Source organism: Syzygium oleosum, unplaced genomic scaffold (assembly GCF_021117445.2).
Source record: "Syzygium oleosum isolate NSW1041296 unplaced genomic scaffold, Sole_v2.1 Sole_v2.09, whole genome shotgun sequence".
In the NCBI taxonomy this organism is placed as follows: domain Eukaryota; kingdom Viridiplantae; phylum Streptophyta; class Magnoliopsida; order Myrtales; family Myrtaceae; genus Syzygium; species Syzygium oleosum.
This window is the reverse complement of record NW_026607493.1, coordinates 10,656,674-10,789,668: the sequence shown is the minus strand read 5'-3', so window position 1 is coordinate 10,789,668 and position 132,995 is coordinate 10,656,674. Positions and strand designations below refer to the sequence as shown.

General features: G+C 40.8%; 18 protein-coding genes, 1 long non-coding RNA gene and 1 pseudogene across 28 annotated transcripts in view; 11 read left to right on the top strand and 9 right to left on the bottom strand.

Annotated features, from left to right (window-relative positions):
- The first annotated feature begins 1,210 nt into the window (after positions 1-1,210).
- Positions 1,211-7,435, top strand: LOC115691084 (D-aminoacyl-tRNA deacylase-like). 7 transcript variants are annotated; one of them, XM_056314682.1, is made up of 16 exons: positions 1,211-1,346; positions 1,436-1,609; positions 1,997-2,177; positions 2,294-2,436; positions 3,307-3,370; positions 3,543-3,595; positions 4,016-4,071; positions 4,202-4,276; positions 4,427-4,612; positions 4,845-4,982; positions 5,212-5,427; positions 5,965-6,106; positions 6,302-6,630; positions 6,750-6,842; positions 6,983-7,143; positions 7,248-7,435. In XM_056314682.1, exons 1-10 carry the CDS (start codon positions 1,344-1,346, stop codon positions 4,930-4,932), a joined length of 1,023 nt encoding a protein of 340 aa, XP_056170657.1. In that variant the 5' UTR covers positions 1,211-1,343; the 3' UTR covers positions 4,933-4,982; positions 5,212-5,427; positions 5,965-6,106; positions 6,302-6,630; positions 6,750-6,842; positions 6,983-7,143; positions 7,248-7,435. The 7 variants fall into 7 exon arrangements, with proteins under 7 accessions (XP_056170657.1, XP_056170655.1, XP_056170654.1 ...); XM_056314680.1 differs by lacking the exon at positions 1,211-1,346 and having other exon boundaries at positions 1,355-1,609; positions 6,311-6,630; XM_056314679.1 differs by lacking the exon at positions 1,211-1,346 and having other exon boundaries at positions 1,355-1,609; positions 6,302-6,618.
- Positions 5,917-7,356, top strand: LOC115691993 (protein BREAKING OF ASYMMETRY IN THE STOMATAL LINEAGE-like). The gene is made up of 5 exons (XM_030618751.2): positions 5,917-6,106; positions 6,302-6,630; positions 6,750-6,842; positions 6,983-7,143; positions 7,248-7,356. The coding sequence occupies exons 1-5, from the start codon at positions 5,917-5,919 to the stop codon at positions 7,354-7,356; spliced, it is 882 nt and encodes a 293-aa protein (XP_030474611.2).
- Positions 7,436-8,051: 616 nt separating the features above from the next.
- Positions 8,052-11,967, bottom strand: LOC115662290 (protein MICROTUBULE BINDING PROTEIN 2C). The gene is made up of 5 exons (XM_030584456.2): positions 11,634-11,967; positions 11,170-11,253; positions 10,220-10,573; positions 9,519-9,737; positions 8,052-8,547 (listed from the first exon to the last, which is right to left on the bottom strand). The coding sequence occupies exons 1-5, from the start codon at positions 11,847-11,849 to the stop codon at positions 8,347-8,349; spliced, it is 1,074 nt and encodes a 357-aa protein (XP_030440316.2). The 5' UTR covers positions 11,850-11,967; the 3' UTR covers positions 8,052-8,346.
- A 5,382-nt stretch (positions 11,968-17,349) lies between these two features.
- Positions 17,350-19,270, bottom strand: LOC115691232 (eugenol synthase 1-like). Its single transcript, XM_030617833.2, has 5 exons — positions 19,003-19,270; positions 18,624-18,758; positions 18,234-18,462; positions 17,941-18,144; positions 17,350-17,822 (listed from the first exon to the last, which is right to left on the bottom strand). Exons 1-5 carry the CDS (start codon positions 19,204-19,206, stop codon positions 17,623-17,625), a joined length of 972 nt encoding a protein of 323 aa, XP_030473693.1. The 5' UTR covers positions 19,207-19,270; the 3' UTR covers positions 17,350-17,622.
- An 11,935-nt stretch (positions 19,271-31,205) lies between these two features.
- Positions 31,206-34,542, bottom strand: LOC115691239 (eugenol synthase 1-like; annotated as a pseudogene).
- Positions 34,543-44,546: 10,004 nt separating this feature from the next.
- Positions 44,547-46,275, bottom strand: LOC115691106 (uncharacterized). Of its 2 annotated transcripts, none has more exons than XM_030617696.2 (2): positions 45,814-46,275; positions 44,547-45,598 (listed from the first exon to the last, which is right to left on the bottom strand). In XM_030617696.2, the coding sequence occupies exon 2, from the start codon at positions 45,565-45,567 to the stop codon at positions 44,752-44,754; it is 816 nt and encodes a 271-aa protein (XP_030473556.2). In that variant the 5' UTR covers positions 45,568-45,598; positions 45,814-46,275; the 3' UTR covers positions 44,547-44,751. The 2 variants fall into 2 exon arrangements, with proteins under 2 accessions (XP_030473556.2, XP_030473547.2); XM_030617687.2 differs by having other exon boundaries at positions 44,547-45,610; positions 45,814-46,274.
- A 16,155-nt stretch (positions 46,276-62,430) lies between these two features.
- On the top strand, positions 62,431-66,727 carry LOC115694408 (rhamnogalacturonan I rhamnosyltransferase 1-like). Its single transcript, XM_030621535.2, has 8 exons — positions 62,431-63,308; positions 64,009-64,076; positions 64,222-64,310; positions 64,402-64,567; positions 64,737-65,026; positions 65,136-65,340; positions 65,437-65,594; positions 66,028-66,727. The coding sequence occupies exons 1-8, from the start codon at positions 62,969-62,971 to the stop codon at positions 66,272-66,274; spliced, it is 1,563 nt and encodes a 520-aa protein (XP_030477395.1). The 5' UTR covers positions 62,431-62,968; the 3' UTR covers positions 66,275-66,727.
- Positions 66,728-68,986: 2,259 nt separating this feature from the next.
- On the top strand, positions 68,987-75,071 carry LOC115694400 (protein ENHANCER OF LHP1 1). The gene is made up of 12 exons (XM_030621524.2): positions 68,987-69,347; positions 70,376-71,490; positions 71,607-71,783; positions 71,917-72,030; positions 72,438-72,542; positions 72,736-72,870; positions 73,125-73,180; positions 73,270-73,372; positions 73,452-73,568; positions 73,766-73,892; positions 74,077-74,207; positions 74,286-75,071. Exons 1-12 carry the CDS (start codon positions 69,056-69,058, stop codon positions 74,742-74,744), a joined length of 2,931 nt encoding a protein of 976 aa, XP_030477384.1. The 5' UTR covers positions 68,987-69,055; the 3' UTR covers positions 74,745-75,071.
- Positions 75,072-75,440: 369 nt separating this feature from the next.
- Positions 75,441-77,236, top strand: LOC115694414 (uncharacterized). Its single transcript, XM_030621557.2, has one exon. The coding sequence runs from the start codon at positions 75,524-75,526 to the stop codon at positions 76,916-76,918; it is 1,395 nt and encodes a 464-aa protein (XP_030477417.1). The 5' UTR covers positions 75,441-75,523; the 3' UTR covers positions 76,919-77,236.
- A 139-nt stretch (positions 77,237-77,375) lies between these two features.
- Positions 77,376-79,665, top strand: LOC115692005 (basic leucine zipper 43-like). The gene has a single exon (XM_056314652.1). The coding sequence runs from the start codon at positions 78,819-78,821 to the stop codon at positions 79,419-79,421; it is 603 nt and encodes a 200-aa protein (XP_056170627.1). The 5' UTR covers positions 77,376-78,818; the 3' UTR covers positions 79,422-79,665.
- Positions 79,666-81,536: 1,871 nt separating this feature from the next.
- On the top strand, positions 81,537-83,190 carry LOC115694454 (H/ACA ribonucleoprotein complex subunit 2-like protein). Its single transcript, XM_030621586.2, has 4 exons — positions 81,537-81,849; positions 82,325-82,394; positions 82,581-82,686; positions 82,827-83,190. The coding sequence occupies exons 1-4, from the start codon at positions 81,708-81,710 to the stop codon at positions 82,986-82,988; spliced, it is 480 nt and encodes a 159-aa protein (XP_030477446.1). The 5' UTR covers positions 81,537-81,707; the 3' UTR covers positions 82,989-83,190.
- Positions 83,191-84,577: 1,387 nt separating this feature from the next.
- On the top strand, positions 84,578-86,639 carry LOC115694435 (zinc finger protein CONSTANS-LIKE 2-like). Its single transcript, XM_030621566.2, has 2 exons — positions 84,578-85,309; positions 86,098-86,639. The coding sequence occupies exons 1-2, from the start codon at positions 84,578-84,580 to the stop codon at positions 86,455-86,457; spliced, it is 1,092 nt and encodes a 363-aa protein (XP_030477426.2). The 3' UTR covers positions 86,458-86,639.
- A 1,955-nt stretch (positions 86,640-88,594) lies between these two features.
- Positions 88,595-93,080, bottom strand: LOC115694444 (ASC1-like protein). Its single transcript, XM_030621580.2, has 6 exons — positions 92,828-93,080; positions 91,766-91,989; positions 91,473-91,628; positions 91,060-91,245; positions 89,725-89,912; positions 88,595-88,795 (listed from the first exon to the last, which is right to left on the bottom strand). The coding sequence occupies exons 1-6, from the start codon at positions 92,948-92,950 to the stop codon at positions 88,764-88,766; spliced, it is 909 nt and encodes a 302-aa protein (XP_030477440.2). The 5' UTR covers positions 92,951-93,080; the 3' UTR covers positions 88,595-88,763.
- A 3,049-nt stretch (positions 93,081-96,129) lies between these two features.
- On the bottom strand, positions 96,130-96,874 carry LOC130139024 (protein CYSTEINE-RICH TRANSMEMBRANE MODULE 9-like). The gene is made up of 3 exons (XM_056314982.1): positions 96,768-96,874; positions 96,496-96,652; positions 96,130-96,372 (listed from the first exon to the last, which is right to left on the bottom strand). The coding sequence occupies exons 1-3, from the start codon at positions 96,790-96,792 to the stop codon at positions 96,327-96,329; spliced, it is 228 nt and encodes a 75-aa protein (XP_056170957.1). The 5' UTR covers positions 96,793-96,874; the 3' UTR covers positions 96,130-96,326.
- A 1,732-nt stretch (positions 96,875-98,606) lies between these two features.
- On the top strand, positions 98,607-101,119 carry LOC115690602 (uncharacterized). The gene is made up of 4 exons (XM_030617013.2): positions 98,607-98,870; positions 100,021-100,124; positions 100,485-100,539; positions 100,620-101,119. Exons 1-4 carry the CDS (start codon positions 98,728-98,730, stop codon positions 100,750-100,752), a joined length of 435 nt encoding a protein of 144 aa, XP_030472873.2. The 5' UTR covers positions 98,607-98,727; the 3' UTR covers positions 100,753-101,119.
- A 2,389-nt stretch (positions 101,120-103,508) lies between these two features.
- Positions 103,509-104,547, top strand: LOC130138862 (uncharacterized). The gene is made up of 2 exons (XR_008817134.1): positions 103,509-103,911; positions 104,371-104,547. It is a non-coding gene; the product is annotated as an uncharacterized LOC130138862 (long non-coding RNA).
- A 211-nt stretch (positions 104,548-104,758) lies between these two features.
- LOC115691204 (protein MIS12 homolog) lies at positions 104,759-108,378 on the bottom strand. 3 transcript variants are annotated; one of them, XM_056314796.1, is made up of 7 exons: positions 108,161-108,366; positions 108,006-108,063; positions 107,040-107,159; positions 106,421-106,516; positions 106,207-106,345; positions 105,358-105,489; positions 104,759-105,223 (listed from the first exon to the last, which is right to left on the bottom strand). In XM_056314796.1, exons 1-7 carry the CDS (start codon positions 108,280-108,282, stop codon positions 105,162-105,164), a joined length of 729 nt encoding a protein of 242 aa, XP_056170771.1. In that variant the 5' UTR covers positions 108,283-108,366; the 3' UTR covers positions 104,759-105,161. The 3 variants fall into 3 exon arrangements, with proteins under 3 accessions (XP_056170771.1, XP_030473648.2, XP_056170772.1); XM_030617788.2 differs by having other exon boundaries at positions 105,352-105,489; positions 108,161-108,355; XM_056314797.1 differs by lacking the exon at positions 106,421-106,516 and having other exon boundaries at positions 105,352-105,489; positions 108,161-108,378.
- A 3,111-nt stretch (positions 108,379-111,489) lies between these two features.
- On the top strand, positions 111,490-113,058 carry LOC115692015 (tetraspanin-8). Its single transcript, XM_030618772.2, has 2 exons — positions 111,490-112,181; positions 112,490-113,058. The coding sequence occupies exons 1-2, from the start codon at positions 111,678-111,680 to the stop codon at positions 112,802-112,804; spliced, it is 819 nt and encodes a 272-aa protein (XP_030474632.1). The 5' UTR covers positions 111,490-111,677; the 3' UTR covers positions 112,805-113,058.
- Positions 113,059-113,471: 413 nt separating this feature from the next.
- On the bottom strand, positions 113,472-117,487 carry LOC115661400 (protein CHAPERONE-LIKE PROTEIN OF POR1, chloroplastic). Its single transcript, XM_030583688.2, is given in 6 exon segments — positions 113,472-113,667; positions 113,669-113,735; positions 113,827-113,903; positions 114,623-115,005; positions 116,938-117,002; positions 117,250-117,487. Coding segments are annotated over 6 exon segments (681 nt in total). The 5' UTR covers positions 117,309-117,487; the 3' UTR covers positions 113,472-113,637.
- Positions 117,488-127,255: 9,768 nt separating this feature from the next.
- LOC115693035 (probable acyl-activating enzyme 17, peroxisomal) overlaps positions 127,256-132,995 on the bottom strand; it is an 11,351-nt gene continuing 5,611 nt past the window's right edge. The window contains exons 9-15 of the mRNA XM_056314979.1: positions 132,710-132,804; positions 132,351-132,567; positions 129,968-130,093; positions 129,790-129,888; positions 128,165-128,368; positions 127,925-128,072; positions 127,256-127,750 (exon numbers count right to left, since the gene is read on the bottom strand). Coding sequence (XP_056170954.1) covers positions 127,962-128,072; positions 128,165-128,368; positions 129,790-129,888; positions 129,968-130,093; positions 132,351-132,567; positions 132,710-132,804 — 852 coding nt within the window. The 3' untranslated portion in view covers positions 127,256-127,750; positions 127,925-127,961. The remainder of the gene's footprint in view (positions 127,751-127,924; positions 128,073-128,164; positions 128,369-129,789; positions 129,889-129,967; positions 130,094-132,350; positions 132,568-132,709; positions 132,805-132,995) is intronic.

Below are 132,995 nucleotides of genomic sequence, written 5' to 3'. Positions count from 1 at the left end.
CCTGAATCTTTAATTTGTTCAATATAGTTCCTGAATTTTAGCCCAATGTTCAATGTAGTATCTGAAATTTTAATTTGTTCGATGTTTGACATGGAACAAATTAAAAGTTAAACTTTAACCTTGATATTGAACAAATTAAAGGTTCATGGACCACATTATATATTGAGCTAAAGTTCAGACACCGTCTGTTTCATCATCTGTTTTTTATTTTGTCTTTTCATTTTGTCTTCTGCAGACGAAATTCCCTATAAGCTTGAAGCCGACAACCTTTTCATTTATTTACGGTGTCTCGATATCGATACTAAATTTTGATTGCAACCGGTGAAATTCAAATACAAGTCAAGTAGATTACCAATCAAAATAGATGTCAATAAATCCAAACATGAGTCAGTAAAGTTGTTAAACTACTTCCTGAGTTTGAGTTCGTATATTAGATCTATCAAAATGGGTCATAAACCCATTTTTTAACTCATATATCAATAAATGGGTCATAAATGAGTTAGTTATATTCTGTAAATGGGTATAAACATAATATATATGTTAAATGGGTCATAAATGGATTGATAATTTATTTAAACTTAACTCATCTTTCTCGTCCTTACTCAAGCTCGCACTCACTCACTTTGCACTTATGAGTTTTCCTAAATTGAGTTAAACATGAAAGTGTTTTAACAATATGGATCGGATCAGATATGGGTCGGATATGGGTCAGTGGATTTGTATTACATGAAAATGGGTCAAAACGGGTTAAATGAGTTTATTTGGATCCGACCATTTTCGACCCGACCCGACCCGACCCGACCCGTTTGATAGGTCTACCGTATACGCACCTGGCCCAATGGGCTCAATTGGAGGATGTGCAACAGTTTGTTAAAAGGAAACAAAAATCCCAGCAAAACTTTCCTAATCAAATTAGATTTCCTTCTTGTAGACTACTGCATTCACATTATGTATAATATACGGCGGGTCTGTTGCCTGTTGGAGTCCAACATCGAGTTTGACCGTGGGTGAGCAAATCGAATCCAAGTTTTCTCTTCCTCCCTTCGGTATAAAAGCCGCACAAGAAAGACAAAAATTTAAAGGGGTAGCTCTTCGTTTAGGCCGCACAAGTGAAACTCCCACAATTTTGAGGATTCGTAGGTATAAAGTGATTGTTATCCTGTAATTCTTCAATTGATTTGTGGATTATTTGTTATTGCTCTGCTCATGGGATTGGTGCCGACACTCGAATGCAATTCTTCGATTGATTGGCGATTTATTTGTTATTGAATCTTCACGTGAATTAATTTCGCATTGATTTAGCTACAAGAAGATTGTATAGTCATGCTTACAATAGTATCGGCATGGTATTCAGAATTTTTCCTTTGTTAGGAGTATGTTGGATTTCACGACCACTTCCTCTCGAATTCTGTCGCAAGGGGCTCGTATTTTGCAGGGACGGCCCACGTCAGCAGCTCGTGTCCGGAGGCGTCTGGAGCCCGCTCGACCGCCGCCTGCTGCGGCGGAGATGGTGACGCTGGTGGCGGCGACCGCCGCGGACCCGGCTTCCATCGGGCCGGCGTCTTCCCTTCTGGCCATGCCCGGTTGGCACCCAGGCCCCACCGTGCAGGTCCGCCATCTTTGTCTCTGCATCCCGTCTTGCGAATTGCGAGGAAGAAAAGTTCATATGTTTTTTTGAGTTCTCTCTTGTTCGGTTCTTTTGTAGCCATTAGAATAGATAGATTATCGTCACAATAGCTAGCGATGCAGCTTTTGCGTCTACCCTTTCTCTGCTGAAACGTTGTGCTGGCAGCCTGGCCCTCATGAACAAATTAGCACATAATTCCTGCACAGAATCACTGTTGATGGCAAGATTTGGTTTATGCCGCAGCGTTTCGGCCGCGAAACCGGAGGCTTCGGAGTCCTTAGTGCTCAACTTTGTTGTCCTCAGTTTGCATTTCCACAATTCAAAGCAATGGCTTAGCAAATCATTAAAAACCGAAGCCATTCTTTTCAGGGCATGCCGAGTTTTGTCAATGAAAAGGTGAGGCTGTTAAAGCTCGAGAACCACCTCGTGAGAGAGGATCACCTGGACAAGCGTTGGGAGGAGGCGACGGGTGAGTCGGTCGACGAAGTCATTTTTCTCAGCAGGCACGTTGCAGCGTCTAACCGCCCGGCGCTCACCATTCATCCGATCGGTATGATATTTTTCATTGGTTGGAATCTTGCATTCATTCTTTTTGGCCTTGAATGTTGTTTAACGAACATAGGACACTGAAAGGCTGTTGTTATGCAATGCATTGCGTGTCCTTAGGTACACCGCATCTGCGTCAAGATGAGGTTCCTCTGGCTGGTGGGAGGCCAGGATGGGCGGCCCCTCCAAATCCTCGGATTGGGCCCTGGCTGAGGCTCTTGAAGAACATTGCCGAATCACACAAACTAGTTCCCGAGTTTGAGGTTTCCGGATTCCCATTTCGTAACTTTCTGCTGCAGCTTTTATGCGTTGAATTATACTAAAGATAAAATCTCTTTGATTTACTTCACGCTACTTTCTTTATAACTTTTGAGCATGTAAACAGAGATGATTGGTTTTGCGTATCGGCTAGATATAATGTAACAGGCACTCTATCATTTGACTAAATCATGCTTTCTTGAAAGCCAATTTCGTTCTTCTTGACGTGTATAAATAATGCAAGATCATCTTCTGTTTTCTCCTCTCAATATTTGGAAATGGCAATTTGGAAAGCAGGTGATAAAGCTATTTCACTTTCTTGTCTGGGATCTGGGATGAGAAAAGAATAAGAAGAAATGGCAGTATGTGGGAAATTAAACTCTTAAGGGGTTTTCTTTACTCTGAAAAATTTGCCTCGTAAGAAATAGAGGCTCTTCCACCCTAATTCACTTTTCTTTTCCTCGTTGTTCTTGTTGGTCAATCAGTCAAACACTTCTGCCATTTACAGGGAGAGAAACTCCTCATGCTCTGTCGGTGCTTGTTGGATTCTACGAGTATCTAGGCTGATTAATTATGCGTCAGTCATGACAACTATTCATGCCTCAGGAAGCCTTTCCAATTTACGATCTCTATATGCATGAACTGATTTGAAAGCATGAAAGGAAAGGATTTGGAATCAGTAGAAATGCACCGTGGTTTATCATCATCTTTTCTCCCGAATCTGGTTTTATAACATTAAAAGGTGGTCATTGCTGTTAAGCTCAGTTTTGTTGTTGGTTAACGAATTGGTGGGGGAATCATGCATAGCATTCTGTTTTTATGCCTAATATCCATGAAACTATTGGTTGATAAATGAACTTCATGTCCACCTGCAGGTCACTTTGGAGGCTACACATCACGGACCAGAAATTAGTTCACCAACAATGTTCGTAGAGATTGGTAACATGTACAGTTTTAGTTGCATAATTTTTATTGTTGATAGCATTGGCCCTTTTGACCTTTAAGCTTTGCTGAGGATTAACCTCATGCATTTCAATTTTAGTCTTTTCTCATTCAGTCGAGGATTTTTTTTCATTTTAGTGGTTCATAGATCGCTATCTTTCTTCAATAGGTAGTACAGACGAGTACTGGAAGAGGCAGGATGCAGCCCAAGCTATTGCTTTGGTGAGTACTTGTGTTGAGAACTATCACCATATGTGTTTTTTTCTGTTACTACATATATATCTTAAATCCTGAGTAATAGACTCCAATCCCATTCTTTTGAGGACTTGTAGAGGCATAACACTTTGAACTCAACTCTATTCAAGCCAGGTTTCTCAGCATGCTCTTCATAGTTCTCACCAAATTCAGAGTTGGTCATAAATATCCCATGTTTTGTGGCTTATGTCTTATGCATTGGTCTTTACTCTGGACTGTATTTCCTCATGTAGCTAGAAGGTCATTTATTTTACTTGCTTGTGAGGGCCTATTAGTCACTTCTACTGTTGTCTGTAAGAAACAGGCAAATAGGTATGAAAAAAAAAAGATGTACAAATTTACCCTTTCAAATAATGTTGATGAAAGAGCTTTTCTTCCTGTATGTAGTTGGTTTGGGAAGGACTAGGTCTAGGAGGTGGAAACAGTGTAGGAGACTGGAGCAGGTAATACTCAGTATCACTGTCGGTCATGTGCTACTAAATTTATGATTGTGTGTTTTCAGTTGGATTCAGTTCAAGAAGTCTTTTTCACCTTTTTAGCCCTCTAAACATTGCTGCATTATCTGATATGCAGGAAAGGTGATCAACCTAAAGTACTTCTTGGAATTGGTGGAGGGCACTATGTCCCTCGGCATATGGACATTGCGTGGTAAATTTCTCTTAATAAGGATTAGTTAATTGTTATTTCCACAGTCAATACCGGATGCTTCTAGCCTACAATGCAATTTTAACTCTGCTCTTTTGCTCCCTCCTAAGTTTTCTTTTCTCTGCATATATCTTTTATTATTACAATTTATAGGAAAGATGGCGTCTGGGTGGGCCATCTATTGTCTGGATATTCCCTGCCAATGGAACAACCTAGTGATTCAAAAGAAGTCAACTCAAAGGGTGTGGCAGGAACGTGGAGAGAAGCAATCAAGATTGCATTCGAGACCACCAGATTGGCTTTCCCTGGAGGAGAAGTGCTAGTCCATCTTGATCTTAAGTCAGTATACGGAGTAATTCCAACAAGTTTTAGAAATTATGTCATGCACCGGCTCAGGCATGCACACAGAGTAGACATTCATTATACCTACTGTGATAATACCTTAGGTTGCTAGTTCAACTATCTCCAATTGTATTTTCCTGAAAGACATGATTTTTGTGATTGCTTGTGTTCTTATAGTTTTCACTCAATTAGTCTATGTCTAATCCTGCCAATGCCATTGGCGAAACAGGAGTTTCAAGAGCTGGCAGAGAAATGCTGTTACTGAGTTCTTAGCGAGTGAAAAGATCAAGATTGGCAAAGCTGGCGATTTCTACTGATTCTAACTAATAGACACCAGTGGCAGGCCATTCATATATACAGCTCGTAGGTATGAATCTTCGTTGGAGAATTAAGCAAACTTGCCAACTCTCCCACGATGCTGTAGAAAACAATCCATTCCTCTTGACAACCAGGATCTGTTCTCTCTCTCTCTCTCTCTCTCGAGCATGGTCGGAGGTCGACTGAGGCATTGCTTTTTGAGGCTGCGTTTGTAGCAGAATGACAGTACTATCTTTTACAAGTGATTTGACATCTATTTCAAATATGCCATTCTGCAGATACAGGCCCGCATATGATCCAGCTTGGCCATTCAATAAGCTCATTATATTCCACCGACATTTTGTGCGTGTTCCAATTCTTAGAATACACGAGGGAAGATATCTAAAAGCCATTAACGACACGTTTAGGGTCCAAGTGGCTTGCCGAGGCATGAATCTGAAATCCGGAAGTGCTGCCACCACCGGGAGTTCTGGAAGTTGGAAAGTGCTGCTAAGGTTTTGTTTTGCGACGGTTGAATTTTGCCTTCTCAGAATCTTCGAACAATGTAGCAGATTAAGCAAATTGGCGAGATACCCCCTTACCGTATATCTTTGTTTTGGTGTCTCGAACATGGCCATGCACATATCACTTATTTTTGCTGGTCTTAGAAAATTCTTTTGGCTTCTCCTATTGTAAGAACAGTTTAAAAAGGTATCCTCGTGTTTTATCGGGAATAAATTGGATCAATCCATTATCTACGTTCTTGCAGTTTTTGAACTACTAAACATCAAGGTGTGGCCATCAAAATAAACAGGAAAAAACATTACTACACATCAATTATCGGGGCAACAACATTGTCCGTAATTGTCAGGAAAACTCTCCCTGTCTCTCTCCACTTCTTACCATGTTGGGAATGGTAACCGACCATGTTGTTTTCAAGCATAAGAAGAGAATATGACCTGATATCTCTCTCTGGTCATTGAATTGCTCTTTTCAAATTCGAAATGGTCGTGCCCACTGTGATGATTCAAACCTTCTCTTTCCTTTCTCAGTTCTCGCTCTGTGGAATTTCGGAGTTGACGATGGAACACGGTGGATTGAGGAACGTGCACGACATGGACTGTGTGACTAAGTTCTTAAGGCATCACATAAGCCACTGGGCGTCATGCTTCCGGGCATTCGGGATGAACTCAGGTAACAGAAATTGTAATTGGAAGCTTAAAGCATTTGATCCATGGTTGTGATTCGACCATGAGATCCGCCTTATCTGAACCAAGCACCTGATCACTCGACTGACTTGACTTTCAGTGTACAGTTATATTGATCATAATTTGATGGGTGCGTAGGTTTTGCTCTAACATCCTCTTTTCATTCTCGTGTTTGGAGAAGAACAAACAGGAAGCTATTCCCCTTCAATACCTCCATTGGCAATCAGAAATGCGAGAATCGACTCTAACAACTGCAATACAGACGACGCAATCAGCAGAAAGTTCTCCCGAAGCAGGAGAACCAACAAAGAGAGACGGGTAGATAGGCGCACCATTCCGACTCCAGAAAGGGTATCAAACAAGATTAGGACTAGTTTTGCAGAAAAAGATTTCATTGTGTTCTCCATAAAAGAAGATGGGACGTTCGATATAGCTAAAGATGGCAGCTCACAAACGTCCGTTTGCCAGGATGACCGCGGGCTCAGGAGCTTAAGATCTGTAAGCATTAAGGTTAGTGATTGATTATTGAGATTTTGTGGCAGAAAGCAAGAATCATTCAACAGTGAGAACAGAAAACGAATACAGTAAGAGAACTTGATATTCTTTCCTGTTTATCATTGTAAAAACAGCTCAAATCGAGAGGTGAGCAAGAAGCATCGGTCCAAGAATGTAACGAAGAGACATCAACTGGAGGTTCCCCAGTTCTCATTCCTGATGATGAGGTAGAGCTTGTCGATCTCTCTCTGACTTATCCTGTCTTGAGCAAGAAAAGATGTCCTGATTTTGCTGATTTAGCGACGACGAATCTCTCTTCCTTTCGTTAAGAGTAGCCAGTATCTTCTCTCTAACGCCTCTGCCATAGGATGACGAAGAAGAGAGCATGTGCTTGGAAGAAGACAACCACTTTGGCTGCGCGGGAACGGGATTTCGAATGGAGGGAAATGGAGATTGCACTCGAGGATCGACAGAATCAAGACACTCTGGCCAGTCTGATGGAAGCACCGACTCGTTTACGTTTCCCGTGTAAGTCAAAAGCTTGTCGACCTGTTTTCTAATTTTCGACCTCTATTACATATGAACTTCCAAGAGTTTTGCTTATGTGGTAACAAGTTTTGACAACTATGCAGGCTTCATGGGCAGTGGATTGGTAGTCCAGTGAAAATGCCAAGATCTGAAGACCTCTCTTTGAGGAAGCCAACAGCAAGTTGTCTTCGTTTTAAGTGCTGTAAATTCTGAAGAATCTTCCATCACTCTCCCTCCATTTTTGCGAGTTCGTACAGTCGTTTGAGCAACCACAAACAAACAGCATTTCGACTGTTGCGCTTAGAATTTGATTCTGATAATCTGCCTCGAATGCTTGTTCACGGAGAAGGGGAAGCAATCAAATTTGACATATTCATCAGTGTCAAAGATTTACAGATGACCAACGCAGAAGCACTGTATATTTTTAGCATTAGTTCTTCGGTTTCTGGCAAAAAGAAATAGAAAAGGAAAAGGATTGGCTGTTCAGTTGACGCAAGGTTTTTCTTTATTGTCATGCACAAGTAATTTACGCAATTGACTAGCACATATGATAAGGAACCTCATTATTATAAATCAAGTTATTGAATATTTGGAACAAATCCCAAAATTCAAAACTACCGGTTATCCGTTAAAGACCTAAAATTCCTAATAATAAACCAATATCGCCTACACGATTCACTACAAACGCTTTTTGACATGCAGTCGCCGCACAAGGTTGTGTGAACTAAAAACCTATTAATAGATAAGAACACATTTTCAGACCAAAAAAAGAAGAAGATAAGAACACATTCCAACTAATTCCCCAAAAATATAAATTTGTATCAAATTGGAACTAGTAACTAATCCCAACATGGAAGCACTGAAAAAACTCATATAAGCAAAAAAATCTCAAATATCCTTTGATCATGAGACATATAAGGTATACGGCAAGAAAGACCAGTGCCTCCAAATAGAAGTTGACTCTTTTGTCTGTCAGTGACTTACTCACGTATCTCGCTCGCAATCTTGTGCTCTAGGAATTCGAATCTCAATAATACAAAGAAGTAACATTACATTACATTACATGCAGTAGAGTTTTACAATGAGGAGACATTTTCACGAAAGACATGTACATGGCATCAATTAGCATACAGCCAATACAAACAACCCAGGACACCCGGAGACATTTTCACGAAGCAGAAAAAAAGAAGTCAAATCTCAGTGTTAAGCATGTTCCCATCCGCATTTGAATTCATCATCACAGATATTGTCGGTTCTAAAAACAAATGACTGCAGATACGACCTTGCTTTGGCTGCAAGGGCCAAGGATTCCTCGTCTTGCTTTTCCTTTGCAGCGGCCACGGCAAGGATGTAAGCTTGTCTTGCTTCTTCCATTTTCTGCATCTTAGTGACATCCAAATCTTCCTGCATTTTGAACCAAACTTGAAAATTCAGTTGCGAGTTTTAAGGGTTGAAACAAACTCACAACTCTAGAGCTCCAGACACTAGGGGTTGTGTCCTCGAAGCGACTCAGAAGACGGTTCTGATAGGTGATGCCTATATAGAAGTTGCATTCTTGGAGACACTTTGACTATGGTGGTTTAAGCATTCATGCAGAATTCTTACCATTCTATAGACAGTTTCTATCCACAGTGAGCTGAGTATGGAATTTTGACAAGTAAATTGTTATGGTGGCATTCCCAGGAACAAATTCCTAGTACACAAACTAGAAAGAGACAGTTTTACTGGTAACCAGATCAAACGATATTTACCATTTCCGAGCGAGCCCTCATATTCCATTTCCTCAATTAGTAACAACACTATGTTTTCATTGTCATCTATTTTTTTCCAAAATCAAATGAAAAATAAGTAGATTAAGCTGGAGGTTTTACACGGGCAACAAGCAAGATTAAATAGTTCCAACTCATTAAAAGTGCACATGCACAAGACCTTTTATGCGATAAAATTACAGAACATCTTTGCAGAAATTTAATCCTAAAATTACAAGAAAAGAAAATCCGTAAAAGGTTAACCTTTGCATCCTAAAATTATGACCAAACGAGGGCGATAGTGCTAAGCACATCTTCCTAATAATGTGCTAGATTAACTGCTGATATTACAACACAAACGGCTCTGACAAAAATCACTCTTGCTTCTTATAATTAGTAGGTTAATTTCAAAGTTCAAAGTTCAACTTTCATCAATAATCCTACTAATATAGTCTGTTAATTACAATATCATTTGGACAATTTCATGGATGAAAGATGACACTTATTTGCTCAAAAGTCAGTATATTCCATGGGTTGCACGTGGTTACCTAGTAATAATGAAGAGATGTATTCACATATACAGAGCAAGAACAAGAAGCAACAATCTGGTCGAGGTAGGTATCTTACCATCCAAGGAAGATCATCTGCACGATATGGGTTGATGTCAGTATCTCCACTATATAGAGTTGCATCATGCTCTGTCAAGCCCTCAAAAAGTGACACGATCAATGAAACATCACCCTGAATGGCATCAAGCTCCTCTTGGAGCTTTTCTACTCTTTTGTCAGATGTCATTGCTTCCCATTGTGTCTTTTCTAGTGCAGCTTGCTTATCTGCGAGTTTAATCTGAAAATAACTCGTATAAGTAATAATATGAGTGAACACCGTAAGTAATGTTAGCCATGGTCAGATCCCTGCCGCCAAGGGTAGTGGAAGTTCCATGGATCATTCATAAAGACACAGTTGATCATAGAAAAAAGCTGTTGCACTCATGTCGATATATTAACATAGGAAAAATAAAGCTTTTTAGCTTTTCCATCATTTTGAACAAACTCAATATGGTTTTGAGATCTCTAAAAGTTGTTGCCCACCCAAACCATTGAAGGATCTTATAAATGGCTCAAACAGCAGTTTAATAACCGATTTTTAACGAATCCAGTACAGGCTCGGGTGTTCAAATTAAAATTCACTATGAAACGCCAATTCGGAGCGCTATAGACATAATGAGGTCTCAACTCTGTGATACTTATAAGTCATTAGATACAGACTATAATCCCGCTCGGAACATTCAATACGTTCCTAATCAGAGTTAAAAATAAGCTCGATACCTTTGCATCAGAAAGCTGTATCTGGATGGACTTGATAAAAGAATCTTTTTGTGAAGCCTCATGCTTCAACTCTTCAACTTGTGCATGGACAGAATTCATCTGGTTCTTCAAAACTTCTGCTGATTTGAGAAGTTCTTCTTTCTCTAGTAATTTCCTTTGAAGATCTTCCACTTGTCCTCTTAAGAGCACCGACTCTTCTCTTTCTGCTGCCAAACCTCTTGAGGAGTAAATTGAGAAGTTGTCAGCATCTTGATTGCTGCCACTCTCATTCCTACCTTGTTCTTTATCACCAGTATCCCTTCTCTTTTTAGCAGGGATGGATTGAGCTGCATTTCTAACTTTTGGCTCGTTTACCTTCATCACATATAATGACGACAGTTAGACATTAAGTCATGCTGTCAAGGACATAACAAGACATTTGAATGCACAAAACTGAAAGGACATCATGACAGACGCAATTTAAAGTTTTGCATTAGGAGAAAGAACAAAGAATACAAGACCAATACGTAAAAAAGACTAGATGTTGACTGCCGTCTGCCTTCAGCAAGAATGAGCATTTTCTAAATTGTCCAGTATACTTCACAATTCAGCTACAGAAATCTTTTAAATTGCTGTAGATTTTCTGGCAACGTCTTGTTTGTTTGTTAAAGAGAAACCCGTAACAGAAAACTTTCCTTGCATTAAAAGGCTGGATGCCTCTTCCAAGAGCACACGTGAAAAGAAGCCAACACTCCATAGTCCTCCACACTTGCAGTCAAGATTTCTCTGTGTACATGAACTAGTAGGCACATAAATGTGTGTGTGCTGCATTGACCTTCCCTATATACTTTAAAAAATTACCATGGATTCATATTCAAGGTTCAAGCTGATTAAGCACAGCGGGGTAAGCACATTGAACAAGACAGGAAACACCACGGGGTAAGCACATTAAAACACTGTAGTGTTCTTACTTTTCTGGACAGAGATTCTCTGGAAGGCGTCTTAGTATAGACCACGGATCCCCGTCGCGTGAAAGAACTGCTCGGTTTCCGATCCTGATATAAATCAGTACAAAGAAAATCTCAGTAAAAAGGAAAGGAAAAGCAACATAGAGACAGTAAAGACAGAGAAAGAACGCTCAATTCACGACAGCTATCGCGTTCAATTGCCCCAAATCAAGAAAGAACAACATAAGCAATCTACAGCATTCCGTTTCCTTCGTCAACTCCTCTTTTCAATGCCGCCAAAAATCCCCCACCCAATGCACACTATCGCATTGAATCCGAGACACGGCGCTTCACCCTTCAATCCAAAAATCTAAAGATAGACCCATCCGGAAGAACGAAAGAACAAGAAACTCCCAAGAAGCCGCTCAAATTCAAAGATCGAAACGGACCCAGTGCCAAGAAGTTCAAGAAAGAGAGAGAGAGGGTACGATGAGGGACTGGACGAGAGGGACGATCTCGACGAGGTCGTTGAAGAGGACGCGGTCGACGTTGGCGGCGGCGGCGGCGGCGGAGGCGGAGTGAGGCGGGAGGTGGGTCGGGGAGGACGGGTTGGCGTCCCCGGAGAGCCAGAGCTTCGGATCCCCCACCGCGAGACCCGAGTTGCCGTCGCCCCCCAAATCCACGAACCCCCGCGCCTCGAACATCTTCCTCCCAAGATCGATCGACCGACCGGGAGCGAGAACGACGAAACGAAAACGGAAGAAAGTCTTGCCCGTTCGAACGGAGGAAGGCGGAGGAGAATGTGCGCGGGAGGGGGAATGGATGATGATAAGGGGAAAGATGAAATGGCAGATTTCGGAGGAGCGACCGTAGCAAAGCGCGACTGTGTAGAAGAAGAAGAAGAAGAAGAATAAGAAGGGAACTCGGTCTGCTGCTGTTTCTTTTCAAAAAAAGACCCAAAGGGAAAGCGAATTATTTCCGTTGGCAAACGCGCGATATGACGGAATTGCCCCCCCTCCTCCTCTCGATTGCCGGCCCGGGCCGCTCCCGCTCCCCCCGCCTTCTCACAGCCCACACCGGTTATCAACGTCAAGATACGCCCGCAGAACAAACGCGGCACGGCCGTGCCCCTTCCTTTGTAGGCCGCGTTTTAGTTCGTGAAGAAATGATTGATTTGAAAAGGGACACGCTTTTTTTCCATTCCCTCCGTGGGTAAAACGATCATTAACACAGTATTTTGACAATATTGCTCGTTGTGGACCCCATTTTTTTTAGCGTCCCCTTTATCCTTGTTTTTTTTTATATTGATGTCTTATTTCTTTTTCTTGTGAGTCCCATATTGACTTTTCTTAATCTTCTTCATCATCTCTCTTTTCGTTTTTGGTCCTGCTATTTCTCAAGAGGCGGAGAAATAGATAATCATGAAGGTCACGACCCTTGTGCTCGCATATCCTAGGTAGGGCCACACCAACCTGCCACCAGGACTTCAACGAAACCCCCCCTTTTAATACATGCTCTTTGCGAGAAAATTTAGCAAATTGGTCGGAGGATATTTTCGACAGCTGGATGGAGAGAAGGTGAGGAAATCGATTGTCAGTCTCCGAGAGGTAATGAAATGTCAAAAGGATTTGTTTGTGAGCAACGCTGCTTTTACGAATTTCATTGATTCTTTATGCACAAAAGAGTTTTTCGATGAAGTGTTTTAAATTGCAGAGAGTATGCCTCAAGGCGGTGGCCCTCAGTCTCCCCATCACCCTTCCCAACTCCTTCTCCTCATCGGTGCGAACTGCTCCACCTTCGTCCGGCTCACCAAATGCAGAGTGCACAACATCATCATGCCCGCCAGTATGCAGCACTCTTCACAAACACCATCCCCTTATTGTCGTAAAACATGTGACGTAGAGCCTTCACTTAGGCGGCTGTAGAAGATGGTGTTGTGGGTCATAAAGACCAATTCAGTTGCCTCCGCCTACACAAGTAGGGAAGTTTCCATTTCTCTACCTTTTCTATTGTTGTGAGTGGTTATATGAAAGAGAATGTAGAGAATGAAGAAGATAAAGAAAGTGAATGTGGGACCCACAAGAAAAGAAATAGAAAATTAATAAAAGAAAGAAGACACGATAAAAAAAAACTGGAACAACACTTTCTTAAAACATTGGCAGAAGAGGGATGCTAGAGAGTGAGACCCAGAAACGATCATTAACACAGTATTTTGACAATATTGCTCGTTGTGGACCCCATTTTTTTAGCGTCCCCTTTATCCTTGTTTTTTTTTATTGATGTCTTGTTTCTTTTTCTTATGAGTCCCATATTGACTTTTCTTAATCTTCTTCATCATCTCTCTTTTCTTTTTTGGTCCTGCTATTTCTCAAGAGGCGGAGAAATAGATAATCATGAAAGTCAAGCCCTTGTGCTCACATATCCCAGGTAGGGCCACACCAACCTGCCACCAGGACTTCAACGAAACCCCCCCTTTTAATATATGCTCTTTGTGAGAAAATTTAGCAAATTGGTCGGAGGATATTTTCGACAGCTGGATGGAGAGAAGGCGAGGAAATCGATTGTCAGTCTCCGAGAGGTAATGAAATGTCAAAAGGATTTGTTTGTGAGCAACGCTGCTTTTACGAATTTCATTGATTCTTTATGCACAAAAGAGTTTTTCGATGAAGTGTTTTAAATTGCAGAGAGTATGCCTCAAGGCGGTGGCCCTCAGTCTCCCCATCACCCTTCCCAACTCCTTCTCCTCATCGGTGCGAACTGCTCCACCTTCGTCCGGCTCACCAAATGCAGAGTGCACAACATCATCATGCTCGCCAGTATGCAGCACTCTCCATAAACACCATCCCCTTATTGTCGTAAAACATGTGACGTAGAGCCTTCACTTAGGCGGCTGTAGAAGATGGTGTTGTGGGTCATAAAGACCAATTCAGTTGCCTCCGCCTACACAAGTAGGGAAGTTTCCATTTCTCTACCTTTTCTATTGTTGTGAGTGATTATATGAAAGAGAACGTAGAGAACGAAGAAGATAAAGAAAGTGAATGTGGGACCCACAAGAAAAGAAATAGAAAATTAATAAAAGAAAAAAGACACGATAAGAAAAACTGGAACAACACTTTCTTAAAACATTGGCAGAAGAGGGATGCTAGAGAGTGAGACCCAGAAAAGGCAATATAATCAGATTATTATGTTGAATAATTATTTTCATGAGAAAAAAATAAGATTATTCATATTGCTTACAAAAGAAAAGAATAAACAAAAATATATTTTATTGCCTGTGAAAATGTTTAGACATAAGTTGTTATGGATAATGAAAGTATTTTTTATTGACCGATCATTTGGAGCAATATATGCGATTATTTTTAGAAAAATATTTTCCAAACTATCAATTTTCTACGAAACAAATGGAATTAGCCTTCCACCATGTCTGACACCCCTCCTCGAAACATCCACGGCCTCTTCACATTTATGCCCGACCACTGCACACAGCCCGTCTACGTCAAAAGCCCTGCCGCTGGCCCTCAAAACCTCCCTTTCCTTAGACTCCGTATGTTTCAAGGAAAATAACTTCCGGGATAACATTTTCCGCCGTTCACTCCATAGAAAATAAAGTCATGGAGAACATTTTCTACCAATGAAAAAACATCTTCAAAAGTGGGGAAAATGTAAAGCGGAAAACGTTTTCCATATCTTCTTTCATCTCACTTTCTTTTAAATAACGCATTTTCCTTTTTATTTTTATTATTTATTTATTTTATTTTTAAAAAATCGAGTTTTTAATTTTTAATTTTTTCCTTTTTTTTTTGCTTCTTTCTCAACTAGAGCGGACCACCAGGCAAGCTTGAGCCTTGTCGGACTCGAGCTCGCCTGTGGTCGGTGACTAGTCAAGCAAGGAGAAAAAATAAAAACAAAAGGGAAAAAAATAAAAAGAAAAAATAATTAAAAATTCGAATTTTTTGGTAATTTTTCCTAGAAAATCAAATTGGATATCAAACGGCGAAAAATATTTTCCAGCTCATTTTCAATATTTTAGCAGAATACCGGAAAAATATTGTCATTTTTCTAGAGAATGGCTTTTTGGATGTCATATTTTTCGCGAAACGAATGGAGCGTCAGTCAACGGGCATTATTTTATCTTTTTTACATTAGTTTTCTTTCTGTAAGATGAATAAGAAAGGAGCGGCGGTTGGTCGAGTCAAGGCTTACTACTTTAGTCGGAAGAATATTTGTGTCCAATCAGGATAGGAACAGTTCAACCTCCCGTCCAGAGCTCCTCCTTTGGTCATCGGTTTTTGCCGTGACTTGTGTGGCTGAACATGAAATTATGTATCTTTGGATTATTCATTCAATTCTTGTAGTTTTGTATCGATTGGACTTATTTTTGGAGTCTGAATTTCAATGAAGCGACTTGCGTATCGATGCTTTTCGATGTCTGCATGTCAAATGAAATTTCCCTTTTCTAATGGGAAAGTTGTCCAAATAGTCCTAAACCTATTGTACGGCGGCTAATTTAGTTCCAAACCTTTTGACAACTTGCCAATTTAGTCTTAAATCTAACCATTGTGCCATTTAGTTCTAAACCTTTTAATAATTTGCCAATTTAGTAAGAAATCACTGACGTGATAGTCTAGGGCGCGAATGACAACATTTCTCTTCCCCGGCCCTATTTAGTAAATCCAGCCAATTTTTCCCCTTTTTTCTTTTTTCTTCTTTTATTTTTCTTTTTCCATTTTTCCCTCCACCGGCCATTGCCGGGGCTCGTCGATGGCCGACAAGTGGAGGTCGCCGGCCTCAGGCTATACCACGTAGGACGGTCCATGTAGGATGGCCGGCGCTAACTATACCGCCACGTCAGCAATTTCCAACTAAAATTGGCTGGAATAACTAAATTGACATCAAATTATTTAGGACTAAATTGGCACAATTGAAAGTTTTAGGACTGAATTAGTCGCCGTACAATAGATTTAGGACCTTTTGGATAATTTTGGGGTATGGATTTGTCATTGCCCCCTGTTTTGTATTTTGACCCTTGGCCGACAGCGTGCGCTTTCGTATGGCAAACTCTCGTGGAAAACTCAGACGAAACGTTACACGAAACGTTACAGGTGTTAAGTTATCCGATTTTTCACACAACTTCGAAAGGAATATGCCGTGGCATTGCACTCGGTTGGCAATTTGATATGCTCTCTCAAGCAAATCTTTTTTCCTCATAAAGTGACGAATCGTTTGAACTTTGATTGTTTCTACTTCTTTGGAAATAGCAATCCATTGGCTCGTGTACCTTTTGCCTTTTCCGGTGCTCAGACTTTGGACACGTAGCTCGACAATTTGACTTGTTCTAGTTGAAAACTTCGAATGATGTTTTCAAACGGATGAATCCAACGGGCACACGTCCTGTATGATCGATGATTTCAATGTCTTATTTTGTCATTACGTAGACGGGATAATTATCCTACAAATCCTAAATCTATTGTATGCCTGCAATCGTGGGCATGGACACCGGTCGTTTTCTATGGCACAGCCGGTGTAAAATGACCAGCATTGACGTAGACAAATTTTTCAATTTTATTTTAAAATTTCGGAATTTTTCTCTTTTTTTCCTTTTTTTTCTTTTTCCTTTTCATATTTTTCTCTGTTGATTGTCAGGGTCTTACTATGGCAGGCGAAAGTCACGGACCACAGGCGAGGGCGTAGGCGAGGGCATTGGATGAGTTGCTATGCCCTCGCCGGTCATCGCGGAGGCCTTGACTACCGCCGGAGGGAAATAGAGAAAAAAGAGGAAAGGAAAAAAAGAAAAAATTCGGGAAATTTACAAAATTGTCCATGTCAGAACAGGTCATACTACGTAAAACGGCTGACATTGACTAAATCGTCACGTCAACGATTTCTAGACAAAATTAACTGGAAGGACTATATTAGCAAATCGTTAAAAGGTTCGGGATTAAATTGGCCAAATCAAAAAGCTTAGAAATGAAGTGACCGTCGTATACTAAGTTAAGGACTTTCTGGACAATTTTCCCTTGCGCAGACTGATCAATCATGGCACACATTCTGTACGATTGATCATTCCAATGCGCTATTCTGTCACTGTGCAGCCTGATCAATCGCAGCGTACATTCTAGATGATTGATCATTACACCATGCGCTTCGATTTCATATACTTATTTGGCCTTTTTTTTTTTCGTGAAAAGCCCTACTTTTGTAACATTTGACGACACATATGCGGACTTCATTTCGCAGTAATGCATCACATCACATAACCACAAACATTACGACTACATTCTGTCTATACTAACTTAATCACCAACCTGATGAACAAAGCACGATCCGACCGGCCACAATTCGAGTTCAAGCGCTTTCAAACGAGAGGAATGATCATAATTACACGAGGATGCGTGAACTGTCTTCCATGCAAAGTCGCGACTATCGCCGTCGACATATGTAGTTAGAACAATGAGTCGCGTGCTCAAGTGCGGCCGATCATTCCAATGGAGTGCAAGCAGGCTCTAGAGGGTCGACGAGGAATATATCGAGGAGCTGGTCGACGGTGGTGTACTCAATTTCGGGATACAAGCACGAAGCTTCGAGGTCGTTCTCGTCTAGGTCGAAGCTCATCAAATCTCCCTTCACGAACACGGAGTGCATGATGGACACCCATATGTTATGCGGGCTCGGCAAGGCTACAATCATCACAAGAGAAATAGTTATTTTCCACGACACATGGTCGTAGATGAGAAACTCGACCGAAACGAACGTTGTAATTGACCCTAATACAGCAGGCAATAAGTCCTGACTTACTCTGGGAGAGCTTGATCATCTCGTCCTCTTGCTTGAGTGCTTTCTCGAAACTCCGACCCGTTTTCTTCTCCCACGACAAGATCAACTCATTCTGAGAGACCACGTTCCCCGGCGGACGGAAAATCACGACACGGTCGCACGTCCTCGGATCATTCGCCACTTTGATCGTGTATTCAGCAATGTCTTGCTCATAATTAAGCACAGCTGACAATATAATAGCGTAGATTCGGTGAAACTAACGAACTACTACTAGCTACTTAGAATATAATCTTAGATAGATATTGCAGGAATACTCTTTGCTTCTCCAGTCCCATAGACAACGAGGTCAGGTCGAGGGTCGTGAGGGTGAAGCAGAAGATTGATGAAGTATGAGGCGCAGCAATTGGCACACACGAAGGTGTAGGGAATGCCAGATGCTTCGATGAGCCTCCTCATCTTCTTCTTCTTATCCAGGCATGCCTGGAATGGCGGGAGGGTGGTGGTCCTGTCCACATCGCACCCAAACTCGGATGGTACGAACCTCTACAACAACAGAAAACAGAAGAAGAAGAAGTTCTTGTTAATATGTATGTGTTCATAGAGCACAAACTACGCCCAGCTTTTTCGAATTCTATTTGGTAAGAAAAGGGTATTTCCTCGATGCATAGAATATTTTCTCTTGCCGGGAAAAGAAGGCTCTTTACCTTTATGTTGCCGGCGGCGATTATGGCATCGACTATATTGATTTGATCGGGAGTGAGAGGATTTGGGAGCGCGGAGATCACGATATCAACCTGTTTGAGCACGGACACCATCTTCTCATGCTCCTCTAGTTCTCCCTGTTTTCATGCATTTCAAAGTTTTAAATCGCAAATCCAATGTTGCTGCGTCAAGTTCGTGGTTGTTGGAAGAATAATTGCATGGTACTTTTTTTTTTGGACAAATCTGCTGGCCATAATTCATGTACAAAAGAAAATCCGATAGATGGTTGCATACGATGGGTAACTTACGGTTGGTCATGTGTAGAGAGAAGATAGATGGCAAAGTACAACACTTATGCAGTATTTTGAGAGAGAGAAAGACCTCGATCAGAGTAACACCGAGTGATCGAAGTTCGTCACGAAGGTGCAGATTGGAGGGAGGCGTTTGAGGGGTGGCTGGCCGAGCGAAGACGAAGGTGGGGTGGCCGAACGACACGCTTGCCCCCACGACATGCTTGCCGAGGTAACCGGTACCTCCGAAGACGAGGATCTTGCTCTTATTGCAACTACTGATCGTGGTCGACATTTCCCTCTCGGTTGATAATGAATAGGACCGATATGCCTATACCATTCTCTTTGCTCCTCTTACCCTACTTATATAGGATCCTGTGCGCGATTGTTAAAACTTGTACTCCACCACGTGTGCTCAATGCGATTAGGTTTTCATTTTCATCTGACGTTTTCTTGTTGGATTCAGTTCATATGTTTGGCAAAGACGTCATTTACCGATACACTCCATTGACAAGATAGTAAGAAAGACAAACATCGAATTTGACCTTTTGTTCTTCAAAAATTCGAGAGAGTGACCGTTGATTTTATTTCGTATTAAACAAAGTCCTGTTACTAATGTACTTCGTTCATAAGATAATGGTGTGTTACATGATTTTATTTTTTTTGGTTTTTAATAAATTTATGCTAGTGACATTTGGATTTTTTTTCCTTGCTAGTTTGTATATCTATGACAAATCCTTTTCCAAATTTATTTCGGTTGAGATGCACATGTGAGTTGTGTTAGAAAATTTCCACATCGAAGAATTGATGTAAAGTGGAGCTGTTACTAATCTTAATTTGCTCATAACTCATTAGTTTAAACTTTTTAGTGAATATAAGTCCATCGAGATATGTTCACGGACTCGGAGTTGGGTTCTCTCTTGACAATCTCCCCAAGAGAAGGTATTGGGCTTCTATTGCAGGTCTGGTGGAGATTCAAGTTGTGGAGAGGTTGTTGAGATGCATGTGTGAAGATTAATATATTTAGTCGGTCCATTACTCATTAACTTAAACTTTTGAGTAAATGTCAAGTTCGGACTTAAGCTCCTCTTGGAGAGCAAAAGATATCGGGCTTCTACTACGTGCTTTATCATCCATTGTATCTGTGGTCATGACCATTCGATTTGTAAGTCTTGGACAATACAATTTCTTTTATCAATTTTATTATGGATCTCATCTGCACACGGTGACAAAATAGATAGAGTAGAACTATTCATAAGCAAGAGATAAATTCATCACTTTAAGTATATCAAGCAAACCCAGTAACAAATGATTAATAAATTGTAATGCGGGACAAACCTTATATTATATTGGATATAGATGTGTAGATATTGCCGACACTATCAACATCATTGTAAATACTTAAAACCTTCACGAAGAAAGAGTTTAATCCAATACTTCCTTTCAGCTTTTGTGATTTTGTTTCTAGGTTCTCTGAGTAATGGAAACTGCTTAAAGTTGCAGGCTTCTTTTTAGCTGGCTAGATTACCCGGCTTTTCTTTCTAGGGTAGTTTATAGTATGAATTTTTTTTTTTGGTAAGTAAAGGGGCAGAGCTCGAAAATTACATCGTTACTCTCCTAACAAAACATGATCCAATCCGATCCCCTAACAATAGAGGGAGCAAACCTATCGGTGGCCTATCTACTACATAATTATCACCCACATTTTTGGGTTGGATAACCGAATTTGCTAGCCAATCTGTACATGCATTTCCTCCATAAAATTATGGAGAATCTTGACCTACTGAAAATACGTTAGCATACTTCCAATTTAAGAAATGAGTGTCATCAAAATGACGCCATGAAGTTGATTTCCGAAATAGAGAAATGGCCGTTTGCAAGTTCGTCTCCATAATAAGTTTGGTAATATCCAAAGAAATTGCCAATTTGAGGCCCAAGAATATGCTCAACAGTTTTGCTTTGAGTGAAGGACACACTCTCACTGCTTGCACGAATCCAGCAAGCCAATTACCCAAGTCATCACGAATAAGTTCACCTAATGAAGCTAGACGAGATTGTCTTGGAGGCCTGTTGGAATTGAGTTTGCCCAACCAAAAGGAGGTTGTCCAACCCACAAACTTATCTCTTTTCTCCCTTTTGACAGATAATCTATTTTCTACTAATCGAGCAGACATAATATCATTGGCATATCCTAAGATCAGATTCACAGGTGTACTTGAAAAGGAAAAGTCTGTCTAGAATAATCTTTGATTCCTCCAATTCCACAAATGCCAACAAGGTACACCAAATCCCAGTGGCTAGTTGTATTCTTTTACCAGGACTGTTGCAGCAGATAGGTTCGCTAACAACTACTTGTGCAAATCAAGAGTAGAAATGACCCCTTAAATTTGTAGGCAAAATCTTCTAGGAAATAGCCTTCGCAAACTTACAATCCCAGAGTATGTGTAAGTGGTCTCAGAGGATTGTGGACAAGAAGCGCAATAGGGATCCGCTATGATTTTCCGATGAAATCTTTCGTGATTAGTAAGTAGGGGCCAGCCACAGAAATCTTCTTATCCTTTGTGGTCCATCCCATTAACTATAGTATGATTTGTCTGCAGTCATCGAGCTATTACGTGCAACAGATTTAGCTTTAGGTGTCTTACAACAGTTTGGGACCTGCCTTTGTTATACCCGCTTCCAGTTACAGTTGGTGAGCCGAAATCATTAGTCATGGTCCTTTCGCAGTAAATAAGTAGATTTGACGAGTCTTTGCGTTGTGTGGTAACCTTGCATTTAGTTAGTTCTTCTCACCAAAACTGTTGAGAATGACTGTGGTTTTCTTTCCGAGTTTGAGCATGTCGGGGTCGAGGCAAGGCGACCATGTTGAAAGTGACAACACCAACTTCAAAGTAAACAAATGGGGTGGGCGCCGCAGAAAAGAAAAATCAAGAATCATGAAGAAGCAACGAGTAAGCTATCGAAGAAAGAAGAAAAGAAAAGCAAAGTTCAACTTGCCAACGTGTCCTTAGACTCGAAGAAAAAGTTACGGCAACCTTCCTTCATATTTGAAGTCCGCAATTGAAGACGGTGAAACTTTTGCCTATAAATAAAGCGAAGGATGAAGCACTTGAAGATAGGCCAAAGAGGGCCTCCTGTAAGAGCTTCAGAATGAGAGAGAAAGAGCACTGTGTGAGCAGGACAAGAAAGAGAGAGTAGCTCTGTGTGAGCGAGTTGTCCGTCCGTGAGCGAGAGGAAAGATAGAAGAGTTGGGAGCGTATTTGTGGGAGCTAGTGTGCTCTAAGGGCTTCATGTGTGGTTTGAGATAATATTATAATAGTGAAAGTGAGACTTTTGGGTTTTATACTAGTACCGCATTTCCACAAATTCAACAGACCACGGACGTGCTATATTATCTGTTTGCCAACCATCTCGATCTTGTGCTTGGATGAGATATTCTAGAGTGTTTGCTTTCCACGGCCTGAGGTTTGTTTCCCTTAGGTTGTTGAACATGAGATAAGGCATTTGGTCTGTGGCCTTCTTGCTCATTCGTAGGTTTGCTAAGGCCCCGGGATCTGTTCGAATGGAATGGTCAGCATTTACAAAGGGCCACTTTTTTAACAGAGATACGCTAGTTGCCATCTTACTTCTTATCGATGCGAGTGTTCCTCCTCAAAAGATTGACCTTGATTGTGCTAATTGATCGGGACGCAACAAAGAATGATGCTTTCTTAATATCTTAGTTGTAGAACGTAACATTCAACAGTGGCTGAATGTAGATGAATGTACTCTTCTCCACTTGTTTAGATACCTCTAACCTTCGTCTTACGAGGTGCGACAAGATGAAGGGAGGAAAGAGGCCTGATGAGAATATAAGGAGCTTTCAAGAAGGGATTAGGGAAAACTACTAGGAGCATCCGCCGTGGATCATGACCAGCAGTGTCACCGGTTTAGGAAGAGACGAGCTTCCCTTGCACATGTCCCAGCTTAGGAACTACTGGGGACCGATAGAAGGGACCAAACAATTCCCATATAATACCTCCATAAAGTCAACTTCAACCTTTATTTGCAGGCGTTTGCTATCATCCACATTCTTGAGATAACCCATGTATAGATTGAAATGTTTTGGATATTTTAAACCTCTTTGTGATGGTGTTGGTGTACTCTTAATTTGTATAATTCATTCATTCATGAATAATCCTTCTTACGTCCGACCTCATTCAAGACATTTATTACATTGGTCATCACAGATGAAGAGTGGTCAGTTTTTACCCTTCTGAGTGTCCGGCTTAGGCATGGAGCGCTATTAAAAAGGCAAAGCAATGTGCAACCAGACCAGGACTGTTGAAATGCTTGAACCAGATCAAGGCACAGAGAGAGAGAGAGAGAGAGAGAGAGAGAGAGAGAGAGAGAGAGAGATTTTAGGCTGTAGCTGCTGCATGCTCCTCAACAACTTGTGATGTTGGAAGGAGGGAGCAGATCAGGTTGCGGTCACCAAACGCATTGTCAATGCATCCTGGTAGAAAGTTGAGCAGCACACAAGAAGAATAATCAGTTCATTTTGTTGTTTCTTGGCAGGGAAACACTGGAAACGGAATGAATAAATATTCCAAATACCTGCCACCCTTGACTTTGTTATCCTCAAACTCACACTCTACAAGATTTCTATACCCATCTTTGAAGATGGTGGTAGTTGAGGAGAGGTGGTATATATATGCCCATGATCATCGATCATAACTCTAAATTTCAGCTTTAAAAAAAAATTGGAAAGAAATGTATCCCTTGAATCAAGCTTGGAGAACTGATTAAATGGAAAAATTCTGGAGATATTACAAGGCAAAGGAGGCAGAATAACAAGAATGACCAGAAACTCTATGAATATGCAATGGGTAGCAGCTAGTTAGCATCCACTGATATTAACAGCATAAGCTATGACTATAGTATCTATTTTGTGATAACACGAAGATGAAATTCCGTGTACCTGACAACAAATTACATTTAACTTAGTTTATGGATAACGAAGTCTAGGGGGGCAGCTATTTGGACTGTTTATCATGTCTGTTTCCAGTGTTTGAGGATAACACGAAGATGACATTCCATTGCATATTCATAGAGTTTCATTCTTTTGCATTTATAAGCTTACATGTTAGCTCACATTCTGGGATTTTTTGCGTTTATAAGCTGCCACACAACATGAGAAATTTAAGCAAGCCAAAAGCCAGGTGCTTAAAGCTCACCCATAACCTGGCAATTCCACATTTAACTCTTGTTCATTCCACACAACATGAGAACTCTTTTTCACCAAGAAGTGACTTATAAGCTGAGTCTTGCCTGCAAAATACATCAGTCAATCAGCCCATCCCTCGCGACCAAAGTAAAGCCATACGAAACGGCATCATTTGGGGACAACTATCAAGTACGGGAAAAAAAAATAAAGGACCTGGTTTCTTGGACGTAAGTGCAACTTCGTTCTTCCGAACCGGACATTGATAAGCGAAGACTTGCCCACATCAGACCAACCCAAAATTGCAAACTCGGGCCTCCCATCTTTGGGACAGTTCTTGGTCCTTTTATTACCCTTCAGGAACTCCACTCCCTTCATCTGGGCATGACCCTCGTGGGGTACGATGAAGATGTTTGACCCGGGAAGCATCATGTCTTCGGATAACGGTATATTTAAGAGATTCTGTATATTTCTCTTTATTGGTCTTGATTGATTGCAATTGATATTCTGTTCTTTGTGATAATCATCCTATCTACTCTTCATTTGATGGCATATAGACTATTACCTTTTTTTTTTCATCTCTATTCACAACTTGGTATCAGAGCCTTGTTACTTGAGGAGTGCGCATCGAGTCTGTTCGTAACAACACCAGCTGCATCGGGCACGTTTCTCCACGGTGGTTGTCATGACGCTATCCGCATCGGCCGCGTTGCTTTGGTTTCTCCGCCAAGTCCGAAGCCCTTAGTTGTTGTTCGGCACATTCCGCCGCTCGTTTCGAAAAACAAACATCTCCATCAGACTCGCCACTCTCAGACGAGTCAGATCCTGAAGTTTTGTTGCCTGCGCAAGTCGGACGCAGTCACAGGCACCGCCATGCCTTACCACGTCTCAGACCCACCGAGCTCGCCGCTAGTTGGTGCTAATTTTGACACCTTCTACCGTTTGTTTTTAAAAATGACAACACCACTAGACTCATCACCGTTCGATGATCCACCTCGTGAAATCTCGTCGCCCATCGCCACTAGACGCGCCCGCACTTGCCAACAAAGCTTCTACGTGTGAGATTCACATGCCGTCGGATCTCTACGTGTCTACACGGGCCAGGCGCGCCAATTTTTGGCCTTATTTTCTCCATATTTGTTTTTCTGGTACTGGTTTTTTTTAACATTTCTTGTCCAATTTGCTGTGTTTAAGCCGGTAAAGTGCATATAATGGTTGAATTTGTTTATTATCAACAAAACCTAAATGACCACTTGAAATTAAAAATCTTAATCGAGAAGAGGAAGCAGGACCTAACCAATAGTACCAAGTTTCAAACGACGCTATGGTAGCACAACCAGCAAAAGAGTTGAGAATATTTGGAAACAAGCACAAATAGACATCCCACTCTACGACCTATCCCAATGATCTGACCCATTTATGGATCATGCACATGACAACTATGAGAAGAGAAGTAACATCAAAACCAAGTTCACACAATTGTCCCATTGAAATTAAATTTAATAGAATTTGAGAATCTTGAAGGTGTTAGGTAAGGATAATGTGAATGTAGAAATGTTTCCTGCATGGTTGACTCTCTTTTGGGAATATCGGCCGTGTGAATAGTAAGGGACTGTGAAAATGATTTTGACTGAAACAAATTATAATTTGAAGTCATGTGATTGCAGCAAGCGAAGTGAAAAATACCATAAATCGGAATTATCTGAAGCGATAGACATAGCAGAAGAGATAAAGGAGCTAAAAGTATCAAATTCTCGAAGAATGGAACGAAAAAGTCTTTACGATAGTAGCAGTGGCAGATGAACATGTATGTGAGCCTTAGTTTCAGGGTTGATTGTTTTGACCGATAGGTTGCTCAGGTCCTAATCAATAGCAATTGTGATGCCATACGACCACGTCAGCGACAATGCTTACCATCTCCAACCCCCACCATGGTAGGCTTACACTATTTTGTAAAATTTGTGGATGATCATTCTCGTTATACCTGGCTTTATCTTATGAAAATCGATTTGAATTTACTATCAACAGTGATTTTGTTTCCATGATAAAAACACAATTTTCATAAGATATCAAGGTTTTTCGTTTTGATAATGCCACGAAATATAGAGACACCGAATTTCTTATAATTCTCTCTCAAAATGGTATTATTATTCGTCGTTCTTGTCCGGGACTTCTCAACAAAATAGTAGAGCAAAGAGAAAACATAGGCATATTTAAGATATCACACGCACTCTTCTAGTGTCCACTTCTTGTCCATAACAGTTTTAGGGAGAGACTTATCTTACTGGCTGCATACACTATCAACTGGGCTCTGTCACTTATAATAGGTAACATTTCTCCTTATAACCACTTGTATGGTATCATCCACAATTACAATCTTCTTCAAGTCTTTGGTAGTGCTTGTTTTGTACACTCCACGTGAACGTACGAAGTTAGAAACTTGTGCCCATTTATATTCCTTACTTGGGTGTGACATTGAGTACAAAAGGTATAGATGTTGGATTCTATGTCTAATCGTTGTCATGTATCTCGTCATGTTACCTTTTGGGAACACGAGATATTTTCATCTCTTCATCCCTTCAACTCATCGACTCACATTCTTTTCTTTACCAACACTTTAGTGGATTTATTCCTAGAAGGCCCCATACTTCCATCCACTTGTGAATCTTCCTCTCCAGAATTGCCTTCTTCTTCTAGTCTTGATGTAAGTTCTTATGGCGACACCACCTCGGCAGTTTCTGACATGTCTACTCAATCCACAGATGCTCCATCGGCTAACATTCCATCACCCTTTGTCCATCGCTTCCGCAAGAGTAAGTTACTTACCATTGTTACTCTACCATTTACTGCTCTTTCTAAACCTCGCATATATAAAGAAACTAGTACTAATTCTCTTTGGCAGCAAGCTATGGCAAATGAATTGTAGGCCTTAGACAAATCTCATATATGGGATTTAGTTGATTTGCCTCCTCGTAAGTCTGTTGTAGGTTATAAAAGGGTATATAACATTAAAACACGGCATATGATATTGTGGACTGTTACAAAGCTTAGATAGTGGCGAAAGGTTTTACTCGGGAATACGAACCTAACTATGAAGGGACTTTTACTCCTGTTGTATGCTTTACTTCTATCCACGAGTTTTCTTGCCATTGTCTCGATTAAGCATTGGTCTTTGTTCCAGATGAATATTAAAAATGTATTCCTGAATAGCGATCTCACTAGGAAGTTTATATGATGCCTCCTCCTGGTGATATTCATCCTTCCAACAAAGTGTGTCAAATACGTCGAGCATCATATGGCCTAAAACAAGCTTTTCATGCATGGTATTCCAAGTTTAGCTCAACCATGGAATCTCTTGGCTTCAAATCATGTCCCTATGACCATGCTCTTTTTGTTCAGCGCACATTTTGTGGGTTTATTACATTGCTTTTGTGTGTGGACGACATGGATAGCGATAATCATATTGGCATTTCAAAACTTAAGGAATATCTCAATCAACTGTTTACAACGAAAGATCTTGGGCGAGTCAACTACTTTTTAGGCTTGGAGGTCAATTTAGATTATCTCTCAGGTTTATTATCTTTGCCGGGATAATGACAAAATAGTGACAAAGAGAAAACATAGGCCCAATATTTAAGATATCCACGAACTTTTAATTTGTTCAATGTAGTCCGTGAACTTTAGGCTAATGTTCAATGTGGTCTCTAAACTTTTAATTTGTTCAATGTCATCCCTAAACTTTTGGTACATGCTCAATTTAGTCCCCGAACTATATGAAAATGTTCAATGTAGTCCATGAACTTGAATTAATGGGAAGGATTGCATTGAATATTTTTATATAGTTCGGGGACCGAATTGAACATGTACCAAAAGTTCGGGGATGACATTGAACAAATTAAAAGTTCAAGGACCACATTGAAAATTGGGTTAAAGTTCGGGGACTACATTGAACAAATTAAAAGTTTAGGGACCAAATTGTACATTGGACCAAAGTTCAAGGACTATTTGTGTCATTTTCCTATCTTTCACAATCAAATTATGCAAATGATCTTATTTTTCAAGCCGAACTCACTGACAATAAGGTCGCTACAACTCCTATTAGACCAATGCCAAATTTGATGTCAAAGATGGACTCCTCTTTCAATTTTACACTATATAGACACTAATCGGCAGCCTTATATATCTCATCGTTATTCAACCCGACATCGCCTATGTTGTCACATTGTTAGTCACTACATGATCGCACCCTGTATAACTCATTTTGCTATAGTCCTTCGAATTCTTCACTACGTCAATGGTGTATTATTTCATGGCCCTCACTTTTCTACTCATTCTACCTTGGAGTTGACAGTTTATTTTGATGTTGACTAAGCTGTTGACCCTCAATATCGTCGTTCACTACAAGCTACTTTTTTTTTGGCATTTCACTTATCTCATGGCGTAGTAAAGCCCCGTTTGGTTCAAATGGGCTTTCCTCGAAAGCCCTTCCCAAAATGGCAACCATTTGGTTCAAGATCATTGGCCTAAATTAGCCAAATGCTAGTATTTGGAATGCCGAACCAAAATTTTTTGTCCCCAAACTACCCTCACTTATTTTGGCTTATTCCAATTTTGCCCCTCTTGTACTTGTTCATCTTCTTTCGTGAGGTGGCCGCGAGGAGGCCGAGCGAGGGCGGCCGACACCGGATCGGGCAGTGAGAGGCCGGCGAGGTCGCACAACCCAGGCGGCCGGCGCCGGTCGCCGGCCTCGGCGACGACCGCCGCCGGCAGATCTAGCTCGCCGGGGTCGCTGACCTCGGGCGACGGCCGCCGGCACAGTCTAGCTCGCCGGCTCCGGCGAAAGGTAGGATAGGTTTTTTTTAATAAAAAAGATAATTCCCAAAGCCCTTTGGCAAAAAAATTTACCAAACACTACTTGGGCCAAAGTAGCTTTACAAATGATTTTTTACCAAACGTCACTTGCATTTTCCCAAGGGACTTTGGGCGCTTTGGGATTGGCTTTAGGAAGCCACTTTGGGCACCTAAAGCCCTTTAGGCTAAAATTTGGTGTTTGGCAAATTTTTTGAAACCCCATTGAGCCAAAGTTAGCCTTGTGAAGTGAAAAAGCCCAAGGCAAGTCCTAGGTTGCCTTGGGCTTTCGGCTTTACACTCTATAGACAACGATACTCGGGTAAGTAAAAAAATTTCTTCCGAAACTACCCTCATCTATTTTTTGATTTTCCGGTTTGCCCTCGTCTGCACTTGTTCATCTTCCCGAGGAACCAAACCGGAGGCCGGCGACCGTGCCACGAGGGTCCGCCATTGCCGCTGGGACGACAGTTTATTTTGATGTTGACTAGGCTGTTGACCCTCAATATCATTGCTCACTACAAGCTACTTTTTTTTTGGCATTTCACTTATCTCATGGCGGCAGCCCAGTTTGGTTCCGATTCGCGCGCCATTGGCCAAATGCTAGCATTTGGAATGCTTTTGAACCAAAATTTTTGTCGCGAGGTGGCCGACCCCAGCGGCGTTGGCCGCGCGACCCGGGCGACGCCTAGGTCACGCAACCTCGGGCCGCCTCGCTTGAGGTCGCGCGACCCGGAGCAAGCGCGACTGGGTCGCGCGACCCGGCGAGGCGGCTGAGGGTCGCGCGACCCTCGGCTGCGTGCGGCCTCGCTGAGGTCGCCCTGGCGGTGCCGCCTCGCTTGAGGTCGGGCGACCTCGGGCGAGGCCGGGTAGGCGGCCGTTTTGGCCGCGGCGGGTTGTGCTTTTTGCTGAATTTTTTTATAAATAATTAGCAAAAGTCCTTTACAAAATTAATTTTTACCAAACGGTATTTAGACCAAAGTTGCTTTCAAACGTGATTTTAAAATATACATTACCAAACACTACTTGCATTTCGAAAAACCCTTTTAGCTCAAAGTCCTTTGCATTTTCCCAAAAACTTTCCCCCAAAGTGTTCCCAAACGCACCCTTTAACCTAAAGGTATTTGCATTCCCCCAAATAGCATTTTAAAAATTAAACCAAACGGGCCCATAAGAAACAAACCATTACCGTTCGCTCTAATACACTAGTAGAATATCAAGCTCTTACTAATACGACATTAGAGTTACCATAGTTGCGATAGCTATTGGAAGACATGCAAGTGCATCATCATAGCGTAGCAATCGTCCATTATGACAACCAAAATGCTATCCAAATAGCACATAGTGATGTTTTCATTTAAATAAACTATCATTTCATCTGATATCACATTCGTGGCACTATATGACTTGCCTCTACTTCATCAACTGAACAAACTATGGGTGTCTTCACCAAAACACATCCACTTGCGCGTTTTGTAGATTTTTTTGTCCAAACTCAAGTTGACCTCCTTCAAATCACCTTAAGTTTGAGAGGATGTTAGAGATATATTTAGAAGATTATGTATATTTCCCTTGATTGATTCCGATTAAATGTAATTGATATTTTGTTACCGTAGATATCATCCTATATAGACTATAAATAGGTTTATGTATTCTTCATTTGATTACATACATAATATTACATTCTCTTTTCCATCTCAATTCTCAATTTGGTAATCATCATATGGATTTTTGGCGATACTTTTCGAACGGATCTTCGTTCTAGGACAATCACTACTTGACGAGTTAAGCGACGCAAGGCCACTTGAAAGAACCCTAGAGTCTTGGGTAGCTATAGGCAAGAGAAGCCAACCCACAATTCTGTTTTTGCACAGATCGGTCGCTCAAGGCACACATTCTGTATGATTGACGATTCTGATGCCCTTCGATTTCGTATACTTCTTCGCTTTCTCTTTTGAAGGGAGCCCTACTTTGTAACATCCGACGCTATATATGCGAACATCAGTTCATTATAATACATCACACAAGCGACACTAGACTGAAAGTAAAAAAGAGAGTGTTATCAGTAATTGACAAACCACGACCTGATGACTAAAACACGATCCCACCGACTAGAATTTGAGTTCAAGCGCTGTAAAACGAGGAATGATCATACTCACAGGAATATTTGCAACACAAAGTCGCGACTACCATCATTGGTACACGCAGTTATAGCAATCAGTCGCGTGCTTAAGTACAGCTCCTCATTCCAATGCAGCGGATACAGCCTCAGGAGGTTCAACGAGGAATATATCGAGGAGCTGGTTAACGGTGGTGTATTCAATTTCGGGATACAAGCTCGTAGGTTCAAGGTCGTCCTCGTCTAGGTCGAAGCTCATCAAATCTCCCTTCACGAATATGGAGTGGATGATGGACACCGCTATGTTGTCCGGGCTTGGCAGGGCTACACGTATCACAAGAAAAATAGTTATTTTCCACGAGAAATTCGATCGAAATGTAGTCGTAATTGACCCTGACACAGCATGTAATAAGTCCCGACTTACTCTGGGAGAGCTTGATCATCTCATCCTCTTGCATGAGTACTTTCTCGAAACTCTGAACCATTTTCTTTTCCCACAGCGAGATCAACTCATTCTGAGAGACTAAGTTCCTTGATACTACACGGTTGCAGGTTCTCGGGTCGTTCGCCACTTTGATCGTGTATCTGGCTGTGTCTTGCTCATAATTAAGCACAGCTGACAATACATTACCATATATTCAGTGAAGTATTAATGCTAAAGAGTTATTACTAGCTGCTTAGTATTCAATATCAAATAAGCATTGTAGTGATACCCTTTGCTTCTCCAGTCCCATAGACAACGAGGTCTGGTCGTGGGTCATGAGGATGAAGCAGAAGATTGATGAAGTATGCGGCGAAGCAATTGGCAGAGACGAAAGTGTAGGGAATGGCAGATGCTTCGATGAGCCTCCTGATTTTCTTCTTCGTCTCCAGGAATGCTTCAAATGGTGGGAGTAGGGTGATCCTGTCCTCTTCGCACCCAAACTCAGATGGTAGGAACCTCTAGAACAACAAAAACAGAAGAAGAAGCAGAAAATTCTGGTTAATATGTGCCCATAGAGCACAAACTAAGCCCTGTTCGAAATCTCATCCCCCGGAAAAGAAGGCTCTCTACCTTTATGTTGCCGGCCGTGATTATGGCATCGATTATTTTGATTTGATCCATCAAACGTCAGCACTGATGGAGTGATGACGTGATGGAGGGATGGCGAAGGTGAGGCTGCGTAGGAGAAGTCTTGCGATGTTGGGCGTTGGAGTAGTACTAGGATTCATATATAAATCCATTAATTAGTTCTCAAGTGTACGCAATTGGGCCCCACTCATCGGAGTGAAGCCAATAGCCTACATAACTCCAAATGAATATCAATCAATTCGAAAGATTTCTGGGGAGAAGAACTGAGACGGTAGGATTGAATGAAAAAGAGAGAACTAAAATAGTCACAACTTCACGTGAATCACGTCGTGCACCATATATTCCGCTCCATGCATGTGTATTGTCCTTCACCGCCTCATTCACCTCATATCTTACTCAATTCCCACAAAGAACCTAATAAAAAGTATCCAAAGAAAATATCAAGCGTTAGATCGCATCGGTTCCATCATGCACCTTAGAAATGAACATTAAGGAGGGATTTATTCTATTACACGATGCTAGCACCGATGATAAAAGTAGGGTCTTGGAGCTAATCTTCAAACGGATTTTTTGTTATACTTTTTGAGCGGATCTTCATTCTAGGGTAATCACTGCTCGACAAGTTAAGCGAGACAAGGCCGATGGAAAGAGGTCGAGGATTCCCGTGAAGATTTAGGCAAGAGAAGCCAATCTGCTATTTTGTTTTTTGCAGACTGATCACTAGCAGCCCACATTCTATATTATCAATGATTACGATGCGCTCCGATTTCATACGCTTGTTCCCTTTCTCTTTTGTAGAAAGCCCTAATTTTGTAGGCTTAATTCCCTAAAATACCCACCAATATTAGGTCTAATCTCAATTATACCCCGAACTTTTTTTGTTCTGAGAAAAAAATCACCAACTTTCATTCTAACCCCTGCTCTCCGCTCATTAACGCTCCATACAAAATCACTCTGGTTTCTTCATAATTATCAACATGGGAGACTGTTGTTGTTCTCGAGAGTGTTGATGAAGATGTAGATTTTGACAATGAACCTCTAATTGCCTAGATGTTGATAATCTTGAAAAAACCAATAGCGATTTTTGGATTGTAGGTTAACATGGACAGATTTAGGACTAGACTAAAAATTTATGATTTTTTTTAGACAAAACAAAAATTCATGACAGAATTGGGATTGCACCTACAGTTGGGAGTTTTTTTTAAGGGAATTACGCCTGCTTTTGTAACATTTGACGCTAAATTATATGTCCAACTTTGATTTAGGGAAGGTCAATCGTAATTTGTCCTACCGGAGTATCATTCGAGATAGAGGCTGTTCATTATTGTTCTTTTCTCCTCCCCAATGCCATGCAGGCCAATCGGGGCTAACTAAATCGCCACGTCAGCGATTTCTAACCTAAATTGAACGGGTGGATTATATTGAAAAATCGTCAAAAGGTTTAAACTACATTTGCCAAATTTGAAAGTGTAGGACTGAATTGGCGATTATACAATAGATTTAGCATTTTTTGAATAATTTTTCCGTCCAAGTGTCAATACCTACTTCACAAAAGAGCCAAAGAAATCCACTATGAATTGGAAAATTATGAAGTTGTAGTCGCTCAAGTTTTTCCCAACTCTAGATTACATTTAAAGTAAAACCCACAAAGTGTTGTCTCATAATCTCTCGCAAAAAGAAAAACCCACTCTGAAAACTCATAGAAAGAACGCCCTAACACTCCTCTTGTGTGCACTTTACCATGTACTTATGAGACTCGCCAACTCAAGCTGCGGACCTACTCAAATTAGGAGTTCTACTCCAGCGTGGAATTTAGTTCAATACTTGCTTGCTTGCTCGGACGTTAAACCCTAAGACTTACTCTGATTGGAATTTCTACTTTGGTCGAGTTTTTTTCATAGGCTCACACTTGAAAACGGGTAACTTACTATTAATCATATATAAAGATAAGACAGATGGTTAGGGCGTACTTGGGATTGTGTGGTTAGGCGCCTTTGGTCCCGAGGTTCGATTCCCAGTGAGCACTTGTGATTTAAGTGGGGGCCATGGCGGTGGGTTCTTTGTCTAGTCTCCGGAGGAATAGTCGAGGTGCGCAAGGTGGCTACAGCCCGGTTACCCAAAAAAAAAAAAAATGATGAGACGGATGGTGATATATAACACTATTTTGAGAGAGAGAGAGAAAGACTTGGACAAGAGTAACTCCAAGAGATCGAAATTCATCACAAAGGCGTAGATTGGAGGGAGGCATTTGAGGGGTGGCCAGCCGAGCGAAGACAAGGTTGGGGTGGCCAAACTACACACTGGCCCTGCCAACATGTTTGCCGAAGTAACCGGTACCTCCGAAAACGTGGATCTTGCTCTTGTTGCAACCACTGCTTCTTTTCGTCATCTCTCTCTCGGTTGATAATTGAATAGGACCAATATGCATATACCAACTCTCCTTGCTCCTCTTACGCTGCTTATATATACGATCTCATGCACAGTTGTTCTATCTTCACCTCCCCCGCATGTCTTCGCCTGGAGAATATAGTATACAACTACCCTCGTGCTCGATGCGATTAATTTATGAGCAAATCCCTCCAACATTAGAAGAACACAAAGGCTACGATAAATGTTTTCGGGAAATGGAAAAGGAAAATGTTAAATAATGCTCCGAGAGTTTTAGGCGGTTGTAAATCCTAAATATGCTTTTACAACGTGAGATTCCTCGGAAAGAAATAATAAGGATGTCACGTGGTGTGGGAAGAATATTCCCTGTGGCTATCACGTTACCACTCCAACAAAATGAAAATAAATAATTGCAAACGCGACAAATATTTCTTCAAAAACAAAAGCTTGAGTTAATAATCAAAGGAGACCGAAAATAGTCAACATCTGAAGACCTAATTTATTATTAAAAAAAAAGGGATAAGTTCTAGAAGTCCTAAAACTTATCACGAAAGTGCAATTGAGTCCTAAAACTTTCAAAATTAAAATAAGTCATAAAACTTGCCATGAACATGCACTTGAGTCCTAAAACTTTCAAAAAGTGTAAACAAGTCCTAAAACTTGTCACGAAAGTGTAAACAAGTCCTAAAACTTATCACAAAAGTGCAAACAAGTCCTAAAACTTTCAAAAAGTATAATCAATGGAAGGACTTGATTGAACAAATTTGATAAGTTTTAGGATCTGTTCCACTTTCGTGATAAGTTTTAAGACTTGTTTGCACTTTAAAGTTTTAGGACTCAAGTGCACTTTAGTGACAAGTTTTAGGACTTGTTTGCACTTTTTGAAAGTTTTAACCTCAATTGCACTTTCGTGACAAGTTTTAGGACTTTGAATGCACTTATCCCAAAAAAAAATGAAACGTCTGAAGGCCTGTTCGGAGCAACTTCTGCTTCTTATTTATTTTTTCTTTGAAAAATATGGAGACAAAGAAAAACATTTTAGATTTCAAAGAATTATAAAAGAAAAGTGTGTAATGTTCAATATATTGAAATATATATTACGTGCTTATATATTTTGAAAGGTTTCATGTTTTACATTCAGCAAGAGTCAAATGTGAAAACCATAGGATTGCAAAAACTAAAACATAAAAAATGGAAGTCACTCCAAACAGATCCAGTATAAAAGTATTTTTTGGTCTCATTAAAAAGTGTTCCTCCACTCAATAAAGAAATGTTCAATTTTCAGAGTATTAATTATACGTATATATTATGAGAAATATATCGGTATATTGAAAAATATAACAATCCTTTACTTGATTATTCAACAAGTGCTTCAAAAGAACTTTTCCCTAAAATTCTGATTATTATACAAAAGGGTTGACCGACTACAAAATATCACGAGATTGAAACTCGATTTTCCGTCCGGCAATGCCTTGAAAAGAGAAAGGATTGTACATTTCAATTCGGGGATCCAACTTGGATCTCGCTGAAGTGGCTTGCACTTGTTCATCCGAACTAGGCATTGCTTTTGATGTGCTTGAGAGCACAATGAGACTTGACTTGCTTGAATTTGGTAATATTACCCAATCTAGGATCACCTCTGCTCTTGTTTACCTGAGTTCGTTCCATCTTCTTGATCATGTTACGCTATGGTTAGCACAAGATTTATCATAGTGGTATGGAATCTCTCCATCATCGGTTACTTCCGGGCAACATCATACCTACCGGACGTTCGAGTTGTTTCATATTACATAATATTTAAGGGTTAATACCATGAAAAACCTTAAATTGGTACACATGTGACAAATTTACCCCAAACTAATTTTTTGACTATCAAAAACCCCGAATTGGTACACCTGCAATAATTTTACCCTCCGTTAGTTTCCGTTAAATTTTAATATCAAATTTTTAAGTTGGATGACATGTGACAGTTGATGAATTTACCAATTTGGGATTTTACCTTCCGTTTGTCACAGGTGTATCAGTTTGAGGTTTTCATGATATTAATCCAATTTAATTGAGGATAAATTTATCACAAATGTACCGGTTTGAAATTTTTTATGGTCAAAAAATTAGTTTAGGGTAAAATTACCATAGGCGTACCAGTCTGAGGTTTTTTAATGTCAAAAAATTAGTATTTGGTAAATTTGTCGCAAGTGTACCATTTTGGGGTTTTTCGTAGTATTAACCCAAGATTTAAATGCGTTGTCATACTATTTAAAAGAGAGAAAAAAACAAATTAGTCGTCTCAATATTAAACGAGTAAGATCCAAAAGTAACAAAATGGGGGTCGGTCACGCCACTGGAAAAGTGCAGGTGAGCAAAACAACGCGATTTGGGCCAATTTTTACTTTTTTGAGGGCAGAACACAGATTTATTTATAGGGTTGGCTGGTTTTGGTGGTGGGAGCAAAACAACTTGCTCGGGTCATAAATATATCATCGTATTTGAAAATAATTCCTTCTAATAATTTTTAAAAATTCAATCAAGTTAATTAAGAATTAATATTAATGAAAAAATAATCCATATTTAAGGGGGTTTTATTCCGTGAAATCGGTATGGATGATATGACAGACTATGCCAAGGCAAGGAACAAATTCATGATGCGTATCAATCACAGTTGTAATTAACTCAATTCTAGTCGGGCCTTATCCTCGGGATTTGGAATGCAGACATGACAACACCAAACACATAGTTCACGAACAGAGTCGATTGAATGACACGAACAGTGAGTTTAGGTGATCCAAATGTTTTGGTCTACGCCTATTTTTGTCATCACTGATGGTCAGCAAAACTTAATCAGAAAACAAACTCAAAACATATGATCTGAGTGTATTTCTTCATCTCCATTTTGAGGAAATTTGGAACTTTGCTAGGGGGGATTATGGCATCGATTATTTTGATTTGACAGGGAGGGAGAGGATTCAGAAGCTTGGAGATCACAATGTCAACCTGTTTGGGTGCGGATACCATCTTTTCATGCGCCTCTACTGTTTTCATGCATTGCAAATTTTTATATCGCAAATCCAATATTGCTGCATCGAGTTCGTGGTTCTTCGAAGGATAATTGCATGGTTACTTATTTTTAACACAAATGTGCTAGCCATAATTGATGTATCAAATGAAGTCCAAGAGATGATTGATAACTTACAATTATTCATGTATAGAGAGAAGATAAATGATGATATATAATATTTATTAAAATGTGTTTCGAATTTGACCTCGTTGAACAAATATCAAAAATTAAAGCGCTCGAGACACATATCAAAAATTAAAGCGTGCGAGTTTGTCTCGAGAAAATTAAGTCCATGTTGGACTTTTATGATCGTCTACGATTTTCTTAAGCATGCGGGCCATACTTCCCATATTAAATGCTCTGCGTGTGAAAGGAAGAAAGAAGACCAAGACAAAGAAAACACTGGAGTTGGCGTGTGTGAAGAAAGTGCAATGGGCATTCACTCCATGGGTCAAAGAAAGAGGACATGTACGTCCATTTTTTCTCTCCTTCATTAATGCTTGCACATGGTCATGTGCATGCATGCCGTGAAAATGGAGGGCGCCGTTCCTGCTTTCATTTAATGCACATAGGAGCCCTTTCTTTTGTTTTATTCGTCTGACTCGTCATTGGTGTTGAGTTCTCTGAGAGTGGAAGGAAAATAGCATGCGAGTAGACTTCTTCACTTAGAGAGAGAGAAAGACAAGATGAAGTGCAATGATGACCATTGAATGGTCATGGCCATTGAATGATGTAGACTATCTCTTGCGCATTATAAAAGAGAGACGTCCAACGAAGGTGTGCGCCAAGTTCCATCCGGTGGCCGAGAGAGTTCTTCTCGTGAGGAATTTTCTTATTGTAATTGCACTCGAGTGATTTAGTAAGTTAAATTTTTTAGAGTAGAATTTATATAATTCCTCGAATGAAATTTCGCTAGAAATTATAAGAAGTTAAATACTGAGTGAGTTATTAGGTATAATTGAAAACTGATAAACACCAAGAGAGTGTTTAAGTACTCCAGTAATTGTAATCTCCGTTGTATCGTTTGTTTCTATAGTGAAATTTCGTGCTGCTCTCCCCGTGGACGTAGGTTCCGATATTTGGACCGAACCACATAAATCCGGTGTTCGATTTCCTTTCCTTCATTCCGACTATTTTATCCAATTCGCTTGGCTATTATTCGCAATAATTGATATCAGAGCCAGTGTTGACTGACTTGAAGCGAATTGGTAACAATGGAAGAAGGAAAGGTGAGAATCAACCGATTTGACGGGAAAGATTTTTTCTTTCTGGAAGATGCAGATTGAAGATTATTTGTACCAGAGAAATCTACACTTACCACTATCTGGAGAGAAACCGGAGTCAATGAAAGATTCAGAGTGGGAATTGCCAAATAGACAAGCGATGGGTGTTATTCGGCTAACGTTGGCTCGTAACGTCGCGTTTAACATCGTAAAAGAGACAACAACCGCCGGATTGATGCGACCTCTATCGACTATGTATGAGAAAGCCTCTGCGATCAACAAAGTCTATTTGATGCCACGTCTGTTTCAGTTAAAGATGGGCGAAGGTACGTCGGTTGCTGAACATATCAACGAATTCAATGTGGTTGTTAACCAATTGAGTTCGGTTGAGATTAACTTTGAAGATGAGGTACGTGCTTTGATTCTATTATCCTCATTGTCTGATAGTTGGAATACTACTGTTACTGCTATTAGTAATTCCTCTGGGTCAAAAAACTTGACGTTTAATGAGGTTCGCAATTTGATTCTAAGTGAAGACATTCGTAGGAAAGAATCTGATGAACCCGTGCCTGCTGCTTTAGTAGGTGAGAGTAGAGGAAGAACTAATACTCGTATTAGTAGGAGTAGTATAAACATGAACAGACGTAGTCATTATACGACTGGTGGGGTTGTCCGTTGGAATTGTGGCAAAAGTGAGCATCTTAGAAGAAATTTTCTTAAGCTGAAAGATGAAAAGGGTAAGGGAATTAGAGTTGAGACTACAGATGATGTTGCAGCTGTAGTTGAGAATAATTTTGATGGTATCGATTGTATATTGTCTGTCACTAAGGATTCGTCATTTGATGGATGGATTATGGATTTTGGTTATTCGTTTCACGCTACATCAAATAAGAATTGGTTTATCACTTATTAGTGCACGGGTGGTGGTAAAGTACAGTTAGGGAACAATGGTGAATGCGATATTGTAGGTGTTGGTGATGTTAAAATCAAAATGCATGATGGTATTGTGAGTACATTGACTGGAGTAAGACACGTTCTAGAATTGAAAAAGAACTTAATTTCCTTGGGTGCCCTAGATTCAGCTACCTGCAGATATTCTTCATAATGTGGAGTTCTGAAGGTTGTTCGAGGTGCAATGGTGATAATGAGAGGAATCAAGCACAGTGGCCTGTATGAACTTCAAGGTGAGACAGTGATAGGTTTCGCCCCAGAAACGTTGGATGCATATGTTCGATAGTCTCTGCTCAAGAAAAACCTGGGTATTTGTGCCGATGTACAAGTTTGATGCTGATGTCAGGAACACGTGGTCGAGAGATTTGATTGAGGTGGAGACAAGTAAGTCGTTCAAGCATGTGCGAACTGACAGTAGCATGGAGTTCTGCTCGGAGCTGGTAAATAAATTCTGCATGAAGGAGGGCATAGTGAAACATCGCACTGATGCCAGGAAACCACAACAGTTTGCAGAATTGATGAACAGAAAATTACTAAAGACAGCCTGTAAAATGATCTCTAGCACTGGTTTGGCTAGGAGAGTCCTAGCGGATGCGCTTAATATGGCAAGCTACCTGGTGAATAGATCCCCATCAACTGCTAGTGGATATCGGATTCCCGAAAAAGTGTGATCAGATAATGTTGCTAGTTATTCTATTTTTAGAATGTTTGGTTGCCCGTGTTATTTTCGAGCGAGTTATGGTAAGCTCGATGGGAGGCCAAGGTGCATATTCCATGGCTATGCACAAAGTGAGTGGGGTTATCAATTGTGGTGCCCGAATAAAAATTCACCTGTTGATAGCAGTGAAGTTACCTTTGACGAGTCTCCAGTACTTCTGGCGAGGAGTGTTTGTGGCAGTGTTAATACGGATCTGGACGGTGTTCAGCTCAAGGTGGAGCTGCAACCAGAATTTCCTGAGGTAGCAGGTATTAGCGAAATAATCAACACAGATGATGGTTGTAGCAAGGTGGAGCCTGTAGAGTCGACAGTTGTTGTAGCTACTGGATTTGACAAGGTGCGTGTTCGACCTTCTATCAGATATGGATGCAAAGACGGTTTTGCTTTATCTATGATTCAGAAGGTTATGTCGAAAAATCTTTATAGAGTAGCTAACTGTGCAAGTAGAGTTGGCGTCTTGATGAGGTTCACGACTATGATCAAGTCGCTTGAACTTGGAAGCACTCTGTAGCGATTGAGCCCATTGAGGCTATGGGAGAGTAGCAACAAGGTTTCCACTAGGGGTGAGCGGTTCCAGGTTCTTTACAGGTTCCACCTGAAACCTACCCTCGGGTACAGGTTCCTCATTTTTTGGAACTAGAACCTACCCTCGAGTACAGGTTTCTCATTTTTTGGAATCTAGAACCTATCCATCGAAACCTGGAACCTAGAACCTACCCTGTCACAGGTTCTAGGGTCGGTTCCAAGGTCAAATAGGTTCTTCCTTTCTTTTTTTTTGGATTTCATTTTTAGTTAAATAAAACGAAAATGAACACAATAATACCGAACAAGCTTATTATTCACCAAAGAGAATACAAAAGACTAGTTTTCATAGAATTACGGTTCAAATAAATACAATTAAAACGAGAAGTCACTGCGTGAATCGATGCGCAATAGAATTCACGAGGGATTAGCATGTCCATCAAGACAATATCCATATCCGGAACCACAAACAAAATGGAAAGCGAGATAAAGGAAAGAAAGATGAGCTTTTAGTCCTCAAACATTCATGAAAATTTGTTCCAAATTATGACCACCTAAAATCAAAAGAAACAACAATCATAGTTAATAAATTGATAATAGTTTTAAACTTAAAATTGAAGTGTCGCGTATCAATTATTTACAACTGCAACTACAATTTTTTCTTTTCTCCTTCCACCATCCATTATCACCATAGTTCTAACTATGCAATCATCAAGCTTAAGATATTTTTTGAAAGAGTGAATAATGAAAACAATCGACCTCACTAAAGAACAAAAAACATAACAAGTTAAGGTCTAAACATTCGCAATGAGGATGCGAATGGTGGGTACTCCAAAACCACAATAAATTAAAGGTCTAAACAAATCTTAGAAAATGTTCTACACGACAAGTTAAGCAAAGCAATGAGTATGTGGACTGAGATGAGAATTTGAGAGCTAAAAAGTGAGAAGTGAGGAGCAGTAAGAAAATTAGGGATTTTAGATTTAGATTTCCCGGTTCTATTTCCGGTTCTCGGTTCCGATTCCGGTTCTGGTTCTTATGGGACCCGGGAACCAAATCGGAACCAACGGCTCCTAAAAAATTGGAATCTGGAATTAGAACCTCACTCTATAGAATCGAAAACCGAACCGGACCCAGCGGTCCGGTTCTACTATGGATCCGTGCTCACCCCTAATTTCCACTGAAGCGATTATGACTTGACTCAAATGTCGAGCCAAAATGAAGATTGTTGAAATGTATCTCGAGTTTGAGCTCGTTTAACAAATATCAAAAATTAAAGCGTGTGAGTTTTACTAGAGAAAATTAAGTCCATGTTGGACTTTTATGATCGTCTACCATTTTCTTAAGCACGCGGGCCATGCTTCCCATATCAAATGCTCTGCATGTGAAAGGAAGAAAGAAGACCAAGACAAAGAAAACATTGGAGTTGGTGTGTGTGAAGAAAGTGCAATGGGCATTCACTCCATGGGTCAAAGAAAGAGGACATGTACGTCCATTTTTTCTCTCCATCATTAATGCTTGCACATGGCCATGTGCATGCATGCCGTGAAAATGGAGGGCGCCGTTGCTGCTTTCATTTAGTGCAAATAGGAGCCCTTTCTTTTGTTTTATTCGTCTGACTCTTAATTGGTGTTGAGTTCTCTGAGAGTGGAAGGAGAATAGCATGCGAGTGGGACTTCTTCGCATAGAGAAAGAAAGAGAAAATGAAGTGCGATGGTGACCATTGAATGGTCATGGCCATTGAATGATGTAGACCATCTCCTGTGAATTATATAAGAGAGAGACGTCCAACGAAGGTGTGCGTCAAGTTCCATCCGGTGGCCGGGAGAAGAGAGAGTCCTTCTCGTGAGGGATTTTCTTATGGTAATTACACTCGAGTAATTTAGCCAGTCAAATTCTTATGAGTAGAATTTATATAATTCCTTCAAAACAGAGGAAAATGTTTTTCGCTTTTTTAGAAAGGGGAAAATATTTTTCATATCTTCTTTCACCCACTTTCTTTCACCAAACACATTTTACTTTTATTTTTATTTTTCCTTTTCCTTTTTTAGAAACTAATTTTAATTTTCTTTTCTTTTCTTTTTTTCCCTTTTCTTTCTTTTTCATTTTCTTCTTCCTTGGCCAATCACTGACCATGACAATGGCTGGCGATCGGCTACAAGCAAGGCGAGGCGAGGCCGAGCATCACTAGATCTAGCAAGGCTCGAGCTCGCCGGCCTAGGGCAAGCGAGGTCGAGCCTCGCCTGTACGGCCGGCGAACAGCAGAGGAAGAAAGAAGAAAGAAAAAAGAAAAGAAAAGAAATATTAAAAATTTCAAATTTTCAAAATAATTAAAATTTTGATTTTTTTAAATAAAATAAAAAAATTATTAATAGGAGTGCAATGAAGATTTTCCATACCGAACGACGGAAAATATTTCCCGGTTCATTTTCAGGACTCAGCCAAACACCGGAAAATATTGTCATTTTCCTGGAGAATGACTTTCCCGAAAACATTTTTAAAAAACGTCACTTTTTTTTGCGAAACGAACAGAACCTAAAAAAATTTTCAATTTTCAAAGTATCGTTTATGTACGTATATTACGAGATTTATTGGTATAATGAAAAATATAACATCCTTTACTCTATTATTCAAAGAGTGCTTCAAAAACACTCTTCGAAAAAATTCTTATTAACGGTCGATGAACTACAAAAAATTAATAAACGGCATGGACCATTAAAAAAGTCGTTATTTCTTGCTTTTGGTTTTGAACTCACACATATTTTTTTTTTCTAATCAAGCCCTTCAATTATTAATTTGTTTAATTAAGTCATTGAACTTGTATAACTTTTCCAATCAAGTCAAGGCCATCAAAATTCTGACCTAAAGAGCTCGAAGAACGCGACGCCGTGTTGAGAAATCTTGTTGCTCGAGGTTTGGTCTTGATCATCGCCATTGACTCCCGGTTCGATATCATAATTGAAACTTCGTTTTTTTAATATACTTGTGATTGGTCTTATTTTTATCTAGGAGATATTATTCATTTAACTATATTTTGTTTATCATGAGCCTGTTTTTTTTTTTTTTTTTGGGTGTTCCACTATTTGGGGACATTGACATTTAGCATGGACAAATATACGCATCCAAAGGCCCACCGGTGGATGAAGTGGTTGGCCATTAGCCATTATGCACGTGCATCTCGAGCGCCAATTTCGTGCGCATCGCACAATTTCATGTGAATCATGTGGTAATGCTATATGATAGTAAGGAAACTATCTTATCGTTTTGGTGTGAATTAGCATATCATTATCATTTGATAAATCACTGGTCTTAAGAGATTGGATTCCGTATCTTAAATCGAGACGTTTGAATCGAACAAAGGAGTGATCGCGAGCTAAACAAATTGGTTATAGCGATTTCGATATGTCCATAATTTTGTTTCGTCGTATCAGTCGTATATCTTAAACATCGGAGGTTCTATTCAAAGCAACTATCCTACCAAAGTAACATCAATCAACCAAAAAGCAAAAGGATAGGATTGTCGCATCCAAAAGGAGTTAGCACAACTAGCAGCACATTACCAGATACTTCATTAACAAGTTGTATACACGGCGTTAAGTTAGCTTATTCACAGAACTAGCCCTCAAACAGCAGTTTTCATCCCAAAAAAAAAACATTACATGCTTCGCCACTTCCCCCCACCGCGAGACGGCTCCTATGTACAAAAAACCAACGTCTCGCGCGATACGATCACCCGGACGTTCACCGGGAATCTCCCGCTAGTTGCTTGATTGCGCTGTACAACTTCCGCCGCGGCCCGACGGCGTGCACGCCCATTTCTTTGAGGTCTTGGAGAGTGAGAAGGGGCAACGCTTGCTCGTCCACCTCGTGCATTTCGAACATGTCGGCATACTTACCAAGCCCCAATTCCTCCAACCATTCCCGCACGCTACTTGAGTCATCTCGTCCGACTCCAGCATCGTCCACTCCATGCCCATGACCGGCACTGGGGGAGACATTCCCATCCTCGGTTCCTTCTGTCATTGATGTTTCGCGACCCGACAGATCATTCGATTCGACGTCGGGAGCAAAGCTTTTCGCGAATCCTGCCGAAACCTTCCCATCTAATTCGTCGGCAACTTCAGGACCACATGTAAAACCCCAACCACTCGCGAAAACCCTGTTGCTCCCCGCCGCGCTCCGGCACCGGCGCTTCATCACCCGGCACTTGCGAGTGACGGTACCGAAATTCAGCTCGCATTTGGTCATCCCCATTTCCCCCAAACTCTCTGCTTCGGAAGCCCGGTTCTCGCCTTCTCTGCACTGCAGAGGATCGACCAAAACTCCCGGCGAAACGGCACGGTCCAAATCCAAAGACTCCGGCCGTGTCTCTTCCGAAACCGGCCTCTTTTCGGGCTCATCGAGTCTCGAGAAACCGCGGTTCCTTCTCTTGCGAATCGAACCTGCCTCGCATCTGTGAGAGAACACACATGCAAAGGCAGCAGGGAAATCTCCCACCTCGCCTAATCTAACATTCGGGCGTCTCTCTCTTTTCGAATCCATGCGCAAAATCAACATGCTTCGCCGAGAACACGCGATGATTCAGAACCTGAACAAGAACCTACGATCAACCAAAAACCAACAAGCCACGCTCATAACCATGACGAAATACAGAACAGACCCAGAATCAGGAGCAACCAAAACAACCACCCACACGACTAGCCACCACAGGCAGAATCCATCCAACCAAACAAATTCGCGGACAGTTTTACATGCAGCAAATGCAAGTGCAGAGCCATGTAAGCAGAGGTCGGATACACAAACCTCGGAGACATCAGCAGACAACCGCACATCAATCTTGAATCTTTCGCATGCTTCCCCGAACTGGGTTCTTTCGCAAGACTTCTCTCCTCCCTAGGGGACGACCGCCCACCGCAAGGACAAACTGGCTTGACTTCTCCCTGCTGGGTCGGTCTTCGCCTTCCTTTTCGCTTTTTTTTTATGAAGGACAGCGAGGGGGGCCCCAAGATGGATTTCCCTCAGATTTTGCTATTCGTCTTTGGGGCAACGAATTCCTTCTCCGCTGTCGGGATCAAGATGAGGACGGAGACGGGTGGTGGCACTGCTACTGCTTCTTGGAAAGCAAAAGGGAGAAGAAGGTGTGCTTGGTCCCCCCCCCCAACCCTCTTTTGATTATTCCTGGGGTGTCGCCGGATGGAGAGCTCCGAGCCGAGGAATCATCGGCTGCTGTCCAGCACACAGAGTGGCCCAAGAAAGACAGACGACGACGAAGGAGGATAAGACCGAAACGTGGCGCGTTGACTAGTGTGGGAGCAACGAAAGAGTACCACGGTTTCTGAAGCTCTTCTTCGACACGTGAGGTGTCAATTCCCGTTTACGAGACAGTGGGCTGAGGAGGACAAGAAGGGTTGGGTTCAATGTCCCCTTCGGATAATTAATTGATTCGCGAAAAAATAAATAAATTCGAAAAAAAATATTTCCAAAAGTAAACATTTATATTTCTTAATACATAACAATTTAGTTCCAGAAATAGATATGTACTTCTACCTCCTATACGAGTTTCTAAATAGAGATACGCGTTCAATAACGACACGAAATTTCACTTCCCGAGACAGAAATTCGTTTGATAATGACACAACGCTCTTTTCCATTCATCGACGGGCGACAGCAACCGGCGAGGGGTGGCGGTAGCTGCCAGGCAGTGGCGGGCAGTCGGAGGCGAGAGCGAGTAATGTTATTTCTTTTTTTGTTCCAAAAATAGAAAAGTAGAACATTTTCACTTCTAGTTTCTGATTTTTTTTTTGTCGAACTTCTAGTTTTTGTTCCCGTTTCACTGGAATTGCTCCCACGACGAAATATAATTCACCGAACGTCGTTCTTCGGCTTTTTGTGAGAGAAGACCGGATTCTGTGGCGACTGCGAACAGGAAATATCCAGGCAAACAAGAAATAATTGCGAACTTTTACTTCGAACCGAACTGTACGTACAAATCGTGCCGGAATTTAATCGACGACAAAGCTTGAAAATACAGCCACATACGTACACAAAGATGTAACACCGGAATTTAATTAGCGACGCAACACCCAGGATAGAGATACACGCCGGAATTTAATCGACGACGCAAATCGAAAGGAAAGCTACAGCTAAGGAAAGATAAAATGCGATACAAGAAAGTAAAGATAATTGAAAGATAACATGCTATTTGATTTGTCGGGAGGCTCTCTAGTAGATGGCCGGTGATATTTATAATGGTCGTGTGATAACTGCTCCTTAGCGATTTCCAATAGTTGTGCCCATATTCTTTCATTCCGAAAATCTTATCTTCATGTTCATGTAATGCTTCCTACTTTCATGATAACTATCTCACGATCTTGTCTACAAGTGGTAACTCCCTTATGATCATGCTTCTAAGTAACTGTTCCTTCAAAATATACATGCATGCTCCTTAGCGGTTTTTCAACGGTTGCATTGAGTCCACTACCTTGACGGTTGCTTCGACTCCACTACGTTGACGGTTACTTCTTCGACAGTTGTATCCGAAATTGTCGACTCCACTTTTAGTCGATTCGTTCAAGTTGGCTATCCTTGACTGAAGTTCCTATCCTATTTCGGCATTCTGATCAATCACAACTATCCACTTCCTTCCAAAATAAACGACTATACAGTATTTTTATGAGAAAACTCAAACATAAAAGTTGTAAATCCATGAGTCTTCGTTCTTTTGGCTTTGGAATCAAGTCAATCCAATATGTATTGATAAAGCCATGACCATTTTCTCAAACTGGCGTAGAACTGAAATTTTTGCTCTTTTTCCGAATCTTGTCGATAATAACAAAAAATGGGTCATTTTTTGGTGTAAACATATACACACGACACATGCCTCTTACATGTGTCCCTTATATTAGCAAGTTGATGATATTTGCTTCCACGATGCCTCTTGCCTCTACCATGTGTCCCTTGATGATCTTTGGTACAAACACTCATCGACTACGACTGAACCATCATCGATGCACTAAATGGATATCACTTTCTACAATCGTCGACGACGGGACGTGTAGTTCATGCCTTTGTCATGTATTTCCCGTGTCGACAAGTTGGCCATTTTTTGGTGTAAACAATTCCAAACCTATTTTCGACTAAAAATTTGTTCAAGAAATAGAAAAATTAAATTGCGTTACCAAACGAATTTATGTTCCAAATCGGAAATATAAAAATAGAAAAACAGATAAACGGAATTGTTAGCATCGAAAAAGTAAATAAATTGAAAAAAAATCCAAAAGTAATCATTTATATTTCTTAAGATAATTAGTTAATGTAAATATTTCTATTATTAATAACAACTTATGTCTAACTATTTCGTGACAATGAGTATATTTTTTGTTCATTTTTTTTCTAATCGATACAAACGATCAATTTTAGGAAAATATTTTTCAAACCATTCATTTTTCGTAAACAGATGAATCTCCGATAGTATGATATGGCGTTGATTTTTCAAGGTGCAAAATATGGGCATTAGGTTAGGCAAACATTAAAAATAAAGCAATAAATTGAAAAAAAAAAAGTTAAAATCATTGAAAATTCATTCAATAAGCCACGCCACCATTCACTATTCGCACCCTATTTACAATTTTTTTTGTTACCCTATTTACTTAAATATAGATCTAATTCCCTAAAAAACCCTCAACTTTAGGTTAAGTCCCAAATTTGCCCCGAACTTGTTTTTGTCTCGGAAAAAACCCCAAACTTTAAGTCCAGTCCCAAATCTGCCCCAAATTTTGTTTTATGTAAAAAAAAATCAACAAAATTCAAATTTTTTTCAAAAATATACCCCGTGATCCAATCCCAACTTGACGTGGCACTTTCACATCGATAACAAATTCTCATCAACAAAGTAATGGGACTTTTTTTTAGATAAAGAAAAGTTCAGAGTAAATTTGGACTGAACCTAAAAATTATTTTTTTTTTAAATTAAAAAAAGTTTTTTTGGGTGGATTTGTTATCGTCCCTAACTTTCATATCCTAAAATGGTTTTATTTTGGAGAATTTCAATAATTTTTATTGGGTTTGATTTGTTATCGAAGTGGAAATACGACATCGGTCTGTACCTATCGCCCCATTACTTTGCTGATGTGGATTTGTTATAAATGTGAAAATGCCGTGTCAAGTTGGAACTGGATCACAGGGTATATTTTTGAAAATAAATTAAAATTTGCTGATTTTTTATACAAAACAAAATTCATGGCAGATTTGGGATTTGACTTAAAGTTTGGAATTTTTTCTTAGATAAAAAAAAGTTTGGGACAAATTTGGTACTGGATCTAAAATTTGGGGTTTTTTTTAGACAAAAAAAAAGTTCGGGATAGATTTGGAACTCGATCTAAAGTTGGGAGTTTTTTAGTGAATTCACCCCTTAAATATATATATAGAATTAGGAAAATTTTCAATTAGTGGGCCTTCGTGGGTTAAGAAGCCCAATATATAAAAAAAGTTTAGGACTGGACCTAAAGTTTGGGGTTTTTTTTAGACAAAAAAAAATTTCAGGACAGATTTGGAACTCGATATAAAGTTGGGGGTTTTTTAGTGAATTCACCCGTTAAATATATATATAGAATTAGGAAAATTTTCAATTAGTGGGCCTTCATGGGCTTAAGAAGCCCAATACAAGACTCAAACATTGTCGCCAATACAGGCTGTGATTCTCTCGACGAAGCCCAAACTGGTCGTGAGCGTTTGAACCCGAAAATAAATTAGCAAAAGCTTCCGATGTCCGCAAGATTATCATAATTGAGTTTCCCTCTAAATCCGTCGGAGATCAAGATAATTAAAATAGTCAAGGAAACACTTTTTTTGATATTATTAAAACGAAGCTGCTCGATTTTTTCTTAATTCAGAAAATTAACATCGATTCTTACCGGACGTAAGCAAATTCTAATTGTTAAAGGACAAATTAAAAATTTTGAAGGAGCTGACATTACCTACATCGACCTAAAATTATGGATGAGCAGAACCATTTTTGTGATTATGGAAAACGCAAATTTTCAGCTTTGATGAGAATAGACAATGTTGATTTTTTTTTTAAGTAACCGACCTTATCTTTAACCATCTAAATAGTGCTTTTAGGTGAAATTTGTTTTTTTTGCTTTTAAAAAAATTATTATTTATGTAAACGCAATTAAACGGTCCCTAAATGATGGAGCAAATGAGTGGTGATTTATAAGGAAAATTCCAAATAAGAGCCTTAAGTACCCTCATTTCTCAAATAATGGCATATGTCGAATAAGAACCTAAAGTGAGTATGTCAGTCTCAAATAAGAGCATAAAGTAACCATGGCAATTTCAAATAAGCACCTGACCTCACCAGTCGCCGGCCAGCTAAATATTCCGGCCAACCCTCTCTCGGCATCGCCGGGCAAAGAAGAAAGAAAAAACCAGAAAAAGGCAAAAGAAAAGAAGGAAGTTGGAAAAAATTCAAAAAAAAAAGTTAAAGGACAAAAATGCCCTTAACCATATAGAAAGTCGAGTCCTTATTTGAAACAAACATAGCCATTTTAGGCCCTTATTTGAAACAAAATTCACTTCAGACCCTTATTTGAGAAAATAAGAGCACTTTCATACCCTAATTTGAAACAAGGCATGCGCAATTCATGCCCTTATTTGAAAATTTCCCTTTAAATTAGTGGGCTCATTCAAGCACCCGATAAAAACCCGCCACGTCATATAGTGTGTGAAGTGGGCTTGTTTGATAACTCAATTAAGTGTTAAAAATTAAAAATTCAGCATTTAACGAGATTAATTCCACTTAATCTAGTTTGTAAGGGAGAGGTTATATAACTTGTTCAATAGGAAATAATTAATGGTATTAAGAATCTCAACGAATATAATAGAAAATTAGTAATAATGGTCTATAGTCTATGTTCGGTAAGAGATTCATAATATTCAGCTATCAATTATTAATTATCACCAAACAACTTTATAAATCTTTTTTCAAAACTTAAAGTCTGACACTCAAATTTTCATAACCTAATTGTCAATTTCACTAAATGAGCGCTCCCTAAGATTATAGAAAAAAATCTCTAAAAGGAGTTATCACTACTTTGCTTTTATCGCGGGGCGCAGGGATGCGGTTAAGAGATTCTTTCTATGCCGGCGAGGTCTTTCCTTAGGAAGTCAAAGTTCCCTGCATTTAGTTAATTAAATCGAAATATTAGGGCGAGAACTACATTGAGATTGAACTCGCCACAGATAAATAAATAGATAGAGCCCTGGGACTTGGTCTACACGGAAATAATTAATATCGACAATGATTTTCTCAAACTTCACTCCAATTTTTTCCGTTCAAAGAAATAAACCAAATTGATCCTCCAAAATTCACATTCACCCTCCGGCTTATCAACTTCATACTTGTCGGAAACCTCCTCAACCTCAAATAGCTGGGATAACGACACAAATAGTCCTTGAATTTTAGCTCACTATGAAATTTGATCTCTGAACTTTTAATTTGTTCAATATAGTCCCTGAAATAGCCCGATGTGTGATTTGGCCCATGAAGTTTTAATTTATTCAATGTGGTCCTTGAACTTCTGGTAGATATTCAATTTAGTCCATGAATATATGAAAATGTTCAATGTAATCCTTGAACTTGAATTAATGGAAAGACTATATCGAGCGTTTTCATATAATTCAAGGACTGAATTGAACATGTACAAAAAATTCAAGGATGACATTGAACAAATTGAAAGTTTAGGAACGACATTGCACATTGGGTTAAAGTTCAGTGACTACATTGAATAAATTAAAAGTTCATGGATCAAATTGCATATTGAACCAAAATTCATGGACTGTTTGTGTTATTTTTCCCTAAATAGATCTGTCACTGAACATTTCACATATCATAAAAAAAATGAACTTCAAAAAGCAAATGTTTTTTTCCATTTCCTTTAATTAATGTTATTATTCGAAGAAGTCCCTCAAACATTGGCTAATTACACGAACGCCCGAGAATCTCGCTAATTGACCGCATCGTCCTTGTTGTTGATCTGGGCCTTCTGATTGGGAGACCAACGTCTTCGGTCGTCTGATTCCGTTTCATTACAATATACGAGGTTTAAGATCCATCTGATCTCAAATCACTTGCCGATTTTGTAAAATCTATAATTTTATCTTAATACTCATTTTTAATCTGCAAAAGATAATTTCGCCTCTGACGATCTTCCTTGCTCGAGACAGGTGGCAGGTTGATTTTGTCGGGGTTGACCGATCATGCGTCCAAGATTCGATCATGCGTCTGTACGTTTTCTTCTGATGAAAGGACGCATTTTTTCTCCTTTTTCTCGATAATATATTCTTTTGATAGGTCGTCCAAGCTATCATCCACGATTGTTGGCATATTTATTTTTGGAATTGTATTTTCTCTAATTTTATTGATCGAGAGGTTGGAGCTGATTTTCACTAGAAATATAGAGGGAAAACAAATTACTATGGTTGAACAATGCTTATACATAATTCCCAAACTTTTCGTTAGGGCATGAATAAATTGAATAATAGGCGATCGGCGCAACTAACCCCTTTGGTTCTTCATCGCAAAGGGCCTCACACCTGTTGTAATCCCGTTACTGCAATTTCAACATTATGGTTGAAGTCAAGAAAGTTCGTTTGCAAGTTGCGACATTATTCGAATATGTGACCACACAAAAGGCGGCGTGATCTCGTGACCATTGGATTGCCAAACTCGATAACGTGTTACTAAATGACTAGCACGTGTTAAAACCTGTATATTTTCAAGTCATTGAAACGAAGAATGTGCAACAATTTAGTTGTATGGCAACTAATTCAGTCCTGAACTTTTTAATTGTATCAATTTAATCCTAAATCTTTTGACAACTTGTCAATTTAGTCCTAAATATTTTAACGATATGCCAATTTAGTCACTATGACCAATTTGTCGAGAAATCACTTATGTGAATAATTTCTACATTTTTTAAAATTTTTTGAATTTTTTTTATAGTTTTTTTGAATTTTTCTTTCCTTCTCTCTCTGACCGGTCAGCAGGCCTGGGCGATGGCCGATCGACCCGCCAGAGGTGAGGGCCTCGCCGACCATTGCCAAGGGCAGAGCGAGGTTGACCTCGCCACGACGGCAAGGTCGAGTCTCGCAATGGCTAGGCACGGCTGGCCCTTGCCAGTGGCCTTTATTGGATATGGCAAGGGTCGCCCTCGCTTAATTGGAGAAGGCAAGCCTCGCCTAGAGATGGTTAGGTCGATCTCGCGAGCCCTTGCCTCTAATTGGTCACCCGCCATCATCGAGACTAGATGACTGGCCAAATGCAAAAGGAAAGAAAAAAATTATAAAAAATTTCAAAAAAATTTAGAAAATTGTCCACGTCAGTGCCTTTTGTGCCAAGTAGAACGGTTGGTACTAACTAGACCGCTACATCAACGACTAAATTGGCAAGTCGTTAAAAGGTTTAGAACTAAATTGGCAAATTATCAAAATATTTATGACTAAATTGGTAAGACGTCAAAAAATTTAGGAATAAACTGGTAAAATTAAAAACTTCGGGGCTGAATTGGCCACCCTATAGTAGTTTTTGGACTTTCTAAACAATTTTCCCTGATTTTGAAACATTGAAATATACAAGAAAGTTGCCATTTTTGCGGCAATTTAATAGTTTATGTAGAGAGATAGGTAATGATGATACTTTTTTTTGTTTTTGGAAAATGGCGTGAGTGTTTTTTGAATTTTGACCCAATGTGTAATGTGGCCCCTAAACTTTTAATTTATTTAACTTGATCCATGAAATTTATTCCAATGTACAATATTGTCCCTGAACTTTAAATTTGTTTAATGTGGTCCCTAAATATTTTGTTATGTTTGATCTAGTCCCTAAACTATATAAAAATGTTCAATGTTATCTCTGAACTTGAATTAATTGAATGATAACGTTTAATATTTTCTTATATTCTAAGGACTATATATATTTTTTTGGTCGTGTAGGATCTAATTTAAACATATACCAAAAGTTTAAGAACTACACTGAATCGGTTTAAAGTTTAGGGACGACATTGCACGTAGGGTTAAAACTTAACATTGACATTGAACAAATTAAAAGTTTAGGGACCACATTGCACATTAAACCAAAGTTCATGGACCATTTGTGTTATTTTCCTTCTTTTTTTTCCAATTCTACTAAATATAGTTAGTGAATTATATGTAACCCCGCCGCTTAAAATTCCCCATCGAATGTAGAAAACGAAGCACAATCACTCACCGTCATCAAATCAATTAATTTAGAAAGAAAATGAAGTGCCACCCAAATCACTTTTAGTGATTAATTAAAGAATTTCCACTTCCACCTCTAAAAATATAATTTTAATGATGTAACTATTTGCTATGAATTTAAATTGAACAATTATGACGTATTGAACTTAGCTAATAGGCATGCGGCCCTGTTGATAAAGGGATTGGAGGGTGGGGATGCAAGTATCACAGGTGCAGAGTTCGACTCCCGTGCTCTATAAAAGGCAGAGCAAAAATCAAAGAGAGAATAGAGTTAGAGACAGGACAGACCAAAAAAGAAATTTGGTCTTTGCTACACTTTTTTTTTAGTCGGATTGATCGTGTTCTTAATCTTTACTAGTCAAAAAAAAAAAACCGCATATGTTGCACGCGGCAAGAAGAGCGAGGAAGTATAACCATCCCAAAAACGGTTTACATATTTCATAATGTCAAAATTTGAAAAATGTTAAAAAGTTCAGGCAATCATACAAAATTTAGTACGATGAGATGACAGCTTCCGAATCAGAATCGTCATGCACATGCATGATTCTATGGAGGACCACAGTTCGTCTCAATATCACACACGTTCATGATCTTCTGCGTGACTTGTCCAGTTGAAATCCTCCTTCGAATTTGCTAGAACAAAAATGGCCGGACGTCCAACTCGAAACTCGCACGACAAGAGGATCCTCATTGCTTCCGTGATTTCACGTGTTAATGAAAAGAAAACAGAAAGCCATAAAATGGAGTCCGGCGTTAGATTAGTTAAGGTCTACTAATCGTTTATCGTAAGGTCTCAAACTCGCTCCTAACCCGTTAGTACAACCCCAACGTCGTGGCGGGAGTCGATAAGGTTTGCTCCCGAGTCGGGAGTCGCGGTCTTATTCGAACTTGTCACCACATGAGAGATAGCATGACCCTATCGCTAGTGGGCTATCAAGCTCGGGGACGTGCATCGAGATTTGCTTATTTTTTGATCATTCAAATGAAAGTGCGCTACAATTTTTTGAACGATGATATTTACCATTTTACGCTTTTAAAAGAGATTAGCATAGTTCAACAAAACCATTAACGCATTTCGATAAATAAAATAATTAAAGATAGGCGGAAAATCAATGATTTTTCTTAAGTGCTTCTAGAGCTTTATTTAGTGAATCATATCGAAGCGCGCTGCTTTAAAAGTCCACCATTAATGCATGCCAAATGTAGAAAACGAAGCAAAGTAGTTAAGAATAATAAAGCGGACAAGAAAACTTTAAAATTTTATATATTTCGATGTGCATATTAATGAAGAATACATCGACTTATTTATAAACTTTATTATATAACTATATTAAGATAATATCTCGATCAATATATATACACAATCAAAGGGAGATACACGTGCAACATATGTGCGATCTCGAGAGATACACATAATCGATAGAAATATCATAATTATCTTTAATATAGGAAAATATCCTATAGAATTTTTTAATTATCCTAACAGTCATGTGTCGTCAAATCATGTGATTTAGAATTCGACCAAAAACAAAATCATGTGATTTAGAAAGAAAACGAAGTGCCACCCGAACCACTTTCGATGACTAACGGAGGAGTTTCCACCACTTAAATTGGACATTCAACGTTTTATAATTTGCACATAAATTCAAATTGAACAATAATGATTTATTGAACATAGTCTGTACTAGAGTTATTATCCATTCCGCAAAAAACGATTAAATGTTGGGGCAATATGTGAGATGACAACTTCCGAATTGGGATTGTCGAGTATTTGATCATGCAGGATCGTAACCCGTCTCAATGTTATACACGTTCGCTGTTGTCTTTCACGTAACTTGTCCGGTAAGAGTTTGATATTGAAACCTGTCTTAGAATTTGTTTGAAACGAAAATGGCAAGATGTCGAATTCGAACTCGCACCGACAAGGAGGATCGTGGCATCTCACCGCCCTATGTCCATACACCCGATCTCATCACCAAAGAGACTTGTCACCATCACAAGAGATTGCGAGCAGCACGATAATTCATCCAAGCGATCACAATCTCTCTGTCTTTCTCTCTATGATGTGATTGAATTGATTTGCACCCACCTTAAACGAAAGGGCGCGAATCGCTCTCACAATTTATTCGGCTTAAAATCTTGAAAACACTTATTTTGATTGTGACGGCTAAGGTAAAATCATCTTTTTCTCCAATAATTTCATCTTTTTTATGGATTCATATCATGAAAAATCCCAAATCGGTACACATATGATAAATTTACCCTAAACTAATCCCAAACTGGTACATCCGTGACAAATTTACTCTCCGTTAGTTTTTATTAAATTTTACTGTTAAATTGATGAGTTGGATGACATGTGGTAGTTGACGACTGTACTAATATAGGGTTTTACCCTCCGTTTGTCACAGGTATAACTGTTTGTGATTTTTCATTGTATTAATCCGATTTAATATAGGGAAAATTTGTCACAAATGTATTGGTTTGTGGTTTTTTGTGGTAAAAAAATTAATTTTAGATAAATTTATCACAAGTGTACTAGTTTTAGATTTTTTTGATGGTCAATAAATTAATTTGAGGTAAATATATCATCAATATATCCGTTTCGAGTTTTTCGTGGTATTAACCATTTTTTTGATTAAGTTGCTTGGGTTAATAAGGTGGTCACTCCGATCACGGCTCGCAACGACAGAAGAAAGAAAGAAAAAGATGGCGTGATCGAGCTTGCCCACTACGAAGAAGGTCAAAAAATCAAATCTTATGATCAAGACATTCTAAATGTAGCAAGAAGGGATATTACTAGTATCAAGATGTTGAGCTTGTGAAAGGAAAATGTGACAAATAACCATTTAAAACATATCCTATCCTGGCTTTTATCCGGTCGACCAAACGCATTAGGGGCTTGCCCCAATGGCCACCGGGACGTGAGGAGTTCGAAACTTCCCTCTTCCGGATAAGTTGAATTTATAGGTTTGTGGGGTTTCCCCAAGTGGGCCGTCAAGCTCTTTGTAGAGGAGCTTCGAAGTCCTGGAAACATTTGGCCGACAAAAAGAGAAGGTGATCCATGAGATAATTAGTTAAGGTGCCGACAATTGAATAAAGAAAAAGAACAGCGATTGTCTCTCACGTCGCGAAATCGGAAGAAGTACAGGTTATAAACCCTCGTTTCATAATGAAATGGATCGCCGCTCGATCGTGTGAGATCCACGCGAACTTCACTCTAACGGTGGCAGAATGCACGGCACCATTTATCACGAGTATCACCGTGCACAATGGCCATCGAATCTCTAATTTCGGGTGCATTTGCTTGGGCGAAAAAGAAAATTCCTCGAATTAGTTTTCTGGATTTTCGTGCGTCTGGTTTGCTGAAAATGATCGAGAACTCAGTCGAGCTGGGAAGAAACGTCCTCCAACTTACATTTGAGAGGCTGGAAAGATCCTTCGAAATAATATTTTTTTTTTTCCCGAATGCGTATATTTTCCGAGGATAATTCTAGTATCGAGATGGGGAGAGGACAATTTCGAAGAGCAATATAATATAGCGCGAAAATCAAATTGCGAGGCGAGCGTCCTAGAAGGTCCCGAACCATAAGCTCCACACACACATACTTGCCATTTATACGCCTCAACCACCCACTATCCCTTGCCACTACGGCGCGTGCAAATTCCAAATTGGACCACCACTCGCTCATCATGATTCCCCTAAACTCTTTTTATTCTCGCACCGATGATGAAGCGCCCTAGGGCTAGGCCAGGCCACGTTTGGTTGTGACCCCAATTGAATGTTCGACTTAGGTAACCTTATTTCTTCGTGTCCCGAGAAGGCGGGACCGTGTTCGATTCCGTTCAATGCCATCCCTCTCTCTTTCTCTCTCTCTCTCTCGTTTTACTCTCGAGGGAAGATGGGTTGCCGAATTGTCCCGTGCCCCCTCCCATCTCATGCCGCTAGGCAGGGGCGAGTGAAAAGAACGGTTCGGGTCGTTAAATCAAACCGTTTTTTTTTTTTGGCAGTCTGGTCCGATTGAAGAGTGTCTTTTCGAAGGAGAAAAAAACGGTTCGCAAGCCGAACAAACCATTTGAAACCGAACGAACCGCGAAAGTGTATACTCTGGCCTATCGACTCGCTTTATCTGATTTTAACATTCATACGTGGAGCAACCTACTTTTTTCCAAATGCGAATTAGGTTTGATTTTCATTTTGCGTGAATTTATGAATTGCGACGAGAGTAGTGTTTGAGTTTTTTACGAAATTCCTAAATACCTGCTGCATTCGCATTAGAGCCGGCTAAAATTCTTTCCGGGTTAGAAAGATTATACTTATGGTGGGCCCCACCGAGGTTGGGGTACTATCCTAAGCTAGAAGCGCATTGAAAAGGTCAATTGTCCTTGACTCTTATTAGCTTAATCAAAAGAGGAAAAGATTACTCTAATTCCGAAAGACATTCTATAACTAGCCCTAGCATTCCGAGATAGAATGGCGTTCTTTGTATTCGACAAGGGGGTGTCGTGGATTATAATATTTTTGCTCTGTACTATAGTCATCATTGTTTGGGGCTTTGATCGCGCGAATCCGTTCGGACCTTGATTGGTGGAAAAAAGCGCTCATATACTGACTTTATAATCAGAACATTGTTTACGAGGGGAATTCAACAAAGCGTCGATACGAATGAGAAACCGCCTAAATTATTCGTACCTAACGCGATTTTGGGACGTGACCGAGGGTCGAGTTTCCATGCCCGCGATTATGAAATGGCTGGCTGCTAGTGGGGTTTGGTACTAATGCCGCCTTTACTTTGATATTGGGGTACCATCTAAACTGCACGAGGGAATGGAATACAAGAAGAAGCTACTTGCATGCTAAGCTCCAAATATATATACGGAAAATGAAAATGCTTGTTTTTTTACTTTATGCAGTGCTTTGCTCGCGCAAAAAGAAAAAAAAAAAAAGGCCTGGTGCACATGTCTAAGTAAAGGTACAATAATCAATCTTTTGCATAGAGGTCAACAAAAAGGACTTATAGTATAAATGTCCCTTCCCTTTTCTTGGCGAAAAATGCGAATTATCTACCACGTAATTTATTTTATTAAGTCTCGATCAAAATTATATTTACAATTTTGATACAGTAACTCGTAGAAATACTATTTCAATCGCTGAAAGATTATGAAAGATTTTCCTATGACCTTAATTGAAATAACTGAAATGTCGGGTTTTATTCCGATTTTTTTCCCGGTCCTTCTTCTACGTCCAAAACAAACCTTTCGTTGTTTCGGCAAAAAAAATAAAGAATTAAACCTTTCGTCGTCGAGATAGAACTGGTGACGCGAATTGGATCCTCGATGTGCATTAAACACGAGACAATATAGCTCCTTCTCTACTTTATATTATTTCAAAATATAGATTGGTTGGTACAAACTTAATCAAATATCAAGCTCTAAAAATCAAAAGTACGAGAAAAAAAGGGTTAAATATCCATTCATGTCTTGTGTCCTCCTGTACACAACAAATTCGATTTATCTGTTAACGGGTGTACTAGTTTAGATGACACGTGATAGTTGACGGGTGTACTAGTTTAGGGTTTTACCTTTCATTTGTTACAAATGTACCGGTTTGTGATTTTTCGTGATAAAAATCCAATTTAACGGAACTAACGGAGGGTAAATTTGTCATAAATGTACAAGTTTGGAGTTTTTGATTGTCAAAAAATTAATTTATAGTAAATTTGTCACAAATATACTCAATTTGGAGTTTTTCGTTTCCAAAAAATTAATTTAGAGTAAATTTGTCATGGGTCTATCAATTTGAGATTTTTCATAGTATTAACCCTTCTTTTCAAGCGTGTCAAATCTTTTCGCGACATTTTGTTTTTTTATATTCGACTATATACGGCACGTGGCGACATTTTTTTTTTGGGCATCTCGTCGCGATGAGAGCGAGGTAACACTGTCGGGTACAACAACGCCTTTGTAAAAAGTAGAATTTGTCTTTCCGTGCTCTTCCCGTTGTTTTTGTTTTCTTCCTTCCGTTTCTTTCCGCTCGTGAAAACTTCAGCTCAGCTGTGCTCGCGACGGAGGTAGTAACCCGACCAATCCAGCGCGCGCCCGGCGTTGGCTCGCGGGACGGCGACGTTTTGTCTACCTTTCGGCCGGTGGACAGTGTACTTCCAAACGTCGCGATGGGCAAAGAGGGAAAAAAAAAAACACGAGCGGGACCCACTCGTTCAAAGGAGGGAGGGAGTTTGACCAAAAAAACAAAAAAAAAAAAAAGAAGAGAGGAGAGGGGGGGTGGGGGCCCCACCTCGAGATCCCGACACGTGGCCCGACAAAGGTGACCGCAGGGAGGGAGGGGTAGCGCTCGACCGTTCTGACACTCCTCTCCGGCACTCGCTACGCTCCGTTAGCTCGGCGGTCACGGCCGCAACCGACACCCTGACGGAGGCTAACGGCGGTTGGCCAGTTGTCTTTTCTCCACACCCCCCCCTCCCCTTTTTCGTCTCGTATCGTCTCGGCAATCCGATATCGGGTCCATCTCGAGATTGAGCTGCCGCTGTCTCGCTCGTGGTGGCTTCACCCGGGCATCGCATCGGTCACGTTCTCACTTTGCACCGCCCTTCTTGGCCTGCAGATACGCATAGTTTTACCGCAACCGCACCTCATGTTTATTATATATTTATTATTTTCTTTACCTGATGAGGGATGCGATTTGGATTTCAAGCCAAAACCAGCATTTCATCTCGATTCTTGCATGTGTCCATATTGCCCCCCTCGTTCTTTCTCGCAGCAGTGACGAATTAGAGGCACCGTCATGTCACGTGACGAGGGTTTTATTATGGTAAAAGTAAATTCCGTACATCTTCTTCGATTGCAGTCTTTATCCCTTAATTTGCATACAGAAATACGATGTCTCGAGGTTCATCTTAGAGTATCGAAAACTCGTTTTGCTAAATATGTTGCCTAAATAACTTTCGTCGTTTCAATTTAGATTTTTAAATGCTCATTATCTTTAAGAAATTCAAGCAGCTTGTCACGTATCTTATAAGAGAAATGTATTAAAAAATCGAGTATTCGGATGGGTTTAGGAATACTTCTTTCTATCGGGTTTTTTTTTTAATTACTTTCGTTAGAAATACCGATTAACTATATATAAAAAAGAAATCGAGTGCAAAGTATTTAGACAGAGCTAAAGTCCTTGGTTCCCTATGAATGACCGAAAAAAAAAAGCAGTTTCCCTGTGCAGAACATTGTCATACATATTACAATCAAAACACAACACAACCTAATCAAGTTGGATTTTCATGCCAAGATTTATCGAACCAATTGAGCCTTCGCACGTAATTATGAGTGCGAAAATACTTGCACGTAATTAGTCCCCGCGAATCGAATAAATCGAGATCTTTAGATATCGAAAGTTGAGATCCACCTTGATTTTATCGGGGACTCGATATTTACCGTGTGAAAACGACCTCAACGCAATTTCTCCCTTTTAAATTTCCCTCCAAATTTCCATAAAACCGGTAAACAAAAAATCTCTCAAAGTACCGCGATATATTGTCGGCGGCATCTCCAACCACCTCGATCTCGCCCCGCGAGAGATCTAACGGCGAGCTGCGCCCCGCTCGCACGGGGAACCTCCTGCACCCCAGCCGCTGCGATCCCTCCACGTTTCACCCCCGGACGCACCGATCGCCGCCACGTCGGCCGCAGTTAAATCTCCCGGGACCCACCAACGCCACCCCTCCCCGCGGCGCGCGGCAACCCCCCGTTCAGAATTGCTGGCATTTATTGGCCACATCCAGGCACCCCCCCGGGCACGTTAAAGGGGTCCCTTAACCACGCCAGGGGGGGAGGAAAACTAACCGCGGTCAAAAGGACCGCCAACCATGGTTGGCGAGCACTCGAGGAATTGTACGGCCCTGTCTCCTCCTTTTCTCTCTCCCTCCCGGTTCACGCGTTTTTAGTTCCGCGCAGAACAAATCCCTCCCCATCTCTCGCTGATATATATAAAATCCCCCCCCCACGCTACACGTGCCGTTACTCGCACTCGCGCTCGCACCCGCCGGCGATCATCTCCGGCGACGCGCGGCGGCGGCGGCGTCGGAATTCTCCCGGTGGGCGATTCGATCCGGCCGCGCTCGCGGAGGGAGGCGCGGGGGGGGAGTGATCGCGCGATTCGGTGCGGTCTCGAGGCCTTCGGTGGGGGACGGCGGGGGGAAGAGCGGGCGCCTCGCCGATTCGGCAAATTGCGATTTTCGGGCAATGTGAATAGAGCCCTTGCCTTTTCTGCGCGGTATCGTCGGATTTGGGGGGTCTGGTTCGAGGCTTTTTTTTTTTTTATGGTGATTCGTTCGTTTTTGTGTCGGTACGGCTGGAGCGGATTTTGTTTCTGAGTTTGTCCTGTTGGGAGTTTCGGATCTCGGAGGATCGCGAGGAGATCAGCGGCGAGTGTTCCAAATCGAGCAAGTCATTCGGCGGGATGCGTTCTTGCGCTTTGTGGATCGGCAATCAGGAAGGGCTTTGTTGCCGTTTCTGGATCCTACATTGAGGTATATCGAGCAGCAAACCCTGCGAGGCAGAGCGCTGTCGACAGCCTGGGAGCCTGGTCGGTGAGAGGGAGAGAGAGTTTTTTTTTGGGGGAGATGGGTGGCGATTCGCGCGCGTGAAGGAGGAGGTCGGATTTTGATCCGACATGTGCAAGGTGGATAGGAGCGAGGTGAAGAGCAATTCGAGGGAGGCGGCAAAGAAGAAGAGAGGGAGGTTGGAGATGGGGTTGAAGGTGTTCGGGGAGGGCAGGGTGGAGAAGCTGAGGAACACCATGCTGCCGCACTCGTCCCGGTCGCGGATGAAGGTGTGGATGATACGCGCCACCACCACGGTGTTGCTGTGGACGTGCGTGGTGCAATTGACGGCCTTGGGAGAGACGTGGGGGCCTAGAGTGCTGTTGGGTTTGCCTTCTTGCCTGTCTCAAGAATCTGCGCTTTTGGATGATAAGGTTTCTGCAATTCCTGCCAGGGTATTGCCGCCCAAGCGTGAGTTTTTCTCTCTGCCTTTTCCCTGCAGTTCCTCTGGAACTATTGATGTTTTCCATGCTGCGCGACCGATTTAGATCAATACATCAGCTGTTCTGGATTGCGCAGCTTTCATTTTTTTTTTGGGGGGGGTGCGGGGGGGGGGGGGTCTTCAATTTGCGCTGCAAAATTTGTTCTTGAGTTGAATGGTTTGATGAATGGATCAGCGCTTTCAAAGCTTCTTGGGTATCTCCAACTAGGCCTGGCGTATTTCAGTTGAAATTTTGTCATGCATTCCCTCGTCCCTTCTAGTGATGCGGTTGATTAGATGTCTGGAATTTCTTTCCTGCAGATATAATCTGGTGTTAGTCTGCAGATTGCTTGATCTGCTTCAAGTCTCATATTTTATCTTAGAATGGGGGACACTGTGCAGACTTTCCCTCTCTCTTGGACCCTTATGGCAATCTCATCTTATTCATTCATCTGTTGCAGATCGTAACTCTTGTTTTGATAGTTCTTCCAGATAATTCTGGTCATTTGGAATTCGATTGGCTTATCAGATATAATTGGGTTTTACTTCTGTTTCGTCACAATTTTTCTGTCACTGAATTTTCGATTTTCTGTCATTATCAACCACTCAGATCCATTCAAAGCATTGTTTTTACAATCATGGATTAAATGGTGGTACTGAATGGGATTTTGATTAATTTTTTGCTTTCAGGGGTTTACAAGAATAACGGTTACTTAATGATATCATGCAACGGAGGACTTAATCAAATGAGAGCAGCGGTAAGTTGTGTCAGCTATGTCCCTTGCATCTGCTTGGAGGAGAGATGGGGGCTCCCCCGTCTCTTATTTTGGTGGCAAACTGCGGAGGTTTGTGTAGGAACCTTATGGTCTGCTAATTCATTCTATCTTACGATATGGCTTTCAGATTTGTGACATGGTCGCCATTGCAAGGCATTTAAATGTTACACTTATAGTGCCTGAGCTGGATAAGGCATCCTTTTGGGCCGATCCCAGGTACGGAGACCGAGATTTATTTTCTCGTGGTGATACTTCGCAATCTCTATAGCTGTACCTATTTCCATTAATCCTGAATTTGTGTTGGCAGTGACTTTCATGACATATTTGATGTCGATCATTTTATCACTTCTTTGAGAGATGAGGTTCGGATTTTGAAAGAGTTGCCTCCCAGGCTCAAGATGAGAGTGGATCAAGGATTGACCTTTCAAATGCCACCGATTAGTTGGTCAGATATTTCTTACTATCAGCACCAGGTTAGTATAGTATTGTTAAAATCACTGTTGTGGCTAGGAAATTCAATTCTTCAACCAGTGTTCTCATTAGCTTTTCAGAGAGATTATTTGGAATCTCAGTCATGTGCATGCACGTACAATGTCCTCCTTCGGATCCCTTGACGGCTTTCTTCGTGGTTGGTGCATGCAGATTCTTCCATTGGTACAGAAATACAAAGTTGTAAAGTTGAACAGAACTGATGCTCGACTTGCTAACAACGGCCAGCCGTTAGAACTTCAGAAGCTACGATGCAGAGTGAATTTCAGAGCCCTCAGATTCACCTCTCAGATTGAAGAGTTGGGTAGAAGGGTTATCCAACTTCTTAGGAAAAATGGTCCTTTCCTAGTACTGCATCTAAGATATGAGATGGACATGTTGGCATTTTCGGGCTGTACGCAAGGTTGCAGTGATGCCGAAACAGATGAATTGACGACGATGAGGTGTGATGTTGCATTGTTTCTGAGTTTTTGTTACCCAAAGTGCCTTGTGTGGAATATTCGAGTCTACTCTATTCGTTTGACCTTCCTCAAATTTTATTTTCTTTGGCAGATATGCTTATCCCTGGTGGAAAGAAAAAAGAATAGATTCTGTCCAGAAAAGGAAAGATGGTTTATGTCCATTAACTCCTGAAGAAACTGCTCTTACTCTGAGGGCCCTGGGAATTGACCACAATATCCAAATCTATATCGCAGCAGGTGAAATATATGGTGGCGAAAGAAGAATGGCGAGTCTTGCCAAGGCTTACCCTAGATTGGTCAGTAATCTGAGCAGAAGATCACTTTGGGCCTTAGTAGTTAGTTATAGTTTGCTTTTCTTTTCTAATATGTTGCTGATCGGCATCTTGAAACAGGTCAGAAAAGAGACACTGCTGGAAGCCTCGGATTTAAGATTTTTTCAAAATCACTCTTCTCAAATGGCTGCCCTAGATTATCTGGTGTCATTGGAGAGTGATATTTTTGTTCCTACCTATGACGGAAACATGGCTAAGGTTGTAGAAGGACATCGCAGGTAGTGTTGTGTTCTGAGGCTATATCTCTGATCTCTATTCAAAGTTTTCCCATTGAGAATTCTTATCTTGGTGTGTACTGCCACCAAATGCTGCTCTCTTTTTGTCGTAAAGAAATATCTTAAGGAGCGGTTCTTCTGCTTACTAAACCAACTTTGTGCTTGAAAACAGTCAAATGCCTCCCCCAGGAGATTGCTTCACCGTGTCTGTGGAAAAACAATGATGCCTTTTCGTTAGACTTTCTTACTATGCACTGTTTATACTGGAAGATTTAGTAATGACAAAGAAACTTCTATGCCGTCACTTCAATCTTAAAAGTCGTTTTTCTGCACAGCTAATCTTGCGGTTATATTTTATATGTCGTGCATATCTTTACGGTTGTATTTCGTATGTCAAAGCATGTCAGCTGATTGCTGTGTTGAGTTTCTGTTTCAGATATCTTGGGTTCAAGAAGACAATTCTGTTGGACAGAAGGCTTTTGGTGGAGCTGATAGACCAGTATAATGCAGGAGCGCTGAGCTGGGATGAGTTCTCATCTACAGTGAAGGAGGCTCATGCAAACCGAATGGGGAATCCGTTGAAGCGTTTGGTCATTCCAGACAGGCCAAAGGAAGAGGATTATTTCTATTCCAACCCTTATGAATGTTTGCAGCCATCAGACAATCCCTTGAGCAGTATATGAGCGGTTAGCACTTGCGATGCTGCCTATTCCTTATATCGTGCTTCTGCGATGCTGTCAATTCTTGGACATATCTTGGATAGTGCCATGGTGCTTGCGAAACGTGCCACTCTGAGGAGATATTGTAAAGATCTAGATAAGGGTCCGGAGTTCGAAAGAAGCCTGAGATGTCTTGTGGAAGCAGGTGGAGGGAAGATTCCATCCTTTATAAGCAAAATAATTGAGATGTATAGAAGCTGCCCCATGAATTACGGGGCGAGATCGCGTCCGTTTGGTCCCTTGTACAAGGAAGTTGCAAATATAGATTTGTTGGGAGTGAAAAAAAAGAAATTCGTGAAAGGTAAATCACACAGTCCTCTCCTCCCGCTCTGTACGTCTTTCTTTAGTTCTTTTGTCCCAGCTTAGGGATCATCCTCTACATAATACTTTCAAAAAAGTTGATTTGTTCATACTCCACTGCAGCTTCTCTGTTTCTCTTTTGCCCACCCAAACTGATGTGAACTAATGTTTAGTGAGGATGGGGAGTGATGGTTGGAATATGCACGCGTGCTTAGAAGCTAAATAATTGTCAACAAGTAGAGTGTAAGTTCAATGAAAGTGGGCCATTTATTGTTACAATAGCCATTAGCCTCTCGTTTTCTATATGACAAAAACTGGGTCGAAGCAGAAATCTGATGTCGTTGGTGGATTTGGCCTTTAGAGTAGAAGTTACGTGGTGACAAGGACATTGCAACCGACCATGTCCCAGTCAACAAAGTAAAGAGATGCTTAGCCAAAGCTTTTGATATGGATGGGAGTTAGAAGGATTCTTTCGTCCCCATGCCATTCGGGGAATATAAGAATCGAAGACCGACCGGTTGGACTCGGTCGCTTTAATCATTTCCCTTGGGAATGATTACTTGTACTCCTTATGCGCCTTAAGCCTTTCATGTGAGCTTGACGACGACGATGATGCACCCCGTTTCGTCCGAGTTGGAATGGTGTCGGGATCGGGATTCGATTATTGTATTCGGCACTCGGACGGATTAGCTGGCGCGAAAGGGCGAGATAGCGAAATCTTAACATATAATCTGATTGATTGGGAGCTGTCGTGGACCAATGATACGGGGGGCGTTCGGGACCAGCAAATCCAATGGGGGGGGGGGGGGGGGGGTCCAGCGGAACTTAATTCAACAGAAGATGCGAGCGATAAACGACAGAAACTAAACGACAGAAACTAAACAGAACCACTTGTCTTTTGTCTTTTTGAAGGGTAATGTCTTGTTCTTTTTGGGCTTCCCAGGAATTGAAACCATAGAGAGTCTTGTCTCTATCGATTGGCCACTTGGCATAGAGTGTTGAATGCGCTTCCTTGAACGATGAGCTCTCGATCCTAAATCACACCCATCGAAAAAGATAGAGAGAGAGAATCTTTATTATTAAATGCCTCGAGTACTGATGAAGTAATCAAACAAGAAAATTGTAATGCGTGTGTTATGCATAATCGAAACTTTTTACAATCGATTCTTGTCAAACATTCTTAGAGGAAGTCCCGTGGATGCTCGTTAGAATGTGCTTGAAAAGAAGGTTGAAGGGAGAAGATTGCACGGTCAAACGATTAATAAACTTGAAAGGCCTAGATATATTGATTTCGCAAGTGGTTAACTACGCGGTATCGAATAATGTAAATTGTGAAAATCCCATATGGACCCATAAATGTCATACGAGTTTAGCCTGATTGAAATTTTCGATTCAATTTGCTTTCATACATTCGAGTGATTTATGCCCAATATGGTACCGATATGTCATAAAGACAATGCCTTCAAATACGCATTGTATAGAAAAAGAGATAAACAAATAAAATTATGAATAAGTGCACTGGAAATTCTAAAACTTATAATGAAAGTGCAGTTTATCATGAAAGTGCAATTGAGTTCTAAAATTTTCAAAAAGTGCAATTGAATTATAAAACTTTTAAAAAGTACAATAAAAAAGAGGGAAAAACCACCAAAAACTCCAAAATATGCCGCCCGTGACATATTTACCCTGAATTTTTTTTTGTGACACCAAAAACCCCAAACTATACTATTTGTGACACATTTACCCCAATATACTTTAATCCATGGACATTTTCGTCTTTTTTGCTTTTTTTTTTCCTTTCCGGCGAGGGCCGCCCTCGCCGCGACGGGCGATCCTCGTCGGCGTAGGGTGAGGGTCACCCTCGCCGGAAAGGAAAAAAAAAAAAAAAAAAAAAAGAAAAAGCAAAAAAGACGAAAATGCCTATGGACTAAAGTACAAATGGGGTAAATGTGTCACAAATAGCATAGTTTGAAATTTTTGGTGTCACAAAAAAAAGTTCAGGGTAAATGTGTCACAGGTGACATAGTTTGGAGTATTTGGTGGTCTTTTCCCTAAAAAAGACGCAAAACTTGTCACAAAAGTACAATCGAGTCTTAAAACTTTTTTTAGAACTACTTATTCCAGTAAAATAAGAACAAGTCCGGTTGTTTCTCGTGGAATAAGTACGGAGTAAAAAGCATTACATAATCAGAAAGACGTAATTACGGTTATATCCTTCATTGTCTTCTTTTATTCCGTTTTTTGCCGCTTGGCCATTCGGCTTCGACGGGGTCATTTACGTCCACCAAAGCATTGGCCCCTCCAAGGAAAACAGTCAACCCGCGAAATCCAAAACCCCTCAATTTTCCCGCCAATTTCCCCCCCCAAAAATTTCCAAGATCTAAGGCCCTCGCATTTCCGCCGAAACCCTCAGAACCCACGCCGGAGGAACTTCGCGAATCCGCCATGAAAATCCGATCGCTGAAGCTCAGGGAGGCTCACAAGCCCCCCGCCGGTGGCGGCGGCGACGGCCGCCCGTCCTTGTGCTCCGTGCTGTGGGACCAGCAGGCTCACCACCTCGTCACCGCCTCTTCCTCCGACCCGGCGATCTCGATTCACGACGCCCTGCTCCCTTCCAGCCCTCCGAGGATCCTCCGCCACCACAGGGACGGCGTCACGGCCTTGGCGATCAGCCCCAACTCCACTTGCCTCGCGTCCGGATCGATCGATCACTCCGTCAAGCTGTACAAGTTCCCAGGTGAAAAGCATCGGTTTTGCCCTTTTCTAGCGTTGATTAGCGATCAAATTTTCGATCTTTAAAATGGTGTGAAGCTTTTTGCCGAATTTTCCATCTATGAAGTCTTCATTATTCCGTGATCGTTCGGGTTTTTTTCTTTCTTGCCAACGTGAAAATGTGGGTATGCTGCGTCTTATTTTTTTGCCTTAGGATTACATTGGGTTGGTTAGTCGCTGCAGTGCATTGGCAGGTGGGGTATACCTTTGGGATGATTGGATATTACATTTGCTTCAATTTGAAGTTTGGGGAACCGGGATTGTTCGTTAGAACATTATTCCTTTTTACAGTTGAAGCGTTTATGGTGTTGGTGGCCGGAATAGTTTGTCAGCAAGACTTCGTAATAGGCGATGATGTAAAGTTTTGTGCCATAGGAAAGTTCATGGCATTTTTACAAGATCGGTTTACTTATTGCGCAGTCAACTGATATGCCGAGTATTATTATATGATTGGATCCTTTCCTAACTCTCAAAACCCATGTTAGTCTGAAGCAAATTTGGTCTCATCGGAAACCACAAAGCAAGAGCTTCAAGATCATAGTTTTTGATGCCTTCAACTAGAATTTGCAATCATCAGCATACACTACAAAAGCAGATAGATTAGAAAAAGGAAGGAGGGATTTACAATTATGTAACTGCAATTTTCAATGAAGAGTAGCCAGGTGATGCCTGAGTTCCGAAAAGTTCACAACAGTTAGATGGCCATGGGATCTGCTTATCATGCTTCAAGCACTAAATAGAAACCATTATAAAGTTTGACCCTAAAAAATGATATGCAAACAGCCTTATTGTTAACTCACGGACATTTCTGCATAGAAATATTCACTACATCAGGTTATTGTTCATACTGGGAAGCCTTTCTTCTCAACTAAGGAATAGTTCTAGCATCGATCAGCCACTTTAGAACATTTCACCATGTATTTCTGTGCCAAAACTTTACCCTCGGTTTTCTTCTAATTTTTTAAGCTTATCATTGCAAATTATATCTTTCAGGTGGGGATTTTCAAACCAATGTTACTAGGTTTACGCTACCAATTCGTGCCCTTGCATTCAACAAGTCAGGAAGCATGTTGGCTGCAGCTGGTGATGATGAGGGAATTAAACTAATTAACACAATTGATGGTTCTATAGCCAGGGTTCTGAAGGGACATAAAGGGTCGGTTACTGGTTTGGCTTTTGATCCCAATGGTGAATATTTGGCATCTATGGACTCAATGGGGACAGTCATATACTGGGAACTTCATTCTGGAACCACTTTGCATACGCTTAAAGGCATTGCTCCTAACTGTGGTTCAGATTTTTCTGTCATCAATGTGCTTAGCTGGAGTCCAGATGGAGAAACTTTAGCTGTCCCTGGTCTGAAGAATGACGTGGTAATGTACGACAGAGACACAGCAGAAAAACTGTTTTCTTTGAGAGGCGATCATTTGCAATCTGTATGTTACTTGTCATGGTCACCTAATGGTAAATACATGGCAACATCTGGGTTGGACAGGCAGGTTTTAATTTGGGATGTTGATAAGAAGCAGGACATTGACAGGCAGAAATTTGATGAGAGGATATGTTGCATGTCATGGAAGCCAATTGGCAATTCCTTGGCTGTCATCGATACAGCGGGCAAGTATGGGATGTGGGAATCTGTTATTCCTTCATCAATGAAATCACCAACAGAAGGAATTCCAAATTCACGATCAAACAACAGTAATGGGTTGCTTTTGTTTGATGAGGAGGATGAGGAGGACGAAGAACCCAGTGCTGCTGGTAGTATAAGTGATCCTGGTGAAGATAGTTTTGGTGAATCTGGACCACCTTGCAGAAAGAGGTTAAGAAAGAAGTCCACATATGATGAACATTGGGAGGAAGATGACAATGACGAATTAAGCTCCCCACCAAAGCCTAAATCTCGAAAAGGACATCACGATAAAAAAAAGGCTTCAGACAATGGTCATGAGGGTCTAGGAAGCATAATGTTATCTGCTAGATCGAAAATGCAGGATGCTTTCCAGCCTGGTAGCACTCCTGTGCAGCCAGGGAAAAGGAGGTTCTTATGCTATAATATGATAGGAAGTATAACTACAATCGAGCAAGAGGGCTACTCCCACATAGAGGTAATGCTCTCCTTACTTAATGTGCACTCTCATTTCTCCCCATGATGGATGTTTAATTATAAATACATCTTGGATATTTCGTGTTGCACTGATATTTTAACCTGTTTTGGCTGCAGATAGATTTTCATGACACTGGAAAAGGTCCTCGAGTTCCATCAATGACAGATCACTTTGGTTTCACTATGGCATCAATAAACGAGAATGGGAGTGTCTTTGCGAATCCCTGCAAGGGCGAGAAAAACTTGAGCACCCTCATGTATCGGCCGTTCCGTAGCTGGGCAAGTAACAGCGAGGTCGGAAAATTTTCACTCTTATGCTCTAATTTAGTGATATTGAAACCTCTAAATTCGTCTAATCAAAGTAATACTGCCATCTGCACTGTGTCCTTGTCCCATATGCTGATACACTCTCATAGCAATATTTCAGTGGTCTATGCGATTTGAGGGAGAAGAAGTGAAGGCAGTGGCTCTTGGCACTGGTTGGGTGGCTGCAATTACAAGTCTCAATTTGCTCCGCATATTCACCGAGGGTGGCCTGCAGGTTTGTCACCCCGAAATAGAGATGAAATTTCTGCATTCTGCCTTGGGAACAGTCATCCTATATGATTCATAGCAGCTTTCTCTTATTGCTGTCCATGCTTACCTTGGAATCTTAAACTTATGCTTATCAACACAAACATTGAAGAAGTTTTCTTCCATTTTATGGGTCGTAATGTCTTCTGTTTCACCATTATGAGCGGGGCAATTCAATAATGAAGAAATATTGAAATAGGAAGTCACATATCTAGTTACTGGGGAAGGATTAGATGTATTAAGTGACAGAACGTGGTGCAGAAGGTGCAGTAAGAGAAATTCTTTCCTTCCATTTTCCTATGTGCATGTTCATGGTAGTTGAACCAATCCATTCAAGATCTGCACTCAACTCTGATTTTCTTCCCTGTATTGTAGAAACATGTGGTGTCACTTGATGGACCTGTTGTCACTGCATCGGGCTTCAATGATGAGCTGGCAGTTGTCACTCATTCTTCTGATTGTCTTCCTTCTGGTGATCAGGTACTGAACTCTCCCATTTGTGCCTCAATAAATTCACCATTTCTTTGTTTGTTTGACTCAATGGTGCTTGATCACTGATTGTTCATGACCAAGTTTTAAATTGTTTCAATTCTCAGCGACTTGTGTAAAGCAGCTAGAAATCAAAACTGACTTTTCACCTCGTTGCACTCGGCATTTCTTTAAAATTGGGCAGGTGATGGCGTTTACAATATTCAACATCTCCAAAAGTACAAAGGCAATGCAAGGACGTTTGCCACTGACTCCTGGATCACAGTTAATGTGGTTTGGCTTCAGTGAAGAAGGCCTGTTGAGTTCGTATGACTCAAAGGTATAGTTAGATGTCTTCAGCCATATTTTCCTTGTTTTTCCTGCTTTTGCAAACTAGAAGGAAAAAAGAACAAGAAAAATTAGTGAAGTCGACATAAAGTTGAGTGCTTTTCTAGATTAGTGAAAGAGCATAAAAAACTTGGTTTAAAATATAGAAGGTGATGTGACCATTTTCCCCCTTTTTCTTGTTTCTCTGTAGGATGTTTGTCTGCCATTAAAAAATTGATCTTCAGCTGAAACTCAAATTTGTTGCAGGGTCTTCTGAGAATATTTACAATTCAATGTGGTGGCAGTTGGGTGCCGCTTTTCAGGTTTTGACCGTCTTCCTTTAAGATATGGACGATCCTCTCTCTGTTGTTTTTTAAATATGAGTCTGAAATTCAAATGATCTTTTATGTAGTGCCAGCAAAGTAAAAAGGTCAGATGAAAGCTACTGGGTAGTTGGATTGAACATGACCAATTTATTTTGCATCATTTGCAAAAGTCCAGATTTGTTCCCACAGGTAGGATACACAGTGTGCCGTTATTGTTTTTGATTATGTGTAACTGTTTCCTCTGACGATTGCCTCTCTTGCAATACAGGTTGCACATAAACCAGTTCTGTCCCTTCTAAACTTTTCGATTCCTCTTGCATCCTCTGATATTGGAGCAGAAACACTTGAAAATGAGTTTATCTTGAACTACACGCATCTCTCACAGGTTTGTCAAATCTTCGAATTACTTATGTCGATGCCTCCGAATTTAATTGTCAAGAAAGTGGAATGGGCAAATTGATGCTATGTAATAAGTCGACAATATTTAAATGCTTGTCACACTTTAGAGTTACATGTGTGGATAGTTTGATCTTACTGATTGCCAAGCAAAATGGGTCTTGTTGTGCTGTTTACTTGCTGCAGATTCACCACAAAATGGAAGCAGCTGCTCAAGCTGGTAATGATGTAACCTCACTTGAAGATGACGCTTTCAACGTAGAAGCAGCTCAAGATAAATGCATTTTAAGGCTCATTGCATCCTGCTGCAATAGTAAGCATCTTTTTTGAACTTTTCTAGCTCCAGCCGAGCAGTGTAGCTAGAAGTGATTCATCATAGCATGTAACATCATGTCGAATTGATTTTGGGGAGAGTACCATGACTGCTACATCTTTTAGCTATTTCTTTTCTCAATGTTTGTGATGTAGCTTAAGACATGCTCATGGTGCTTATTCAGGCGACAAGCTTGCAAGGGCAACTGAACTTGTGAAACTTTTATCACTCGAGAAATCTGTGAGAGGCTCAATCAAGCTGGTCACTGCTCTGAAGCTTCCAAATCTGGCGGAGCGTTTCAACAGCATATTGGAGGTATGTCTCGGTTCTTGGATACTTGTAAGCAATTAGAACCTGAATATGGAACTTCATGCAAGATAATATGTTTTATAGGAGAGGTTGCTCGCCGAGAAAGGACCCAAAGATGCGCCAGCTTTGAATATAAAAGACACTGCCTCTACTAGTATTGCGGCAGCTGCCATGGCTGAAAAGAGAACTGAAGCAATCATGACATCAACCACACCGAAGTTATCTGCTCCTCTGTTTATAAAGAAAGTGAAATCACAGGAAGGAACTGAGGTTGGCAGTAGCGACAAAATCGACGAGGATGTAAATCCATCTATCCCAAATGTTGGGGCAACAAAGTTCAAGGATCAGAAAAATGCCGCGGAGGCTAATGGCGGTGGGGAGATAAAGAAGCGGGGACATGTGCATGAGTTGCAATCTGAATGCCCTAGTTCCAGCTTTCCAAAGTCGATGGATAATCCGGAGAAGATCAAGAATGCAGGGCAAGCGCATCGTCAACCGCCTCAACGCCCATCTAACCCGTTTTTGAAGTCAGCTGTTAAGTGACGTCTTCTTCCGAGAAATGGAAAAATAGGATTTAAGCTGAATTAACAGATGACAGAAAGTGCACCATCTGGAAAACTCGACCCTGCTCCAGATGCTTTGAGCAGAAATGGCCATACTCATTGCGTTAGGACAAACGGGAATTCGCCGCAAATCGCCGAGCCCCGGGGGCCAGGACGATCCGGGTCGACCACATATTTAACAGTATTCTTTCTGTATGTACCAATCCTATCCATCTGCTTCGAGTAAAACCGAGCAAACAATGGAATTGGATGGTGTGAAGACTAGTTTCTTGTGATCGTCAAGTAATCAGCAGCACTCTTCCGTCAATTTGTCTTCCTCGCGAGCGCACCTTGTTTCTTTTCGTTCATGTCCAGGCCAAAACCTTAAATCGATTTCGACACCATCGCTTTCGCGATTAAATCACACATTTTACAAATTTCAGGCTTAGATATGAACAATTCTAGGCTTTTATTTTGCCACTTCATTGATGAGAAGTAATTCTCTCTACAAACGTGGTTGATTAAGGTAACAATATCACTGGATGAATATTTGGTCAGTCCTCTTTCTTTTAATCTCCCAGCTGGTGCGGACACATACGCCATGATCAAAACCTAGTAACTCAAGATTTTCGGGTCCCACGAATCATGTGTGCTCCGCGAAATGAGAAAAAAAATTAAAATGAAATAAAAGGAAGGTCAACGAATTTTGCGAACGAAAAACCAAACTTGCATCGCCGAGCGCCATATCACCCGAGAAGAGCCCGAAGCGTCTCCGCAGAAATGGCGGCGGACGCCTCCATCCCCTCCTTCTCCCACCACCTCCTCCTCCACCGCCGCCCGCGGCGGAGCGCCCATCCCTCCCCGGCCCTGGATTACGACGACGATTTCCCCTTCTGGTCCCACCACCTCCACCGCCGCCACCAATATCGCGACGCTCCGTTCGATGTCTACGCTGACGATCCCTTCCCGCCCCTCCCCGCAGATCCGATCGCCGCCGCCCGATCCCATCCCTCCGGCGACGACGTTCTTGTGTTCGGTGCCGATTCTCCGGATCTCTTCCGCGGGCCCGGGAGCCAGGCCGATTTCGTCATGGACCTGTTTCATCAGCGCGTGGAGCAGTCCCAGGTAATGGACGGCGACGGCTCCGATTTAGTCTTGGGTTCGTTGAATGAGTCCAATTTTGCTGTCATTGAGGGAAGTGGCGAATTGAGCGTCGACAATTCGGAGGTAGGTTTAGGTTTAGGTTTAGGTTTAGGATTGGGGTTTGGATTGGAGAGGAACGATGACGGGTCTTTCGTTGTCGAGCATTGTTACGGCGAGCGTGATGATGGTGATGACGTCTTCTTTGTGGAGAGGAGGTTTTCCGGCGGAGCACGGTCCGCAGCCAGTGGTGTGGTGGAGCCCTATGGTGGTGGGAGGTTTGAGTCCGATTCAGAATTGGAGAATGATGACAGGGCCGGTTTGTGCTTTGAGGATGACGAGTATGGGTTCGATTGCGATCATAATGAGAATGATGATCTTGCGAGCAACCCTCTGTTTTGGGATTCTCTAAACATGGAGGACGATGAGGAGGAGGTTCATGATGATTTTGACTGGGACGAAGTAGATGGTCGCGCCAACGAGAGAGAGACTTCGAGCTTGTTTGTTCATGCCGTTGGCAGTGTTAGGTCCAATTCGACCTCGACGCCCGTAGTTGCAGCTGAGGATGGTGACGGAGTGAGGGTGGAAAGAGTGGGAGGTCTGGGGAATGTGGAGTGGGAGGTTCTGTTGAATGCTAACAACTTGCTTTTGGATCCAGATTTGGAAAATGAGGAACCTTCATTCACTGACCGTGCTTACTTTCATGGGGCAGACAGTGAGATTTTGGTTGGGCAAGTGATGGAGAGTGAGAGTGCTTCTAGGGGTATGCTGCCAGCTTCTCAATCAGTGATTGAGAATCTCCCTACTGTAGTTTTAGGTCGAGGGGATGTGGAGAAGAACGAGGGGCTTTGCCCCGTATGCAAAGACGAGTTTGAGGAAGGGGAGAAGGCCATCGATCTGCCTTGCAGTCATAGATACCACTCAGACTGCATCCTAACGTGGCTGCGCATGAGAAGTACTTGCCCTGTTTGTCGTTATGAATTGCCCACCGACGAATCTGATAATGAGGGTAGAAGGATGCTGCAGAGAGCATGACTTGATCTTTTTGGTCATGGACTGAGGTCAGGTACAATTCTTAAAATCTTGCCAAGTATCAGGTTTTTGTGAAATTGGGCAGCATCATGCGGTGGCATCCATCCTCATCTGCTTCATTAGGATGACGTGCTCGATATCGCTATTTTTTATTATTGTGTTTGTAAAGGATGTTATTCCTGCTATGTGCTGGGCCTTTTTCCTTTTTATTATCTCGTAGTGAGAAGAAAAGGGGTGGGAACTACAACTTGCTAGTATTATATCGTACATGGTTGATCTTTTGCTATTTCACCTTAATGAGAAGGGACTATTTTATGGGTTCATGATCGCGCCCCACACGTTTCGTGTGTCTTTGGTCGTGCTTTAAATGGGTTATTCTCTCTGGTTATTGTCTTGTGTTACACCATAGTGGGCAAGTCTTAGAATTTGTTTTATGTTGACAATTTCTATTTCATGCCAACGCCAGAGCCACAAGCAAAGGTAATGGTAATAAGTGAGGCAGATGTGATATGCTTTTGGTCAAAGTTTGAGAACTAAACTTAGACTTCCCGATGGGTACTCCTCGTCATTATTATGACCATTCTAATTTAGACTTTGCAAAGAGGAAGTAGGGTTTAAGTGTTTTGAGTTAATCGAATTTTAGTAGTTGCTTGGCTTTTTCGACATCAATAAAAGTTGTCCCCTTTCAATCGACAAAAGAGGACAAGTTTTGCCTGTGTTGATAGTATATGCATTTTTTTACTAGGTTTTTTCCTCTTCTTCTTCGTTTATCGATTTTCCAAAAGCTTTTCTGATGAAGGACGAAAACCCTGTTAACACCAGAAGTAAAATTAATTTTATCTCATTTAAGATAAATTGAACTCTAATTTTATAATATATTTATTTTTTCACTTTTTTTTGGAGGGTTCGAGGCTGTCAAAAAGATGTTGAATACCAACGTCGCCCCCATTCCTCCAGCTGGATTGCAATGTATTGTTGCATTGCCAACTCTAGAAACTCTTTTAAGTGCTCAATCAATAAGATTTGCCTGCTAAAATTCCGGGAAACACTTAAAAACCACTATGCTTTCTTGCCAATAGGTGATTTTCGGTATCAACCCTAATACCCGTCTTTTGATTCTTTTAATTACAGCACCGATTGTGTTGGTCCATTCTTGGCCATTGGCATTGCCCCCACAAGAAGCAATTACTTAACAGCCATATATGTCCACATGGACAATATCCATAATCAGTAACACAGAGAATTGGTTGGGAACTACCTGCTTCATAGTTCATCCCATTTTTGTCACACATTAATTTGCCCGAGAGCCACGATGCCAATCGAGACAAGACACGTGTTGATTTTTTTTCTTGTGGCAATAGTCCATCGATTCTTTTAGGTCGTATGGTCATTGCCAAGCATCTTCCTGTTTGCCAAATTGGGATGAGTAAGTCTCTTTTCACCGCTTTTTGCGCAGCCCACTTTTTCAAATGCGTAAAGCATATGGAAAATGAAATGACCACCTCTTTTTTGAAGCTTTGAGTTCCGTTGCTTGTAAAATTTGTGAGACAAGTAGAGCTAATCGTGATTATGGAGTGCGTCCTCTGTCTATTAGTTACTTGCCTATTTATTTTCATTACTAAGTTACAGCTGGTTTTGATCTCATTACATTATTTTTAACACTTTTGTCAATGAGACATAATTGAAGGTAGTTCCGTACCCTGAAATTGTAGTTGATATCATCACATTAAGCATAGTTGGTTTGGTGTGCATTACACATTTTTGGACTATGGACATAAAAGCTCCAACCTAATGCTTGATTAAAAGACCTGGACATCTTTTTCTTAGTTCATTAGTCCTATAAAAACCCTCTTGCCCTCCCAATACTCTCGTCCCAACCCCCCCTCTCCCTCTCTCTCTGAGCATGGAGCTGGAGCTAACTCAGTTAAGTGGAGTGAAAAACTCCAGCCTCGCTCAGCCAAACACTACTCACACTCTCCACCATTTCCCTCCCCAACAAAAACCACCACATTTCCCCTCCATCACCCACCCAAACCCTGGTTTCAGCACCCTCCATGCACACCCTTACATCTCACCTCCTGATTTCACCGTGTCGTCGACCCCCTTTGGCAGTTTCTTCCCCAATCCCCACCTCACTGACGAGCTCTCTCCAAACCCATTTCTCCGCAACAACTCCGCCGCCTTTGATGAGGCCGGCGAAGATCACGTCGACCAACCTCGTCGCTTTGACCATGTCGGTAACGTTGTCCATGAGAAGAAGCTGAGGAGGAGGATATCGAACCGGGCGTCCGCATGGAGGTCGCGGCTGAGAAAGAAGATGCAGATCGAAGAGCTCCAAATGCAAGTGGACCAGCTCCAAGGCGCCAACAACAAACTCTCTGAGAAACTCATTAGCCTTTTGGAGAGCAATCACCAGATCCTCCAAGAGAATGCTCAGCTCAAAGAAAAGGTCTCTCCGCTCCAGGTCGTGGTGACTGACCTGTTGAGCCCCTTCAGGAATGTGTAAGAAATTGCTTGCATTTTTTAAGTCCGAAGCATCGAACTGATCGGTCTGTTGGCACATGGACAAGTTATATCAGATATGGTAAAAAAGTTTTGCAGACGAGAGTATAGAGAGAGCACTAACTACATCAATGGCTCTTCAATACCAAATAGTACTTTATGTTGGCTATTATCGTATGCACGGCTTGCAAGATTTGCTGCACTTGCTTGAATGAACAAATTGAAAATATTAAGTTTAGAGTTTGTTATTATGTCTTCTTCTCTTCAGTGTCTCTGCTCTCATTGATCAGGGTTTTGATTTATCTCTCTCGGAGATCGCGTTTACACCAGTTGGTTCGAGTTAACCTTCCTCATAATTGGATTCGATTCAAGCATCACCGTCTCATAATGTCCTTCAATACTCATGTAACCGAGAAGAAAGGTAGTTTGTGGCTCATGCATCTTTGATATTCTTATTCCGGTCTTCTAAATGCAAAACCAAAAGTAATTTCCATCTTCTTAATTTGGTCTACATGTAAGGGAAGTACGAAGATATGGTATAATCACCCGATTTCCACATGAAAATCCGGGATGTGCTCTTTTCCGCAAGGACTCCTAGATTATGTATAATTAGCCAAAAAGAGAAAAGAAGCTTTCCCCACGTTAAAACGCTAGGTAGATTAACATGGCGACTATTAAGTTCCGAGTTTACTTCATCGAATTGCTAACTCGATCAAACAATACAAGTGCATTGATTAATAGAGTTGGCACAACATTTGTTATGCATATTGCTATCACTCATAATATCCTGCAATTACATCAATCATATTCTCATATCAAATAATATAATTGTGTTTGTATCGTACATAATATTTAAGAGAAACTTACGATTAGGCTAATTATATGATGAATAGCGTTTTACTCAATGCAACAAAAGAAAAATATTGTAAGATGTTATAATCATATCTATATAATATATCTCTAGCAATGAATTGTTTATGATTCAAAATAATTTAACATGCAATTAATTTAACATACTAACTAAACTGACATATTAGGGGATTTCAATCAATTTTTTCTTCAAATATTCTTAATTACATGTTCTTAATCACGTAGACAAATGCGTAAATACATCATATTATTTTATCCCGCACATGTTTCCAAAATAAAATTTGAATATTTTCTATCGTACTACAACTTCCCTATAAAATTTCAAATTTCGAAATATTTTCTCATTCAACATATATTCATTCGATGATGCAAATATTTCTCGACAAAACTACCATACGACAACTATTTCGGAATTGAAGAAAAAAATTGAGTAAACCTAATGAAGGCTGTCAAGTGCCTGAAGAATTCGAAATGCTCCGTCATAACAACACCTACGATCAACATTATCACCTAATATAAATTCTCTTGAAATTGACTGTGTAAATTCAAATAATACTTTAAAAGGCCACTTCAAAATTTGCCAATCGTGTCACTTGAAAGGTAAATCATTACGAATCATATAATAAAATTACCAGGAATGATTTGGCTAGAAATATATAGACATGGACAATTCGACATTTGACAAGAAAGATATCTTTGGCCCTGATGCATATACCTTTTTTTTTTTTGATAATCGAGGTGTCCGCGGCCGGGCCAGCTAGGGTTTCAAACTCGGGCCGGCTGACGCCCGACTAGTCCTCGAGGGGCTAACAGAAGCATCCCACCGCCACGATCCTCCACTTAAATCACCGACGGGCGAGTTCAACCCGCGACCTCTCGTGAGAATCGAGCCGCAACTAACGCACCGACGACTGGCCGGCGGTAATGCATATACCTTGGATAACAAGGCGAAACAAAAAAGAAATATTGTCGAGTGATTATTATTTTTTTCGTCTAGATAAAATCTTTTGCTTTTGCAAGACGACGTCCTCGTTCGAATTTCAATCAGCTAAAAATTTATTAATTTATGCGAATAAGGGTAATCGTGAAATTTTTTTCCGGAATGCATTTCCAGTAAAGATTTATCGAGACACCAATGGAGACGGTGCGTGAGGCTAGCACAAAAAGATTTTGATCAATTTTCCCATTTCTGAAAAAAAAAAAAGAAGAAGAAGATAAAAGCAAAACCTTTTAGTTCCAGGCTAAAACCCTAATCCAAGAAATGTAAGAGGGGGTAGAAGAGGACAAAAGGGGCCTAAAACCCTAATCGTAGGCGAACTTAACGGAGGAAGGAAGAGAGCAAACCCCTGAGCCTGAGCGCCGGCCGACCATTTGCGCGAGGCTCAGCGAGAGAGAGAGAGAGAGAGAGAGAGAGAGAGAGATGGGAAGCGACAGTGAAGCTGAGAGATCGCAGCAGAAGGAGAAGGAGAAGGAGAAGAAGAGAATGTTAGCGCTCGCCCCCATTGCTAAGCCTCTCGCCGGCAAGAAGCTCGGCAAGCGCGCCCTCAAGCTCGTCCGTAGAGGTAATACCCATCAAACCTCTCCTCTTGCCGCTTCACTTCATGCGCGCACGACCCTTTTTCGCGTTAGTCACGAGGCGCTTCCTGAAACTCTCCGGGGAGTATTGACAATGTCAGTTTCGTTTTCGCAGTGGCCTTTGGTTTTCTTGTTCCCTTTCTTTTCGTTTGATTGGTGAGTTAACGAGCTTTTGGGTACGTGATTCGTCGAATTTACAGTAACTGGCGGTCTTGACTCTTATGAGATGTTCGATGACACTTTAACTGGAACTGGGTGTATTAGAATGCCCTGTATGGAGCAGCGATGTTCTGCATTGTTGTTGGACCAGTTCTCGTTGTAGATGAGCCGGCTATTTGTCGCGAATGGCGTGCGCGCGCGCGCGCAAAGGGGGTGGGCTTAAATGGGTGTGCTGCTTGTTTTTGGTTAGATTGAGTTTCTTTGGCTGACTATTGGCATGTCCTTGTGGCTCTTAATTGGCAGCCGCCGAAGACAAATGCTTGAAAAGAGGCGTGAAGGAGGTTGTTAAAAGCATACGACGCGGTCACAAAGGGTACAAATTTATCCCTTTTCTAATTTGAGCACCAATGCCGGTCGATGCCAGGTTGAATGAAATCTCTGTAGTTTGCTTGGAGCCAACAGCTTTTCTTCTGCACGGCGTTGGCAGGGGAATGTTGGATTGTCGTCGAGCCCAGATATTCGAAACAGGTTGATTTTTCATGTATTTCTCTCTGTGCAGATTATGCGTCATTGCTGGGAACATATCTCCTATCGATGTCATCACTCATGTCCCTATTTTATGTGAAGAGTCGGACATTCCCTATGTCTATGTTCCATCAAAAGAAGTAAGCTGATTGCCTTCTGTTTTAGTCCATGTCGTGCTGGAGTGAAAACTAAATCTCTTTCTTCCTCTCTCTCTCTCTCTTCCCTATGTCCATGTTCTTCATCTTTTAATGAAAATTACCCATTTTTCCGTGTTCTTCAGGATCTAGCTAATGCAGGTGCCACCAAGAGGCCTACATGCTGTGTTCTAGTGCTAACGAAGCCAACAAAGGGTGAATTAAGTGCTGAGAAACAGGACAAACTGAAAGCAGAGTATGATCAAGTTGTCAATGATATTTCTGAGCTGACTTCCTCCTTGTTCTGAACGTCGAGAAGAAATGCAGTAACAACTCCGTTGCCGTTTTTTTTTTGAGTTCATACTCTTTGGCTGGATGTAAGCAGTGGTGTTGTAATGCGGCCACACAGTGGCAAAATGGATGTAAACAGAGTATGGTCAATTGCTTGTATTTCTACTGCCTGTGATGGTGGTGCTATATAGGTCGTTATTACTACCATTTTTCCGTTTAGACTGGTGATAAGGACGTAAGACTGTTCGAATGTAGGTTTTCTGGAATTCAAATGTAGGTTTTCTGGAATTCAAATGCCGGTTTGAGTTTGAACTGCCTTTGTGTCATGTACCTCTGATGGTGCTGACTTTCTGCGTTACTTCCTAATATTTGTAAATCTCTCTTTGGCGTCATTTTTGTGTGGAGGCCTGGTGCTCCACTTGGGGAGGATTTTGGAATGAGACTATTACCTACTCGTTAGAATTTGATATTTTCAGATGGAACTTTTAATGCACGTAGTTGAGTAATCTAAATGGGGAAATGATTTTCAAGGTACTTGTTCTTGCTCTGAAAGTCCCCTAGCAGCAATAGTGTAGTGGAAGCTTATATGTCTTATGAACCAAAGTCATAGCCGGAGAAGAGAGTACATCCAAAGGGTCTACATAACACAACATTAACTGTAAATATTCTCATGCTTCTTAAGCAAGAGTTGCTTAATATGATTAGATCCTCCCGGCAAAACATAGTTGATAAGTTCAGTTAATTGAGATCGAATTGTTGCTTTTGGTTTCATCAGGTGATAAACTGCAACTGAAACCCCGTTTTCTAGATGGAATTTAGAGTTGCTAAGTTGGAAAACAACGTGCTGTGTGAGCAGTGTCCAATGTATGGCCCAGAATCATTGATTCCTTACATATTCATGCTAACCGACTTAGGAGATGAGGGACCAGCCCCAGAAAGGAAAAGAGAAGAATCTATGAAGTATGCCTCAACCCAGCTGACAAAGGCCAAGGGCCTTTCCAGCTACAAGCATATAGTTTATGATCTCACTTCATTAATCGTGGACCAAAACTCAGCGGCCATGATGCAGCACTTTATCTAACACAGATTCAAGAGGCGACCATCATGTTATAGCACTTTGTTTTGTGTTGCACTTAGTTCTTGCACTTTCGATAAACGTAAATGTTTACATCATTTGTCAAGTCTCGAATCTAAATCTAGTCGGATCAAGGCCCCAAAAAGAGTGCATAGAAGGTGAACTTTTGGGGGTATGTTTGTACTTTATTACTTCACAATCTCTCTCTTAGTTCATGTCAGACTTATCCTTTTCGGTTTTATACATGACTTCTTTTCCTTGTGAATATATAAGCAGCTATGGGTCAACTTCCCTTTTTACTTTCAATCAGTGAACACTGTCTTGAATCAAGGAATCTTATGACAGGTTATCACTATGCTTTAAGGTCCAGCACAGATTGCTGATAAAAACTAGCTCCTTTTCTTTCTCTTACTGAAACATTCCAAAAAGGCAAGAAAGCATGTCCAGATAGAATCTCAGCGGACCATAAGATCACACGCCCCCCCAACCTCTCAGAACCCACTTCCATCGTTACTTCACACTTCACTCTTTATGGGAAGTACCTTTTTGTACAAAGAACTGATGAATGTGAATCCTAGTACACACGGTTACCCGCGGCTCTGCGACGTGTGCAAGGCGGCCTCCTGTGTTTTCTTCTGCCAGAGCCACTCGGCTTTTTTCTGTGCTGGGTGTGATCAGAGAGCCCATGAAGGCAACATTAGTGATGCTCAACATGAGCGTGTTTGGATTTGCAATGCTTGCGAAAACGCCCCAGCTAGCGTTGCCTGTGAGGCCGATGCAGCTGTTTTGTGTGCTAGCTGTGACATCGAGATACACTCAGCCAATATGTTAGCTTGCCGGCACGTGCGAGTCCCAGTGACTCCATTGTCCAGCTCCCTCTACGGACCTCCCAGCTCGACCATGGATCAAACCGCTGAGACTGAAGGACAAAAGGTTCATGAGCACATTGAAGAAGATGAAATTGATTCCTGGTTGTTGCTTGACCCACCTAGTAGTAAAAGCAACCAAACTAGTGATGAGTTACTCTTTGGTGGGGAGGCTGATGAGTATTTGGATCTTATAGAGTATAGTTCATGCACCGACCATCAACCCCTGGACGAGTGCAATCCATATGAAACTAGTGTCGATCAGGGGCAAAGCACCAGTGATGGTGTTGTGCCGGTTCAGTTGATGGATTCCACAGCCCAACCGAATGTCTGCTGGGACAAGGAGGATGGAATAGCAAAAGATGCTTTCATTAGCAACCCTTCAAGCAACCATACTGTAAGATATGTTAAAGTCTTTTTAAATGTATAATGCGAACGTTGGTGGGATTTGTGGCTATTCACACTAACTTGCCAGTTCACAAGCCTTTCTGATTCTCTAGTGTAATTGTTTCAACATAGTTTTCTTGATAATGAATCTGGAAGTCAGATTTTCCTCCTTTGGAGTAACTTCTGTACTGTATATCCAGGTAGTATCTCCTTCCCTCGTAAAAACCCTTTCATGTATAAATCTAGACTTTAGCAGCAGCAAGCAGAAAGTTTTCTTTGTACATCTTTCTTTTTCGTTATTTGCATTAGTTAAATCCTTATTTTGTTGTTTAGCTACTATGTCCAGCCTTGTTAGGTAAATTCTGTAAATCCAATTTGCCCTTTTTTTTGGCCGAAATTTTAATTTGCCCTTTGAGAAAGCCAAGATGAAAGGCGTCGCGTACATGAATGAACACCAGAGACTGGAGGACTCTAATGCTACCATAACCTTGGTTGGAGCTTCACCTGCAAGAGACCATCTTCTCTTTTTACTATTGAATTTTCTTGATTAGTTTGCATTTATGCATCTTCTTGCATCCTAGAAAAACCTTAATATCCAGTGAAGAAATGCTTGAAACACTTCTTTCAGAAGCTTATTCTCAAAATTATATTGAATAAATCAGCAGAATCTTTGGCTTTTAGCCTTTTGTTTTTTACCGTTTGTAAAGACTAGCCTCGGCATATCTTCAACTAGATCGAGTCCTGTGATCAATCAACCATCATCTGTCATAACACCTGTTCTTTTACTTTTGTGATCAGGTTTCTCATTCATTTTTCCATGCCAGCATATCAAGGCCACAAACAATGAACGGGACCTCAACTTCGTATGCCAGGCTTCCAATTGGGATGACAGAAAGGTTCACGAACCCTCCACTCTTAAGGCCGTTTCAGAATCCTACTGTAAATAGGGAGGCCAAGGTTTTGAGATATAAAGAGAAAAGGAAGGCGAGGAAATTCGATAAGAAAATAAGATACACCTTGAGAAAGACCTATGCCGACAGTCGTCCTCGAGTCAAAGGCAGGTTTGCTAGGAGATCAGCCACAGAACTCGAAGTAGATCAGATGTTCTCGATGGAAGACTATGGTTATGGCTTCATTTCGCGTATTAAGTTTCGTTAAATAGATATAGATCTGCTTGAGCTACTAAGAGAAACAATTATTGTCTGCACCATCTCATGGCAGATATTGTAATCCTCGCGAGCGAACTATTTGGTTTAATAAAATCATAGATAAGTTTCGGATTTGCTTAATCATTTAGCTATTTCACGATTTGCTGTCAGCATCTTTTTTGTGATCGTAACTAAAACAATGAAGGTCAGTCTTACATCATTCTGGGTCTCCGCTACCTCTTTTGGTCTTCTGAATTGTTACTTTTCTGACTAGAGCAGTGAATCATTACTAAGCAAATGGGGGAAGGAAGCTTAATAGAAGGTGAAACGTAGTGCTGACAACTTGCTTGGAGAGTAATTTTGACAAGTAACAAAGAATCTAGATGCGTTATTCAACTTTAACAAAGTCGACTGCGCTTTTCACACTACAAGATGTTAAAGGAGAAACAAATATTTCGTAGATTGAGAGAGATGCGGGGAAAGCTCTAACACCAAGCCCCTTGGATGCTGCGTTAAAAATGGTCGAGCATCTGGGATATGCCATAAGTTTTCTGGCAAGAGTACTAGAAGATAGTCGTTGGTCGTACTCAGTGTGCTGGAGGCTTCCGTATCTGTGTTGCTATTGGCTTGGTCGCAGGCTCTTTTGCAGTGAATGAATCTCAGCAAGGCATAGGCTGAGAATTTTTTTTTTCCTGCGAGAATCTTGAACATGATGCTACTGTTCCATTTGGCTTATATGATGGCACTTGAAGGGCCATGATTTTTTTTTTCACCTTTTAGTAGCTTTTACAAGTCAGTAAGCATAAGGCTAGTTTCTTTGGGTTTAATGTATTGCAGTTTTTGATATTCCTAGGCTATTTATTCTGCAGAAAACATGACTAAGCTCATCTTGGTTCAAAGCTGCAGGGATAGATATTTTGTGAACTTTATGGAAAAAACTGGTTTCGTGTGTGAAACACAACATGTCATTATTTCATGTACTATTTGGCTTCCATATCTAAAGTGATATCTACAAACAATCTGATATTTGAATGGATAAGAAAAGAATAAATCTCTTACAAGGACCCATATGAGGTCAAGGGTTATTCTCACTGGTGAACTTTGGAAAGATGAATGCACTTTCACTTTTCTGGCAAAAAAGATATTCACCCATGTACTGAAGCTAAGCTGAACCACAAGGAGGAAAGTGGGAAGAAGGTATCTGTGTGGCTTTTGGCTGTTTCGAGTTGATACTTAGGCCTTACTCCTTTCGCTTTAAGTATCTGTTCCGGCCTCGCTATTGGCTGGGGCACTCTCACTTTTCTCCAACTCTCAAAAGGCACTACACTTGTTGTTTGCTTATTTGTCACCCCTGTCACAACTTGAGCCACCCGAATCAACGGATGAACTGCACCAATATCAAGATGTTGCCAAGAAAGCCGAAACCCGGATAAAATATATTCTCCACGGAGGATTTCTGACCTCGTGATCTCTCTACTCTCTTGCTCTATCTGTCATACAAATGAAGGTGTGCACACTTATAATAGCACATAAGAAGATGTGCAGTGACAAAAGCACACAGCAATATATGCTCGGCCACAATTTGGCAAGTAGCGTAATGGAAAGCAGGGGAGGAATAAAGGGGAAAAATACTGGAGGTGATGATCGACCGAGCAAAGATACGAAGTCCGATGAACCAACACGTGCAGTCGTATAGATGAGTTGGAATCTAGATAGCCACAACTAAGCCTTATCTTGGCGAGTGCTTGAAGCATGTCTTGACTAACGCAAAGGATGTCTCAATTGCAGAGACTAGAAGTAGAAAATATGGTAGTCAATCATTGCTAATCGGAATAAAAGAACTTTTAGCAGTAAAAGGGGCGAAAGGAAAGGACTGAAAAGATCTTTCGTTAGCATCGTGAGATTTTAAACTATCAGTGAATCTCTACAACATCATGAGATTTTAAACTATCGGTAATTCTATTTGGTAAGAGATTAATGTGTGTACTGACAAAAAAGTGTCGCAGAAGGACATGTTTATTCCCGAACTCTGTGTATCAATCTATGGTGGCCTTGTTAACTTATGTCATGGAGGTCTCAGGGTCTCCCCAACTTGGTATCTGAGTATCATGGCACGTATTATAAGCAAGTCCTACCCACAAAACAAATAGAGAAAGGAATGAGACCAATAGATAGTGAGATCTTGACATGACTTGTTTAAGGTTTTTCAACATAAACAATGCACCCCAGCAAAATGGAGTTATTCCTATTCAAGCACGGAAGAATGCCAAAAATCATGAGTACCAAGCACCTACTACATGTAACTCTGGTTCTTCATCAATCTGTGTGGTCATCATCCCCTTCTGAATCTGGATTAAGGAAAGAAATAACATGAGTCAGCTGGAAATCATTGTTGATGATCGTATATTCAGAACAAGAACAACCAAGAACCACAACTTGTCTCAAATAATGATAAGCTCACTGCACTATATATTTGCTTGTACAAAATGAAGTAGAGATTGGGTTGAAGCCCATTTTCTGGAAGTGGTTTTACAGCTCATTCTTCCTTCTGTCAACATCTATAATTATTATTAACAGTTACGAAATTTAGCAGAGGGACTTGGGAGTATGAACATAAGTGCCTTAACATTGAAAAGCATGTGCCTTTCTGGTCTATAAATTCTATTCAAATGAGTTGGCTGGACGGCTGCAGCTAATCCTGCATTAATGTGATCATAGCAGCAGAATGTTGGGAAATTTACGCTTCAGTAAACTGCAGAAGATAACTGACTTGGGAGTCATATATTCTCAGAACTAAGCTGAATACTATCAGTTTCTAGGGGGAACAAAGCTGAGTAACACCGGTTAATTCACATATTTATCCAGTCTCCTATTCTCACTTGTTACCCAAATATATGCTGTGACTACGGAGCCCAGAACTGAAACACATGTTTCAGATTACATTAGCCCAGAACTGAAACACATCTCTCTGATATCCAATCACACAGCAGGTAAAGGGTGACTTGCGTGGATTTGTACTCTCTTCCTTGTCACTAAAAGGCTAGTCACCTTCCTGGTTTTATTTAAGCTCATCTTTAGTAGAGATGGAGATGCTTTTTAGGTCAAACTTGAATGAGGACTTCGCGCATGGTTCATTTAACATTCTAATTTACTTCCACGTACACCTTTATCTTTCCTTTGTCCTAACATTGACGTCCAAGTGATTGTATTTATGCACATCTTTTAGTGATGCTTGTAAAACCTACAAAGAAAACATTATTGCTCAAATGATCCTTACCAGATCGAACATCATCACTTATCTGGCCTCTAGCGCGAACCTGTCTCACCAGCATCCCACACAACAACCACCACCAATATATATTAATAACAAGCAAGAAGAACAGAAGAGTATTGAACACATAGTAGTAACACATAAATCCATGAGCCACTAGCAGCTCCTTGTCCAAAGTCAGAAGAACTTCATGACTGCCAAAAAAATATTGAGAAAAATTATGTCGATCCCCGTTTTATTCAAGAAACAGAACAAAGATTATCGAGTTTCTAAGGAACGCATGCAGAAGAAGGAAACAGAGAGAAAATTAATAGAAAGTATCCCCATTTAAAGTAATTCAGCTAATGACATCTGGCTGTTTGAGAAATTGAGACCATCGAGTCTCCATGTCATCGGCAGAAACTTGATGCTCTGTCTCCTCCGGCAGTCATTAAAATATAATTATCTTTAAATCTTCAATTGGGAAAGTAGCAGAACCAATCTAAAGTACCAAAACTGAGCACATATCTAACCCATTTAGATTTTTTCTTGAAGTGTTTGTAAGTGAAAATAAGCACTGCGCTGGTGCATATGCTAATCATCTTATTCCAGAAGAAAAAGATCTTACTCCGATTAATGAAATTGAGTATCAAATGTGCAATTGAAAAGACCTGTCACATCTCAATTGTTGAAAATTTCTCATTTAATTAAATATCAGTATTTGAAATTATAAAATTCAATGGATTGAACCTGTAAATTAGATGATATGGTAACTAAAGCTTTCCTTGGAGAAGTACAGTGTACTCCTGCAACTTTTTGTTTTTCGCTACATAAGTCCCTTTTTGTCTATGAGTGGCACATCAACAAATATGTTAGCACAAAATGCTTAATTGAGTGATTGGCATCATTGTACAGACAGTATCTACAATAAATTTTGACTAATGCTCCTCAAAATTCCATTAGACATAAGATTTTTTCTTCACAAGACAGAAATTTGCAATGAACTGTTTTCATTCAAATGACTTTACCCTTTCACTATGCGTAAAGCTCTTTCACATCAGATTAATCTAGAGAAAGGATAATACTTACTTTCACTATGTTTTCGAAACCTGATCAGAAAGCTCAAGAAGCACCATGCAGAGACCTAACAGTGTGTTATGTTTTGGCCTTGTTACAATGGGGAAAAGAAAAAATTGCAAAGGAGGTATCTAAGACAAGTGGGACTTGACAGTATGTGCTATTGATAAATTCAAGGGAACATGTGCTAATTTGGTTAACCGGTAAGTGTCAAAAGAGTCTGGACATACCAAAGAGCTGAAAAGATTATATTAAAGAGCTTTTCATATAGCGTGGTGCACTTACCTAGTGCTCCTAAGGATCCAAAATGGAAAGTAGATGATGCGAAAGGTTGTCCAAGCAAGTACAAAAAGAAGAAAAGAACAGCTAGCAATCCTCTCATAGCCACTGTACTTCGACATTTTTGCTACTTCCATGAAGACATCGCTCACGTCATGGAGTGCCAAGATAATTGAACCAACACGAGCAAACCTGCAAAATGCAGTTAAGACCTGATTGAGGTAGAGAAGACTGGGACCATCTGTTTCAATTTTTTCAAGAGATTCCAATACAAAGCTAAGAGCATTTGTAATTCCTTCTTCTAAAGTAGGAAGGATGTATATATCATTATCTGGCACGAAGTTCTTGCCAATATTCTTTCCACATTTACCTCAATATATTAGAACAACATAGGTAACTAAAAAACTTGAAGAGCGCACCTGAACATATATGATAAGACAAGGAGGATGATAGATACCACATGATGTCCCATTGAGACAAAAAAGTCTGATCTCCTTGTTTCCCAGAAAACCAAGGCAAAAAGGGAGTATATATAGAATCCAGAGGCATACATGTACAGTCCCTTCAACTTCAACCTGGCAAAATACACGCAAAAAGATGAAGTAGATAAAAAAGAAATGATACCACATTCAACCAGAGGTTGAAAAAAGAAATGTTAAGACGAAAGCAAGTCCGGTAATATTTTGCAACATGTCTCAATAATGAGGCTTACTTGATCTTCTGATCTGGCCAAACTTGATTCTCAGGGCCAACCCAGAAGTACTTGGTACTAGTGAACCAAGGCTCGTCATAGGAGATTGAAAGAGCAAAAATCTCTGCAGAAAGGAAGTAGACACATGCCGACTCTTTGAATTTGTTAATCTTTTTCCTCCTATGACGTGCCTCAAGATCCAGCTTGGCATGTCTGTCTCCAAAAATCAGCCGTCTCGCTGATTTCTGCCACAACCACAAGATCATTATGAACTCAAGAAGCACAGTAGCTACTTAAGATTAGAGGTTGATCAGGTCAGGTAAAAAGTCTAGTCTTTTTTCTTCTAGACATATCAGCGCGAATTGATGAGACAACCTAATAATATTAATGATCGATTTAAGTAGCAGGAAGTTGTTTTTCGATAACTAGCTAATCTTATCCTTGTAGAAGTTTAAGTCCACGGCCTGATTGCTACGACACGTGCTCCTTATGACTCAACTCACTGCAATTCTCGTACAAGTTTTGGACTTGCCCATTTTTATGATGAGAAACACTTCATACCAAATTGAGGCAGTATTTCAACTAATCTGAAGATCCCTTTCTTATGGCAATTCTTGCGGTCACTAATAAAATGTCGAAAAAATGCGGGGCGTATTACCGATGACATAATTCAAGTCAAGATACAAATTCAATGCTACAGCACGACGAGAGTCACGAGATGCCGACTTGCGCAAACATCAAATTTGCCGTTTCGAATTGTCAGCTCCAAGCAACCCACAAATTTTCTTTCAGCAAGAACTCCAAGTGAATAGTGATAGATGGTACAGTCCAGCACACACACACATCCCCAAAATAAAAGAAAGTTTGCTTTTTTCGCTGTTCATATTGAAGACTAGAAAAATGGGAGAATGAAGGAAAAGGAAAGAAGGCAATTGATCAAAAGCGCAAGTGTTATCAGCATTTAAAATTTACACAACATGTTCATTTAAGAGAGAGACTGACATCCATCAAGATCTCCAAAAATCAAGAAATTTCAAGTTTGGCGAGTGAGGAGCCATTTGATGAAGGCAGTTGAAGAGTTACCTCAAAGATGAAAGTATCAAGAAAGAGCCGGACAGACGGGAAGAAGAGAGCAAAGAAGGGAACTACTGCAAAGTCTCTGTTCGATGGGTACGACTCCACACTCCAATCAACCCACGACCCCATTTTAGCATCTCTGAGAGAGTTTCTCGACAGAGAGAGACAGAGAGATCGAGAGAGAGAGATGGGTTTCCTCTTCTTCGGCTTGATCACGAATCATGACGAGGCAATGTGTGTGGAAAGTTGAGTCGCTCGGTTTGACCAGTGAAAGCAACCGTTCACTGTAGGCGAAGAGATCGACTTTGACCAGTCTTACGGGTCTTCTGGGAAACTATGTTTAGCCGGTCCCACCGAGAGAGAGACCGGGAACGGAGACTAATGCACACGTGGTCAGGCCGGCCCTGCTTTCTTGGAAGCTGCTGCTGATTCACGACACGGGCAGGAACCTGTTGAACTGTCCTGGGAAGCTTGGGAGTTTGAGCATTGAATCCATTGAAGTATCTGCCTGAAGTCATTTAGTTAAATTGCCATGTGGTGCCTAATATCTTTCTGCCTAATCAATTGCGAATTGCAACACAATTTGCGAAATCGCTTTTGCGGTCGTGATTGTTACGATGCCACCTCCACTTGACCGACGTGGCTCGACAATTCTCAACAAAAGAACCCCATATCTTAACGATTCTCTTTCCATTTCCATCGTTCCGAAGAGTGCTTCGTGGACAAATGATTGCATGAACTATCGAATTTGGATTGGTATTTCCTTGCGATGTAACTAGTCAAGTTTGCGAGAACTCTCGTGCAACATGACAAAGCAGTAGAATCGATTGGTCCAGTATAATAAGCCAACAGCCTGAATCATGAATGGGAACGAACTAGGGAATGTCCCACCAATCCTTGAAGATTCCTTCGTCTGCACTTGACCTTAGATAAGGACATCTCCAAGACACTACCAAAACTGCACAAAACACATCGACTCCATCTTCGTGATATAAGAAGCGGACGGAGGTGATCCATCTGCAATCCATTGATACAGCACTCAGAACCAGCTACGTAGATCAAGATGGACCATTCAGCTCCGAGGGGCATTGAAGTACCGCTCCATTGGAATTCAGCTTCCATTTTCATCTACGGTGGCCTGGCCTTGCTTCTCGGGATCGTGATGGTGGCCTTGTTAAAGCTTTCTCTCAACAGGAACAACTGCGATATCGGGGCAGCCGGCGATGCCCAAACGGCCAAGCAAGGAGGCGACGGCGGCGGAAGCGGCGGCGGCCCCCCTGTGGTGGAGATAGTCGTGATCATGGCCGGTGATGAAAACCCCACTCACCTAGCAAAACCTGCTCCGTCCCGTCCACCGGTCAGCGAGCACTTGTGATGTCGATCGGCAGCTACGGCCCGGTTTCTAGTTCCGGCTTCCCGGAGGACAATATAATTTGTATGTAAATTCGGTTTTCCGGCCAAATGTAGGCCAAATTCGTTCATTGTGTAAAAAAAAGATAAATTGATGGAAACAGAAATTGTTGAAGTTAAGGACATAGCCAAATTGTCGGATGAGAGCAGATGAACAAGTTAATCGGAGAAAAAAGTGGTAAATAATTAAAGTTGGTAATTTCTAAGAAAAAGTTAGATAAATTTAAGGCATTTTTAAGACAAGTAAAAAACCTTTGTAAAACAATAAGAAAATTTGGCAACTTAAGAAAATTCAAATAAAGTCGGTAAGTAAATCAAACGGAAGGTTCGACGCAAAAGAAAAAACATATCAAACGGAAGGAGTTGTAACGTAACTTATTGGAAAAAAATTGGTTACTCACGCTAAATATCAAAAAGAGTTAGTCTTAAGAGATTGCTAACCAAGGGAATAAATTTTGATAATTCGATAGAAAAGTTTGTAAAATTAAAAATAATTAAAGCGTTAATAAGTAGTTCAAATGAGAATTGGTAAGTGTTTACCTTAAAAAATAACCAATTTTTTGTTATTATTGACAAGTGATGGGCTTAGTCAATAAGTCGTGGTCTTTTTGACGTAGCTAATGTGTCGACTACTTGAGTAATAGGATTGGGAGAGTGATGTGCACACACGGAGATTCCGCCATAGAAACGAGCAAAAATTTCAGTTCTGCGCTAGTTTGGGAAAATGGTCATAACTTTGTCGATAAATATCGGATTGACCTGATTCCAAAGCCAAAAGAACAAAAACTCTTGAATCTATAACTTTTATGTTTTGAGTTTTTTCTGGAAAAACACTATAGAGGTCGTGACTGGTCAGGATGAGGAAAAAGGATAAGAACTTCATTGAAGAATCGCTAACTTAAAGGAATCAACAAAAAGTGGAGTCAACAATATCGGATGCAACTGCCGAAGAAGTAACCGCCAATGTAGTGGAGTCGAAGAAACCGTTAAGGTTATGGACTCAATGCAATCGTTGGTAACCGTTTGTAACCTCTGTTTGTAACGTGTAACATCTTTTTGTAACTTCTCGAAGTTATTTCTTTGTAGTAATCATTTGTAATCGCTATTTGTAACCTCCGTCGATAACCGTCCATCGTAATCTTTAAGTAGCCACATCGTACTCTTCGAAGAAATCCCAAAAACACAATCAAAAAGTTGTCTTTTTATTTTTAAAGCTTTCTGCTATGTATTTTCAATATCATTAACTGTGGATTTTTATGTCTTAAGTTGGGTATCAATGTAATATGTCATCGATGAGGTTCAAGTACAATTTCTTATTGTGGATTGATGCTACTGCTAATCAGCGGCCTACTGGATTTTTTTGAACCAATTGTATCCCTCAAATTTTTCATCAATCAAGTATTGTCACAGTTTAAATCTGTACTACTTGGCTAAAGCAATGGGTTTCTTTTCTCACCCGGATATCTCTTGTCCGGAATCACCACCGAACCTGGTCTTTTCTCATAAAAACCAAAAAACGACATTCGGTGAATTATATTTCGCTACGGAATCGATTCCGTCGAAATAGTAGGTCGCTCTAATTTTGGTTGGCAGTTTCATATAAAATTAATAAAATCAAAGCGTTAATAATTTATGCAAATAAAAGTTGGTAAGTTAGTACAAAAATTGGTAATTTCCAAAATGAAAGGAAAAAAGAATTAGTAATTTCATAAAAGTTTTGGTTAGTTACCAATTACGATCATTCTTTCTACCTATAGATTTTCGACACATACTACCACTCATTCAAATTTTCTGGCATGGAATAGGAATTCGTATTTTCAGACACGGGACGCAAATCTACGGAGTTCTCTCTCGCATGCTTCGGAAATTTAATCCACTGCGTAATATGATAGGCTTCATTCATCATCAATTAACAGGGAGTAGATACATAATTCTAATTCGTAGGAACTAGGGAACAGAAGTGTTATATGATTCAACTTTGCACAGTCACAGCAAGACAATAAACAACGCAATATGATGAAGATAACAAGCCTTTTCAGCACATGCTATGCTACGATGACGAACCAAAATGAATCTTCTCTTCCTCAGCTCCGAGCTAAAAGCACATGTCCAAGCAACAGTAGCAACACAAACCAGCACAACTGCATAAAAGCAGGCACATAATGTTATTCATCTCTTTAAATTACAGAGAGAGAGAGAGAGAGAGAGAGAGAGAGAGAGAGAGAGAGAGAGAGAGAGAGAGAGAGAGAGAGAGAGATTTATACAATCCCCTGCAAAACCCATCTCCTCTGGACTTAGTTTGATCTCCAGGATGAGCAACACCTTTGAGGTCTCCTTGACCTTGAGCATCTTTCATGGACATGGGATTCACAGGAACTACTGGTGGACCGGTGTACGCATTTGCAGGAACCGAAGCGTGTTCTGAAAATTATCAGGAGCACGAAAAAATCATAATCAGAACAGATGAAATTTAAGTACCACTCAGTATGCATTGACTGACTGCAATGTAAAGAAAGCAGCTAAAGAGGAAGCTTACTTGGAAGATGATTTTGATCAGACATGTTTGAGTTTGATAAAGGGAGCGTGGATTCTGCAAAGAGATGCGAGCAGGGTCGAGTTCCGTTATTGAAGAAGATGCAAGCATATATAACTGAACAAAAAGGTGAGGTGATGAAGGTGATTATAGTGGAGTGGTTGTACTTGTAGCTGACCAAAGAATTCGGCTAGCACAAATGAACGCGTCAATCGTTTGAAATTTACACGGACGAAAGGACGTGGAAAGAAGGGGAATTTAAAAAATTGAATACAATTCAGCTCGACCAACTTGTATTTGTATGTTCTTTTAGTAATGCTAGGTATATGAAAAGTTTAGCAATGTTATCGGCTATTGTGGTATTGAATGCCTGACAATATATGGATATAGTTTGCTTAGGTTCTTTTTTTCTTTTGAACATTGTATATGATCGAAGAGTTGCATTCCGTCTGTCTCAATTTAACTGGTTTATACAATTGAAGCAAGAGAGCTAACCCGGACGTTCAAAGATTCCTGTTGGTTACACTGCAATTCCTAGCATTTTTACTTTCCCTCGTGCTTTTACAGCTTGAGATTATGCGCTGTATCGATACGCAATACTCCATGTCACTTGCGAGTACTCGTATTGATATCATTGAGAAAGATCAGGTAGGTGGCAACTCAGTGAACAGGACATGATCAACTGTTATGCCTCAGCAATTGGATCAAAGCCAATTGCATAGTACTAAGGCTCAGCAAGGATAAAGCATAGACAGCCCAAGCAAGGTGCTTTAAGTGGCAGCCAAAAAGCGAAGCCGAAAGGCGGTTGCTCCGAAGAATACCCCAATCTGTTCAAGAATGTGGGATGTCACGGCTGATGAATAGACAAGTCAGAGCTCACATGACTGCCTGCCCAAGAAAACAAGCACTTTGGGCAGGGAGACCCGGAAAGGTCATTTCAGTTGCCCGATGGAAGCAGGGAAGCTCGGACTGCGGTCATCCATTCTCGCGGTTCTGTTCGGCAGTGCTTCAACAATATGCCGAGTTTTGCGAACGGGCTCTGGACAAGGGGAAGTGTTGCTTCTTGCTGCATCATATATTCTTCAGGAGTTGAAGCACTCTTTTGGTAGCAAGTGTGAGGGAAATGTCGCATGACATCGCTTGTGCATTACCTTAGCTAAAAGAGGAAACTTTGCTTTTGAGCCTGTTCTTTTTGTCCGCCAATTTGACTGCTCAAAAGCTCTCAAAGATTCAAGTGACTCGATTAGAAAACTTAGACTCAAATTTCCAAAAGCACAGCCAACTCCATGGTGGACGTATCCATTACTTAGTTCGATTCATCTGGGGAATAACCCAGGGGATTAGAAAGAGCAACAACTACCTTGGCCTAATTCCCTTATAAAAAAAACAATTTTATTTCGCTATCCAATTTTGATCTCAACTTTTTTTCTTTCCTTTTGCCTAATGAAAATGCACTGCTTTTTTTGCCTCGGTATCCAAACCTCGCCTCTCCCCCGACGTGTTACTCCACGTGTACTGGGCAACTCCTGGGGTTACGTTGATGCCGAAGGATCCCCGACACAATGATATCGTTGGGAGAGTTTTAATTATATGTTAAAACGTGTCATTGACATATGCCTGTTCATGTTTTATGCCTTGTTATGTAAAGAAATGATGTTGAGAATGTTCCGTAGAAAATAAATAATGTAATAAAAGATATTTTCGTTGTCGATAGTGATTTATGTTTAAATATTTTCATGAATTTCAAGTGATATAAACGATCAACTTTAAGAAAATATATTTTTTAAAATATTCATTTTTCATTAAATCCTACATATAATTCCTAGTGCGATCCGACTAAAATAAACATGGTCTTGAAATCGCCCTAACGACAGTCACTCTTGCCAACGTCAGTGAACACCCCTTCTTCTTCTACTTCAATGGCGGACTGAGCGAGCCGTTCCAGTTCCAAATTCCAATTTCAATGGGTCCTCCCTCACCTCCCAATCCTCCATCCACCGCCCCGCCCAATCCCCAGGTCGACGCCGACGCCGACGCCGACGCCGGCGCCGGCGACGTTGCGGGAGATGCGGAGGACAGGAAGCCTGATTCGAACGAGCTCGCCCGGTGAGTTTCTCTTCCCAAATTACCCGTGGTGCAATCGCTGTGTTAGAGCTCATCAAAACTTAGAGCTACTTAGCGGGCGGTTGGGGTTTGGGACTCCGTGACGGACGAGCAATCGTTGTTTAGGTCGAGTTCTCCTGAATCCCCTCGGTTTGAGCTGGATTTTGAAAGAGGGCCGAGCTCGAATTGGTTGTGTGTTGAGAATTGTTTCGGCTAGAGTTGGAAATTGGGGATGAGTGATGGTTCTTTCTTGAAAAGTTTGAATCTTTCCGTATGAGAGTCTTGGGGAATAATTTACGGGGAAGTACCGTGAATTGAACAGGGTATGGCTTCAGTCGAACTATGGAGTGTCGGATTTTGTTTGACTGGTAAGAAATAACCTTCGATGGATTCATGGGCACTCTGTTTTGGAGTAATCTTTTGCTAATATCGAATGATTGAAATGACATGCTAACCACATTGCGCTTTTCTTGAAAAGTTTGAATCTTTCTTATAAGAGTCTTGGGGAATGTTTACGGGGAAGTACCGTGAACTGAACAAGTATGGCTTCAGTCAAACTATTGAGTGTCGGAGTTTGTTTGACTGCTAAGAAACAACCCGTTGACGGATTCATGGGCACTCTGTTTTGGAGTACTCTTTTGCTAATATCGAAATGATTGAAATGACATGCTAACCGCAACGCGCTTTTCTGATCAGTGTGACGTTGCTTATCTTTCATGGAATTGTATATACATCCATGGGGGAGAATCCCGTCCATTACTGTTATGGCGGGCTCATCTCTGTGATAGTATCATTTTTTCAGTTGTACCAATTTTGAGTTATAAGTTGGGACTACTCTTTGGAGCATGCTGGACCCCAGATTCTTCTGAGTCACAATCAGTCGTCTTCCTTATGACCTCTCTGGTAAAGATGTTGGTGAAATACCGAGTCCAGTGTGCCACTGTGGTTTTGCATGTCAGCTGTTTATGTTATGTATTAGACTATTAGATGGTCCTCTCTCTTTCTAGCTCATGCTGAGTTTCCTCTTGGTTTCACTTGCTGTGATAAATTACAGTACTTGAAAATGCCGTAAATATTGAGAGGTTAACAGTCACAGTTGACATTCACAATTGTCAGTGCCAAGGTGATTAATGATGGTCTCAATATTGGACAGGGACTCTAATGATGCCGGGGACATTGAAAAGTACAGAAAATATGAAGCAGACTATACTCGACGACTGATGGCAAAGTACTTCTCAAAAAAGACTATATACGGAGGTTTGTTGTTTTCTAGTTGAGCTTATTTGCCTTTATGCTACCTAGGGGACAAAAGGCTGAATATTAGCAGAAGCATAAAGGCTACGATGATTGTGTCTCAAAACGCTATTTGAGATACTGGCCGCTCAATCAAAAACAAAGATTCGATGTTCAGAATTAGCCTGTCATATTGTCTCTTGCATTGGTGTGACTGACATTCAGGATCAGGATTGCACTAGTTTCTGTATGTTGATGTGGAACATATGCATTCTTTACCTACGGTGCCCTATGGAAAAATTAGCACAATAGGAAAGTGTTATATCCTTTATGTTGGTTGTGGGGATCAAGGAATTTTGCCCTGAATCAAGTCTCAAATTGCAGGTGACATATTTGACGAGGAATTGACAATAGATGGTGAGGTTATAAAGTCAAGCAGGTGCACTAAATTCTATAACATAGTCAATTTTTGCAATTATCATTCTGCATCATAGGCTAAACCGGATTACTTATGTTCAGGTGGCCTTATACCCGATCATACGCAGACACTGTTAACAGTTTTGAGGACCAGAGCTGCAGCGGCTCAGCTTCAGCAGCTGAAACGGCTATGGCCATCTCAAATGGGAAGCATCCACTGAAGAAGAAGGACTGACCCTGATGTTCTCATTCTCGTACTTGGGTTTAATGATTTCACAATTCAAGGAGAAATTGACGTAATAGAATGTTAAAGCTAATGAAGCGTGCTTTTTCTCACCACCTACATCCAGTCTTTGGTAATACTCACCAGGCAAAAGAATGAAATGCTATACGGTCTACTGACCGATTATTGAGAATCTGAGTTTCTAGAGGAATCAGAGGATGCCTTCTTGTATATTTTATGATATACTCTTCATTTTGGAAGAAAGCCTGAAATGAATGGCCCTGAGAATTGAGTTCGTGATAGAGCAAGTCAATACCCTGCTTGTCAATGTGTACTCCAAGTCAATATTTAGTCCTTGAGGAGATGCAATTTTTTCCCATGTGCATGGTTATCTGTAGATATATGGTCGCTCAAACAGTTTCGTAGCTAGAGTTGAGCTGTGGACTCGGTAGACTGAAGCGAATTTGGGCCTCAACGCTTGAGCCGGACACCGTGAAAAATTCAGAAACTAATTGAACAAAATTTCTTATGAGTGTGAAAATTACCTGGAGATCTCTCCCCAGAAGGAAGCATGAGAATGGACCTGGCACTAGTATATATTTTTTTAATTGAGTGCCAACTCTATCTATTCAATGCAACCACCTGGAAATTCTTCTGTTTCCCGTAAATGCTAAACTCCATCGATCCCCAGAAGGAAGCACGAGAATGGACATGGCACTGGTATATCTTTTTAAATTGAGTGCCAACTCTATATATTCAATGCGCCCACCTGGAAATTCTTCTGTTTCCCGTAAATGCTAAACCCCATCAATGCACTTTCCTCCTTGCTTAATTTTGGAATAAGAACACTAGAAGTGTCATAACTTTCGTACGGCGCTCACTTGAGGCCATAACTTTTTTTTCGATCACTTGAGTGCCACAAATTTGAAAAAACGATCACTTAAGTGCCATTGGCGATTTGCCTCGCCAGAAAATCCGATGTAGACGTCAGTCGTCCGACGTGGCTTCGCCGATTCTAACGTGGATAATTTTTAATATATATTTGAATTTTTTGAATTTTTTTTGGAATTTTTTAATTAGCTTTTTTTTTTTTAATGCTAGTGAGTAAAATTTTTCTTTTCCTTTTTTAATTGTCTTTTTTTTAGGGCCGGTGAGGGTCATCAGTGACCCTCGCCGGCTGCAAGCCCGCGACCCCCCAAATCGGCAACGGCCTCGTGGCCGCGCCACCCCGAGCAAAGGCCGCGATGGCCTTGCCCGGGCCTTTGCGGAGGCAAGGCGCCGCCGCAACGCAGCTGGGCGAGGGTCACCGATGACCCTAGTCGGCCCTGAAAAAATAAAAAATAAGAAAGGATAAGAAAAACAAAAACTAAAAATCAAAATTTAAATTTTTTTAAAAAAACATTTAAAAAATTCACGTCGGATGAAAAATTAATTAAAAAGTCACATAGGACGATTTGCCGGAAGTGGAACTTAAGTGAGCGTTGTATGAAAGTTATGACACTTCTACCGTCCTTATCCCGCTTAACTTTCCATACTCACAAACTAAGAAAAGTGCCATAAAAGTCCTAAACCTTTTACATTAGTGTCAATTCAGTCCTAAACCTTTTTTGATGCCAATTCAGTCATAAACCTTTGCGTGCCAATTTAGTCCTAAATCTTTTTTGGTGCCAATTCGGTCCTAAACCTTTTGTTTTGTTCCAATTTAGTCCTTTCGGCCAATTTGACCGGAATTTGCCGACGTGGATGCCTGCCCCGCGACCGCGCCGACGTGGGCACGTAATGGACAAATTAAATAATATTTTAATATTTTTTGAATTTTTATTTTTTTCCTTTTTTTCTTTTTTTTTCCACTTTTTTTTGGGTTTCTCCTTCCTCTGGCCGGCGAGGCCGGCGAGCTCGCCTCGCCACCACTAGGAGGGCGGCTTCGCCTTGGTCGGGCGAGGCTCGACCTCGCAAGATCCGGCGAGGTCGAGCCTCCCGACCATGGTGAGGCTCGAGCCCTCGCCAGGCCGCGGCGAGGCGAGCCTCGCCATGGTCGGGCGAGGCCGGCCTCGCGGATCGCGAGGTTGGGCCTCGCAGCGGCGAGGCCCAACCTCGCGATCCGGGCGAGTTTGGCCTCGCCCCATGCGAGGCCCCTCGCCGGAGGCGCGTGAGGCGAGCCTCGCATGGCTTTGGGCCACGCCGCGGCCGGGCGAGGCTCGACCTGCCGGCCTCGCTGGACCGCCGCTAGGAGGAAGGAGAAACCAAAAAAAGTGAAAAAAAAAAAAAAAAGGAAAAATTAAAATTTGAAATATTATTTAATTTGTCCACGTGACGTCAGGATGATTTGCCGGAGGGTCCACGTCGGCAAATTCCAATCAAAATGGCAATGACTAAATTGGACAAAAATAAAAGGTTTAGGACTGAATTGACACCAATTTAAAGGTTTAGAACGAATTGCAAAAAAAGGTTTATGACTAAATTGGTATCAATGCAAAAGATTTAGGACTGAATTGGCATCAAAAAAAGGTTTAGAACTAAATTGGCACTAATGTAAAAAGTTTAGGACTTTTATGGCACTTTTCCCCTCACAAACCTTAGAATCTCAAGGGGAACGATGCTAACGCACTTTCTCATGTCTGAGACTATTAAAACAGAAAAGACCTACTAATTAATGTAGTAGAGAGCCCCAAAATGTACCATTAGCGCGAACTTTAATTTTGTAGATAACTTGTTCGTCTTCATCAGCTTCTTCTTCCAGGTGCTTCTCTTTCCTGATGATTGCCTTCTCTGTAGTCCGATGATCATAAACATCGCAACTCTTCAATCATAACAACCAAACCATCCCGCAAAAATAGGATGAAACATAGATTAAGGATTGCTCACCGCATCGTCAAGCTCAATCCTGAAACTGAAGTACAAATCCTTGAGCTCTTCTCGAGCTACAATTAGAAGTGGGGAAAATCAGAGAAAAGGAATCACATCTCGAGCCGATGGGGACGGGGAATACATCAAACGGCGATGATGAGAAGGGAGATGGAACACTTTCGGTGCTCACTGTAAAGTTCTTCCGAGCGCCGGGGAACAGGCGGTCTTTGCCGACGCTCAGGCCGGCATTTCTTTGGCTCTGGATACGTCACGGCAGAGAAGACGACAATGCGATTGCCGGGAACTACAAGAAACACCTATGAGGTGCGTGTTTGAAGTACTCATTCCCTTCACTAGAACTAAAATGTGCATAATATGACACATGATCAAGGATATTGAACTTATGTTTTACTATCCTTGCTTGAAGTCTGTGCTCAGCTAAAATGTAAATGGAAGATTGACAGGTTGCTGCCACAGTGGCTCTTGTCCATGATAGAGAGTTATCGCTAGTGATATATGCTTTAGCTTAAATGGCAATTCTGCTCTCTATTTTCCTTTATACAAGTCAATTGCCTGAAGATAACCCATTTTCCTGCTTTTACACCATTGCCTCACCATGCGTCTGCGATGCATGAGGGAAAATCTGCATCATATATCTTTTAAGCATATGCCAATGCCACTTTTGAGCGTCGTAGCATTTACCGACAATTCTATATTTGTTTTCTCAACCAACTAGGAATGATGTGTTGGCTGATCGCCCCTTAATTTCTGTCCTAATATCAGGTGAAGAACTTCAGAGCTGATGAACTACTGGATAAGGTGGATCCTTAATAGCTGCTGTTCTTTCATTGTCCTCTTATAGTTGCCAACTTTAATCCTATTACAGATGTCTTATACTTGCCAATTCCTCGTGCTAGTTTATAAATCTATACAAGTTACGATGCTTGTCCTAGAATAGCATGATTGATTGTTCAGGGTATGCACAAAACCGTTGATTGGCCCGATGAAGAATTTCCCCCACCGAGAACTGTCCTGTCTCTGCCGCCAATTATTAACGACGCAGATTCGACATTAACTTTGAAAACAAAACAGCTGACAAACGATAAATGAGAGAACAAAACAGCCGCCGATTATTACAGTTACTACCGAAGGGTTTGGGACGCTTCATATGTTGAAATCAACTCCAGATCCAGGATTTATTAAAATTCTTTCAACTCGCAAAAAACAAGCATCATTTTCATATTCCAAATCAGCCCTAAAAGCCTAAAACAATGGTCGTATTTGTTTTTCCTTCAACATTGTGCCGGCCCATAGCTGGTCGGGTCAATCTGTGCCTGGGCCGCCCATAGCTGTTTTGCAAGATGACATTACACGAACACCATCCCAGGACCTAAACTGCTGGTTTCCGCACGAGGAGACCTATCAATCCAAAGCGGCCTACTTGCTACGACAATTGCTTTATAATCGTCAAGAGTCAAGCAACCTTGTTTATAGACAAAACCCTGTTGGATATATAGTACACACGAGCCATTCTGCAATTATAAGAACTTATTGACTGCAAAGATCATCAAAATTCACATTTTCTTCAAATCGGTCAAAAAGTGTTGAAGATCTTCCAGCTTTGCACCGCAGAGGCCTGCAAGGTAACAGTTACCGCCATTATAAACGCCAACCATTTTGGTTATAAAACATTATTATGCCAACTATAACCAGGGAGTCCCTCCATATATCTTTAGAAATGTAGAATTAGCAAAGATTCATTACCGGTACTACGATCTACCATAGAGAAATTGTTCTTTTGATGGTCTAATCTCATTTTCTTAGAGTTCTCTGTCTCTTCCATCCTTCTGGTCTTGAACTTTGCTATTTTACACCGAAGTTCATCTGCAGTTCTCATCATCTCTACAAAACAATTGGTCAGCAGACTATTGTCAGAAAAACTTGACTAAATCCATCATTTATCGAGACCCATGTCTATAAACTTGAATACTATCTCCTCTGTTCAGTTACTTAAAATCATTGTCAAAATGAAACTTTTTCCAGTAGTATAACAAGCCAAGATACAAAAACAAACTCAACTGACACTGTCACTGGAGCAATGACTGAACGGAACTACAGTTAGATATGAGCTTCATTTTCCCTTACAAAACGAGTTGTTAGCGGCTGCTAAACAGCAAATAAGCAAGCACTGAAATGTCACTCTAGTTTATCACTAACTAGTGGAATAAAGATTGAGCATCAAAGAGACTTCTATAATTCCAGTGTCCACGAAGATACCTACTGCCGTTCAGGTGATGCCGATTTTCAAATAGCGCAGGTAAAAACTGAAGAAAGTATTGGCACATCCTAAGATTTTGATTAACTTCCATATGAATATATTATCAAGTACGAAGATGAGCTAAAAACAGTTGAAATGTACACACAAAAGTCTAGTGCTGCCATGCTTATCCAAAAGAAAATGTCAACAGTAGCTATGTGAATGGAGCAATTTAATCGTCAATGTGTTAAAAGAAAGACATGAAAATTAAACCCATACTCACACCAGATATCAAATTCCAGAACTCCAGTGTAAAGATGAAGACAAGTGTTAATTAAAATTAAATGGACCAGGAAAATTACCTTGGAATGTGTCGTGCAGAGAGCTTTGACTAGTGGATTCCAGTGCTTCAGTAACAACCTTAGAAAACTGGTCAGTTGAGACAGCATGCCTTTCAAGTACTTCTAGTTCTTGATTCAGCTCAGCAGACTCCTTTATAACCTGTGTAACCTACTTCAGTAAATAAACTCAGAAATTCAATGTAAGGCATTCAATCATGGTTAAAAATGTAATTACCGAAACTAGTCTGTTTCTCAATGAGTCCAACTGCTCTTGAAGCTCGAGATCAACAATTGGATCTTGAGATGAAGGAATGTCACCAGCAGATGTATTCTAGACAAACGATAAAAGGGAAAAAAGATTACCACACTATGATAAGCCTGATAACAGAAAAGTATCTTCCATTCCATGAATGGAAGGTGCAAGGAGACCTCACTTTTTTCAGAGTCCAACGAAAAAAGACTGTTCATCCACTACCAAGTCTATTGATGTCACAATTCCTCACCTCATCCAATTACACTTTTCAGCAGACAAAATTTGAAGATGCACATGCAGTAATGAGATTATGGCATTCAAACTTCTCCAAATCTGACTGAATAAATTGCAATCCAAAGGCAGTGTAAGAACATATAAAAGGGGCTCTATTAGCCCTTTTCTTTGGCAACATGAAGCCTGGGTCCTATCATACAATGTCGCAATATCCAATCATTTCACAATTAAATACTGACAAGAAGAGTAGAGTCGGGCAAAGCATTGCTCCAAAAAGTCACAACTGGCATAATCATTCTCTTACAACAACTACAAAGTAACAATTCGCAAGTTTTACATTGCATAAATCTCTGAAGAGAAAACGTACATCTTTGGGAAAAGAAAATCCTTCGGGAACACTAAAACAGTGGCGAAGACAGTACTTCTCCCACATACCAAGATGCTTATCCAGAACTGATTGAATCATATTGTGCAAGTAGGCAACACCCTGCATAAAAAGACAGTGTACTAGCAGATATAAGCAGTTAAGATAAATCTTGAAGAACTTTCATCATACAACAAAGAGGAGCACATGTCACTTCTAGAATCATATGCAGAAAATCAACGCAATTGCCCACAACGTGCAATAAAGGCAACATTAAAAAGCAATGATGCTCAAATCGAGAAGCGTTTGACCATTTTCTCAAATGATCAGATCAGAAAAAGTATCTAAAACAGTCCAGCCAGTGTCCCAGATTGAAACTGAGAAGGTTCATGCCCGCAAAGTAATAAAAGGATCGGGATGGGGTCTACACTGGAGATCTTTGTCCTCCCCAAAGTTACGCAAGGTTCATGGTTCTAAGAAAAAAAAGATCATGACGTAGAAAGATGAGCCATTTAACAAAACGCATCTACGATCTTTGTTTCCTCCTTTACCCGCGAACTCGCCAAACAGAACTGAGGCTTTCAACTAGATGGATGGGGGGAAATGAAACATCTCGTCAAGCTTAGATTTTTAACCGCGCAGCTTGCATCACATTTCATATGTCCGGCTCAAGCTTAGAAATCTAGATTTTGTGAGCTACCCACAGGTGGGTAGTCAGTTGAATTCTGGTAAAACAGATACTTGAGCTGCTAATCTGAGTCTAAGACGTGTCTCAACTCGATTTTCGCGGCCAATCACAAACACGCCCCCAAAAAAAAAAAAAAAAGAAGAGAAAAATTGCTTAACGAAACCCCTCCCTCGCAGCCTCTTTCACTCCTCTCCGAAGACAAAACCAGACAAACCAAGCCCCATGTAAAGCAACAAATAAGTCGAAACCGATCAAACGGGACATCGACAAGAGTGTAACACCTTGCCCAGATCTCGAGCCCTGTCCGAGCCCTCGGTTCCCAGAACATTCGATGCTCGTCTGTAAAAGCAAATATCACACCATTACCACAACAACAACAACAAGAAGAAAAAGAGCATTGCATTGTAAAAATTAAGAGAGAGAGAGAAAGGATTACTGATGATAGAAGAGGAGGGCTTCGTCGAGCAGATCGTCGACGCTGTTGACGACTTCGTTGATGAAAAGCTGGGGCTTCAGGTTCAGCGACTCGAACATCGCCTCGCTCTCGCTTCCTTCCATTTCCCACGAAACCCTTAAGTATCTGAACGCACACAACTCTAGAGCGAGAGCGATTCGAGAAGTTTTTCGAAAAAAATTTCCCGCCGAGAAGGTTGCAGAGAGGGGCTGAGGGAGGGAGAGAGGTGGTGGTGGATCGTATCACGTACCGATGAGACTGACTCCGTCGGGTCATGTTCCTCCTTTTTTTTATGTGCCGTCTGATCGGGTCGGATCACGAAAGAGGATGTAAAGCAATATGGGCTTTTTGGTTTTGTACATGTTGGGCCCGCCCCCACGGCCCACGGCGGATTATGAAGTTTCTTTTGATTTTTTTTTTAAGGGAGGCGCTATTTCCACCCCTATAACTATACGACTAATCCACTCCATTTTCCATTGAAAAGACAAAATTATCCTCAATCATTTAACTGAAATTTAAATTGTGGCCCCAAATCAATTTACTTTCCTTATTTTTTTTTATTTTTCATTTTACTATTTAGGATCTAGTTACCATAATTAAGCAATTCGTGTTTTTTTTTTGTTTATCATGGGTAATCCGTATATATATTAAAGGCACAATGTTTTCCTTTTTATTTTTGGATTTTACTTCCGTAGAAATAAGCTTTGTCGAGTAAAAAAAGTGATGGTGATAGACACAACATAAGTGAAAGTTTATAAATAAGTGATCTTGTTAAAGAAGTGTCTATGTTAAAATTTTTCTAGATTTTACTTGACAACGCAGAAAGAATTAGGTTTCTTAGAAAATTTTATTTTCAACAAAAATAATTTTACGAAAGTGATCGATTAGAATTAATCAATTTCGTAGTTGATCGCCCAATTCTGATTAGAATTGAAAATCGTGTTTTTATCAGGTGATTGTTTTTTTCTCTAATGCCGTTTTTCCCATTTTCTGGTAGAGAAAACTAGTGCTCCTTTTATAATCGAAGTGTGGAGGATGACGGGGTTGGCATCATAGATAGAAAATAGAGGACGATGAGATGTATGGAAGAAGAAGAAGAAGACGACGAAGAAGAAGAAGAAGAAAAAGAAGGAGCGGGAGGCGTAGACGATTTGTAAGAGCAGAGAATTGAGACGTCAAAGGGGTGGAAAAAAAGAAAGAAGAAAAAAAGTAGGACGTGCAAAAAATAAAAGAAAAAAAATTGATCGAATAATATAAAAAAAAGATCACTTTTGGAGAGCTGTACCAGAAGTGGTAGACTCCACGAGGGATACTATTGTCAAAATACAAAAAAAGGAGTGTCTAAGCTAAAAGAGGAGTGGAAAAAACGCGGCCCTTTTTTAATATCGTGGATTTTGAATCTTTAACCTCTCCTTTCTTTTTTGATAAATTAAAGGTGCGTTTATTTGAGGGAAAGTACTAACTTTCTATAAATCCATTTTCTGAACTTTCACCTGTTTGGTTTTCAAAAATGGTAAGTCAACTTAAAACATTTTCGATCAAGGAAAATATTCATGTATAAAATTAGGAAATTGAATTTCCTAATCTAAAAAGATGAAAATACTTTTCGAAATTGCCCCCATGAATTTGTTAATATTTTTTATTTTATTTTATTTCCTTTTCCTTCTTCCTCTCTTCGCTAGTCCTAAGTTGCCGAGGCCGGCAACCAGCCACAAGTGCGAGTAGACAAGGTCGAGCTCACCAACCTACACCCAGGACCATCAAGGCTAGGCTCGAACCCCTCGTGCCCATACTTGATGCTCCAACACTCGAACTCAGGTCCGCAAAAGTCGTGCTCGGTCCTTGACGCTCGAGCTCTAGTCGAGTTCACAAAGACTGTGCGCAAGTCCTTGATTAATGAAATTATTCTTATAAAATATATTTTTTTAAAAATTTGATATTTTATTATTTTTAACCTTTTATTTTCTTTTTTGCTTTCTTTTTCTTTTTTTCTTTTTTCTTTTCTTTCTTTTCCTTCCTCCTTCTTCTTCCTCCGCTGGATGCGCGCCTCAGCGACGGCTGGTAGCCCAACAACTGGCCAAGACGCAGCACGGCGAGGGCCTTGGCTCGAGCTCAAGGTCGATCTGGCGAGGCAAGCTTGCTTAAGACCTTGCCAGATCCCGGTGCGCTCGAGCTCACCCGAGGTCAAGGACAAGGCGGCCAAGGTGGAGGGAGGCGAGGTTGTCGGAGATGGGCGATGGTGGTGGTGGAGAGGCGGTTGAGGTGGAGAGGCAAATGGGAGGACAAAGAAGGAAAGAGAAAAAATAATTTAAAAAATACAAATTTTTTTTTATCATTTTTACTATCAAATTTTCCTCATCAAATAACTAAAAATACTTTCCAATTCTTTTTTAAGTTTTAGCCAAACACCCAAAAATGAACTCACTTTTCTAGAAATTTTGTGACAAATGTACCCGTTTGAGATTTTTTATGATCAAAAATTAGTTTGGGGTAAATTTGTCACAAGTGAATCAGTTTAGGATTCTTAATGGTCAAAAAATTAGTTTGATGTAAATTTGTTATATGCATACGAGTTTGCAATTTTTCGTGATATTAACCCTATATTATAAGTATACCATATGAAAATAGGTTTTGGTAGAAAAAGGAAAAATAAAACAAAACTTACAATCTAGATAGAATCGAAGGACAATAAGAACAGCCCCCACTCTGCTCCTAAACCGTATCCAAGGGAAACAAAATCATTGTTCCTAAATTTGCGATCAAGTTTTAAATCTTTTATAGATCCAATCAACTCGACGGTTTCTACTAAAATGTATAATCAAATCAAAAACATACATTAAATACTGCAATTTAAAGATGTTGCTTTACAATTTTCAATGTTATTTTGCCACATGTACTCACTTGCATATTTAGAATTCACCGTATCAATCGAAAAGTTTAAAACTTGATCGCAAGTTATGCATGAGATTTGCGATTTTTCAATGTGCTCTCCTTCATCTACAACGTAAATAACAATGCTTGATGACAACCAAGATTTCAACACATGTCGATGTAAATTGATAGCGTGGCAATGCCAACTTGGCACCTTTTGTTTTTTTAGAGGAGAGATGACATTTCTTATCTCATTATTGGAAACTCATCAAATCATTCCACGTGCAAGCAAAATGAACTTGTGTAGAACATATTTAGGGATTCTCCGAACGAAAGACGGAAAAAAGATAAACCTGTTAAGCAAACATCTTTCTTTCTACGCGCACGAAAATATAGAATTAGCAGTTACAAATCCAGAAGTGCAAACAATCTCTTCGTAGCTGTCTCTTTAACTGCCATCTCCTCTAGAACAAACGTCAAACCATTCTTTGTTACACGAACCAGAAGACCAACGTTCACCAACCTCAAATCCCACGTCCAATTCATGCATTGAAACACAGAGGCCGCATGCCCGGACGCCCAGAAAAGAAGAAAGAAAGCTCTCCTTCGATTCGGCCCCGACCCTGCCATGGCTCGCATCAGCAACACCATCGTCACGATATTAAACATCGTCTCCGCCGTCCTAGCGCTCGTTGCCATCGGCACGTCCGCCAATTTAATGGTGCGCAGCAGCACGGAATGCCAAAAGTCCCTACAGAGCCCTCTCCTGATGGCAGGCGTCGTCCTATTGGTCATCTCTTTGATCGGACTCATCGGATCGTGCGGGCGGAGTAATTTCTTCCTATACACGTACTTGACCCTGCTGTTCTTGTCCATCGTTGCGCTCATCGCCTTCACGGTGTTTGCGTTCCTCGTGACGAACGAGAGCGCGGGGAAGGTGGTCTCGGGGCAAGGGTTTAAGGAGTACCGGTTAGGGGACTACTCGCATTGGATGCAGAATAATCTGGTGAATGGGGAGAAATGGAATGGGATTCGTAGCTGCTTGGTCGAGTCCAACCTTTGTGGGAGGCTCAGCGAAGACGTTCATCAGACGGAGGCGGAGTTTTATAAGCAGAAGTTGTCGCCCATACAGGTACTTTCAATTGTGAAACTGTTCTTTGATTTTTAAACTTTAGCGAGTGTAATTTGAATGCAAGTATCTGCATATGTGCAAATGAAGAAGTGCACAATTTGGCCTTTTTATTTTCAAAAGACTCATTTGATGCTCTTCCAAGTAATTATGAATGAGCTTGGAGTCATGCATAATTTCTGCATTTTAAGAATTTATACAGAAGCTTATTGATTTGTGAAGTTCAGCTAACCTCATGATATGAACCCGTGCCAACAGAATTTTTATTTAAAAAAAATTTCACATTAATCTCGGTTTCGCTTGTTTTTCAGTCCGGTTGTTGCAAGCCACCGAGTTATTGCGGTTTCGAGTTCAAGAATGCGACCTATTGGACGGTTCCGAAATCGGGCCCGGCAGTGCCCGACACCGATTGTATAACGTGGAGCAACGACCAGGAAACCTTGTGTTACGACTGCAAATCATGCAAAGGAGGATTCCTAGCCAATGGCAAAACGGAATGGAGAGATTTGCTGATATGCAATGTTCTTCTCGTCGTCATTTACATGGTTGTCTACAGCGTCGGATGCTGCGCTTCCAGGAACAATCGCGAGGACCGCGTCTATGCCAAGTACAGAGGCTATCCTTGAATTTGTGATGCTTGAAGTTGTCCTGCTGGCTTAGATGATGATCTTCCCGAATCAACCTTACAACTCTTTTGGTTGATTGGTTTTAGATTGTCTAGTTAATGAAGCTTTACATAGACTTTATTTACCTATGAAAATGTTTTCTTAAGCACTAGAGTTACTTGTTTATGGCAATGTAAAGAGTATGAATGTCTAGGAAGCCTGCACTATATTCTGCAAGTTATTCAACTTGTCTTCCCTTATCCGATGCTATTTCTCTTTAAGAGGACTCGATCAACCAACCTTTGTTTACCATTGTCTGTCCAAAGCACGTTCTAATACCACGACATGGCAATGAAGAAGCTTCCGCCTTTACCGAAGTCTCCACTCCGGTTAAAAGCTTTGCGACCTTTCTAATCATCCCATAGCAACGCCGAAACCTCGTACATTCAGTTATAACCATGTACAACAGGGCAATGGTAATGGCTGAAAGATGGCCTCAATGCATTTTCGAAGAAGAGGAAGGAAACTTCAACTTCACCAGGGCCAATGCATGCAATTAGGACAAACATAGTTTTGCATATAAGCCATATCTGGATGGACCACGCGCTATAAACAGAGGAGACCATCATCAGCCAGAAATCGGTATTGTCCATACTATCCTCTGACAAACAATGAGAATGTCCACGGATGGAAATGAAATGGAAGCCCAACATTTTCAAACAGTTGAATTTGCAATGCATATTAGTCACTTGACAAACTCTGGATGCAACAAAATTCCAGTGCCACTATTGTTAAAGACCATCACTTGAGAAAGGTACAGCCAAGAAATAAGAACACATATGCCACTAGCGATGTTAAGAGTTCAAGCGTCCAGGTTGGTTGTATTAGAAATGTTGGGATCATTGGCACAAGGACAGATCCACAAACCCAGCCAGTTGCAAGTGCTCCCAGTCTGCAGGCAGCGAAAGTTCAAAAAGTAAAGGACCTCAATACAAGTGAAAGATAGGAGGCACAATGGATCGCATAATCGAAGCTTTACTTACCCAATAGCAAAAGCTCTACCTAAGCTTTTTGTCTTCTCATTCAAGAAATATATGCAAGCTGCCAAAGAGACTGCCACCTGCAAAAATTAAATTCAACTTACAAATTTGACGCATTCGAACCCTGAACCGAGATCTGAAGCCAACTTGATTTGGTATTTCGTTAAAGTAAAAAGGCAAACAAAAACCTCATAATCTTAAATGACGGTATCAGACTTGTGAAATATAGGAAGAAACAAGGGAAAGCTACCCAAATGGAGAACATGAAACTCCCTGGAAATTAGACAAATGCAACCAAAAGCTCTATGAGGTAATTATGCGGTTCACCAGACACAAGCATCAGGGTGCTCCCTAAGTAATTGATGCCAACGTTCCCACAATGGAAAAGACATTCCGGTTCCACTAGCTAAGCTTCATTATTAGAAGCTCCTTCCTTTGCGAGATCTATTTATCTTTGTAAGCAGCATATCAAAGTTGAGATAGAGAAGGAAAAAAAGAAGACTGAGTTTAGGTTGACGGATACCACAGATCTATGGTTTGCCCCACAGCATTATTGTCTTCGAACCTATCTTACTATGATCATCATGCTAAAAATTTGACTTCCCACATGCCGCTATTCTAAGGGTTAAGCTCATCCATGCACTGTCTTGATTCCAAGCAGCACCCCAAGTCCCCAGTTACTTATTTATTCCTCTTCCAGTCAAGCTAAATGATTCTAATCAGGAAGAATGTACCGAGCATATAAGGAAGAACTTACATAATCATACTTGCAGTGACCAGAATAAGAAAAAAGACAAACCTGAAATGCCGGTCCACCTTCAGCGGAGTTCATTATGCTCCACCCACCCATAAATGCGAAGAGAAATAATCTTCTAAATATAACATCAGTTGGAGGAAGTTCAACAAAATTGAGTAGATTCTGGACCCAAGGTGGTGACTCCTCAACCTTCTTCTTTAATCTGCTTTTTAAATTGATTTTTGTTTTCTTTCTTTGCTGAAAGCTTGCCATCAGTAATTTCTCAAAAGCAGCTTCTATCGACTCTTCACTACGCTCATGTCCAGAGTACTGCTGTAGGAGAAAATTCCGCGAACCCCAGATTTCTTCCTCGGAGGCATCAGTGCTGATACCAAGGCGCTTATAAGGATCCCAAACATTGAGTCGAGGAAATGTTGGAGCACTACCTAGAACAAAGCGAAAACAAAAATCCTCTTGAAATAAAGCTCAAGACATCAACACACCCACCGCCACCGCAAAACCAGAGTGACATTTCGTAGTTCACACAACTCCTCAAGATGAAATCTGGGTATCGTCACTAAGTCAACTATAGGAAATTTTAAAATTTCTGATTTCCTCCAAAGCAGTCACCAAAAAACACACATAAGAAACAGACAGCAAGCCCTCTGAAGTCTGAACTTGAAATATGAAACGACATCAGGACTATAATTTTGCAACAGCACATTACCTTTCATAGTTGGCCATCTTAAAAAGCACTCAAATGAATTCTTGTACACATAATTCAGCACGCCATAAAACCTCCCATTTTGGAACATGGCTCTGGAAAAAAAATTTCACTTTTTCGACCAAAAAAAATTCTATGCTCTCGTGTTGCCAAAAGAAGGAAAGTCCTCTTGCATGACTAAATGTATATGCAACGACCCAGCGAAAACAAAATAAGATGACTACAATATGTGAAGCTGTTAGCATCACTCGTGAGCTTAGTATTTTAGGTGAGTTTAAAGTAGGAAAGCATGGTTTTAGCCTCTCCATTCATGCCAAGTGGATGGCAATGTGCATCACCCTATTAAAATTGCGTCTACCTCAATTAATAAAAAAAAAAAAAAACTGAACGTGACATGACCCTTGAATTGCCACCAGGTTAAATAGTGTTGAGCTTGAGATAGTGCTGCGGCACAATTGAAGGAAAAAAAAATCATGTTTTCTCTAGGAATGGAACAGCTCCTTAATAGATTGAATAACTAAAATCGTGCTCTCCTGGGACTAGAGAACTCCCTAGTTGAACTTTTATAAGCTATTTGACGGTTTGGGCTTTTTAAGTCCAGAATAAAACTAAAAGTTGTCCAAATGAAAAGGTTTTCTGCCGAAAAAATACACCAACAGTCATGCTCATCTACCAATCTCAAAACACAGAGGATTAAAAATCTTCCACTTTCATGGCCAAAGAATCTCTCTTGGCCTCCTGATAGAAAGAATGTTCGTCCATTGCTGAAAACCGAATTTTCACCTCAAGGATATCTTTGTTGCCAGGAAGAATCTGAATATGGAGAAGCTGAAGGAAGTACAGAATTTTAAATTGTATTGTCAGTTCATCATACCATATCTCTAAGGAAAAGAAAATAACTTATGCTGCCATTGTTGTCAAGCTACTGTCTCGGAATACCAAGGCACCAGTCTCTTAGTTTTAGTCAAAAGAGTTAAACAACTCATCTGGTTTATCCAAATGCTAATTGCAGGGTGCAATGCTGCATACTATAGTAGATAACAACTGATTATCTCACTTGTCAATATGGTTTAACCAGTTCATAAGATAATGAAGAAAAAAGCTGCTGTTTTGTCTCACAATTCCGTTTTAGGATACTCTATGGATACTGAGTTAAGCTTCGACTTTAGTCAGAAATGATGTGATTTATGCAGTTTCAAACTAATATAAATTCTTCGCACGTCTATAACTATCCATTGGACTACTCCTGCACAGCCCAACCAATGCTTTAAATCCACAGGCTCTCATCCTCGTTATTCATCTCCTATATGCTCTAACAAATCTTCCAACGGTTCCTCACAAATGCAATGGCTGAAAATACGGGTCTTCCTGTATCAGAGCTTGCATCTCCATCAAAGCTAAGTGCGATAAATACGCGTGGACCACTACATCATTTTGTCAACCCATTACATTGATCACGGTCATGGAAACCTTCATTCGCGTCGTGCGCCGACTAAAATAAAAAAACAAACTTTCCCAAGCCTCTGGTAAAACAGAATTGATGGATTAATAAACCCAGATAACGCGCGCACATATGCATCCACCCGTCTAGAAAGCTCCACGAAAAGAAATAACAAAGAAAAGGGTCAACACGCATGACACGTAGGGACATTACCTTCAAGTGCACATCTAGGCGTCCGGACGATGGCACCAGAAGACGCCGGCTTCTTTAAAGTTCCACTGCACGCACGAACTGTACATACACCAGGAAGATAAACAAGTTACCACCTAAAAAGAAGAAGAAAAAAAAAACGGAGCTAAACACATGACAATTCAAAGCGAAGCAAAATCAACCAGTCCAATTCCAACTTCAATTGGAATCCATATCAAGAGCAGAAGCGCAATCAACCACAAAAACTACTCAACGCATCCCATACGAACAACAACTTCGATTCTCCGATGAAAGAGAGAGACAGAGAGAGGGTACAGTTTTTGGCCGAGGAAAGGAGCTGCGAAGCCGGGGTTCGACAGGGAAAGAACGCCCATCCTTGTTGATGACGACGACGATACCAGAGAAACCCTAAATCGAGGGAAGCTGGGGCTCCATGAAAGCGAAGCAGGGGTCTGAAGACGAAGCGGAGGAGACGCCCACCCTCCAACCGCAACAGGTACACGCCTATCGGGTAGCTGGAGAGAGAGATAGAGAAAGGAAGAACTACGGTTGAGGCTATGGCGTCCCTCTATAATACATGTATGAAGGCCGCGACGATATGGTGTGAGACCCAGCCCAGGCCCACTGTGTTGGTAAATTTGTAGTGCAAGATTAGTCTGGGTAATGAAATTTGCAGCAGTACAGGGGAAATGGTTCTCTCGATTGTTTTCGTTTCGGTGGTAGATAGGGGTGCGCATGGTCCGGGTCCAACTTAAGGACCTAATCGACCGATTCTAAACGATTTCCGGTTTCCAAAATTTGGAACCAGTGGGAATCGGACCGCACCGCACCGCACCGGACTGATGAAACAATATAAGCCCCGGCCATGCTTTCTTATCCATAATGATGGGGCGAACGTGCACGTGTTCATCGGTGGGATGTTGTTTTCCAGCGATGTTGGATCCAAGTGATCAAGTTTATGGGCGATTTTGGAACAAAATTTTAGTCCGAGAGGAACTTTAAGAACCGGACGCCATTTCGGAGGACAATTGAGTCAAAGCGATCAAATTCAGGGGCGCTTTGGAATGAAGTTAAAGTCTTAAGAGACTTTGAGAAACGGACCCCACCGTAGGGCGGCTTTTGCAATTTTTCCCGAAGAATAAAATACATTTAAGGCCCTATGAAGATTCGAGAGAACGCTAATTCCTTACAATGCACGGTGAGGGACATATTGGTATCGAAGAAACGTGAGTCAAACCACATATTAGTTTCCAAATGCACTGTCCAGGTTGCTTCCGACGAAGCTAATCACAATGGCTCGTTATACTTGCCCTCATGTATAAAGAAAGACCTCGTGATGTGTAAGACGGTAAGTAAATGCATTAACAACGGATGATGTTATGGTTTTAAATTGACAAGGGGGCAGATCCGCATCTGTAGTTGCAGTGTTCTGTTCTGGGAGAAAAGAAACGCTCTTCTACCAGTAGAGGTTCAGTACGTCTCCATCTTGTTCCTGAGGCACTCACCAGCGCAGTTCGTCTCTCTCTCTCTCTGTGAGAGAAACATGGTCGAAACAGCCTCCTGCGTGCTGTCGAGAAAATTGCCAGACATTTGGCCTCCGCGACCTCCTGAAATCTGGGAACATTGGGTTGGTGTCAAAACACAGCTCGAGAAAGCAGTGAGTGCCGAGCAGCACGGTGTCCGCCATCAGAGCTGCCGGTCTTAAGGATGAGCGGGGGCATCATAAGGTCATGCGAGATGCACGATCTGATGCGTGACCCTTGCACGTTATGTTGGAGGGGACAAAGATTATATAAGGGAGGGTCATGATGATTCTGAGGGGGAAAGTACTATCAATGGAAGCACCCCTCATGTAGTGATTGATAGTTACTATTTGGACAACAAGAAGGTCTCAGGACTGCTCGCTCGAGGTTGCTCGGGTTTAAGTATCCAGAATTCATGAAGTGTCGTCAGGGCTTGCGTGCTCTGCATCTTAAAAACTCACCCGTCGAGAAGTTGCCGGAATCACCTTACCCTTTATGTCTGCAGTTGGCTTAAAGCTCTTCCAGAGTCGGTCTGCGAGCTGTGCTATCTACAGAGGCTCAATCTGCGCGAGTGCATATCGTTGAAAAGTTGAACAACTCGCGGAGGCTGGATCTGGACTTGTATACATCCCTCCCATAGACCAAGCTGGTGAGTCTTTTGACATCTTAACAATAGAGCGAGTAGCGACCAGTCTTAGTTACATGCTGCGTTCGGATCGGACAGTTTACGGGTCTAGAAACATCATCTCGGTTCATAGGAAGCAAGGAGGGGGAAGCCCGGGTCCGGTTTAAGCCAGTTTACCCGGCTCGGAAACTCGACAGGAAGTCTTGCTATACGATGCTTGCACCTCCTGAAAAAAGAGCAAGAGTCTGGGGGACTGGACAAGTCCGGCATTCAGTCTCCCAGTCTCTATTTCGTTCTGGCTCTGATCAGATCGGTCGATGAGCGACAGGAAGAGGTGATGGACACCGAAACCTTGAATCCTCTGTCATCCGCGGATTCATCGGCCACAACTTCTCCGTCTGCGAGGGTATCTCGGCCTTGGATCAGCTTCCCCTCCTCCGGTCCTCTATAAATCATCCAGGTAACTACCGTCATAAATTTACCCGAAAAGTACTTTTACTACACGCGTTTACATGTGTCTCTCCTTCCCTAGTTCTGTCCACTTTTTGCCATTACAAAGATGTTAATAACACTTCGACGATTCTCAAGTTATTTATTACGTCCAAACACAGTTTATCTCAAAAATGTTCATTCAAATGAACCGAAAACTAAAAAAAAAAAAAATCTTTCAAAGATAAATAAAACCCTGAAAAGTTACAAAATTGCTATATTAATTTCATCAGAAATAGTTTAGCGACCACTGAGTTCTTTTTTTTTCATCCCCTGCCCCAAGCCTCACCTCTCTGTGTTTGCATTTTCCTGTGTTTGGATCATCGTACTACTTTAGTTATCAACTTTTCAAGTAGCTAAGGACCCGTTTGGCAAGTTACTAAATAGTAAAAATTTCTGCTCTTTTATTTCCGGAATCAATTTGGGAACAGAAATCCGTTAATTAAATTTTTTGTTCCCGGCACAAATTTGCAAAAAATTATTCCCAAAATCAGTTTTGGAATAGAATTAAGAAGCAAAAAAAAGTAGCTTCTTGATTCTGGGAACAATTTTCCCATTTCTGATTCTTCTTGATTTTTTTCTTCCTTTTTGGTTTCTTCTTCTTCTTCTTCCTGGCCTGCCGCCGGCCCACCGCCCGCGACCGGCCACAGGCCAAGGCCGGCGAGGGCGTCGCGGCCCTCGCCACCTAGGCGAGGGAGGCTCGCGGCCGCGATGGCGAGGCCTCGCCCAGCCATGGCGAGGCTGACCTTGCCGTCCCGACCTAGGCAAGGGAGATGGGTCGCGACGGCGAGGTCGACCTCGCCAGATCTAGGTGAGGTTGAGCCTCGCCCAGCCAAGGCGAGGCCGGCCGCGATGCCCTTGCTGGCCCTGGCCTGTGGCCGGTCGCCAGCGCTGACGACCGGCCATGGCCAAGGAAGGGAAGGAAAAGAAAGAAAAAAAAAGAAAGAAATATTAAAATATTTAAAATATTATTAATTAAAATGAATTTTGTGCAATTACCGAACGCATTTTTGTTCTTTTTCTATTACGCCTTTAAATGTTTAAAAATTATTCCTGAGCACGGAATAAAAAAAAATCATTTCTGAGCAAAATCAGTTCCCGGGTACATAATCGTTGCCATGCGCACCCAAAGTAATGTTCTTCTCCTGTAATGGGAGGAATTGGATGCGCCTATACATAAGCAATTATATGTTGGGATTTTGGCACCAAAATCCCATAGAATTGAATGAGAAGTGTGTGGGTGAAAGTGTCCCACATAGGGTAGAAGAGAGATGGGAGATGGGTTCAAATAGTTGAGCCTCACAAATGGGTTTGGGCCCCAAGGGATACCCCACTTTTGTGGAAGAGAGAGGACCTACGTCAAGCTAGGTCGATCCATCCCCCGCGCACGCGCCGCCGCCGGTCGTCCGGCCGGCTCGGTTCGGTTCCGGGTCCACTCTCCATCGGTTTTTTTTATTTTTTTCGAACAGACACGTTGTTTAGAATTTATTTATTTATTTATTTTTTGGACAAATAAACATGTCTGTTCGTGAGGTTCGGTTCGCCCGAACGGAAAACCGAAGCCCTTCGCGACTATTCACGAACCGAACCGGTTCAAGTGAACCTTCGCTACTGTTCACGAAAACTCGCAACTCTTCATTTTTTCGCCACTTGAATAAGATCGAACAGTTTAGTTCGGAAAAGATATCACTACGTGGCATTCATTTTTTCCCGACGCACTCTACGCATATTCACTTCATCATTGTCATTTGGTGCGATTGTTCTGCAAAATTGCGTTCGTTGGAGTCCTCCGAATACGTACCGCTTCGGAGGAACGAGATCCGTTCTATCCTGAGAGACGATTGTCCAATATCCTCGGGTACTGATTGAGGGGCCAAATTCGTCTTAAGGACACGACGTTAATTCGTTGGGTTCGGATCAACATTCTGCTTATTTGGTTGTACTGCTTTCAGGTTAGTTTTCATAGCGTTTGATTTTAATTTCTGATATACGAACTTAGCCAAACAACAATCTTAAGACGAATTTTCGTTGAATTGTTATTCTGTTTTCGATCTGCTTCGGTTCTGTTCGTACATTCTTTTCACACATTCTGTTCTTGTTACAATTTTTCGTTCCGGTTCATATTAAAATTTTCAATTCTGCTCATGAACAAACGATTCTATTCGTAGTCATATAATTCCGATTCTGCTTGTGAATATGTTCTGTTTTTATATTTCAAAAATGGCTTCGGCTTCGACTCCGGTTAACCCTATTCCGAATCACGGAGAAAAGCCAGAAAAGTTCAATGGTACTGATTTCAAGAGATGGCAACAAAAGATGTTGTTCTATCTCACGACCTTGAACTTGGCTAGATTCCTCAATGAGGATGGTCCTAAATTGGATGTTGGAGAGACAAATAAAGAAAAGGTTGCTGCTGTGGATGCATGGAATCATTCTGATTTCCTGTGTCGCAACTATGTCCTCAACGGTCTGGACAATACTCTCTATAACGTCTATAGTCCGCTAAAAACGGCTAAGGAGTTATGGGATAGTCTGGACAAGAAATACAAAACCGAAGATGCCGGATTGAAGAAATTCATTGTCGGTAAATTTCTGGACTTCAAGATGGTTGATTCAAAGACCGTCTTAAGTCAGATTCAAGAGCTTCAAGTGATTATGCATGATATTCATGCTAAAGGAATGACTCTAAGTGAGACATTTCAAGTGGCTGCCTTCATTGAAAAACTGCCACCATCCTGGAGAGATTTCAAGAATTATCTCAAACACAAGAGAAAGGAGTTGTCACTTGAAGACTTGATTGTTCGGTTGAGGATAGAGGAAGACAATAGAAATTCCGAAAAGAAAGTTGGCAGCAATTTGGCGGTCTCAAGAGCCAATGTTGTTGAAGAAGGATCAAAACCCAACAAGAAGAGGAAAATGCCTAGCAAGTCTGGAGAGGGATTCACCCAAGGCCTGAAGAAGTTCGTTGGCAAGTGCTTCAACTGTGGCAAGTCTGGACATCGAGCCAAAGACTGCAGAGCCAAGAAAAGACAGAAAACTCAGGCTAATGTGGTGGAACAAATTTCCAATGGTGTTGATGATATCAATCTAACTGCTATGATATCCGAGTGTAATATGATGGGAAACCCCAAGGAGTGGTGGATTGATACCGGAGCAACTCGTCATATTTGCGCCAATAAATCAATGTTCTCATCTTACATGCCTATGGAAGGTGATGAAAAACTCTACATGGGTAATTCATCGACCTCTAAGGTTGAAGGTGTTGGAAAGGTTGCTCTAAAGATGACATCTGGGAAAGTTGTGACACTAAACAATGTCCTACATGTGCCAGACATACGCAAGAATTTAGTGTCCGGATCTCTTCTTAGCAAGAATGGCTTCAAGTTGGTTTTTGTATCCGATAAGTTTGTACTCTCCAAGAATGAGATGTATGTAGGAAAGGGTTACCTCAGTGATGGTCTTTTCAAGTTGAATGTAATGACTGTTGTACCCAATGATATTATGAATAAAGTTGTTTCTGCTTATGTGCTTGAGTCTCCTAATTTATGGCATGCTAGATTAGGACACGTTAACTATAAGTCGATAAAGAAGTTAATGAACATGGGTTTATTGCCAAAATTCGATTGTTCAAGTGAGAAATGCCAAGTGTGTGTTGAATCTAAATTTTCTAAGCCTCCGTTTCATTCTATAGACAATAGAGTCTCAGAACCTTTAGATTTAATACACACAGATATATGTGATATATAATCAATACCGTCAAGAGGTGGTAATAAGTATTTTATCACATTTATAGATGACTGCTCGAGGTATTGTTATGTTTATTTGCTTAGTAGCAAAGATGAGGCTGTGAATGCTTTTAGAATTTATAAGTCCGAAGTTGAAACTCAGTTGAATAAGAAAGTTAAAATGATAAGAAGTGACAGAGGAGGTGAATATGAATTTCCTTTTGAGGAAATTTGTGCTGAGTTTGGTATCGTTCACCAAATGACTCCTCCTTATACGCCGCAATCTAATGGAGTGGCGGAAAGGAAAAACCGGTCTTTAAAGGAAACAATGAATGCATTGTTGAATAGTTCCGGTTTACCACAGAATTTGTGGGGGGAAGCTGTTTTGACGGTGAATTTTATTTTAAATAGAGTACCCCACAGAAAGATACAACAAACTCCTTATGAGAAATGGAAAGGCAGAATGCCTAACTTGAATTATCTCAAAGTGTGGGGGTGTTTGGCTAAAGTTGCGGTTCCTAAGCCTAAAAAGGTTAAGATAGGACCAAAGACTGTTGACTGTGTCTTTATTGGATATGCTCAGAATAGCAATGCATATCGTTTTCTTGTTCATAAGTCAGAGATCCCATATATACATGTTAATACGATCATTGAATCAAGGGACGCTTCGTTCTTTGAAAATATATTTCCGTATAACATAGTATATGAGCCAATTGATAATAATAAGAGGTCTCGAGATACTATATCTAGAAATGATCCAATTGAGGATGAACCTAGACGTAGTAAAAGACAAAGGACTTCCACGTCTTTTGGACCTGATTTCTTAACGTATCTGTTAGAGAATGAGCCTCGGACATTCAAAGAAGCTGTGACTTCGCCAGAAGCCCCGTTCTGGAAAGAAGCTATCAATAGTGAAGTTGAATCCATCTTGTCAAACCATACATGGGAATTGGTTGACCTTCCTCCCGGTAATAAACCACTACAATGTAAGTGGATTTTCAAGAGGAAAATGAAAGCGGATGGTACTATTGATAAATATAAGGCTAGGCTTGTAGTAAAAGGATACAAGCAACGAGAAGGTCTTGATTATTTTGATACTTATTCACCTGTTACTAGAATTACATCTATAAGGATGCTAATTGCCATAGCAGCGGTGTATAAGCTTGAAATCCATCAAATGGATGTTAAGACGGCTTTCTTAAATGGGGATTTGGAAGAAGAAATATATTTGGAACAACCCGAAGGGTTCATTGTTCCAGGACAAGAGAAGAAAGTATGTCGGCTTATCAAGTCACTTTATGGATTGAAACAAGCACCGAAACAATGGCATGCTAAATTCGACCAAGTCATGTTGTCGAATGGTTTCAAGATCAATGAGTGTGATAAATGTGTATATGTTAAGAACACTCATAATGGTTTTGCCATTTTGTGCTTATATGTAGACGACATGCTTATAATGGGCAGCGATAGTGAGGTTGTTAAGGCGACCAAACGCATGCTCACAAGTAAATTTGATATGAAAGATATGGGGGTTGCAGATGTTATTTTAGGAGTTAAAATCCATAAAACATATGGAGGATTAGCTCTATCACAATCCCATTATATCGAGACGATTCTTGAAAAGTACAAGAATTTAGATATTGTACCAGTAAAGACTCTGATAGATGTTAATTTACATCTTTCAAAGAATACTGGTGAAAGTAAGGCTCAAAATGAGTATGCTAGTATACTAGGCAGTTTAATGTATGTCATGAACTGTACTAGGCCAGACATAGCTTGTGCGGTTAGCAAGCTAAGTCGATTTATAGTTAGTCCAAATGAAAATCATTGGAAAGCTATGAAACGTTTATTGGGCTACTTAAAGCATACTCAAGATTATGCTTTGCATTACACAGAATATCCAGCGGTACTTGAAGGATACTGTGATGCAAATTGGATAACCGGCACTAAAGACACAAAATCGACAAGTGGATATGTATTCACACTTGGGGGAGCGGCAGTGTCTTGGAAATCATCCAAACAAACTTGTATTGCTAGATCCACTATGGAATCAGAATTTATTGCTTTGGATAAAGCCGGTGAAGAAGCAGAGTGGCTTCGAAATTTCTTGGAAGATATTCCTAATTGGCCTAAACCAGTGCCCGCTATTTGTATACATTGTGACAGTCAAGCGGCAATAGGAAGGGCAAGGAATGTCATGTATAACGGTAAGTCTCGACACATACGTCGAAGACATGACACAGTAAGACAACTTCTTTCTAGTGGAATTATCACCGTTGACTATGTGAAGTCAAAAGATAATATTGCGGATCCATTGACAAAAGGCCTAACTAGAGAGATGGTTGCAAAAACATCAAGGGGAATGGGTTTAAGGCCTATAAACAAGTCATCATAGCGGAAACCATACCTAGTTGACTGGAGATCCCAAGATCTAGGTTCAAAGGGACAACTAAGTTATGAAGACAGTGTAGAGTACTGTCAAATTTTTACTCATTCCCGGATGAAGACAGTACTAATATGTGAAGGTTAAGCAAAAGCTTTTAATGATTTTGAATTGAGTATGTGATATACTATATGTTCAGAAATCACCTATGTGAGTGTGAAGTGAGGGCCACTTCTGTGAAAATTGAAAAGGCTGAATTCTCTAAAACATTCATGAGACCAGGCCGTGTGCATGGCCAAAACGAACACAACAGTGAGAACCAATTTTGTTCGAGAAACAGTTGTGTGATTTCTATTGTCTAGGCTTACACCAAAGGTCGACAGTTCAAAGACATCAAGTCTACTGATTGACTGAGTAAGTCCGATAGGTTTCACTAAGGAAAGTTCAAGGTCTCAGACTACTTATCCTGATGCAACGTTTTCTCATGGAATAATCGCACATTGCATCTCATGCATACACGAAGAGTCGTGATATCTGAACTTCTCATTCATGTGGAGGATTGTTGGGATTTTGGCACCAAAATCTCATAGAATTGAATGAGAAGTGTGTGGGTGAAAGTGTCCCACATAGGGTAGAAGAGAGATGGTAGATGGGTTCAAATAGTTGAGCCTCACAAATGGGTTTGGGCCCCAAGGGGTACCCCACTTTTGTGGAAGAGAGAGGACCTACGTCAAGCTAGGTCGGTTCACCCCCCGCGCGCACGCCGCCGCCGTCCGTCCGGCCGGCTCGGTTCCGGGTCCACTCTCCATCGGTTTTTTTTATTTTTTTCGAACAGACACGTTGTTTAGAATTTATTTATTTATTTATTTTTTGGACAAATAAACATGTCTGTTCGTGAGGTTCGGTTCGCCCGAACGGAAAACCGAAGCCCTTCGCGACTGTTCACGAACCGAACCGGTTCAAGTGAACTTTCGCTACTGTTCACGAAAACTCGCAACTCTTCATTTTTTCGCCACTTGAATAAGACCGAAAAGTTTAGTTCGGAAAAGATATCACTACGTGGCATTCATTTTTTCCCGACGCACTCTATGCATATTCACTTCATCATTGTCATTTGGTGCGATTGTTCTGCAAAATTACGTTCGTTGGAGTCCTCCGAATACGTACCGCTTCGGAGGAACGAGATCCGTTCTATCCTGGGAGACGATTGTCCAATATCCTCGGGTACTGATTGAGGGGCCAAATTCGTCTTAAGGACACGACGTTAATTCGTTGGGCTCGGATCAACATTCTGCTTATTTGGTTGTACTGCTTTCAGGTTAGTTTTCGTAGCGTTTGATTTTAATTTCTGATATACGAACTTAGCCGAACAACATTATAGTGCTGTCTTCAGTAACTTTTCTAGCAATCAGTAGGTTTTTATTTCTCCGAGACAAATGAAAACGTTTAGCCTTCACAAGTTCATGTGGTAAACGCCCAACGCTACCTTCTGTCACTAACTTCTCGAAGGGTTTAGTAAATTTACATGTACTCCTGTAAATAATGGTATTAGCAAGTAAAACTCGAGCTGGGTACATGTATTAACATTTTTTTTCGACTCCTCTACTAAAATGATAATGGGTAGAAATCAACCAAGCATTCCAAGAACAAGTAATATACATACCAGAAAAAGGTGTTGCACAGTCGAAGAGAACTTGAAAACAAGATTTTAACTCGAACTACGAAGTTTGTAAGGATTGATGACTTCACAGTCCAAGGAAAGAGAGTCTTCTCTTGCGTGATGTGATTCCAGTACTATTGGGTATTTCTGCTTTCCTCATTTTTATTCACCTCTCGACAAATATTGGCGTTGTGCCTTATCAATCGTCACAAGTCCACCCATCTCCTATATCGGCTATCTATTTGACCAATAAAGTTTTTGTTCTCGACACCAGTTTACAATACTTGGACTCCCAGTAGATACAAGCTTCTCGGTCACATAATTCTGAGGGTAAAATCTTTGGTTTCGTGAAGATTGATGCCCCGATCATACAACATGGTCACTGAGGGATTCCCTCTGAACTGCTGTTCGCTGCCAGGATGTCAAAAGCACAATCAAATGGCTGAACTACATAATCTCCAAATCAGCAATAAGAATAAAACTGCAAATCAAAAAATTTTAGTTCACCTGCAGAAGCATTTGCCTCCATTTTTGTCATCATGTTTCGGTACTGCTAGCATATAAGAAATGACCATGGGTACATACCTTTCCTAGAATGATGGATCCCGGACGTTTTCATCCTTCATAGCTTAGGCTTTTTGTCAAGTTGCACCAACTGCTGTCGCAAAACCCTTCTCATAACCTTATTTGTAGCTGTCCTTGGAAGAGATGAGACGGGCACAACGCGAGAAACCTACATAAAACAGAACTAGTTTGTGTGTAAATAACACAACTGGTGTAGCACAAGAGGTTGAGGGCATGGCTATGTAATGCAGAAATTGGTACCCTGAACAAAGGGTTTAGTCTCTTCTGCACAGCTGAATTGAAAGCTATCCTTAGTTTATCCATATCAGGCACTGGTTCCATCAGCACTGCAGCTATTATCAATTGCTCAGGTCCACCTTCAGCAGGGGGCACCCCAATTGCAGCAGTTTCAAGGATATTTTCATCAACAGCATTGCAAATTCGTTCAATCTCGATGGAACTCACCTGTTTAAACCAAAATACCAAGCCAGTCAAAGGTTCACAGTTTCTTCACTCAATGAAGTCATTGTTCAGTCGCAATTAGTTTAGGAGCACCCCAGCTTATACAGTGATGATGAATGATCATAGATTTAGAGAACATGAGTACTGCAAACAGATGAACATCTACTTTACTCTGAAGAGATGTATAAAACGACATATTTCATGACAACATATCTCAAGTTCCTCTACATGAACAACTCACTCTAACTCTATAATAACTGCAATCCTTGCATGCATGAGTTATGATAACCAAGCACCTGCATAAAGGATATTTCCCTTCCAAGATACACATTCTTAGTTGGTTTTGAAATCTATACTTGGTAAAACAATGTCATACAAAATGCAAATCGGTACTTAAGAAATTCACCATTAACATTTTATTAGAGGAGTCATAACACTGAATTGATCATCCCCCCCACCCCACCCCACCCCACCCAAACCAAATTTTTTTTTCTCAGAGGAGCCCATCCTCCTCCACCCAGAGACCCAAGTCTTTAATCCCCCGACTCCATGCAATCCTCTTCCTGTAGCTGGGATCTTCAAAAGAAGAAAATGATTGGCCCCTCTTTGTATTCGTGCTGCTCAGATGATTACACCTAACCAGGTTGACTAGTATCGGCCACAGCACTAGAGGCAGTTAATCACCCTCGAGACAGTCCCTTGAGTTAAGGTTCATAATTCAGTGCACAAACTCTGGCCACTTGGAATGTGCCGGGCATCAGCATTTTATGTGCAATATTCTCCAGATAAACAATCACAAAAAAGCCTGAGCCTACATGAATAGTCATTAGCTAACTCAACACTGTACTTCTCCAATTTACCCAAGCGAAAGGACCTAACAACAGAGTAAGAGTTGACATAATTATCAAATACAGCAAGTAATCAGCTGCCTCCTCATATGAAATACGAAATTTAGTTATAATGATGAAATCTGAGACCAAATAAGAGGGAAAGTATCCAAATTTTGCAGTCATCTTCCATGCCATGACATTTCTCATTTCTCTCATTTCCTACCTCCGCCACCTCAAGTCAGATAAGAGGAATATGTCTTCTGAAAACAAAAGTAATTAAAAGATACACTGTCTAACTCTGTATTCCAAGCTAATATCGCCCATTTTATCCTCATATTAGACATGAAAGGTTTCGCAACATGCACCTTATAAAGCTGAAGAAATTGACAAAAACTAGAAGATATCACTGTCATGCCATTTTTCTGCAAAAATATTATCCACCAAAATTCAGGTAGAAAACCTATTCCCTGAGGACCTTAAACTTCCAGCACGGTATCAAGTTGGTTCATATGTTCATAATCCCATATATAAGTAGCAGTTATGGGCATTCAATTTAGCCATATGTTTTGAACGATATCCAGGCAAAGCACATACCTTGATACCTCCGAGATTCATTGTATCATCTGCACGACCATGTGCATGATAGTATCCTTTAGAAGTACACTCAAATAGATCACCATGCCTCCGCAAAACCTGTGTAGAGAAAAGATCTCCAAATTTTGAATAAAATATAACCGTGTAATTCAAAAGGTTTGACAATTTATGAGCTCACTTTTCCTTTCCAAAGGGGCATTCCTTTAAAGTAGACATCGTAATGGTTTGCATTAAGCAGTGTACTTGAAGACCCAAACATGACTGCTCCGAGTGCCAATTCCCCCATTCCTGGAGCATCTTGTGGCTGCAATTGAGCACCGATTAATTTAGTTGTTATCAAAGTTGTAAAAATTCTAGGATTTTCAAGGGAGAGGGAGAAAGGAAATATTCAAGGGCTACATCTTTACTAAATGACTTGATAAAAGAGTACATAGACTGCTATATTTATAGAGCATGAGAGATACCCAAAAACCCTAATTACCTTATTATGACCGCTTACTAACTACTGACCAATATTTAACAATATACTTCAACACTCCCTCAAGCTGGAACACCCAACTTGTCCAATAGGTGCAACTTTCTTCTGAAGTCTGTGACCAAAGTGTCGTGCAAGCCAGATCTTACACTAGGTGATAGATGTCGATACATCAAACTGGATTTCAGGCAACAATTGTGCAATCGAACATGAGTCTCACAACAGATAACCTCCATAGTAGGCTCATTGAGATTTGAGAGGACCAAAATTAGGGAAGTTTCTGAAGATGAGGCGGTGCAGATTGAGCACTAACAAGCCCCTTGAAAGCCCTTTTCTGTGTTTTTCTTCTTTGGGAATTGAAAATGACATAAAAAAAAAACAAAAGCTAAGACTAAAGCCAACAAACTAAATACGACAGTAGCTTGATTTTGATGGAGAAGCTGAACAAATGACCACGATCAAGAAAGTTGCACAGCGGAATGAAGCTAGAGTGCACAGAGGCTTGACTTGTGACAGACTTCACCAGCACAAGGATGCTGGCGACAAGACTGATGAGGCCCTAGGGAACAATGACAATTCCCCATGATGATGACAGAGAGACAAGTGGCTCACGAGATTCGTTGCTCTCAAAAGTTAAAGAAGGCCAGCTCAGTCTTTCGATCTATGGGCATCGCTCTTTTCACTAGTAAGAACTATTTATGATTGAGCTAACTGACCGAAACCTTCCTTTCCACTGCAGTCGGGTGGGACCTAGATGGCTGGTGGATTGAGGTTGATTTCAATCCTTCAAAGGGCTAAAGAGGCTTGTTACGGCCTCTCTCTTGATTGGAAGAATCGAAACACATTGAAATGTGAGGTTCAAGCACTGCCATCCTTTGTTGGTCGAGTTCTCTATGTAATTTCAACAATGCCTTTCAAAGCCCAAAAGGCTGTAACTGCATCTTTCGGGAAACTAAATAATAGGTGTCACAACCATGATTAGGAGAAGGTATCTTGTTCAAGGCGAATGGATGTCCTTCTTCCAGTCTTTGAGCCTGTCTGTTTGTATGTAGAAAGTGATAGTATATTTAAATATTAAACTATGCTTTCATCTAAATAGCTTAAGCTTTTGGGTTGGACTTTCTAACGCGGTATCGAAGCAGGATGTCCTGAGTTAGAATCTTTTTAGGCCTCATTTGCCTCCCCAATTAAATATGTCAACACTTAGTACTAATCGAAAGGACCAGACTAAGCGTGAATGGGAGTGATAGAATATTTAATTATTAAACCACGCCTTCATCTACCAACTTAAGCTTTTGGGTTAGGCTTTATAACATAAATGGATCAATCTCTATCCGTCCGGAAACTCACAAGCAGAGGACAATCATGCCGCTCATGAAGATGACCGATTGTGGCTATTCTCAAGGATGAAGTTCGGTGGACGAAAAACAAACGACTTGGAATGACGAATGGAGGTGGTCTCAGTGTTAGAGTAGAAAAGAGGGTTCTTTCTTTCTTTCTTTCTCTCTTTTGATGGACAGCAAGAGGAAAAATAAAGCTAGGGTGGGTCCTCTCTAACTGTCTCTGATACCACGTAAACATCCTAGGATCTTCAAGAGAAGGGGAAGAGAAAATACTCAAAGGTTATGTCTTTACTAAATGAGTTGATAAAAGAGAACATAGAACATGAGAGATGCTCACAAGCCTTAATTGTTTATTTATGACCACCTACTAACTATTGACTAATATTCATAAATATACTTCAACAAAAGCAAAGCTCTGGGGAAGTTTGTGCATGCAAATATAAATCTGGGAAAATGCATTCAACAAGAGGTCGAATGGGAGAGTTGAACGTATCCAATATCATAAAATAGTCAAGGTGCCTGACTCCAATATTCAACAAGCAGTTTGAAAGCAAACCTGGAAACATTATTACGTGTATTAGAATAGCTAGCATGTCATGAATCTCAAAAACCTGGCCAATTTTGAGGTGGTGATCAGCGTGTTGTCAATCTCTGAAGCCTAGCAATTTCCCAGTCAAGACATTTTAAAAGCAAAGGGCATGCATGTCTTGCTTAAGATTGAATTAAGGTTATGCAGTACTTACAATAGGAAGGCCATCATCCCCAAGGATAAACAAACTACAACCCATTACTGGTGTACTGAAAGCAGCCGATGACTGTGCCTGCAATAGTGAGCCTGAAACAAATGCGCCCCCAATCTCTGTACCGCCACAATATTCAATAATAGGTTTATATTTAGCTCTCCCCATCAACCATAGGTACTCGTCTGCATTAGATGCTTCCCCAGTAGAGCTAAAGCACCTGCCACATCCAATACAAAAGATTGCTTGAAAATTGACAGAAATGAATGCAGAGTTCATACTTAACACAAAACCTAAACCTGAAATGTAAACAAATTTCAAGAACTAACCAGAACTAAAGTAGACAACATGAAATGACTAACCGTATAGCTGACCAATCATAGCCAGATGTGGACTTCGAATTCTTCCATGCTCGCACAATACTTGGAATGACACCCAGCATTGTTACTTTAGCATCCTAGGAAAGATTCAACCAAATGTTAGGAGAACATATTCAATGAAGAGTCACAGCACAAAAACCAGATAATATCTAATGCCAATCATAAGATTTGCATCTCTCAATTCATTCAGGTTTCTTGTTTTACGAGAAACCTGAACGAGCTGTTACAATCAGTCATAAAGAAATGCATAAAATTCTCTGATATTTAC

Bases quoted from the DNA above. Each gene is read 5' to 3' on its own strand.
- LOC115691084 (XM_056314680.1), top strand. From the start codon at position 1,376: ATGTTGGATTTCACGACCACTTCCTCTCGAATTCTGTCGCAAGGGGCT. The intron at 3,371-3,542 runs GTAACATGTACA...TTTCTTCAATAG, and splicing joins AACAATGTTCGTAGAGATTG to GTAGTACAGACGAGTACTGG. The intron at 4,277-4,426 runs GTAAATTTCTCT...TACAATTTATAG, and splicing joins CGGCATATGGACATTGCGTG to GAAAGATGGCGTCTGGGTGG.
- LOC115691993 (XM_030618751.2), top strand. From the start codon at position 5,917: ATGGTCGTGCCCACTGTGATGATTCAAACCTTCTCTTTCCTTTCTCAG. The intron at 6,631-6,749 runs GTTAGTGATTGA...TTGTAAAAACAG, and splicing joins TAAGATCTGTAAGCATTAAG to CTCAAATCGAGAGGTGAGCA. The intron at 7,144-7,247 runs GTAAGTCAAAAG...ACAACTATGCAG, and splicing joins GACTCGTTTACGTTTCCCGT to GCTTCATGGGCAGTGGATTG.
- LOC115662290 (XM_030584456.2), bottom strand. From the start codon at position 11,849: ATGTTCGAGGCGCGGGGGTTCGTGGATTTGGGGGGCGACGGCAACTCG. The intron at 9,738-10,219 runs GTATCGAGCTTA...AGTTATTTTCAG, and splicing joins TACAGCTTTCTGATGCAAAG to ATTAAACTCGCAGATAAGCA. The intron at 8,548-9,518 runs GTAAGATACCTA...TTCAAAATGCAG, and splicing joins CAGATGATCTTCCTTGGATG to GAAGATTTGGATGTCACTAA.
- LOC115691232 (XM_030617833.2), bottom strand. From the start codon at position 19,206: ATGTCGACCACGATCAGTAGTTGCAATAAGAGCAAGATCCTCGTCTTC. The intron at 18,145-18,233 runs GTATTCCTGCAA...TTATATTGTCAG, and splicing joins TGGGACTGGAGAAGCAAAGA to CTGTGCTTAATTATGAGCAA. The intron at 17,823-17,940 runs GTAAGTCAGGAC...TGATGATTGTAG, and splicing joins GATGATCAAGCTCTCCCAGA to CCTTGCCGAGCCCGCATAAC.
- LOC115691106 (XM_030617696.2), bottom strand. From the start codon at position 45,567: ATGTTGATTTTGCGCATGGATTCGAAAAGAGAGAGACGCCCGAATGTT.
- LOC115694408 (XM_030621535.2), top strand. From the start codon at position 62,969: ATGTGCAAGGTGGATAGGAGCGAGGTGAAGAGCAATTCGAGGGAGGCG. The intron at 64,077-64,221 runs GTAAGTTGTGTC...TATGGCTTTCAG, and splicing joins TTAATCAAATGAGAGCAGCG to ATTTGTGACATGGTCGCCAT. The intron at 64,568-64,736 runs GTTAGTATAGTA...TGGTGCATGCAG, and splicing joins TTTCTTACTATCAGCACCAG to ATTCTTCCATTGGTACAGAA.
- LOC115694400 (XM_030621524.2), top strand. From the start codon at position 69,056: ATGAAAATCCGATCGCTGAAGCTCAGGGAGGCTCACAAGCCCCCCGCC. The intron at 71,784-71,916 runs GTCGGAAAATTT...GCAATATTTCAG, and splicing joins GCTGGGCAAGTAACAGCGAG to TGGTCTATGCGATTTGAGGG. The intron at 73,373-73,451 runs GTAGGATACACA...CTTGCAATACAG, and splicing joins GTCCAGATTTGTTCCCACAG to GTTGCACATAAACCAGTTCT.
- LOC115694414 (XM_030621557.2), top strand. From the start codon at position 75,524: ATGGCGGCGGACGCCTCCATCCCCTCCTTCTCCCACCACCTCCTCCTC.
- LOC115692005 (XM_056314652.1), top strand. From the start codon at position 78,819: ATGGAGCTGGAGCTAACTCAGTTAAGTGGAGTGAAAAACTCCAGCCTC.
- LOC115694454 (XM_030621586.2), top strand. From the start codon at position 81,708: ATGGGAAGCGACAGTGAAGCTGAGAGATCGCAGCAGAAGGAGAAGGAG. The intron at 81,850-82,324 runs GTAATACCCATC...CTTAATTGGCAG, and splicing joins CCTCAAGCTCGTCCGTAGAG to CCGCCGAAGACAAATGCTTG. The intron at 82,687-82,826 runs GTAAGCTGATTG...CGTGTTCTTCAG, and splicing joins TCTATGTTCCATCAAAAGAA to GATCTAGCTAATGCAGGTGC.
- LOC115694435 (XM_030621566.2), top strand. From the start codon at position 84,578: ATGGGAAGTACCTTTTTGTACAAAGAACTGATGAATGTGAATCCTAGT. The intron at 85,310-86,097 runs GTAAGATATGTT...TTTTGTGATCAG, and splicing joins ACCCTTCAAGCAACCATACT to GTTTCTCATTCATTTTTCCA.
- LOC115694444 (XM_030621580.2), bottom strand. From the start codon at position 92,950: ATGGGGTCGTGGGTTGATTGGAGTGTGGAGTCGTACCCATCGAACAGA. The intron at 91,990-92,827 runs GTAACTCTTCAA...TGGTTGTGGCAG, and splicing joins TTGATACTTTCATCTTTGAG to AAATCAGCGAGACGGCTGAT. The intron at 91,629-91,765 runs GTAAGCCTCATT...GTATTTTGCCAG, and splicing joins TGGCCAGATCAGAAGATCAA to GTTGAAGTTGAAGGGACTGT.
- LOC130139024 (XM_056314982.1), bottom strand. From the start codon at position 96,792: ATGTCTGATCAAAATCATCTTCCAA. The intron at 96,653-96,767 runs GTAAGCTTCCTC...GATAATTTTCAG, and splicing joins TGATCAAAATCATCTTCCAA to AACACGCTTCGGTTCCTGCA. The intron at 96,373-96,495 runs GTATAAATCTCT...GCTTTTATGCAG, and splicing joins GATGGGTTTTGCAGGGGATT to TTGTGCTGGTTTGTGTTGCT.
- LOC115690602 (XM_030617013.2), top strand. From the start codon at position 98,728: ATGGGTCCTCCCTCACCTCCCAATCCTCCATCCACCGCCCCGCCCAAT. The intron at 98,871-100,020 runs GTGAGTTTCTCT...AATATTGGACAG, and splicing joins GATTCGAACGAGCTCGCCCG to GGACTCTAATGATGCCGGGG. The intron at 100,540-100,619 runs GTGCACTAAATT...ACTTATGTTCAG, and splicing joins GAGGTTATAAAGTCAAGCAG to GTGGCCTTATACCCGATCAT.
- LOC115691204 (XM_030617788.2), bottom strand. From the start codon at position 108,282: ATGGAAGGAAGCGAGAGCGAGGCGATGTTCGAGTCGCTGAACCTGAAG. The intron at 107,160-108,005 runs GTGTTACACTCT...CTTTTTATGCAG, and splicing joins GGGCTCGAGATCTGGGCAAG to GGTGTTGCCTACTTGCACAA. The intron at 106,346-106,420 runs GTAATTACATTT...TAGGTTACACAG, and splicing joins TGAGAAACAGACTAGTTTCG to GTTATAAAGGAGTCTGCTGA.
- LOC115692015 (XM_030618772.2), top strand. From the start codon at position 111,678: ATGGCTCGCATCAGCAACACCATCGTCACGATATTAAACATCGTCTCC. The intron at 112,182-112,489 runs GTACTTTCAATT...CTTGTTTTTCAG, and splicing joins AGAAGTTGTCGCCCATACAG to TCCGGTTGTTGCAAGCCACC.